General features: G+C 39.4%; 9 protein-coding genes and 2 long non-coding RNA genes across 13 annotated transcripts; 5 read left to right on the forward strand and 6 right to left on the reverse strand.

Moving 5' to 3' along the window:
* Positions 1-4,909: 4,909 nt before the first annotated feature.
* LOC146478153 (uncharacterized) lies at positions 4,910-16,486 on the forward strand. Of its 2 annotated transcripts, none has more exons than XM_085112840.1 (7): positions 4,910-5,660; positions 7,030-7,311; positions 8,294-8,379; positions 9,980-10,063; positions 10,640-11,218; positions 12,190-12,258; positions 12,723-16,486. In XM_085112840.1, the coding sequence occupies exons 1-7, from the start codon at positions 5,264-5,266 to the stop codon at positions 12,864-12,866; spliced, it is 1,641 nt and encodes a 546-aa protein (XP_084968966.1). In that variant the 5' UTR covers positions 4,910-5,263; the 3' UTR covers positions 12,867-16,486. The 2 variants fall into 2 exon arrangements, with proteins under 2 accessions (XP_084968966.1, XP_084968967.1); XM_085112841.1 differs by having other exon boundaries at positions 5,446-5,688.
* A 4,496-nt stretch (positions 16,487-20,982) lies between these two features.
* LOC146478154 (uncharacterized) lies at positions 20,983-21,540 on the reverse strand. Its single transcript, XM_085112531.1, has one exon. The coding sequence runs from the start codon at positions 21,538-21,540 to the stop codon at positions 20,983-20,985; it is 558 nt and encodes a 185-aa protein (XP_084968657.1).
* Positions 21,541-21,825: 285 nt separating this feature from the next.
* LOC146478155 (uncharacterized) lies at positions 21,826-22,452 on the forward strand. The gene has a single exon (XM_085112532.1). It carries the CDS (start codon positions 21,826-21,828, stop codon positions 22,450-22,452), a length of 627 nt encoding a protein of 208 aa, XP_084968658.1.
* A 7,839-nt stretch (positions 22,453-30,291) lies between these two features.
* Positions 30,292-47,010, forward strand: LOC146478156 (uncharacterized). 2 transcript variants are annotated; one of them, XM_085112851.1, is made up of 7 exons: positions 30,293-30,531; positions 34,241-34,516; positions 36,375-36,472; positions 38,291-38,365; positions 39,990-40,580; positions 41,945-42,007; positions 43,775-47,010. In XM_085112851.1, exons 1-7 carry the CDS (start codon positions 30,333-30,335, stop codon positions 43,907-43,909), a joined length of 1,437 nt encoding a protein of 478 aa, XP_084968977.1. In that variant the 5' UTR covers positions 30,293-30,332; the 3' UTR covers positions 43,910-47,010. The 2 variants fall into 2 exon arrangements, with proteins under 2 accessions (XP_084968978.1, XP_084968977.1); XM_085112852.1 differs by lacking the exon at positions 41,945-42,007 and having other exon boundaries at positions 30,292-30,531.
* On the reverse strand, positions 31,526-32,488 carry LOC146478157 (uncharacterized). Its single transcript, XR_014865194.1, has 2 exons — positions 32,181-32,488; positions 31,526-31,837 (listed from the first exon to the last, which is right to left on the reverse strand). It is a non-coding gene; the product is annotated as an uncharacterized LOC146478157 (long non-coding RNA).
* A 1,895-nt stretch (positions 47,011-48,905) lies between the features above and the next one.
* On the reverse strand, positions 48,906-67,775 carry LOC146478158 (acid phosphatase type 7-like). Its single transcript, XM_085112882.1, has 8 exons — positions 67,418-67,775; positions 62,783-62,875; positions 56,708-56,863; positions 54,483-54,558; positions 53,288-53,405; positions 51,864-52,061; positions 51,035-51,240; positions 48,906-49,480 (listed from the first exon to the last, which is right to left on the reverse strand). The coding sequence occupies exons 1-8, from the start codon at positions 67,748-67,750 to the stop codon at positions 49,299-49,301; spliced, it is 1,362 nt and encodes a 453-aa protein (XP_084969008.1). The 5' UTR covers positions 67,751-67,775; the 3' UTR covers positions 48,906-49,298.
* LOC146478159 (doublesex- and mab-3-related transcription factor 1-like) lies at positions 59,124-60,503 on the reverse strand. Its single transcript, XM_085112883.1, has 2 exons — positions 60,125-60,503; positions 59,124-59,726 (listed from the first exon to the last, which is right to left on the reverse strand). The coding sequence occupies exons 1-2, from the start codon at positions 60,381-60,383 to the stop codon at positions 59,269-59,271; spliced, it is 717 nt and encodes a 238-aa protein (XP_084969009.1). The 5' UTR covers positions 60,384-60,503; the 3' UTR covers positions 59,124-59,268.
* Positions 67,776-70,750: 2,975 nt separating the features above from the next.
* LOC146478160 (acid phosphatase type 7-like) lies at positions 70,751-95,423 on the forward strand. The gene is made up of 8 exons (XM_085112886.1): positions 70,751-71,129; positions 76,483-76,575; positions 84,013-84,168; positions 85,367-85,442; positions 87,131-87,248; positions 88,756-88,953; positions 90,353-90,558; positions 93,168-95,423. Exons 1-8 carry the CDS (start codon positions 70,797-70,799, stop codon positions 93,347-93,349), a joined length of 1,362 nt encoding a protein of 453 aa, XP_084969012.1. The 5' UTR covers positions 70,751-70,796; the 3' UTR covers positions 93,350-95,423.
* LOC146478161 (doublesex- and mab-3-related transcription factor 1-like) lies at positions 80,209-82,331 on the forward strand. Its single transcript, XM_085112885.1, has 2 exons — positions 80,209-80,590; positions 81,010-82,331. Exons 1-2 carry the CDS (start codon positions 80,332-80,334, stop codon positions 81,465-81,467), a joined length of 717 nt encoding a protein of 238 aa, XP_084969011.1. The 5' UTR covers positions 80,209-80,331; the 3' UTR covers positions 81,468-82,331.
* Positions 85,009-85,449, reverse strand: LOC146478162 (uncharacterized). The gene is made up of 2 exons (XR_014865262.1): positions 85,318-85,449; positions 85,009-85,230 (listed from the first exon to the last, which is right to left on the reverse strand). It is a non-coding gene; the product is annotated as an uncharacterized LOC146478162 (long non-coding RNA).
* A 3,114-nt stretch (positions 95,424-98,537) lies between the features above and the next one.
* LOC146478163 (uncharacterized) lies at positions 98,538-119,727 on the reverse strand. The gene is made up of 2 exons (XM_085112887.1): positions 119,497-119,727; positions 98,538-101,785 (listed from the first exon to the last, which is right to left on the reverse strand). The coding sequence occupies exon 2, from the start codon at positions 101,610-101,612 to the stop codon at positions 100,776-100,778; it is 837 nt and encodes a 278-aa protein (XP_084969013.1). The 5' UTR covers positions 101,613-101,785; positions 119,497-119,727; the 3' UTR covers positions 98,538-100,775.
* Positions 119,728-123,912: the final 4,185 nt, after the last annotated feature.

The following is a 123,912-nucleotide window of genomic DNA, read 5'->3' on the forward strand; positions in this document are numbered from 1 at the left end:
TTCGATTCTCTGTTCACACTACACAAGAAAGTGTCACGAAAACCTATCCAATATGTGACGATTCACCTCCAAGATCGAAGCAGCGCAGTATCGCTCCGGCACAAAACTCGATCCGAAATCGGTGTTTTAATTTGTCCGTGAACAAAAGCCTTATCCAATATGTTTTTGATGCCGACACCAGAGCTATCTGGTATAGTGTAGACATAACCGAAATCTCTGAAATCTAACAATAGGCAAGAACGCCTTTTTTCTGGAAGCTTTACATTCCATCCGAGACCATGACTCCGTTGAACGAATATGAGCATTTCCCAAAGTTTTATTTACCTATAACAGCATGTCTGGGGACAGGCAGCAAATAAGAACGAAGGCAACACAAGGTAGAACGAAAATTTATTAAAAGAAGATGATTTTATAAGATAAATTTTATTGTTTCAGATCGGGTTCAAATTTTTTTTAATTGAAACAATCTTCCACAGTTGTAATCATTATTTTTTTTTTGTTAAATCAAGGGCATCCAATCTTGAATCTTCAGAGGAAACCTAAGTTTTCGTGGTTTCTTTTAGGTTTCCTCGCCATTTTATCTTCCTTGCCTAACAAATATAAATCTATATTATAAAGTATGAAAAAAAAAACATAAATCAGTAAATAAATATAGAAAAAAACAAATGAAGTACTTTTTTATTGTCGCTGATGTGGCCTGATTTACCAGTCGTTAGTTGATGTCCTGTCATATGTATTAAAAATAGGAAATTCCATTATAAACTGACCTGATCATTCCCACCTTCAGCTGTCAATCAACCATCAGAGCGTACACAACTGACAAGTAACGCACGTTTGTCAAGACCCTTACTCTGTTTACTGATAAAATATGCTCTGTTTTCGGAATAATTAACAATTATTCCACGAGCGCGCGTTGGATATGAGATGATAGATAGCCAATGAGGCGCGAAGCGCCGAGTTGGCTATAATCATCTCATATCCAACAAACGCGAGTGGAATAATTGTTTTATTAAAAACAATCAAGAAATATTGTAAGTTATGGCTGGTTTCGCTTAGCAAGAACAACCAGAAGACCATTTTAATGATCCCTATTCTCGGGCATGGTATAATAGCTCATATACCATGGCCGCTAAGCCAATCAAATCCCTGGAATTGCATTATACAATGATCCATTTTTTAATAAACTCTTTTAACCGAATAGCCCAATTTCGATATATTAAATTTCCGCCTGAACAGGGGCCCATGTCATGGGCTTCTGGCCTGGCAATAACAATAAATTATAGAGTTTATATGGGTTTATCCCCCGGAACCTCTGGAAACTCGCAGTGACCTTTATTGTTTCAGGCTGAATTTTAATTCTGATCGAAATTGGGCTTTTAGGAAACGATCTCTTATGTCGCCGTGGTGATATTATGAAATTTTGAGATATATTTGTTCAGAGGACGCTTGAATTAACAACTTGCCACGGCGTCTATATTTGAATTTCAGACCAACAAAGGTGGGAAAGGAAGGAGGGGCTTGCCCCCTTGTTTTAAGGGTCCGTTTACACGTGCGATTTTTGTCGCACATTTTAGTTTTGCAGTTTCAAATCCCCATTGAAACCGCCGGCCGCAACATCATCAGTAAGGACTTCGAACATACAACGATATTGACCTGGCATCGCAGCTGGTTTACACGTACCATTAGAAGTCGTAGCCTTGCTAGTCCAGTCCTTGCTAGCTAGTCCTTGCTAAGTACGTAACCCTCCAGTCTACACACTTGGTACTTTCTACCCCTTAGTCTACACACTAGGAGGTTGGTTGTACCACGTGTGTAGACTAGGGGGTTGAGTGTAGCAAGAGTGCGACTGCCAGGCCAAACAAAAAATGTATCTTTGTTTTCAGGGCCCAGTTGCTCGAAGCTTAGTTAGCGCCGTAACCCGGGTTAAATACCATAACAACCTATAGGTTTTAATTAACAATTATTCCACGAGCGCGCGTTGGATATGAGATGATAGATAGCCAACGAGGCGCGTAGCGCCGAGTTGGCTATAATCATCTCATATCCAACAAGCGGAAGTGGAATAATTGTTTTATTAAAAACAACCGAGAAATATTGCTAGATCTTACTGATTTCGCAGTGCAAGAACGACCAGAAGGCAATTTAATGGTCGCCATTTCTCGGCCATGGTATAATTGTTCATATACCATGGCCGCTAAGCCAATCAAATCCCTCGAATTGCATTATACAATGATGCAGTTTTTAATAATACCTCTTAACCAATGGTTAGCGCCGGCTAACCATGCTTCGAGCAACTCAGCCCAGATCATTTTAAAGGCAGATTTGTGTAACCTAATACAGTTTGATGTGTTCGGATGCGGGCTGAAAATTAAAGTTGCAGAACTAAATCTGAATTTCTGAGGAGAATAAGGGCTTCTGGACATGCAGATATCCACCGGTAAGTGCCCGAAAAACGAGCGTCTATATATAACCTCATTGCTGAATACCATTCACAAACGAACCAATTAGTCATTCGGAAGGTGCAGATCTGTACGTTAATGAGCTTTTGATTGTGACTCAGTCGATGATTGTGGTCCGTACTGTAGGCAACCCATTTAGCAGGGTCTCAGATTCTGTGGTACGTTTACTATAAATCAGTTCATCATGCAGTGGTGTTCAGCAATGTGATTGTTGATGTCACCACTGATTTCTATAGCCTCTCGTTTGTGTTCTTTCGTCAGGCGTATGTTTAAATTTCTGCCAGTCTCGCTAATACTAGCTATAGTGGCCTGGCAGTTGATAGACTGCTTGCAACCGTTTCTCTCTCGAATTTTTTTGTGGCATTCAAAAATATAACGGGGCTAGAAATATACAATCAACCTCCGATAACTCAACTGAATCTTCAACGGACTGAATTGAAAAAGGGTTCGAGTTATCGGCCGGTTGAGAACAAATGACCGGAAATAAGGATAAGGTGATAGTGCTTACTTTGTATTTCTATACATACAGTACACATTTAATCAAATTTAATTATAGCTGAAGTCAAGTGAAAATGGAACAAAATCGATTATCCTTGAAAGTTTTCTAACGCTGGATTTGAAACAAACATGGAGTTCGAGTTATCGAGGGTAAAATTATATAGAAAATGACCTGAAGGGAATGAAAAATTGCTTCGGGTTAGCGCGAGGTTCGAGTTACTGAGGGACGGTAACGATTAGTGTAAATGTATGACGGAAATCCAGGAGAAATCGATTTTGGTTCGAGTTAGCGCAAGGTTCGAGTTAGCAAGGGTTCGAGATATCGGGAGCCAACTGTAAGACGTACTGATTCTTTCTCGTCCAAACCCTTACCTTTTGTGATCGCGCTCGGCTGGTTTAAAACTCGTCTAGCCCTAAAAGAAAAGGGGGACTGCAAGCGGTGCAGTGTAGGCAGTCATAGCATTTGATCTTCCCGGCCGGCGTAGCCAATCGATAAAAAACGGTGTCGATCAAGTGATTTTTACCGATTGATCACTTGCTCTCGCACTGAACTCAAACATGGCCCCAAAGTCCGCGGGGTGGCCCGAGTTGCGATTATGTTCCAATTTATGTCAACAAAAAATTCCGCAACAATCGATTTGTAGTCCTCATTTTCCACATTTTTTGCAGTATGCTTTTACAGTATACCACTTGTCATTACTTTCAAATGCACGTTGTTCACACAGGTCCCAATAAAGAGCCTTAACCAACCAGTCATGTCTCTGCTTGTGTTCTTTCCTCTGTGCAAGTTTCGGCCACTCACTTAGCAACTGACCCACTGTCTCATCTTTCTTTAATCAATTTTTGTCAACTTAAACCTTCAGCAAAACTTCGAAAAAAGTGTCTGTTCAAAGAATAAACATTCTTATATAGCAGATCAAGACACACAAGTGTGCCCCTTTAATTTTGTTATAAATGTCAAGGGCGTTGAGTTCACACTTGAGTCAAAAACATGCCTGTGAACAGTGGCGCATATGCGGGAAGAAAAAAATCGGCGAGCGGAGCGCGGTAGACTGAGCTCGATTTTTTCTCCTCCCTATACCCCACTTGGGAGCCTGTTCACAGGCTATTTACATGCAGTCCGCCCAAGGTGGGGAAGGTGGGTGACCAGGACGATTCGGGCAAGCTAGCACTGACAGGTGGCCTCAATTAAGTGTCCCAAACCCTACCTAAAAAGCAAACCTTTAATATTCACGGAGTACACAATATTCAAACCAGGTTAAACTGGTTTTTACAATTTTAAACTGAAAGATGTATTTTTCAGTCAGCGGACACAGGCATACTCGGAAAAAGAAAGTCCGAGTTCTCCCCTGCTAAAAAGGCTAATTTTTATTGCCCAATATTTCGATTAGACAAAACTAACCTTCTTCAGGGGCTGCATTTGGTTTTATGTTTTTTATTCAATATTGCTGATCCTGGCTTCACTTCACAAACCAAATGCAGGGCTGATCGGACAGCTAAAAAGAGTAAGTTTTAGCTGTCCGATCAGCCTTGCATTTGGTTTTACGTTTTATTCAACATTGCTGATCGGCCTGATCTTCACAAAGATCCGGCTTCCCTTTTTTTACTGTTTGTACAAGTGGTCCTTGCATTATTCAAGAGTTACCTTATTCCAGTGGTCCTTGCATGAGACGGTTCTCCCAACATGCAGGAGCAAGATATAACGAGATTGGATGCCTTACCATTAGTAATCGGAAGGTCAGAGGTTTAACTTCTGTCAATCCTGCAGCTTGGGTGCCAGAGGCTTTTTTTCCCCAAGCCCTCGCGGGAAAAAATCGACGAAGCCCCTTTACACGGGAACACGGGATCTTTGCCCGGGCCAGTTCCCTAGAACCAGTTTCATTGGTCGCTATTTTAAAGCGTGACTTCATTCATTCAGTTCAGTCAAAACTTTCACAGCAGAATTTCAGCTGTGGTGGTCTGGAAGATGTAGGAGTGTTTGCGTTCCGAGATCAAAACAGTGTCTCTAAAAGCCGTAGGCGGACTGGCTGTTTAGACTGTTTAGGTTTTGGCCAAACTCAACTGGCATTTCCGTGTTACTGTTTTGCTGTGCAAGATCGGGATATTCCGGCAAACTGACAATCGATTATTGATATCAGCTTAAGCGAGGTTGCTAATCAAAGTTGAGCGTGTCAAAACATCGATTCAGCTTAAATTAATGTGTAAATATCACGGCCGGGCTCAGATTTAAGTGAATTAATAGAAAAGGGAGGGAGGAAATTAACAAAGGACTTCAAATCAACTTATTTCCGCAGCGCTGGAAAAAAATGTCTGCCCACGAAGCGGGCTTCGAATCCGATGATCAAGCTCTTGACGAGGTTTTCGAACAGTTTGGTCCTGTAGACGTGGACGCATTTATTGATTCCCAGTTTAACTTCGCATTGGGAGGCGAGGAAGACCGATTTGGTTCAAGTCAACAAGACGGTAACAAGAGTGAGGCTGGATGCGCTCCGACTGACGCCATGTTGGATTCATTTGGAAGCGATACCCACATAAGCTTGGAGGGTGCAATTCCATTATCGCCCGAGGAAGAACTGCCAAGCAACCGGCTTATTTGTTCTTTCTGTCGTGAAAATATGGAAAAGAATGACATGGAGAGCTTTTGTGGAATCAGTGAATTATCAACGACAACAGGTGATTATGAAGCACAACGGAAGCCGAAAGGTATGTGATGGCGGTATTGAATTGAAAGGTACATAACGTATTTGTTATTTTGGTTATTGTTTTTGTCGGTGATCAACAGCATATCATGTCTTCATGTATTTAACGAAAGATAATACACTCAAGCTAAAAGTGATACAATTTAACGCTACAGTATTTGTGTTCGCGACTGTCTGATCCTTGTTTATATACACCCATATACGCAAATCGAAGCTTACAAATTGTTTGCAGTCAGTTTCATTTGCAATATTGTGTACATGTAAACTTGTGTTTGGGATCTCTGTATGTCATAATATGATTAACTGTTGTTCGTTTTACTTTTAATCTCTATATGTCATTTAATCTTATATTCTTCGGAGCATTTGTGGGTTGAATATTTATGAGGCTGGTGGCAAATTTGCACAAGATTCGAGAGTTATTTGTATTTCAAGCTTATTGCAGGTCGATTTCATTTTGACCCTACAACGTAAATAACTCTTGGCAAATGAGTTGAAAAAACCTGGAACATGTTTGATACATATCATTATTTGCAGATTATAAATCTTTTGAAAGAATGTATATAAGCTTAATCTTTTACACCTTGACATCTTGATGTGTGACATCGAAATAGTTGGCATAGTAACACAGTGACGAAGTTTTGTTAATTTTAGTCAAATCTGCATCAAGGCTTTCATAACAACGATTTCATTTAAGTACATGTAATAAACCTTTTAGGAAGAAAGATGTCAAATGGATGTCTATGATTGCCATCACTCTGGACTGTACTGGTTTCAGTAATGTCCACTGGGAACAGTAAATCTCATCTTTATTCAAGCCACCCTTTGACAATTCTCATTGATTTCAGATTCACTCCATTTTGTGGCCAAAAGGAGTGTAAAATCTGGAAATTAATTAATAATTAATTTTAATTAATTTCGTAATGCTTTAGACTCTGGCTCATATATCACAGTACCATGCTTGTATCTATTTTGGGTTACTTGCAGATGGAGTTGGGAAAATATTAATTGAGGTCTTTGTTGTGAGAAGGGCCTATATTGGGTTTTTGTTTAAGGAATTGCAAAGATATTTCAACTTGCCCAGTTTCATGGATTTTTTGTGTTCAACACTAGACAGTGATTGTGTTGAAGTGTTTTATGTACCAAGGCTAGTTTACCACATATTTGCTGTTTATAATGACTGCTGGGTATTTGATGTGGTTCAACATTAGAAATTCAGCCCTTAAATTAAGCAAAAAGCAAAATGATATGGATCCATGCACACACAATATAAGCAGTGTGTGCTAACACTAGGCAAGTCTTTAAATACTGACATTAAGGATCAAACGTGTGAGCTTTCTTGCATGTAATTTTTTGAATGTGTCTTTTATTATTAGACACAACAACAGTTACTGATCCAAGAGATGCAATAATAACTGAACTGCAGCTCTCTGATATCAGCGATGATGTAGGCACATGCTGGCGTGAGCTGGGACCGAAGCTTGGGATTGCAGCATCAAAACTTCAAAACCTGGATGAAGAATACAAGTATAATCGAGACAAAGCTAATGCTCTCTTGCTCATGTGGAGACAGAAGGAGGGGAGGTCTGCGACAGTGGGACGTCTAGCAGATTTTCTGGTTTGCATAGGGAGGAAAAGCATTGCTGAAAGGCTTCTTGGTAAGTGCAGTAGAAATATTGATTATTGTTTTCCTAGATATATTCTATGAAGAGATTCGAAATCCAACTATGTTTTGAAGATTTAGCCTTCAAACTTGCACTATACGCTGTAGCCATTTTTTCACTTGGGTAGAGAGAGACATCTTGAAGTTAAGTTCCAACGTGGCACACCATGGCAATACTTAATCTTGAACTTCACTGTACTGACTATTATTATTATTATTATTATTATTATTATTATTAATATAAATAACTCTGCTATATGTATAGCTGATTCGTTCCAGGATATTTATTCATTGATTTCACAAACTCGTGACACCAGATTAATAGGTGGGAATTTAGAGACACTTCTGGAAATGAGAAAGAAAGTATTTACAATTTGCCCTCAAAATTCTTTTTTGAATTCTATCATTCTTTTGTTTTTTATTTCAACAATATTAATTTTTTATTTTAAGAAATTCTTTTATAATTGTATCACATTATTATTATTATCATTATTGTTATTATTATTATTATTGTTATTATTATTATTATTATTATTATTATTATTTTACTGACTTTTCGATCCTGTGATGTAATGTCGGAACACTCATCCAATAGAGACATACAGTGTACAGTGATGATGTCACAAAAAGTAAAATTGTGAAATCATGGGATTTGCTGAGGTATTCTCAGTGAAAGAGCATGATGAAAAATGTCTCCTTGACAAAAATCAGTGTCTTGTTTCAATCTGGTGATGAGGTATAAGCACTGTTATCATTGGAGCAAAGCAGTGCTAATATTTCTCCCCCAAATTGCAAATAAGACAATTATTTTTAGTTAAGGTGCATTTGTAATCATGCTCCTAATAAATCTCATAATTTCAAAAATTCAAATATTAATGTGACCTCAATGATGCTTTAGACATGCTTGTAGCTTATTATGGAGTGCTATATTGATAAACATGCATGGTGTTTTCTAATTTCTTCTCTTTTGTCATTAGGAGTTCCCTTGTTTACCACAGTTTCCCAGGGTGAAGTGATCAGTTTAACAGTTAAGGGTGCTTTGAATGCCGAGCTCAACAGCAAGGTTACTAGATGTTTGTACATGTATATTTTTGCAAAATTATATGCAAAGTTTTACTTTGAACATTTGTAAATAAGTGGGTCCCTTACAGAACTTTGGTTGAACTTGAAGGAAATAATGTCCAGAAAAACAAAGTGTCAGTCTCTTATGTAGAGTATACTACCTGAACATACAGTAATCGTGGGGCTTCCGATTGATTTGACGAAGCTGAACATGTGCTGCTGGAATCTTAACTGTAGTTTGAAAAAGAGTTGTTCCTGTCAAGAAGTGAGTTGATTTCTCTCTTCTCGTTGTTCTACAATTATTTTGTAGCAAAGTGAAGGTCTTATTTCACCATTTTTAACAAAAGAGGTCAAAAGCCCCATGAAACTTCCCCTTTAAGTCTACATATATTTACTAACAGAAATTTTCAATGCAGCCTTCTGTCATCTAAATTATAGACAGCTGTATCCTTACTTATCCTTGTTTATGTTAGTACAAAAATTAATTACCAGTCATCTGGACTATCTATCTTGACTATTCTAAATTAATTACAGCGAGTTCAGAATGCCACAGCAAGATAAGTTTTGGATGATGGAAAGTTTGAGCACATCCTTGCCAATTTCTGTGAGCTATTTTCCCATAATTAATGAGTCACAAATTTGGTTTAAGATCTTAATACTGACTTTTAAGACAATACATTGTCTATCACCTTTAAATACATTGGTGCATCTACATTACATTTACACCCAATGCAAGTCCTCACACAGCCTCAAGGCAGATAATAAGGGGCAACCTGCAATGTTTGCAATGTCTTACATGGTTGGTCAAGAGGGCAAAAGAACGAACAACAGAACAATGTTCCCAGGCCTAAAAAACAATGCAGCTGCAGGTTATAAGGATCCAGTGAAAACAGAGCTTTTGGCCTGTGCAGGTCTTCTGAACAATAGCATTAATTTGATTACCTCTGAATATGATAATGCACCATTCAATAGGGGTGTATAATGTAGATCTTTTTATTCACTGAGTTGCCTCTGAACTATAATTAGTGAAATTAGAACAGTCTCCGTCATCAAACCGCTCCTTTCCCCTCAGAAAATCCCCAAATCGAGTTCCCCCACCCCCTCTCACAACTACAACAAAATGCATCCCCACTTTCTCACAAATCAACCGGCTTTCTTTGGTTTATGTGGTTTGGTTTCTGGAGATTGGGTGAAGGATGGACAAAACTTGACAAAGGAAGTGCGACATGTATTCTCGAAACTGAAATTTGTGGGTTTTGTGACAAATTTATTTGGGCTATAAAACTTAGTTGATTGTAGAGGCATTGGTTGAGAGTCATTTTCAAGTCTAAGTACAAATAATTATTTGTTTTTACATTCATTTGTATCTCATTTTGTATCACTTGCTTTTTCTTAATTGTCTTTTGTTTGTATTCAGTGTTCATGGACTTAAAAATTTAATTTGTTATAACATTGTTTACTTTGACTTGAGAATGACCTTCAGCAAACGTTGACCAGAAACTCTTCAAACAATTTTAAGGAATATTTTATCACAGATTCTTGTAGTTAAATGTCTTAATAAGTTACTATTTCTTAATTGTACTTTTATGTTCTCTTTACAGCTGTTACTGTGTGAAGATATGCAAGGGAATCAATTCATGCTAAAACCATGTAACAGTAATGGAACAGGTTGGAATCCACAAGAGGTACTTTTTTTGATGTTTTGGTTGTTTTCAATTATCAGCTTAAGTAACAATGAAATTCAACAATGAGATGGTTTGCTGGAGAAACAAATTTTGTGCTTGACCAGCATGGTAGGATATAGCCCAGCATTGGAATTGCTAGCTAGTAACCTGAAGTGCTTGCAGTGTAAGTTGTACTAAGTTTGAAAACTTGCTATAAATGGTAACTTGATAATGAAATTCATCCCAATGAATAGGTATTTTAGCAGGGTTAAATGAAACTACACTTAGTGAACTTGTTTTGTTCTGTACTTCAGTCATTCGACCCTCTCGGCAGCTGGTAATTTTAATGCTTGTAGACAATGGTTTGCTGCCAGGTCCTCGCCAATTTTCCTCAAGACCTCTTTGGACTTACATTCAGTTCTTTCTGTGTACTACTCCTGTTATGTTGCCTCCTACTTAAGAACATTTTGAGAAAGCTGGTCAAAAAATATGTCACTTTTAAAAACAAATTCTCTCATCTAGTTACTGTAAGAAATACATGTATATGGAGGACAGAGAGGAGAGTTTATGTGTTTGTGTTGGAACTTTGGTTTGCAGATCCAAAAGAATAGTCTATTCCTGGAGACTGTAGCAGCAGCTGCCCAGGAAATGGGCAAAACATCAGAGCAAAGAAGACAGGAGAGCTTGAAGCGCATTTCCACTGAGGTTCAAGAACTGAGGCAGCAGCTAAAAAGAATCAAACTGGATTGCAATGACACAGAGCCTTGCCACATGATCAGTGAGCCCAAAGAGAATACAGAACAATCAAAGGAGGTGCTAAATGATGGAAACATACCACACGAAGATGCAGCGTGTTTGCTACATGCCTGTGGAGAACAGCGTTTACTTTGTCAAGGAATGTACAGTGCTCTTATCAAGCTTATTGGCGAGGTTGGCCAGCCAAGGGATGACAACTTCATGTGCATTAAACAACTTTGTGATTTTACAAAGGAATTGAAAGATCAAGAGAAAACATTTTTCTCTAAAATTAATCAACTGGATGGTCTGAAGCAACAGTTAGATGTACCACAAGTAGCTCAGCTGGAAGATTTAAGAAAATGGAGTAGGGCACAAAAAGAGCAAATTGAAGGTGTTGAAAAGCTGCTGTCAAGCTTGCTTCATCAGGGGAAAAGTCAGGTGAGTTCTAGAATGTAATTAACAGAGTACTGTTTTTACTAATGTACAATGTACATGTAACATGTATACAATTGCTGTAAAATAATGCACGGTTCATTTCCCTCTGTAACAATGCCCCACTGCACCATCCCTAGGTACACAAGATATGTCCAGAAATGCATGCTAATGAGATTCATGAACTGTATGATGGACATCACTAGATGTCCTGTAACCTTAATTCTCACTAAAAACACACATAATTCTGTCAAACATGAAGTCATATGGATAGATAGATGCTTTATTAGAACTAAATTGCAACCCGGGGGGTTGAATTATATAGTTTTATGAAAACGACAAAAAGGCCTGTTTTATATGAAGTATGCAAATTCAGGGATAGGTGCATTTCTGGACATAAGTGAGGTACACCCAAGACATTTTTTTGCAGGCTTTTTCTTTTCCACCCCACTGGTATATCATGCATGAGACCCCAATTGGAGAGCTTGCTTGCAGGCTACCGTAAATCCTTGAGTGAGTAGTGATCCCCACCCTCTACTCCCAGGACAAATTGCTACTGGAAAATTTTTCCCATCTCCAGACCACACAACTGGACTTTGTCTTGGTGGGTACCCAGAAGGTGGGGGCATTAATTAAACCATACATAATAATAGCCTGCAAACTCCAATATTATCCTCAAAACTCAATGAATGATTGCATTTTGCTGGTCATCATTAATACTATGAAAAACTGATTGGGAAATCAGAACAAATGTAAACTAAGAAAGCTTGTCTTATTTCTTATCTGAGACTTCAGCTTAAGTAAGGAATAGCCTTAAGAGTTTGAGTGTTATTGAAAGACACAATAAATTGAGGTTGGTCTCAACAATGAAACCTTAGAATGTTAGAGTTCTGTATTTACAAACAAGTCAAAAATTACAAACAAAATTTTTACAACAGTCATAAGCTAAGCAATATTTATTTATTGTTTTATTTTAGAAGCTTCTAAAGCGAAGATCAGAGCCAGTTTTAGGTGGGAAAGTGCCACATGCATTTGGAAGAAGGCCGGTAACTGTCAATTCTGTTTTGCTTTAATCTCTCTCCTTTTTTTGCTAGAAGAATAGTAGACATTGCAGTTTTGTAACTCGGTTTCGTTAAACATTATATGTATGGAAATGTTACAAAATTAATGTCCGCTTTACAAAAAAAAAATAGACTGAGGATGAGATCAGATGTCAGCTTATTTAAGTCACAAGGAACAGCCACTATAAGCCAATTGTACTAACTCTTGTGCACTCATCTGCTTTGTCTGCCAAGTGGATTTTAGAATGGACTTAACAAACTGATTTGATGGGGTATGGAGGATGAGGAGTGGGGGGGGGGGGGGGGGGGGCTTTTATTCAAGAGAGGGCCTAGCTGTCCACTGCAAAACAATGTCTTTTTTCTCAGGGTGACAATATCCTATGTAAACTTCATGCCATTTTTATGTCTTACTGACAACTGATTTGTGGTTTGTTGTTTTGTTTTTTCAGAGGAGCAAAACTGACTCTTCTAAGAACTCCAAGTCTCAGAGTCTTAGCGAGCTTTCAGATGATAATAGAAAAAACAAAATCTCAGGCCCACTGTGTGTACGGCGCATGTGCCTAATGGATACCGACAAGAAACTGAAGAAATGAGAGGTTTTGTGTGGTGCTATTAATTTATTTGAGCTATCTTGTATAGCCATGTGTTGTTGTATGAACAGGAGCTCTCAAACATGAAGCCAAGACTCAGTCATTGAACAATGGTGTTGATACATGCATTTCGTGGGACAAATTGGATTTGTCAGAGCCGGTGAAGGTGATTGAACTGTGTTACTTGATAACCTAATAATAATAATAATTAATTTTGGTTTTCAATCAAACTTTTTAATACCTCTAGGACTGTAGATAATGTGTTTTAGATAGTGTATATAGTCTTGTAGATGAGGTTTTCTTAACTTTTGTAACATTTTAACGCTGTAATGTTCTGGCTTGCCCAGGATGAAAGTGAAATGAAACTTAGCTGCTTTAGTTAGTGGCTAATCGAACCATTTGGTATAACTTGATCAGTAGAAATATACGTTTCAGTATTCATTTCGCCAAAGGAATGGAAACCTTATTACAAGTTTTTATTAAGTTTTGCCGATGTTTGTGAAAGCTGAAAGAACAAGACAAAACAGTTTTGAAGGTATAAGCAGTTCAACTGTTTTGTTTTGGATTCTGTCAAACTTTCACTTGTAAGTTTCTCCTGGCAAAAGTTTGTTTTAATACTTTGAAAGGAGATCAAATCGTGAATCAGACCAAGTTGATTTTGGCCTGCACGTTAAGTTGACAAGAAAATAGAGTTTTATTTTATTTGTATTTAGTTAATTGTTGGTTGAATATTTTTGTCATTTTTAAATATATTTTGTCACTTGCAGTGTTACATATGAGTTGAAAACCCTTCAAAAATTGTTGTGTTTTGATAAAGATAGGTAAACTATTGCTTAGTTTGTTTACATAATATGCAGTTAGTAGCACCATAAAGTAGGTGACCTGTGGTGCTTAACAGGCAAGTGATCTAAATAACTAGAATAATATGCATTTTAAGTTACAGTAAATTAATATAAATCAGGAGTTAAAGTATAGTTTAATTTCTAAAGGAGCTTTCTGTACCATGTTTCTGCAGTGCCATTTGTAGCTGAACAGTTGTAGCTTGTTTCGAGAGTTTTAGTGAATATGGACATACTGGAACTGGTATTTAATTAATCTTAGTCGTCAGGGTTTTCCTTTAAACCAGGTTTGACCTTGGTTGGGGGTGAGGAAGGTGTTTCGTTGCAGTTTTTGAGGAACCATACCTCACTTTTTCAACCTACCATTAGGTGGTCTTCTCCGCGGATACCAGTTGATGTGAAATTTACACTTAGTTATTGGTTTTGGATTAAAGTTTGGGCCAGGATCGCCCAATTGATATTTTGAAAAATAGATGTGGCAATCATTTTGATGAATAGAAAATCTTAATCGTGCATTTTGCGCGTTCCAGAGCTGAATTTGAAAACCTAATACTTAATTGAGCTGTGGTATAAGACAAAGATAAATATTAAAAAACTGAGTGAAAAAATGGAGAATTGAAGTATGGTCTCTCATGAAAACTGTATGATTTAAACCCTAAGTTAATTCTTTTTCAGGGTTGCCACAGTCAGGGAAAAGCCAGGGAAAACAGATTTTTTTTCAAGATCAGGGAAAAGTCAGATAATTCTGTATTAAGTCAGGGAAATACTAAATTCTACCTCTAAGTCAGTGGAAAGTCAGGGAATTTCTTTTTTCAGGCTAGCCACTTGGTTTGGGACAGGGTTTCCCAGTTGGCAAAGGTAATGTTGTTTCAAAAGGGAGCTATAAAGGAATTGATTTCTTTAGCTTCACCGCTGGCTTTCCGGGGAACAAAATTGTTTCTTTGGTCAGTGAAAACTGGTTTTTGATTAGTAAAAAGTCAGGGAATTGTTTTTATTTTGATAAGTGGCAACCCAGTTTTTATTCTGTGGACAAGAAAATTTGCTCCGCATTGGGTATTAATGGATGCCCGCGTATTGGTAGAGGAAATCCGACAATAATGGGGGAAGGGGGGTTGGGTGGGGGTACCTACTGTTAGACCAGCAATGGCTTCATCTAACTTTGTTTGCTTGACTGTCTCTTTGTGTTTCAAAGGCACGAGACGAGAACTTTGTTTGTTTGAAAAGTTTATTGGGGACGAGAACAAATTTTTGTCGAAAGAGGTTACTATTGAGGAAGATATCAAGAAATTTTGTCGGAAAGGATCATTGGATGTAAAATAATTTCGTTTTGTGTGGAAACGGTTATAATTTGGATTGATTCTGTTTGAAACGGTTACAAACGACGTGAACTAATTTAGTTTGGAATAGTTTGTCAGGGACGTGAACTTATGAAGTTTGAAGTGGTTATAAAGACGAAAGCTTACTCTGTTTGAAACGTTACAAGGGACGTGAACATGTTTTGTTTGAAGCAATTACAAGGGACGTGAACGTGTTTTGTTTGAAACAATTACAAGGGACGTGAACATGTTTTGTTTGAAACAATTACAACGGACGTGAACATGTTTTTTGTTTGAAACATTTACAACGGACGTGAACATGTTTTGTTTGAAACAGAGAGTGGTATTATGAAAAGGTCCCAAGAAAATTCGGAAATATTTTGATTCAGTGATTTCCCAGAATACGGAGACGAACAAATGTGTTTCAGACAGTTACGTGGAGTTTTGCCCGGACAATTTTTGTTTTAGTCTATTCTATTTTTGTTGGTCAAGGAGAACATAGCAAATACTGTGCTTGGAAATAATATTTTCTTAACTAGGCGAGATTTTGTTCCAGGCAGACGCATTGAAGATGACAATATTTTATTTCAAACTGTTATTAAATGTAGTCAGCATAGGCAATTCCTTTAATATTGACTCGAGGAGAGGAAAAAATGAATGTCTACAAAATGCACTGCAATTGTGGGTTACAGCTGGTCTTAACATCAAACCAAACCACTGCAGGCAGTGAATTGGAAATTGCAATAATCAGTGTATAGATTGACAACTTCGAAATCGTCGTCGTGGTAGTTTTTAAATTTGGCTGGTCCAAAAGTAATTTTCGTAAAATTTTTGCGGCCATGAATATCCAGCGTTTTCTAATGTACATCTGCACTTTCACATAACGATAAGGTCTAACGGGATGTATTTAATAACCCTTCGTAAATAGTTTGGTAAAGATGTTGAGGGAAACGAGGCAAATTTTCATGGAAATACGAGTTAGTGACTCCAAAAACGTCCCATTTTCGAGTTGATTTGAACCTCATTATGAAAGCGAGGCTAAGTGCAAAGCTTTTCATGTGAAAATTAGTTTTGTACATGAATGAAAACTAATTTTCAGCCTCAGTTTCATAATGAGGTTCAAAGCAACTCGGAAATGGCCTATAAGGACAAGCTGTCTTATTATTTAGCTTGTCTTTGTAGCATTCATAATCAACAAGTCTCAGGATAACATTGTACTCAATATCAATTACTTGTTTTTACTATTATCAGTGATATAGATGTTAAAGATAAATAGACATTTTAAAATCTTTTTGCGAGGTGAACCATTCATGTACGGTGTTGAAAAACTGTTTTAATTTATTTATTTTTTTTGGTTAAGCATCTGCTTATTAACTTGGCTTTAATATCAGATGATAGTTGACATTTTTCATTTGCATACTTTCTAGTTCAGTCACTCCATGTGAAATAAAGTGAATTTTTCAGTCGGCTTGTTGTGGACAGTTTTCTGGGAATCCGGTTGTTTCGCCCGAAAGTCGACTCACCCGACGCTTTCTGTCTGAAGTCGTCTCATCAGTTTGTAAATCACAGACCATCGCATGATGTACAGTAGTCTCTCTTTTGCTCAAAAATCCGTGGGGAAGAACGCAAAAAACGGAGAGAGCACGATATTCGAGTCGCGCGCGCGCTCGACTCGCGACTCGTGGCTTCGCCGCTCGGTCCTTGAATGTCGTGCTTGCTCAGTTTTTTGCGTTTTTCCCCGCGGATTTTCGAGCAAAAGAGGGACTGCTTGCAGTCTAGATCTACAGTAATGTACGGAAAGTAACCTGAAAATTACAGGCATGAACGGGATTCGAACCCATGACCTCTGGGACGCCGTGCTCTACCATGTACAAACTTCTTCTGATTACTCAAACCGGTCAACAAATCGTCATTTTAGAGCCTCTAAAGGCTGTGAATCCCAGTTCTCGTTTGTAACGTCTTTAACAAGCATGTTTCATTTTTCTCCTATATCGACAGCAGAAATGCGAAAGCCTGCCGAGTGATCCCCTCCCTGCCGCTGAGAGACCCACCTGCCTGCAGACATCTCTTTTCTAGGAGACGTCGAGAAGGCTTTCCAAAGCGAAAAAGAAAAAAAGTTTTATCCGTCGGTCCCAAGGCAGGCCAATCTCGTGCCCAGTAGCCTGTGAACAGGCTTCCAAGTGGGGTACAGGGCAAAAAGAAAAATCGGCGAGCAGGGCCCTATACCCCACTTAGGAACCTGTTCATAGGCTACGTACCTAGAGTCCTTAGGCTCTTTAGCCAGCGACTGGTCGCCGGGAGAGACTCTGGGATAACAGTTACGAGGCAGCCAATAAAAAAACTTAACTTTTTTCGAGTTCCCCAGAGTCTCTTGGCGACCAATCGCTGGCCCAAAGAGCCTGAGGACTCTGGGTACGAGATTGAAGGCAGGTTTGAACATGCACCATACCACTCATCCTCGGAGACCCAAGGGCAGTCAGTCGAAAATCCTCAAATAATAAGGACTGGAACCAGGTTTGTGAGCCCGTGAGAATGGGCACCCCCACCAAACCCATGTTTTCGCGAAAACCGCTGGTCTTTGAAATCTGGCCCGTACCATTTGACAACAAAAACCGGAATTTTCCGTTGGAAGTTCAAATGGTTCAGGCCATTCCAGAAAATATGGAAATGCTCAGATGTATTCCTCTTTTCCCATTCCAACCGAAATGACCGGAAAATTCCGTACCATTTGTGAAAATCATGGTCGGCCCGGTCCATTTTCGCGCGCTTTTCAGTTGTAATTCAAGATGGCGACTACGGCATGGCGATGCACTCTTTATGAATCAATATTTTTCACAACTACTGAGTATCTGAATCATAACTGCAGAGGTAAGTAAATAATTACGCGGGATGCCCTGAAGGGGCATACCGTGTCTAAAAACGGGTCGATTTCTTTTTTTTTTTTCTTCCTCGTAGCTACAAATCGGTACATTAATTTATTCATTAAACTCACCCCTCTCCTACTCGGGGTGTATTGTTCTGATTGTCTTCAACAGAAGCAGGCCAATCAAAATCCATTCTTGTCGCTTACATCGCGAGGGAGGGGACCCACTCACCCCTACCTGTGTGACGTCAACGCATCATTTGATCTATTTATTAAAAACAGATTAAATTTGGCGCCATATTGTTAACATGTTCTGGACTCAAGTGTGCCGTTTTCAAACGGAAATTTCACCATTTTGAAGCGGTGAATCGAAAGAATAACTTCTATGAAGCACCCGATATTTAAAACGGTGGAAATTGGTAAATTCCTGGCGAAGGAATCGTGATTTGTTTGACAGTCTTAGACCACGACGCGAGACTGAAAAGAGGTCATTGAGAAGCTTACGTTATCGCAATGGAATTCCCGCTATTCCCCTTGAAACCCTGAGTAGCGTAACACAAGGGAAATAACGTAGCGCGACCGTCGTGACTCAAACTATTCCATTAGCAAGGATAGATTTATCAATCGGCGAAGCATACAGTTGGAATAAATGAATTAGCCCCAGCATCACGCGTAATGCCAGTGTAGCAGGCATCTTGTTCAATTTTAACTATTCTTAATTTTGAGGGGCCAAACTCTTGGAGGTGTAGAATTGTAGCGGAATCGTGCTCAACAACTGTGCCGCTAGTTTCATGTATTTTGTTTCATTATTTTTGGTGAGCCGCAGGGGACTCGGGCCAGCCAAACCGCTGGAACTGGAAAAACCGTACCATATGAAGCGTTCTATTACAACCGAATTTTTTGTGCAAAAGGTAAACGCGCATGGTTTCAGTCCTTGTTATCTAAGGTATTCCCAGTCAGTCGGGGGCGGCGAAATGGCGGGACGAAAGTTCTCAAGAACGGGAACTTTCCCGCTTCCTGGCGCCATTTCGCCTGACCCCGACTGACTGCCCCTGAGTCTCCGAGGATGCATACCACTGCACCGCACATACACGTCAGCTTTAGGAGAGATTAAGTTTTTTGCATTCAAGGTTACTGATAGGTTTCACGAGTGTCTTCAGGAAAATCTTGCGCACGGGCGCTGCTTTCGATAAAACCACGGAAAACTATACATCACTGTAAAGCTGATAAATTGAAGTTTGCGAAAATATCAATGTTTTTTTTATTTTGTTGGATAAATCACAGGCAGCCGAAGCTCAATATCAGAGAACCGTTGAATCATAAGGATTTGTATGGGAATACAACAAATTCGTGTAAAATGGTAGAAACTAACATCCTTTTCTCGATAAAATCAACTTACCCTGTTTCTGCTTGTATTCTGTCATTTACCAGCTTTTCAAGCCGGTTCGAAGCGATTTCGGTGAGTTAGCGTCATTCGGGTTTCTACTGCTAAGTGTAACGAAAGGCCGAACAGTATTTCAGCCATGCCCGAAGCACGAGAGCGGAATAAATCCGTTGAAATCATCCCTAGTGTCCCAATTCCTTCATAGAATCAAAGTAGAGATGCATACCTATCCTGCCAGTGCAACTCCGACTCAATTGAAGCCATATCACGTTTGCTAGAAAGATTTTCTTTCAAGTCAGCTCGCTTCTGAGATTTCGAAAGATGCACGGCCAGAACGCTATGGACACATTAAACGTTCGAACAGCACACTGGGTAACAAAAGTTCCCTAGCACGGGGGAACAGCGGCCAGCATGCAGTTGTCCACAGGCAAACAGATTTGTTCCTAGGGCCTCCTCGGGTCCTTTTTGTCAAGACCGTGACCGTCAAAAGACCATTGTTTCCATCGACCAATCAAAATTAGTACCGGACTATTCAACCTAAATTTCCGGTACAGAATCAAATATATGGACAACCTGTTGTCCTTTTTCCCAGAAATTTGGAAATTCCGGGAATTTTTCGTTCCATTGGTCATACACTGACTGAGGATATCAGCCAGTTGAATATTTTTGTTCCATTCAGACTTAAAAAAAACCCATTGTGACTGTTCCAATAAAAAGAGAAGTTAGCATGACGTGTAAGAAATAATGCAAGAGAAGTGAAGTTTCTACTTAAACTAAAAATACTAAAGTTGCAGTCAGGGATAGACATCAGAACTAAAAATTTTTTGTTTGGCACTGACAATTGTTAACGTTAGAAACAACGTTAATGAAGCATCAAAGACGTTTCGGCCAAGCAACTTCGGCCTTCATCGGTTATTTTTAAAAGCCAACTGAATCACGGCTTTGTAACGGTTCACAGTTCTGAGCGTGTTACGCCAGCAAAACGCAACGAACGGCAGCCGCGCGTGTTTACATGAGGGTTTTGTAGACATCCGGGATAGCAATATGTTCGTTTCCCGCGTGGTTGTCATTTAGCGAATACCAAGCTTCGAGAAAAAGTCTCTCGTGAAAATTACGAGCCTTGTCCACAATTGTCGCATGGTCGAAGTCTATATTATGGGCAAACTGGTTCGCGTGTTGCGCAATTTTGGAGTTATTATCTCCAACCCGAACTGCCCGTTTATGTTCTTTTAACCTTGTTTCCAAGGCTCGGTCAGTCTGTCCATAATACACGAAGTTGCAATCAACGCAGCCGACCTTGTAAACAACATCTCGGCACTGCAAAGCAGGAGGTTTGTCCTTTGGTCTCGGGAAACGCGTGCGCAAAACATTCCAAGGTTTGTAACCCACTTTAACACCATTGTTGCGTAGTACTCGCGAAATTCTCTCAGAGACGCCTCTACATGCATACGGAAGAACAACAAATGTTGACGTTGAAGGTGCGCTAGCGCTGGAAGCGTCTTTGGTATTTGGATCGCGGCGGAGAGCGCTGTGGTAGGACTTGCAGCTCCGAATAAAACGCAGAGGGTAATTGTTATCTCTTAGCACTTTGATGACGTGTGTCCTCTGTCTAGACCGCCCCGCATTTGTTGATGGAATTTCTTGGGCCCTGCGAAGGAGAGTATTAACGAGTGACCTCTTGTGCTGCGATGGGTGGTGGGAGTTGTAATCGAGGTATTTATCTGTGTTTGTTGGTTTTCTGTACACACTGACCTGTATGCGACCACGTACTCGGGTTGTTGTTGTCTAAGAAGGAAAGTCCGTTATCCTTCTCAAGCTCCTTGGTGAACTGTATGTTAGGGTTAACAGAATTAAGATGATCATGAAATTCTTGTATGAAATCCTTCTTAAGACACGCATGGCTGTCGTCCACGTATCTGTACCACCAGCGTGGAGGATGAGTAGCGGTGGCAATTGCGCTTTCTTCTATGTACTCCATCACCAAGTTAGCGATAGTGGCACTCACGGGAGACCCCATGGCACAGCCGAACGGTTGCTGGTAATGTTCCTGTTCGTAAGTAAAGAAGCTGTTCTTCAGGACAAACTCTAGTAACTTCATGATGTTTGTTACAGAAATATCTGTGCGATCCGTTAGAGTTGCGTCCTGTTGTAATTTTTCACGGACAATCTGCAAAGCGAGGTCTACAGGAATGGACGTGAACAGTGCAACGACATCGAATGATACTGTGATCTCATCTTCCGTAATTGGTTGGTCTCTAACGTGTTGGGCAAACATAACACTGTTAGTTGCCGTGTATTTATCCCTCCAGTAGCGGGGATAAGATGGAAACCAAATGTCGGGATACAGTGTAGGTTGGTGCGTAAATGCAACTGGTTATTGGGCGTAGTAGTATGCCAGGCTTGTGGATCTTTGGAAGTCCATAGAAGGCAGCGGGGGTAGCATCTGTGCTGTGAAGACGGTGATATAGCTTTGGAGCTACTTGCTTGACTTTGTCATGAGTGGAAGGACACGACTTAATTTCTGATAATAAGTTGTTTAGGTTGCGAGTACTACGCAACAATGGTGTTAAAGTGGGGGTGGTCTAGACAGAGGACACACGTCGTCAAAGTGCTAAGAGATAACAATTACCCTCTGCGTTTTATTCGGAGCTGCAAGTCCTACCACAGCGCTCTCCGCCGCGATCCAAATACCAAAGACGCTTCCAGCGCTAGCGCACCTTCAACGTCAACATTTGTTGTTCTTCCGTATGCATGTAGAGGCGTCTCTGAGAGAATTTCGCGAGTACTACGCAACAATGGTGTTAAAGTGGGTTACAAACCTTGGAATGTTTTGCGCACGCGTTTCCCGAGACCAAAGGACAAACCTCCTGCTTTGCAGTGCCGAGATGTTGTTTACAAGGTCGGCTGCGTTGATTGCAACTTCGTGTATTATGGACAGACTGACCGAGCCTTGGAAACAAGGTTAAAAGAACATAAACGGGCAGTTCGGGTTGGAGATAATAACTCCAAAATTGCGCAACACGCGAACCAGTTTGCCCATAATATAGGCTTCGACCATGCGACAATTGTGGACAAGGCTCGTAATTTTCACGAGAGACTTTTTCTCGAGGCTTGGTATTCGCAAAGTGACAACCACGCGGGAGACGAACATATTGCTATCCTGGATGTCTACAAAACCCTCATGTAAACACGCGCGGCTGCCGTTCGTTGCGTTTTGCTGGCGTAGCACGCGCAGAACTGTAAACCGTTACAAAGCCGTGATTCAGTTGGCTTTTAAAAATAACCGATGAAGGCCGAAGTTGCTTGGCCGAAACGTCTTTGATGCTTCATTAACGTTGTTTCTAACGTTACCAATTGTCGTGCCAAACAACAAAAATTTTTTAGTTCTGGTGAAGTTTCTACTGACACATTCCAATCAAGCAGTATTCGGTCTTAACAAGTAGTACGTTCTCTTCCCAGTTGTAGTTAAGGCTTTCCTTCAGGTGTTGTTTTGAACGCAAGTGAATGCTGTACGATTCGCCGTGAAAAATCTAGTGTCATGGAATCTCATCTCACAAAAATCGCCCCCACCGCAGAGCCAGGAAAGAGCTCTGGGGGCGAGTATCCATTGAGCGCCTCTTTAAAAACGGGTGGCGGGAAAAAGCCCGCATTATAATAGCACATTCGTATACACCATCCTTTTCGTTATCAATGGAGTTGTTTCTTTTGTGTTCACTTGTCGCCTTTTGTTTCATTCGTTTCTTTCAATCAACCCTAATCATACCTGTCATTCGATGAGTTTCCTTTGTAAAGGTTACCGAATTATTACTAATCATATGACAAACTTTGTTCACACTAATTGTTCGACGTAGCAGTACCAGCAAAAAGGCTAATTAGCTTGCATGGCGCGTTGGAATGCACGAAACATGAGGTTTTTAGCATATGTTATATTCAAATTTACCAGTATTCGAGTTTGAAAAGTTATTCATTCAGATTGACGGTTAACTCAGATCTTGGTTTATGAACGAAAATGAGTGCTGTTCGATTCGCAAAGTTGAAAGTCACCAGTGAATCCATCGCGTTCACCTTCCGTGATTCAATATATCAAAGAAAGAAAAGTATTTTTGTTGTTGTTGTTGTTGTTGTTATCCAGTTTTATAGGTTTAATCTTGAGTATGTTTTAATGTGAATTCCAGGATAACGGTTTTGTTTTTCTTCGATTTCGCTTGGCGTCACTTGCAAGTCGTCCTTAATCTTGACCAGGCAGGCACACCGATAGACGTAAATGACACTCCACATTCACCAAAACATTTAAATCCTGGAATCTGTGGTGGAATTACGATTCGCATCCTACCGTCAAAGTGAAGTGTTAATAGCCAACTCTGCGGGAGCAGTTGTGATGTTTGCTGTGGACTCGATTAACCATAGGGGGCCCACACAATGTGTCTGTGTAGCCGATTGCAGTTACGATAGTAAATGCACTGGACTTACCGTTTACTTCACCTATAGCGATATATCACTAACTATGTATATAAATCAATGATAAATAAACGTTACCTTATCTGTGGTATATAGTCGTCCTTTTACCTCAAAAGCGGTTTTTTGAGCGATTTTGAAGGAGTTTGAGTTCGCCGTTGACTGTTCCATATATATAAGAAAGCCGGAAGGGAGGAATAAAGGTTTTGAAAGGGTTCCAGCGCCGGAGCGATTTTTTCCCCAAAAAACGCATCGCTCCGCTTTCAAACTTCACAGCATATAGGTCAAAAGATTCATGATTCTTCTCGCACCTTTCAATCGAAAATCCATCCAAACGGCCCGGAGCTAGTCCTCGAAGAAAATCAAAATCCCACAGTATTCGAGCGACTGGAATGCGTAGCAAGATTCTTACGTGCCAGCCCAAACCGTCCCGCTGATTGCCCCTTTCTGATTGGACGATTGTTAGACAATTGTCCAATTAGAAAGGGGCAATCTGCGGGATCGGACGGTTTTGGGCTGGCACGTATGAATCTTGCTACGCATTCCAGTCGCTTGAAAACTGTGGGATTTTGATGCCCATACTGGGTACCCATATTGGCCAATATTAGTGCCCAGGGACCCATATTACAAAATATAGGTCCCTGGGCACCCACATTGGCCAATATAGATACCCATGGAACAATATTGGCCAATATTGGTCACCGGGTACCCATATAGGCCAATATTGGTCCATGGCTACCCATATTGGCCAATACTGGTCACCGGGTACCCATATTGGCCAATATTGGTCCCTGGGCACCCTTATTGGCCAATATGCTTCCCCATTGACCAATATTGGACACCGGCTATCCATATTGGCCAATATTGGTCCCTGGTCACCAATATTGGCCAATGTGGTTACCCAGAGACCCATACTGGCAAATATGGGTACCCAGGGACCCATATTGGCCAATATTGGTCCCTGGTCACTCATATTGGCCAATACTAGTGCCCAGGGACCCATATTGGCCAATATGGGTAGCCTGTGACCAATATTCGCTAATACGGGTATACATGGACCAATATTGGCCAATATGGGTGCCCTGGGACCAATGTTGGCCAATATGGGTACCCAAGGACCAATATTGGCCAATATTGTTGCATGGATACCCATATTGGCCAAGACTGGTGCCTGGGTACCCATGTTGGCCAATATTGGTGCCTGGGTACCCATATTGGAGAATATTGGTCGATAGGTACCTATATTGGCCAATATTGATCCCTGGGTACCCATATTGGCCAATATTGGTCTTAGGCTACCTATATTGGCCAATATTGGTGTATGGCTAACCATATTGGCCAATATTGCTTCCTGGGTACCAATATTGGCCAATATTGGTTTACGGCTACCCATATTGGCCAATACTTTTCCATGGGTGCCTATATTGACCAATATTAGTTCATGGGTACCTATATTTGCCAATATTCGCCAATGATTAGGGCAGAAACTTCGAACGAGCGTCCACGTTTATTCAACAGAGAATCAAAATGCAAAACTAACACACTCGCGAAGCGAACAGGTAACCAAGGTAACAATAGAGATATGCGAACTATGGTGTGAACTAAAGCGTGAACTATGCACAACAATAAAACTATGCGAGTAATGGCGATTGGTATATGGCTACCCATATTGGCCAATATTGGTTCATGCGTACCTATGTTGGCCATTATTGGTCCATGGGTACCCATATTGTAGGGTTGACAATTGCCAGTATGGGTCACCATGGAGCAATGTTGGCTGCTATTGACTGGGTACTCGGGTATATTAGTGACGGGTGGCTTGTTGCAAACGTACTAAAAGTGACTCCCCAAAACGTCCAACTTCCCAGTACTTAACGGAGAAGGGCTCATTATTTTCTGCATAAAGCCCTAGATGGAGGTCCCTACCAAAATTTTTTTGTCCACAAAATAGTTCGCCAGAAAATTTCTAACACCAAAATAGCTCTCTATCGCCAATTTCAAACTCCCATGAAGATCTTCGCGGTTCCCCGTCACTAACATCTCCGAGTACTCTTTCTTCCCAATCTTTTATTGTTATTAAAGCACTGATTTTTCCTTGTACTAGAGTGCTTTCCATTTGCCAGAACGTACCAGCTTGGCCAATCAGTTTGAAATAGAACGAGAAACTTTTAAGAGTTAGCTCTAAAGATTCTTCATAATGCAGAATTTGGAAATGGTTTGTCCCAATTTGAAGGAGCTTGAAGGTGTAGCACTGGAGCCATTTCTTGAAAATCGTGCTTTTATTCAGCGGAATAACCAGTCTTTGGCCAGCCAGTTCGGACAAATGAAAAGCGCCTCTAGTTTGCCATTTCTTCCTTTACCTACTCCATAATATATACGGTCTTTTCAACGTGATGCACAACAGCATGTTTTAGCTCTGTTTTGTTGTCGTTTTTGTATGCCACAAGGAAATTTTTTAGTCACTGTTCACACGAGCAAAGAAGATCCAATGAGAACTATGAACAAGAATTTGAATCAGCATAAGATCGAACAAAAACACACTTTTTTATTGAAACTTTTCAGGAAAGGAAAAGCTGCCGTTGTGCATCACGCTCGAGGCTGTCACATGAGATGTGCTGGCGATTCCTGTAGACAAACGAAAAGACCTGAGGCAGCCCACGGGCTGCACGTTTCCAGTATCTTTTATTATTTAGAGAACCGTCCTTCTGTTCTCTTTGCAACTGAGGATTCAACCGGGAACCACGTCATGTGCCGCGTTAATTGAGTCGGCAGCAAGCATCACAACTGCTCCCGCAGAGTTGGTTGTTAACGTAGGACGCGAATCATGTAATTCCACCACAGATTCCTCGGATTAAATCTTTTGATGCAGAGTGTCATTTACGTCTATTGGTGTGCCTGCCTGATCAAGAATAAGGACAACTTCCAAGTGACGCCAAGCGAAATCGATGAAAGCCAAGAAAACCAAGACCGTTAGCCTGCAATGTACATTGTAACATACTCAAGATTAAGCTATAAAACTGGATAACAACAACAGCAACAACAACAAAAATACTTATCTTTCTTTGATATATTGAATCACGGAAGGTGAACGCGATGGATTCACTGGTGACTTTCAACTTTGCGAATCGAACAGCACTCATTTTCGTTCATAAACTAAGATCTGAGTTAACCGTCAATCTGAATGAATAACTTTTCAAACTCGAATACTGCTAAATTTGAATATATCATATGCTAAAAACTTCATGTTTCGTGCATTCCAACGCGCCATGCAAGTTAATTGGCCTTTTTACTGGTACTGCTACGTCGAACAATTAGTGTGAACAAAGTTTGTCAAATGATTAGTAATAATTCGGTAACGTTTACAAAGGAAACTTATGGAATGACAGGTATGATTAGGGTTGATTGAAAGAAACGAATGAAACAAAAGGCGACAAGTGAACACAAAAGAAACGACTCCATTGATAACGAAAAGCATGGTGTATACGAATGTGCTTTTATACTAGCTTTTTTCCCACCACCCTGTTTTAATTCAGTAAAGTGGCGCTCAATGGATACTCTTCCCCAGAGCTCTTTCCTGAGTATGTGTTGGGGCGATTTTGTGTGATGAGATTCCATGAGACTAGATTTTTCACTGACACTGTAAGTTGCGATTCGTACAGCATTCACTTTCGTTCAAATCAACACTTAAACCAAAGCCCGGCGACTGGGAAGAACGAATTGCTTGTCAAGGTACGAGAACTGCTGGGCATGATACCATTTCGCCGAATGCCCAGGGCCCGGTTGTTCGAAAGCCGATAAACGTTAATCCGCGATTAAAACTTAACGGAAGGTTTCCTGCTCGCTCGTTAAAATTGTTTTTTAACTCTAATTTTATGCCAGTGGTAAAGAAAAGTCAACGTCAAAACTGAAGGACAAAAATCTTTTTGAAAAATCTTTATTGTTATGTAATTAAACTCTAACCAAAGTTGTTGTTAATCCAGAATTAGCGGGCTTTTAACAACTGGGCCCAGCCCCAGTTTCTTACGAAATTTAAAAATTACACTCACGTTTTCCGAATAAATTTGCGATAATTTCTACTCATTTAGTTTGTGTAATATGGTCGAACTATCCAGGAGTTAACGTCGTAGGATCGGCTTTAAGAGAAAGGAAACTGAATCATCATGTGTTCATGTTTTTCATAAAACCTTGAATGGTGATTACACGTCGTTGTTTTGTAGATGACGACAAAGAAAGGTATCAAAGTTTATAACGCACGTGCAGAGCCAGTGTCTTGCTAATTAAAACTATTTTTTTTCTGACGTTCTTGTTGCGGTCGTCGTCGTCTCTGCACTTCCCAACGATAGCGAAAAAGTCATCTGAAAATATATCTTTATTTCATTTATGCTGCCTCACTATTATTTCAACTCGTTCAACTTCTACCCCATAAATAAAAATGCAGCTCTTAGGACGTAAGCCGAGCTCCTGGATAGTTCGACCACATTACACAAACTAAATGAGTAGAATCAAATTTATTCAAAAAATGCGAGGGTAACTTTTAAATCACGTAAGAAACTGGGGCTGAGCATCTGGCCGGAAATGGAATGACCAATGGAAAGGAAAATTCGAGGAATTTCCAAATTTCCGGGAAAAAGGACAACAGTTTGTCCATATATTTGATTCTGTGTCGGAAATTTAGGTTGAATAGTCCGGTAGTAACACACGAGGAGGCCCCGGGAACAAATCTGTTTGCCTGTGGGCAACTGCATGCTGGCCGCTGTTCCTCCCGTGCCAGGGAACTTTTTTTACCCAGCGTGCTGTTCGAACGTTTAATGTGTCCATGGCGTTCTGGCCGCGCATCTTTCGAAATCTCAGAAGCGAGCTGACTTGAAAGAAAATCTTTCTAGCAAACGTGATACGGCTTCAATTGAGTCGGAGTTGCACTGGCAGGATAGGTATGCATCTCTACTTTGATTCTATGAAGGAATTGGGACACTAGGGATGATTTCAACGGATTTATTCCGCTTCGTGCTTCGGGCATGGTCGGCCTTTTGTTACACTTAACAGTGGAAACCCGAATGATGCTAACTCGCCGAAATCGCTTCGAATCGGCTTGAAAAGCTGGTAAATGACAAAGAATACAAATAGAAACAGGGTAACCCTAAAGTTGGACAATGGAAAATTTCTGTAGTCGCGTCAGAAGTTAACACGTCACGGCAAAAAAATATTTTGAATTTCGTTTAAGCCTGACACACTTTGACGCATTAATATCTGAGGAACATTTTGGCCAAATTTCGTTGAAATCTGGCAAATCTACATAGAGAGATGCCAACCTCTGAAGATCTGAAATCTGGAGATTTTTTCTTCGGAGCAACCCTCCCCCCCTTATTACCATACCCTCCCCCCTAAGCAAAATTGATGCACTTACCCCCCCCCCCCCCACCTTGTTGGCACAAAATTCGCACAACACTATTAATAGCTTTTTTTGTCCTGCTCTTTAATTGGTTGAACGTTTATCCAATCAGAAAGTCGTTTATATTGTAATGATGACAAAAAGCGTATTTTCTTCGGTTTCCGTCAAAGTTTGTGGCAGATTGGGTAAAACAGGTATGCAAATGTAACCATGACACAATATTTCTTAAATTTATGGAACATTTGAGTAGAAATACTAGCCTATTATACAAATAAGACGCCAAGTCGCTTTTATCCGGGAGGTTTAGCCACCCGTACGGGAGACCGGGAGATTCGTTCCGTATCCGGGAGACTCCCGGATAATCCGGGAGAGTTGGCATGAGTGCACTTTAATTATTTCCAGTGTTTAACTATCTGGCACCCGCGGCACAACGATTTTCAGTTAAAATAGCCTAATGACTTCGGACCACCAAAGAAGAATACGCGAATGAGTACGGGACACCCTTAGACGTTTCTCAATCGAAGTAAATTCCTTATCCTCCCACTTTGCGCGAAATCCCTGTTGACTCGGACGACAGTCTCGATCTACTTGACCCTTTCGGCACGGCGCTTTTCTCACCAAAATAAAAACGTACGAAAACAATACGTCGCTCTGAGTGTTTCTTAAGCTATTTCCTAAAAAAAAAAAAAAGTAATTTAATTGAGAGAGTATGCCATATTTGCTGAAAGTTTACGACCCATCCTGGGTGCCAGAGGTTATTTTTTCGCGCGTGCGCGAGAGAGTGAACCTGAATCTATCTATCCAGGGAGTAACCGCGGCGAAGCTTATGTATTTCATCGCTATTTTTAGTGTTCTTCAAAGGTGGTTTTAAAGTGCCTGCTCGAATCGTCAGTGGTACAGGGCCGTTTACACAACAGGTGAAAAATGGTACGGACCCGTTCAAAAGTGTTACGGTACCCATACCGTTTTTGTAAAGAAATTCCCGTGCTGTTTTAGGTGGAGCCAAAACAGCACGAGTATATCTTTACAAAAACTATGGGTACCGTAACACTTTTGAACGGGTTCGTATCATAAACGGCCCGAGCAGTCGTACTTTTAATTTGAGGTTTTCCCTCAGATCACGCGCGCGATGTGATGGTAAAATGATAATTATGCAAATCAATAAGGTGAACGAGGAAGGATTGGGGAGAGAAAAGTTGGACTGCCGCGATATCGATCTAAATATGTTTGAGCAGGAGTTGGAAGAGGAAATGTACAGTTCAGGTCAAACGCGAACACCTGAAAGCAAAATGGAGGTTCATGGTCAGTTAGAAATTGCACATGGGAGCGCTGGATCTTCTGCCGAGTCAGTAGATACCAAAACAACGACAGACCCTGGACACAGCGCGAAAATATGTGCCAACTGTGCAGACTTGAAAAAAGGTAATTATGCTCGCGTAGTAAATATACACTGTACACAGGACTACTTCTCCACTGTTATAAGTTCAAGTGGCTCGGCGGCTGGCCAGTCAAACAGATTAAGTATTATAACAGCGGCTCGGCGGCTCGCGTGTCAAATTCCAAGCGTGACTGGCGAGCTGTCGAGCCACTAACTTGTATAAACCTTACTCGTTCTTTAAACTCTGACTGGTTAATACTGGCGAGCCGCCTCAGTTATATATTAAATACCTCTCGAAATATATGGCCCTTCATTACAAAATTGCTTCGTACTTGCCTTAATATTTGTTGTGGTTGGTGTTAAGTAGCACAATGATCATGTCTCAGTGATGATGAAGCTTTTAAATACATAATATAAGCTTATATTTTTACTCTATATGTGGGATGTAAACTAAACTGAACTTAATTAATGCTGACGCAATTGCGTTACATCTCATAGAGGACCCATAGAATAAAAAAATAAATATATTTAATTAAGGAGGCTGGAAAGGGTTTCTAGCCTCCTGCGCGCTTGTAACCCACCCACGTTCCGTAAGCTGAATGAAACAAAATGTCACGTGTGCAGGACACCGGAAGTGGAAATGCAGCATAAATTTGTGCGAACCGGAAATAAAAGCTACAGGAAACATTTGTTTTTATTTTGAAATTTTGTGCAGTGACCTGTCTTGAATATTTGCATGCATGCCACATTCAGTATGCCACTTCAAATAGAAAATTATGTTTGGGAGAAATTTAGCTGGTAGAAATTTTTGTAGGTGAAAAAATGCCATGTTTTGAAATATCACAAGATTTACCAGATAACTTTTTCGCATATTTCCAAAGGAGTTAAAGAATTTAGGGTGCTTTCCAACAAAGCAATAAAAACGCTAAGTCACTGACTTAGTTTTTGATCAGCTAGATGTTACAAGTTAGAGGTCCTTTTTGTAGAACTGACCTGTTGCTGTGGTAACCGCAATAACATTTAGAACTACCTTTAACTCACTCTCTTCACAGCAAAAACAGGCATATTTTGACCACATTCCTATTTTATTTAATATTTCGAAAACTATTTACAGGAGAGTGCAAAGTTATACATCATTTTAATCAGCAATGATGAGGCTTTACAGGGAGAAAAAGTTTGTCTCCAAAGGAGCTCACAATATTTCACAAAAAAAATATAATTATCATAAATCAGCATCATTTATGCAAACAATTTTCACAAAATACATAAAATATGACCAAGAGGTCTGGTTGCAAAGAAAAGTTAACAAAGAAAATGTTCCTTGATGTATTGGCTACAATTCCTCCAAATCTGGTGGAGAAAGAACAAAAACAAAATAAATTACAAATTTTTGTTGATAACCATCTAATCAAATAAAAATCTACGTTTCCATAGCAACGGAATGCATTTTTAGACTTCAGCGTCACACACACGCTACATCGTATCTTCTTACCCTGACGCCCAAAACGAAAATTCTAACAAAAATTACCGAGCTTTTGACTCCCAAATGTTAACTCAGTGTAAAACTAAGATCTTCTGATGAAGAAAGCAAGAATTCAAGCGTAGCGAGCGGCTACAAATCATATTTTCCCGCAATTCAAGAACATATGCTCTGTTGCGTGTGAACTGCGTGGCGTCGTATGTTAAAGTTTACCTCTCATTTTCGCCTTCATCGGTGAGAAGCCGATCTAATTCACTTTCCTCATCACTTGACATGCCTTCTGGACCGCTATCTCCTTCATAGTCAAAATCTGTGTCTTCTTCTGGGCTGATTTCCTCAACATACGCTCTCTTTGAAGAGAACGCCATCACGCTTATAGTTAATCATGCAAATAAAAATTCGGTATGCAAAATTTATTCAACTGATCGCGATGAAACTCGGCCAGTGATTGGATAATTTTGTAGACTTCCTATTTGCCAAATATGGCATCAACCGGATGTAACGCCAATTTTCTACGAATTTTCGCGCTATCAAGCGTAGAGGCTCCATAGATTACAGGGCGTGAAGGGAATGAGTTAAAATATTGCCCAACACAGGGCTGTCAACCTCACACGTCTTCAAATATGGAGAATATGACTTCCCCGGACAGCAATTACAAAGAGCCTTACAGAGGCGTCCCATCAAGGCCAAATTCACGGGTTCAGTGGGCAGTGGGGGGGGGGGGGGGGGGGAAAACAAATAGTAACAAAAACAACGCTAAACATTTTACATATTCTTGTCAGCAAATTCGAGTCTACGACAAATAACAAACTTCATCATTTATCCGGGAGATTACAGACATAAATCTGGAGACCAGAAGATACGGCTCAAAATCTGGAGATTACAGACATAAATCTGGAGACCGGGAGATAAGGTTCAAAATCTGGAGACTCCCGGATTATCCGGGAGAGTTGACAGCCCTGCAACAACTGAGTTACAAAGCTGTTTATAGTTCGTCCGCATGATCAGATTCAATTTTTTATAATCTTTCATTATTTCACAAACATTACCCATTAACCTCAATGAAAAACCCTGACAAGCCTCTTTACAAAGCTTCAGATCAGTGAGACATGATATGCTACTGAACACCAACCAAAAAAAAAATATTAAACCAAAATACGGAGCAACTTTGAAAATGACGATAAGCTTATTGATTATAAAGCTTATATAAAAGCTTAACAAAGTCAGGAGTACAGGGCAAGTTGTCAGCCCCCTACATCCAATCAGATTCAATACGTGCCAAATTATTCACCTGACTTTGGCTTTCCTTTGTGAGGTCACTTGATGATTCACTGGCTTAGAACAATAGACTATTGTTTTCAGTTTAGTTTTGTCTACTTACTTATGTAAATTTTCTTCATTTTCTTGATAATGATGACAGGATGTCATCGAAACGTCAAAATCTCTCCGCGTTAGTTTTTCTGCTAAATTTAATCCGTTTTGATTAATAAATCAAATGATGCTTTGACGTCACACAAGTAGGGGTGAGTGGGTCCCCTCCCTCACGATATAAGCGACAAAGAAGGATTTTGATTGGCCTGCTTTTGTTGAAGACAATCACAACAATACATCCCGAGTAGGAGAGGGGAGAGTTTAATGAATAAATTATTGTACAGATTTGTAGCTACTACGCAGAAAAAAAAAAGAAATCGACCCATTTTTAGACACGGTATGCCCCTGCAGGGCATCCCGCGTAATTAATGGCATCTTGACAAAAATAATGATGATGCAGAGGTTAACCTACACATGGTGAATTTGAACCTGTAAATGAGTAAATGACTCCTTTCTTTCTTGATCAAAGCCATAAAACATAGAAACAAAACTTATTCACTGTATTCACTGTAGTTCCCAACAGGAAGTGTATCAAACATCTCCTTGCAGACTGTAGTGAAAACTTACATAGAAAATTATTGTGTGCATTTGAAGCTTGCAAAGTATGGTACAAAAATGTGTATGTTCCCTCTTCTGCCTAACATATGAAAGGAAACTTAGTTTTTTTTTTCATCTATTTGAGACAACTTCTTGACTTGTACGATACCTGTATGTGTTGTAGGTTAAAATTAATCCCAGGTTAAAATGATTCCAACCTAGGTTGATTTGTATTTTCCTTTGTTTCAGATGTAAATTACCCAACCTTAACAAAGGAAAATACAAATCAACCTAGGTTGAAATCATTTTAAGCTACAACATGTGTTGTATCTTGCATGTAAATTTGATTGTGGTTCTTGTTATAGAAACAACAACTGATCCAAGAGATGCAGTAGTAACTGAACTGCAACTCTCTGATATCAGCGATGATGTAGGAACATGCTGGCGTGAGCTGGGACCGAAGCTCAAGATTGCAGGATCACAAATTAACAACATGGATGAGGAAAATAGGAAGAATCGGGATAAAGCCCATGCACTGTTAACTAAATGGCATCAGCAGGAGGGGAGGAGTGCTACAGTAGGATGTCTGGCGGATGCATTGTGTAGCATAGGGAAAAAAGGCTTTGCAGAAAAGCTGCTTGGTGGGTGAAGTTAAAAAAATGTTTCTGGTATTTCTCTGTGCATTTCACCATTAGGACTTTAATTAGTTAAAAAAAAACATGTGAACATTGAAACTTTGATAAGTAAAACCAATGCAACATAAACTTATTAAGAGTCCCAACTGGCAAAGAAGCATACCAGTTGGCTATAATTTTTGTACAAGCTGTGTGTCTGACCAACAATTTGAACAGAGAACTACCCTGAAACAAATCCAGTTAGTCAGGAAGGGAACTTTTTATCTGGGCCTCTGGATTTTGAGGCATTTAACGGCCAGTAACCGCTAGCCCTGCCATACCATCTGTCCAATCCTTGGATGGGATGCTTATAGACAATGGTGTAGTCTTTCACCGGCTAAGGTTAACTCAGCACTTTTACACCAAGGTAAAGAGAGTCATTGAATATGCCGGGGAGTAATTTAAGTTCCTTGCTACAGGAAACAACCTGATGATGCAGATACAGTCAACTCTCTCATAGCGACCACTTCTCGTAAGCGACCACCTCCCATAAGCAATCACTAGTCTACGTAAACAACCGTTTCTTTCTCAGTTAAATACTGTTTCAAGAGCTCTCTTGTAAGCGACCACCATTCAAATTTCCTAAGGGACTGCAACCACTTTTTAGGCCAGAAATTTGACATATTTTTTTGTTTTCTGCTTCTGGTAAGCGATCACCCAACATGATCATGTATGATCATTAGTAAATCATCACTCAGAAGTGACAAAAGTTCAATATTTTTTAATGACGCTTGGCCCCAGACTGCTGAGTTCAAGGATAACATGAGACATTGACAAGCACTGTACACTCTACTGTACTTTTCCCGAAACTTGTTACATGATTGTGAAGAAATCAAATAAATTGGTTTCTGTTTGAGTAATTTTTGCTGATAAGGTAATATTTTTATGTAATTAATTAATCAATCCAGTATTAGGTTTATTTTGTTGATCTTTCCCTTAAGCGACCACCTCACATAAATGACCACTTTGTCATGCCTGCAAGGGTGGTTGCTTACAAGAGAGTTGACTGTACTGCCTGCATTGCAAGGCCAACAAACTTTTGGACTTTGAAAGTCAAATTAAAAGTCTGATGCACATGTGTATTAACCAATAATTAGAACCATTGAAAGGATTGAGACATGTTACTCGAGGTAGGGTTTCTATGCCAGAGTGGTCATACCCTAGCTATTACTTCCAGTTTGAGCTCATAACCTCCATTATTGTGCGATCAGATTCTGGAATAGCATTAGCCAGCTGACTCTCTGACATTTAAGAGAGGTGCCAACAAGCACCTTTTTTTTAAAAATTGGTGGCCTTATATAAAGCAAACCAAATTAGAATGATAGGCTTATTGGGAGGTTCTTGCTTGAGAATTTCAGGACATTCCTGTTCCCTTTCAGCCAGGAACTTAATTTGTTTTTGATTAATTTAATTAATAAAAGCAGTGAGAAAACCATTTGACAATGCCATAAATTATATGATCAATGCCCGTCAGTCATACAGTCATAGATGTAAAACATAACATGGTCAAGTCTGGTGTCAGATGTTAAAATTTAGGTAACTAAATTTTCACCTTTAATTTTCTGGTGTAGACATGTACAAATGATAAAAAGTTATATACTGTGACAAGTTTATTATTAGTTAAATTAATTATTTTGTTTTCACTGAAGGACAAATAACTGACAGCCCTTCTTGTCCAGTTTATAACGCATGAAGCTTACGTGTGTTGTGAGGACGGTATGAAGTATTAATTTAGTATTAATAGTGCAGTTGATGTGTCATTGAATGTTATCTAGAATTATTTTAATTAATACTGGTTTATTTCCTTTTTTTTTTCTGTTTTTAGGAGTCAGTGATCTATGGGTGCCCACATTTACTGAAGCCTCTGAGGGTGAAGTAATCAGTCTAAAAGTTGTGTGTACCTTGAATGCCGAGCTGGACAAGGTGAGTGATGTTTGGATGTCTTTTAATTTTCAAATGCACTGTTCAGTTCTGAACTTGGAAACATTCTGTAGATAAAGGGACAAAGTGTAAATGCAGTACACTGACTAAACATTTGCCCTCCTGATCTGCTCTGATAGAGCTTAAAGTAATATTCCATTGTCAAATTGCATTGCTCATTCTTACTGTTCATAATTTCTTGCTACATTGGCATGCACACAACTTGAAAACATGATGTGTTAATTTCCTTTAAATGCTTTAAGTCCAGCCAATTTTTATGGTGACCTATCTTTTTTATCTCGTTATTTTAACTTACCTATTTTCCTCTTTACTTAATAAATTGTAGGTTTAGAGACTTTTAGAAAAAAATGACGACAGAAAAATGAGTCATTGCCCACGGCTTGCAAGCACAAAATAGTGATACTCTGAACATGCAAGAAACATTTTTGGGTTGATCCATACAGCTTCATATTGGGCTTCCCCGCCAAAAAATTTATGTCATTAATTAATATACTGCTTTTATATGCTTCATACATTCTATGTATGTTTTTTCAGCTGATAAAACACCTCATACTAATGAGGAGTGTTTTATCAGCTGATAAAACACTAATATTAAATGAGGAGGTTTATCAATATAAATTAAAGTCACTGCTGTATCATCGACCATTTGATAGGTCACTGGGCTTATGAATTATTAATGAGTTTTTGAAAGGTAATTAGCATGTTTATACAGCCGAACCTCCCTTTGCGACCACCTCTCATTAGCGACCACTTTTCCAAAATACCAAAAGTTTTCAAATCAAATCACTACAAATGAAACCTCTCGTAGGCAACCACCTCTCGTAAGGGACCACTTTTAGAGATGATTGTTTAAAATTTTCAGTTGTTTTTAACCTCCCATAGGCGACCACTTGACACATAATCTGCTGTATCTCTCATGGGCGGAAATTGAAAAATGTGTCGCTGTAACAAATTGGCCACATCATTACAGCAGACGCCATAAATCTCACAGTTGGAGCTACTGGAAGTGTCTCCCAATAATAATTAGCTACATGTAGCAATGAAACAATTGATAAAATATGCATGCACTATACTGTACACTGAAATAAACTTTAATCAGATTAAATACCTTGTAGGAGAGTCCAGCATGTCGAGCTGTCGTGCAGTGTGTTATTATTTAATACCTAATGTCAGTGCACATTTTAAGCTTTAATTAAACTGACAAGCATGGCCTCTGAGAGAATAAAGTGCTTTGAACTGTCCTGCAGCAGTTTATTGTTAGCTCCAAACTTATCGACGCACAAGTGTGGGATTGTTTTGCAACCTACAGGCCTGCTGGTGTTTTTAATACTTGTTAACACGTACATCACAGGTTCTATAAAAGAGTTGTTAACTTTTTGCTTATGTTCTGTTCCCTGAAAAATTTAGACAGCGCCACATGGAGTAATAAAAGAGTCAAGTTTTTTTCACAAGAATTGTCTCAATCGCTGTATTAAGTAATTTGTGAGATACAAATAATAATCACCAGAAACCCTAAGATTTTTTGCCTAGAATAATTTTGGACCAGTCTTAATATATTTGTAGCTGAGAAAAGTATTACTATGGGTTTCGATAAGCACTGGCAAAAGGGTTAGGTCTCTGCAATTACCATATGTAAATTGTTCGAAATTTAGACCCCCTGTGACCTGACCTCGGGTAAGCGACCACCTCCCGTAAGCGACCACATAGCCTTGACATTATGGGTGGTCGCTTACGGGAGGTTCGACTGTATTTATTTAATAGTTTAAATTGTAATTAATTTTGTGATCTCTCAATTTACAGCTGATGTTGTGTGAAGATACTCAAGGAAATAAATTCATGGTAACAGGATGTAACAGAGATTGGAATTTAGAAGAGGTGATTTTTTATGTTTTTTGTTTTGGCAATAATTCAAATGCAGTTCTTAGTCAGACTGAGTTTAGTTCAATGCAAAAATGGCTTGCTGAAAAAATGAATTTCTACTTCAAATTCAGTGGAACGACCAGTATGATTATTAATGACTTGTACATAATGACAGCAAGTACATGCATGTACAGTGAGTCACAGTATCAAGTACAGCAAAGTGGATGCTAATGCCTACAGTATCAGTCACAGGTTTATAGGTGGATTGCATTGCTGCCATGTTGGTGTACAAAACAAAAGAACATTATTTTGCTCAGTGGTTTGCATAAAAATGGAAGGTAGCTCCCAGAGGAGAAAAATCTTATTGTTCCTGTACACCAACATGGTCGCCATGACGTCGCATGTAAAACATCTTGCATTTGATTAATTCATTTCAAGCTTTGGGTGTAAGCAGCACATTGGGTTTGTAAAATTCATCCTTAGTTGAGATTTAAACTAGTATACACCAAAGTCCAGAACCCTGCTTACTTAAACTTGGTTTATAACTCAAACTCTCTACTCAAACAAGATACAATTTTCCCTGGATTTAACCCCATTTTTTCAATCATTTACTGGCAGCTAATCATTTGAAAGTCAAGAAAGAACTCTGATGCCATCACATTTCTTTCTTGACTTTCAAAATAATAAACAAAATGCTTTGCTTGTAGTTCCCCATAAATGGAATTTTGGAGTATGACGCTGTAGAACCCTGCCAATTTGAACTCCTAAGGGAGACAAAAAATAGTTCGAGTCAATGGGGTTGATGTTGCACTGATTTCAAATTAAACCAGGCAGTGTTAATGATCATATTATTAATGAAATATTGTGGTTGTCTCATTCCCACGTTCCTGCATAAGGTGCATTAAGTAATGTTTAAAAAACGTGCAGGAGTGTTTTATCGGGTTTAAAACCGCAAGGCGCAGCTGATAAAGCACGTGCATTCACTTTGTGAGTGTGTTCACATTCTTCATGATAGTTGAGGATAGTTTTTCCTGTTTGACCACATGCATGATAGTTGATGATAGTTTTTCGGTCAGCTGTTCTCTCCACCAGCGCTCTCAAGATTAATTTTCAGTTAGTTCTTCCAACACTGAAGGAAAATGAGGCAGGCAGCTGCTTTCTTTCGCTGCAAAAAATTCTTCCCTGCAAAGTTTTGTTTGCGATGTTGCCACTCAGCAGGTGCCGAGAGGCTCACGGTAAACTACCATCAATTGCCACAAGTTTGTCCAAGTCGTTTGACAACCCGCTTGATAGTTGATAATGGCTAATGATAGTTTTGATTGCAATCACCAACTATCATCAACTATTATGAGCCATTTGACCAGGGCTTTAATATGCACATTATAGGTTTGAGCAGACTATTAAAATATTGTTACTTTGATCTTTATCAAAACCATCTGGAAAGGTACTCCTTTTGAAGCAACCCCCTCTCCTTCAGAGATTTATAACTACTCTTATTTTTTGTCCGGCCCCTACCTCTTGCATTTTCTGGAAACCATCCATGGGTGGGTCGGGGGGAGCGTTTTTCTCTGGAACCACACATTGATATTGGGGCTCATAAAAAAGGTTAATTTCAAATGCTGTTACCTTTGTCTTGCAGATGACTAAAAATGCACAATTCCTAGAAACTGTAGTCACAGCTACCCAGGAGAAGGGGAAAACGACAGAACAAAAAAAGCAAGAGAACTTGAAGCGCATTTCCACTGATCTTCAATTACTGGACCAGCAGTTAAAAAGAATTAAACATGATTTCAGTGGTGCAGAGTCTTGCTACATGAATGATGATCCCAAAGAGAACAAAGAACCATCAAAACAGCTCCAGCTGCAGGATGGTGGAAAATTATATCAATTTGCAGAGTGTTTGTTATATTCCTGTGAAGAGCAGCGTGCATTTTGCCAAGGAATTTACGATGTTCTTATCAAGCTGATTGCAGAGTTTCCTCAGCAAAGTAACGACAATTTCATGTGCATTAAGCAGCTTTTTGACTTTACGAAGCAATTGAAAGATCAGGGAAAAACATTTTTTGGCAAAATTAAGCAGTTGGGTGGTTTGAGGCAGCAGTTGAATGAACCACAAGTGGCTCAAGAAGAAGAATTGGCCAAATGGAGCAGGAAGCAAGAAAAACAAATTGAAGAAGTTGAAAAGCTGCTGTCCAACATGCTCAGTCAAGGACAAATTGAACAAAAACAGGTCAGTTCCAGGGTTTTTACATCACCACCCCTTTCAATCCACCATACTACAGAAAAAAATGGCGGGTGTACATTTCACCGCAATACTTTGCAAACCTTACACAGCCAATAGGCACATAGAAAGCCATATTTATTTGCAAAACTCGTCCATGTACTAACAACATTCTGTATGCTAGGTAATTTAAAGATTTTACAACTTTTTTGTGGGTTTTATGAACGTTTTTAGGGTTTTCGTACCCTAAGAACTATATGGATAAAAGTACCAGTCCCCATCTTTTTCAGTATGGTGGATTAACCCAACTGGATTTGTATTTTTCTGGATGTCAATCAAAGCAAATGAAAGAATGTGGAAAGATACAGACAAAGTTGATCTTGGTTGTTTTTTAAGACTTCATTTACAGTGGTTCATGGCACTGAGAATGCAATCATTGTTACTTCAGTCTGTAAGTTGTGAAACTTTGGCAAGTGAACTGAAGAGTGAGAAGCAATTAAGGACGGTACCTCCTAATACAGCAGTTTTTTTTTTGCCATTTATGACTTTGTGGGAAAAATCACATCTTAGCAAGGGTCATTGGATTCCAAAATGAAAATTGGGGGGCATACTAAGCACAAATTTTTTGAGAGATCAAATTTTTATAATATAAGCAACAAAAAGCACCAAAAAGTGTGAATATACATAGCAATATATGGCTCTTGTTATCTCTGAAAAATGCATGGCTACCCTCAATTTTCTTTTCAGATTTCAAGTGCCCTTGCTAGACCTTTAAGTCATACACTGGGTAAAAATATCTTTGTATTAGTAGGCATCTTCCTTAAGAAATTAGAGGTTCTTATATGCGCAGTAGAAAAAGGAGGTACTGTCCTTTGAAGTCAATGAAAATTCTGGGGTGATCTACTTGTAATATTGTGATGGACCCAATAAAGGCCATACATGGCCGTATCTTTACCAGAGGGAGTAGATATACACCTACATATACTTGGGGTAATTCATGCTATAAAAACTGACATTTATAGGAATTGCCCACCTGTGAACTGTGGTGGGCTGATCTCACCCCATAGTTCTTCCTTGTGCTCATAAAACAAGAAAGCTGTAGGCTGAAATTTAGAAATATCAACTGTTACCAATGTAACCAACTGCTATGATGTCACAATTATTGGCCTTGAATAATTTTAGCATCATAGCTGCAATGATATCCATAGGTTGTGAACATAATAGAAACACTTTTTTTGTAATCTTTCTTTTCATCTTTGTTCACTGTAACAGCTGAAGAAACCCCTTCTTATAGGCTCTGGACAGAGTATTTTGTTTTATTTAAATAGAGATTGGTGGATTCACAACATTTAAAGTTTTTTGTTCTATTTTAGAAGTTGCACAGAACAGCAACCGAGCCAGGTGGCAGAATATCGTCATTTAAATTTGCAAGAAAGGTAACTGTTAAATCTTTTTCCTTTTTTTTTCTGTTGGATGAAGTGTAATTATTAAATTAAATGACAGTGCAGTTTTATATAATAATATTATTATTGTTATTATTATTATTATTATTATTATTATTATTATTATTATTATTATTTTTTATTATTAGCCTAAGACAATACAACATTTACAGTACTACGCACTACTTATAGTACTTACAAAGTTACAATACTTACAGTGTTCGCAATACTTACGTACAATATCTTACAATATTTCGCTTTACTTGTAATATTTATAGTGCTTACAACAGTACACATACATTTAATAGAGAAAAAGAAGCCAAAAAGATAGATAATTATATAATAAATAAATAAATATACTAGATGAATGAAAAGAAAAAACCGTTTAGGGAAGTTAAAACAACTAAAGAGGAGTTCTTTGCAGCAAATGTATTTATAGAGAGAGGAAACTTATATTAGTTATATAATATTATTATGAAATTGAAATATTCTTGACTGGACTTTACAGCATCTACCGAGGATGAAATCACATGTCAGCATAACATTACATATAAGGCGCAGATGGCAATTTGGGATTTTGGCTGACTTTGTCAATTGAACCTGTCTTACTGCTCAAACTCGACAGTAATTTGCATATTTTGATCAAAATTCGAACACTGGTTAACAGTAGTTCAAAGTCTGCAAAAATTCATTAAATTTACAGTTGTTTTGGTCATGTTTGCCTATCCATCCCCTCCCTCCAAACCAAGATGGTCTTAAACTGTGAAGAGGTCTATACGTCAATGCCCAGTGATGCTTCTGGTTGCAATGTCCATCCTGGCATTTAATGCATTTATTTTAATGCTGATGGCAACTGGCTGCCTGGCTCCGTTAGCCCCTATGGTTATTCAAGGCCGAGCCAGTACTCTAATTTTATTTCTAATACCGGTATTTTTGCAATGAACTTCACATAAGGCAAGAGTACAGATAAAGATTGTTTTTGTTGTTGTTGTTGGCCTGGTTGCCTAGCACCCAGCACATGGTTACCTCAATGGGCAATGTATGGTGTGAAGAAGAGGACTTTAATACACTTTCCCTACCCTGTGTTTGGTGAGGAAGAAGGGCATTTCCCTTTTTGTTTTGAACATAACAGTGGTATGTTGCAAGGTGGGATAAAAAAAGGTTGCTATATGACTTTTAAATAATGTCAAACAAGTTTCGTATTTTTAAGACGAAATTAAAAGTACTGCTTTGTGTGTACATGACCTGGCCCCGGTTGTTCAAAGAGCGGATAACTCTATCCAAAGGATACATCGCTATCCAGCGGATAACGTGTACTCCAACCAATACATTTTATCCGCCGGATAGCGACTTATCCGCTGGATAGAGTTATCCGTTTTTTGAACAACTGGAACGTGGTGTAAGTGGAAACACTCAAGGCAGGGTTCGTACGCCGGGTCATGGAAAACCTGGAAAGTCATGGAATTTTAGAATTTCATTTTCCAGGCCTGGAAAGTCATGGAATTTAGGTGTGGGTCATGGAAAGTCATGGAAAATGATGTTTATTAAAAAGTACAAAATAAATTGGGTTTTTTTTGCGAAGAAAATAGTAAAAACATACCCAAAATGAAAGATGATTTCCAAGAAAATGGTCAAATTTAGGTCGTGGAAAACTTGGAGAAGTCATGGAAAAGGTCATGGAAAGTCACGGAATTTCAAAAGCTCAAAAGCACGCATGCTATTTTCTTTATTTCTTGTGTTTGATTGACTTTTTTTTTATAGGGGAGTGGAAAGAACAAAACAGTTTCTTCTAACAATCCCAAGTCTCAGAATCACGAGGAAGGCGGTGACGTTAACGACATATCAAGCCCTATGGGTGCTCTTGGGACATTTATGATGGACAAGGCAAGAAACTGAAGTAGCTAGTGAGAGGTTGTTTTTACGTTGTCTTTAATTAGAAATCTTGCATGGCCATGTTTTGACGTGAGCTTAAAGGGGAATTATCACGCAAATTTGCTGTCATTTCAAAACCCCAAAATGTTTGTCTGTCAGCAGAAACTAAGAAATAATTGTCAAGTTTGTTGTAAATTATCACCCCAGTGCAATAAAACTGTCGATTAGTGCCTCTAGTCAGAGACAGAGTAGGCCGGTATGGATTGAAACTTGAAAAATGTTAGGCTAATGTACATCAAGTTCTCGCATTTTTGTTTCCAAAATGCGCTAGAACAGATCACGAGTTGTTCCTTTCAAGAATTGAGTTCATTTCTTTCCTCTCGTCATTCTAGAATTATTTGGCAGCTGATTGAAGGTCTTATTTCATCATTTTTATCAAAAGATGCCAAAAACCCCATGATGCTTCCCCTTTAAGGGTTTAAACATGGAGCGATCCTATATACTGGCTGTACATGCGGTTCCAATTCGGCCAATTTCAAATTACTGGCCCGACTGCTCCTCGAATTGTACTTTACACAGTCCAGTTACCATTACTTAGCATATAATGTGGAAGTGAGTTCATGTATTTCAAGTCATTTATGTGAGTCCCTTGACATTCTATGGGAAAAATTAAATTTTTACATGGGAGGTGATAAAATTAGATAACTGGGACTAAATAAATCAATAATAACAATTAATCGTTTGTGATACAAACATTTTCTTAATATATTTAGGACTGTACATAAATGTCTCAAAGATTATTGTACATTATTGATAGATTTTTAGTGAAGATATTTTTCCTTTAGCTTTTATTATTTGTTCAGTTGAAAATTGTAGCGCTGTAATATTGTGGCTTACCAGTATTAAAATCAAATCATACTATTCATATTGAAACTCGCTGCAGATGTCTTTACAACATTATCGGCGATCGATTTTAAGACTCAAAGAGTACGCTATCTTTTAATATATTTTGTCACGGACGTAGTTGTAGAAAACTCCTTTAGAATTGCTCGTTTCAGTTAAAAACTGACTAAGTCTTGACCAATTTCAACCGTTATGGAGGCAAAGTTTCGCGTTAGACTTTTGCCCGTAGCCAAGAATGCTTGCTCCACGTTGTCTTTCTGCACCCTGCTCTATAAATTAGCTACCGGCAAAAAGGTTAATTGGCACTGAGGGAAATGCAACAATACGAGGTGGCCGTACTAAGCGGGTGTCCGTAAAGCGGGGTTCCACTGTAGCTTATTGGTTTACGAATAGATACAGAGAACAAATAGGTATGAGCCTTATCTTTGAGTTAATATATTGGTTAAGAATAGAAGTAGACAGGAAACAAGATAATTGGACTAAAGCTATGACTGACACTGAAGGAGATAAGCTTTGTACTGTTTCTTTTTACACTTGCAAGGGGCTTCTTACGGCCATATGCGACTTTACCTTACCCATACAGAAAGCCTACGCAACAAGACCCCAAGCTGATGCGAGTTAATTAATAATATTTAACATACGTTTGTCATATTTTCACCGAACCTATGGCACTGACAACCGACAAATGGCAACCGAATAGGCCATTTCCGAGTTGCTGTGAACCTCACTATGAAAGCGAGGCTAGGAGCAAAGCTTTTCATATGAAAATTAGTTTTTTTTTTTTCATGTGAATGAAAACTGATACTCAACGAAAACTTTGCACTTAGCCTCGCTTTCATAATGAGTTTCAAAGCAACTCGGAAATGGTCCATTACAAGATTTTCCGTTACCCATACTACCTTCGGTCTTGAAGCGTAACACCACAGGTGTTATTTAGTCTTTGTTTTCATAACTGGCTCACTGTGTTAACTGTTCGTTGTCAAGCCATATTAAAGACGAGAACATTGTTTTATTTAACAGCTTATAGACATGAGCTAATTTTTGTTCAAAACGTAACGGTAAGGATTGAGGGACATTTTGTTGGAATTGGTTGTTATTACAGTGCGAATTTAAAATTAAAATTAATTTCTAACTTTCTTGTTTAGAACAAGGGAATACAGTGAAACCCTGCTCTACGGACACCCGCTTAATACGGTTACTCGATCGTTATTACGGACAGTTTTCTTGGTCCCACTCCATACATTTGCCTTAAAATTAACTCTCTTAATAACGACACTCTGTAATACAGACACTTTTTCTGGTCTCAACGGTGTCCGTAATAATGGGGTTTGACTGTATTCAGAATTGAGCAATAATTTTGTTCCAAACAATTTTTCAGAACGTGAAAATAGTTATTCAAAGAGTTATTCAGTGGGAGCATAGATAATTCTTTAGTTTTTCATTATATTGAATCAAGGCGAGCAGACCGGCATTCATTTCAACAAAATTCACTTCTTATCTGTCTTTATCCCAAACCAAACCACAGTATAGGCAGTAAAATGTGGTTGTATTAACCAGTGCTCTTGTCCGAGTATACCATTCGTAAAATGTTTAATATTCCAGCTGTAAACAGCCAACGGTCAATCAGATGGTAACGTGTGAAATTAAGAAATAATTTCACGCGTGTTTTGTCAAAATTGTAATAATTTCCTGAGCCTTTTAACCATATGATATCGTTGATTACAAATTACGCTCACTTGTTTATCTTATCGAGAAACGTTGCCATAACAATTTTGTAGTTTCACGTGTGAAATTATAAATCAACGTTGAAATTTCGCGTGAAAATTAAGGAGTAATTTGTCACCCATGATATTTTATTTATAATAACACCCACCCAAACGGTACGAAAGAACTATTTAACAACCGTTGGGGAAAGTTTTGTAAAGATATTAGGTGAACACGAAGCTAATTTTCGTACAAATACAAGGCGGTGAATATAAGGTCCTATAATTTTTTAGAACAAAATGTCATGTACGTTTGGACATTTTTGTGCTTTACTATACTATTTTTCTTGTAAAAAAATATATACGCACGATTTTGCGTACTTGGTTGAAAAGTTTCATTAGTTATTTTTTCATTAGGCGCTGATGTAGCCAGACATACCAGTAGTTAGTCGATAGTTTGTGTTGGCATCGTACTGTAAACGATTTATCTGAAATAAAGTGTTTTTTTGTTGTTTCCAGTTTTTGTAGTATTTTTTTGTAAGGCTGTTTTGTGTACGACGTAGAGGCAAGTGCAACCATTAAAGGGAATTCGACTTTGAGACCTTTTTCACTCGGCGGCCATATTGAATCTCAGGAGAATAAAAAAGTTTATTTTTGCACGGCAAGCCTTGCACTGAATTCGCGTCTGGGCGAGGCTTGCCGTTCAAAAACAAACTTTTTTATTCCTCTAAGACTCAACATGACCCCACGTGCCAAAGGTCTATACAAGTCGCAACACAACCAAGTTGACTTTCCTTTCCTCATCCCCGCTGGTCCCAGAGCCTTGTAGCCATTCCTACCTCATGCAAACAAGAAAACGAAGCTTTTTGTTCCTGAGTAATTCCAGGCATGATAACCTTTAACTTGCCCACCCACTATATAGCTACCCGTCAACCAAAAATGGCTTCTGGTTGTTCAAACTGGACATCCAATCGCCATTTTAAGAGCCTACCGACACAATGAAACCACAGTTCTTTGGCTGGAACCCTGACCGTATAATCTGGCCACTAGACGTATCCTTTTTCTAATTAACGTCTGTGTGCAGGCTACAGTGAGTGCAATGTTGGCTCCCAACTTGTAAAGCCCCTCCTGTATCCTCTGTATACAACAACAACAACAACAACAATAACAACATTCTTCACTATAAAATACGCTTTTGAACAAAAATTTCGCAACACACTGTTGTCAAAGGCTAGCTAGTCGAGGCGGGAGTGAAGTGGAAGGAACAAGGTTAAAAAGGGCAAGAGCTAAAAACATACACATATACCAGGCTTACAGGTAACATGGTCGACATATACTACATATACACAGCGTAACAGGGGCAGAGTTCCGAAAGGATACGTAGCGGTAAGAACCTCAAGGTAATCAAGGTTGTATATCGAGATCACTTCACTCTTGACTACCTGCTGTGTCGATTGTCAGCTGGAAGAGTCTCATTCTCAAGAAACTCGCCTCTGGAGAATTATTTCGGATTTGCTGCTTTGGGGAGAACTAATTTAAACCTGACTTAAACGGCCCAGTATATGTTGCCTTACCCTTTCCTCCCTCTCTTTTATCCCATCCCCCTCAATAAAGAAACATGATTCTGAGTCATCATCAAAATTTTAAAAGCCTAGGCCGGGCAGGAGAATATCGTTCGTTATACCAAGGGCTTAGTTATATAAGGGTCCGTTATGGCCCAAGTTTTTCCAAGTTTTTATCATCATCATCATTATCATTATTATTGACAATCTAAATTTATAGGGAAAAAGAAGTCGAGTAATATTTCTCACCACCCATGATAATAACTAATACAAATAACTTGGATTCCGCACGGTCAAAAAGCGAAAAAAACACAAAAACCCCTCGCTTCAGGCCGATAACCCTCACTTATGATGTCTCCACTCTTTCGTTTACGCTGGTTCTTGTGTCGCGCGTGCAAAATGGGCCTGACGCGCGCGTGTTTTCCCGCGCTTTTCACCGGCTGCACCAATGCGCCTCAAATTCTGATCGGTTCATTGAGTTACTTGCAGTTAGATCCAGTTACGACACAAGTACCAGTTTCCTCCTAAAGAGGCTCCACTGGGACAATCTCTCCACGCGCCGAAAGAAGTTGAAGGCGACGTTAACGTTTAAAACAATTAAAGGGACTTTCCCGATGTACTTACAAAATTTGTTTTAGCATCTGCAGTACATCGTATACTCTAAGGGATTCCGATATTAAACTAGACTTGCCAAAGCCACGTACGAGCTATCGCAAGCGTAGCTTTGGCTACAGCGGGGCGCCATCATGGAACAGTCTACCGTCAATTTACGGAAAATAGACTCTGTTAGTCGCTTTAAAAGGGAAATTGATCGACTTTACAACAATTGTCAGTCAGGGTCCCACACGGCAATCTTGTAAAACAGTATTTTTATTTTAACTTGTGAAGTTTTCAATACTTTCTTTTTATAATGTAATACTAAAGATTTTACAGTGGATAAATAAATAAAGTATGCGTTTGTCGGGATTGGCCGAGCGTAATTATTTTCTCTGTTTTACGACGTCATCACAAAGAGCTAAACATTCGAATTAGATATAAAAAGGAAATACATCGCGGTATATAACAGTTCCTTCACTGAATCGAAGGTTTATCCAAATGTGCAAAAATATTTAAATTGTGAAATTACAAATTATTAATTCATTAATTCATTAAGATTTCGAGTCCTCCTTTAGATGTTCCACATCGGGCGTGGTCGCCCTGTTTACACCACACACGGAGTCTCATATCATCCGTTCCTCTAATATACTAATATTCCACATCCAGGGGTTTAAATGGTCCGTGGTGTTCCTGTGCAATCCATATACTGTCTTGAATTGAAGCATCCCAAGCCTTGATTTGTTCCCAGAACACGTGTGTCGAGTTCACGATCCGCAGCTTACCAAAGCCAGCGTTGCCTGGTAACCACTCTCGGAATGCGGACCAAGGACCTGGCGTAAAATGACGACACAATTTCAAACATGTTGCGGCTTAATTTATCGAGTACACGGCCAAGAAAAAACACTGAATCACTGTTCCTGTTCCTTGTTTAAGTTGACTCTGTTCCTAGAATTTCTAACGGCGCTAAAATCATTCCCATCAAACTGGAAAAAAAACTGCGACGGGAAACGAGAAACGAGATTCAAGTAAAAAGTAAAGTAAACACTGATTTATTGTGTCTGACGGCGTTAATTGTGCTCTTGAGATTTCTAACTGATGAAACTTCATGGAAGCAGACTATTTTCACCGAAGATTATTTTTTTTCCGTTTGCTTTTGGCGTTTCAGTTATGGTTTTCATATTTTCCCGTATTTCCCAGTATTGACTTGCGCTTGTTGGGAGTAATAGTTCAAAGCTGAAAGAATACTGGAAAGGTTTTGTTGTTCAACCGTCATTTTCTGACCTTGACAGGCCAGTTTACCGGGGTCACTAAACTCGCTAATCAGATCACAGTATGATACGAACAGTGAATAATTCCAAAATGTTGGGTTTTAACTGTTGTTTTCCGTCTACTCGTGATTGGTTCAATCGGCTGTGGTTGAAATTCATTGTTCTTGATCTGCAATCTGTTTGGCCAATTTTGTTTAAGTGACCCAGGTAACAGTAATCGCACTGTAATTTTCTATTCTGATTTTGGAATATCCGATATACCAAAATCAGAATAGAAAATTACAATTCCCCCCCCCCCCCCCCACCCCAGAATAAAGTACGCACCCTAGAACAACTGCAACTACAGTTTACTGAAGCGTTGTTCCAAAACAAAGGGCTGGGGCCAGTAAATTATTGATCAGTCCCGCCAAAAGTATCTTGCTCGTTCGTAGTCCCTTCGCTTGCTCTTTTCGATCGTTTTCTTTGTCCGCCCTCTTCACTATCAAGAGAATACTAAAAGCCTAGGACACATCTCCTTACCTAGAGAAAAACCTCCGAATTTCCGGGAAATGTTTTCGGAAATTAACTGGCCATGGAACGGACAGGACAGCGCGAAAAAGTTTTGGAACAAGAGGACCAACTCAGGACAACCTCTGAAGGTCAACCAGTCGATCCGAAATTTACCGTTTGTAGAAATTCTCCACCGAAATTTGCCAAAAGTTTTGGTGATTCGGACAGTGCTTCCCATTTGCCAAAACTGGCCGGTCTGTTTGGCCAGTCTGTAAATTGAATGCGTTATTTTGAAGGGATGATGCTGTAAAATCTTGAAAAATAATCACTTCGAAACTGAGCGATCTCTAACAAATGTAAAGTGACCCGTACACAGCTTTGAGTTCTCTCAAGTGGATCTCTCAGAGATTTCTCCCTTTCTAGATCAAAGGAAGTATGTGTCAAGTATAAATGCCATTGTACTGCGGGCCGGACTGTTACGACCAACATGATGAAAAGGTTGAAAACTGGGAAAAGCGGGAGCCAACCTAGCAGATAACTAAATCCAGAGACCTTACGGGCCACAAAGGCCACGGTTTGACAGGGGGAGACGGGAGGGTGGGCATTTTCAATAGAAAATCTTCATACCTCTAGGTCCCAGCATTGGGCTGACGCATATCCCATAATGCTCGTTGCAGCCGGCCGCGCCAGATATTAAATGGACTGGTGCCTTAGGGTTGCTGTAGTTATGAGCCGTCACTGTGTCATTGTAGACTGGCCAGAGGCGTTCGTATGAGTGCTCATGCGCCTGGATAATGATGTCCACACCGTACTGGAAGAACAACGGTTCGAGGCTACAGAGAAAAAAAGAAAGAAAACAGTGCGGGTTTTAGCGACTTTGCACCGTAAATAATCTGACTCTGTTTGGCATTTGCTGAAATTTAACGAATCAAAACGAAAAAAAGACGAGAATCAACCCATCGGACACCGACCGGTGTACGGAAGGAACATCGGATACCGACCGGGCCCGAAGGTCATAAGTTCGATTCTCGTCGGAGACTCATATGTTTTCATTGTCCATGCTCGCGGCAAGATGAATACTTCATCTTTGCTATGACCGAGCTGTCACTTGGGCCACGAAAAAGTGGTCATTACAAACGAGATGGCCGTATTAACGGAGTGTCGTACTGTATAATAAGCATTAACTTCTTTTCCGCGCCGGTCCATCGTCGACGTAAGCTTAGAAAAGAGAAAAAGACAGTATTTATTTATTTATTTATTCATTTATTCACCACGACATACAAACATAGAAAGTTACAATGAATAATAGACTAGGATTGTACATAAGTTTCGAGTAAATAATAATAGTAAAAGAAGAAGTAAGAAGTGGCGAGGAGACCTCAAGAAACCCCCGGGCTTATACTGAGAGGTCTCCTCGGAGATATGTTAGGACTTTAAGACCAGTAGAACCACTCACCCTTTTCTAACCACAGAATGTAGCGTGCTGCAGTCATCCATATCAATATTAGAGCAGTACATAGGCCTGTGGCCAAACGCTATGATCCACGGCCTCTTGGCTCTATTTTCTGGTTTGTTAGCCTCCTTGAGATCGTTTGTTAACCAATCGAGCTGATCCTGCACAGGGCCGTCAGTGAAGTACACCTCGGTAGAGTACCTGATATGAAATGAAGGCAAACAAGAATGGCGGTTACTGAATTGCACTAGATTCCTCCTGTCTTGAGCATGTGAGGTGAGTCGCTGTTCTGGTCGTATTCAAGCTTTCCACAGCATTTAACGGACCATGTCACCCTAGGCGCATGCGCGCGTTGATTAGAGGCACTTTAAAACCGTTGGCCCAAGTTTATCAAATACCATAGGAGAGTTCAGGAAGCTGTTTTCATCTGTTTGAATCGCGTTCATTTTTGGAAAGTTAGCTGAATGTTTTATTTACAAACGTTCTTTAGTTATCACAGAAGCTGCTTGTTGCGATATTTTTAAAGGTTTTTGCAATGGCGGAAAAGCAAAAATCCCGCCAATAGCTGTATGCAAATTAGTCTCAACCGGACTCTACTGCGCATGTGCCCCAGGTGACATAGTCCCTCCAAGCAACTTAGAACATCACAGAAGTACTAACCCCCTGGGTACGATAATGGTCCATCACAATGTTACCCTCCCCTCCCTCTCGAAGAATGTTGTTATGCTTCGGACGGCTCGCCTTTATAGAAACGCGGAGGGTTTAAAAATGGTAGCGTGATAACATCCGAACACGTGCACGTCACCACAAAATAGTGTTTCAGACGTTTATGTGTTGGTAAACACCTTTTTTTTTAATGATGGTGTATTTTAAGAAATCTCAGTTTTCATATAAAAACACTCAAAAACTGTTATATAGCTTTCCCAGACTTGGCAGGGACACTGAAACAGCCCGCGTCAAGCACTGTAAACTTTGACTGTATTCCCCTCCCCTCCCCCTCCCCAAGAATACCTTTGTACGCCTTAGGGGCTTAGATAAGATGCTTTAAGGAAACTTTGGAATGCAGGGGACCACACCACGCACAAATAATCTGTTCTGAATACGTTCCGTTGCCGGATCTCTTGCAATGGAGATGCACGTGCCAGACGTCACTTTAGGTGTAAATAAACTACACTGATTGCAGGGCTGACACTACAGCAAAGGGCTTATTTATTTGGGCCAATATTTCAACTCGTACCACAAGTCTTCTTCAGGGTCAGAGTTACAACGAGAGAAATTTTTTAGAGCCGTTATTTTTTCTAATTGTAACTCTGGCCCAGAAGAAGACTAGTAGGATACTAGTTGAAATATCTGCCCCAAAAAACTTGCCCTTTGCCGTAGCGTCAGCCCTGCAATCAGTTTGGGTTGTTTTCCTGTTTACATCTTACGCGATAAAGTGGGCTTTGGCGATATCAAAGCTGTACCACATTCGGTTAACTGAAGTCGGCCATTCAAGCTGCGGCATAGAGAATCTGTATCGGTAATGACTAAAGTTGAAGGGAATCTCTGCAGACAAAGAAACAAAACAAAAATATCTATATAGCAAGATGGAATTAAGCAGCAATTTAGTTGAGAGAATTAAACAGGTATTTACCACCGACGATAATAGAGAGATTTAGGATCGTATTTACGGCAAATGGCAAACGTGAGATTCGCGTTTGTGTTTTCTTGAAAAAAATTAGTACACAGACGAGAATAGTGCAAAATAATAATTCTGACTTTTGATGCTAACACAAAACTACTGAATTTAAGAATGATGTATTATTCAGTAAGTGACAGAGGCATACTCGGAAAAAAATCCGAGTGCTCCTATCAGGAGTCGAACCTAAGACTTTCCGATTTTCGGCAAACGAAGAGTTTGGGGCACGTAGGAACCGAGTCTCCACCCCACCCACCCTAAGGCCAAATGTTTCTCATTCCACTCCTACCTCACACCAAGGTATGTTGTTCAAATAGCGGATAAGTTTATCCAGTGGGTAAATCGCTATCCAGCGGATAAAAGGTATTGGTTGGACAGGGTTTTCAAAATGAAAAAAAAAAAAAAAAATAGCAGGAGGAAATGTGAAAGTAGCCGGAGGACAATTGCACTGCGTTAGCGGTGCCGTGCGGCTTTTTTGGGGGGAGGGTGCAGAAGGGGGAAACCCCCTCCTGCTGGGGGGGGGGGGGGGGGTCAAAGCAAATTTTTAAATTTTGCATACCCAGATGCATTCTGGTGCATTTTCAGGGTAAAAAAGTGTTTGTTTGGAGGTCATGTTAAATGTCGTTGAAACAACCCAAAGACAACGCTGAATAGTAGTTAATGAACATGAAGAAGATGTATATAACTATTAATTATAACAATTGGAATTAAAATCTGGGCAAAAATATCCACGTCCGTAATCAGCTACGTCATTGACATAAATTTATGCTTTGGAGACAAAAAGTACCCGGCGCAAACGCTAAAAGTAGCCGGTGACTTGCGTCGGGCGTCGGGTGCTTTTGAAAACCCTGGACTTGGAGTGCATTTGTTGTACAGTTGGAGTACAACCGGGGCCAGGCCTACAAACACGTATCACTTGGAGGTTGTTTTGGCCGGATTCTTACCGTGATTTCCAACACATGTCATGTAGGGAATCCACGCAGCCATGTCCTGAATCCTGTTCATGAAGGCATCACCGTTCTACGAAAAAAAACCCAACTTATTCACCTGTTCGATGATTCAGTTAAACACAGTTACAATCTAAAATCTCAGAAGAAGAGCCTTGTTACACCACTTTCGAGATCTGAACGTCAAAGACAATCTTTTATTCCTAGGGCCCTAAGACTGTACCGAATTAAGTAACTAGCTATATTCATTCATGTATATAGACTTAGGCCTAGGGCAAACGTCGAATCTTAGTCGAACTTAATTCGTCGAACCTATTAATTTTGAAATAGGCTCATGAATGGTGCGACGTTTGCCGCAATTAAGTTCGACTCAAATTAATTGGTTCGACTCCAGCATAAGTTCGACTTGCCAAGTCGGACAATGCGACAGTGGTTCGGCGTTACAGCAAACGCCGTTCTAAACACGCGCTGAACTCAATTCATAAATCATGCAAATTACAAAATAATTGATTCAAATGTGACGGACTGCGCAAAAGTCACAAAAATACCGACTCCCCCATCTGCCAAACGCTATTTCCCCCCCCTGACGAGCATGCGCTGTACAAAGACAATTTCGCGACCAGAAATGGCGAGTTATCGAAAGTCATTGCTGACATCGCACAGCGTGATGGAAATGTGTTTTTCGTGTTTCATGAACACTAAATATAAATGATTGAAATGCGAATTGCCTATTTGCAATAAATGCTCAGTGTTTGAGTGTTTTTTTTTTTCTATTTTTCGCAATTAATTGCCAAAGAAAAGCCCGATGAGCACTGTATTTCGGCATTTCGCTAGCAAGTCCTAGCAATAACTAGCCGCACATCGAGTGAATAGGGACCTTACGAATGCAAGACGGTGACGCCAACGCAAACGTCATTTGATAGTATAACTTTATTTCATTTGTGCTACTTCGCGATTATTTTAACTCATTCAACTTGTATACACAAACGACAAACTAGCCAGGAACCAAATTGGTAAGAGAACCTTGAATTTGGTCATTTCACGTTGTTGTTTTGCAGAGGACGACAAAGAAATGTACCAAAATTTAAAACGCACGTGCAGAGCGATTGTTTTTGCTCATTAAGCTTTTTGTGTTGTGGCGTTGTCGTCGCCGTCGCGCCGTGGTGTTTTCGTAAGGTCCCTAATAGCACGGGGACACGTGCTTATTCCCGTGTTTCACGAAGTGCAACTTGAGAATTAGGGTCTACGCAGGTTCGACGTTTGCTACCACACTGGAATTAAGTCGACTCTTTGTCGAACCTATTTTTAATAAATTCGACGCGACTTAGATTCGACGTTTGCCCTAGGCCTTAGTAATGGTAATATTAGTTGTGTACTTATTTTTTAAATTAACAAAAAACACCGTAATTCTTCGCTCAAAAAGTTTTTCATCAAAGATATTATTATTAACAACAACAACGAAAAAGTTATCCTTTCAGGAAGTAGGCAAAAGATAAGAATTAAAATACACACGAGCGCATCAGTGCATTACAACAATACGATCTTTTAGTTATATCAGCTGATAGGAAAGTTACCTACTGGAAATATTGGCTGCATGCAGAACGCCATTTTTCTTACAGAATAAGCAAATTCCCTTTCGCAAACTTTCACACCACAGGGAAAATTATCCCAAACGAGGTAAATAAATACAGTTTAACTTGTCTGTCCCCCCTAAGCTTGCACCAAGCTAAACACGTTTGACAATTACAGAAAGTTATCAATTAATCGAGTGAATGAGTACGTTCAGTATGAAAATTCACCTTTAACTTAAAGGTGAATTTTCATAAGCGTAAGTGACTTACGCTTCGTGCAAACTATACCCGAAAAGATTTTCAAGCGGCGTTTTCGCGAAAACTTATCAAATGTTTTTCATCCGTGCTATCGTTTGCGCAATGTTTTCCCGTTCACACTAATCCAAATAATTTGACAAGCGCATGCTTTCACACTGTGAAGCATGCGCACATTACCGTTGTGACGTCAGCGTTTTCCGCCGTCCACTCTAACCCACCTAACTGGCGTTTTAAATTTATCCACGCTGGAGAGCGCTTTCAAAATGATCCGCTTTCGATGCTCAAAAACGCTGGATTAATGCCGACGGACGGCCAAACAGACGTGTTTCCAAATTTACCCGGATTAGTGTGATAGGCCATATAAACAGTCCAGTCCATTTACACTTTACTTACAAGTCCTCCATTAGTATTAAAGTCATACGCAAAGTCCCCAACATGTAACACGGCCGTGTTTTGGCCGGACCTGGCCTCTTGAATAAGCCGTTTAAGACTGGGCGCTCCGCCAACCCGACCCATGTCTCCGTAGACCAGGAACTGCGGTGACCAATCCTAACAAAACAAAACAAAAAATAAAAAACTATGGGATTACAAACATATGTAAAGGCTGCTGCCGCATTCAGTTACTTGTGTTTGATTCTCTGTCCACTTCATAGCTACCGTAACTTCGCACGGGAGTTGATTTTTCGCCTCGACAATAAGGGTATCACTGCCAAACAAGATGCCTTGCTATAATCAATTACAATCAATTCGGGTGCGATTGACGTAATAAAACGCCAAAACCCAAATGACGCCCTCAAATCTGATCATTCCTTCGGCGTCAAGTCAGCTTGTCAGTGACGTTTGACGCAAGGGAAACGGTGTTCACTGCGCTGCAAACAATCCTTAACTTTCCTCGCATAGAAGAGAATTATCAGTGCACGATGAAAAGCTTGCTTTATTGAAGTATGCCTATTTTGACCTGAGTTTCTCTAATTTTACCTGTATCTGCAATATCCCGATTGTTACTTGTCTTAAACAGGTTTGAGAGAAAAAGAGCCGTCAAACATGCTAACTTACAGCTTTCAAAGCAATGACTTATTCGTCTTTTTCCCCTCCAAATAGTCACCCTTACCTTATCATGAAGTATATGCCAAATTTAAAGTGAATTTTACACAGAATTCTAAGGACACGAGCAAAATTAACAACTAAAAAAAACTCAAATAAATAAATAAATAAATAAATAAATAAATAATAAATGCAGTGGCGATACAGTCAAAATCTCGGACGACAACTCTCCCTTTCCGCTCTCAGATGGCTTTTGACAAATCGGATGAGCACGCGAAGTAAATATGCCACGTGCGTGCGAGTTAACGTTTCTTGAATGCATGACTTTCCACTTCGAACTTGGTCCAGTCCTGGGGGCCGTTTCTCAAAACTCTCGGTAACTTACCGGGCCCGAAAAATGTCTATGGTGATAAATGTTTCTCATCAGAAGTCGATCCGGGTCCCTCGGCTCTCTGTCACGCAACTTACGGCGCGGATGGGTCAGGACTGGACGACTTCGAAATGAGCTTACTCCTTGTGGAAATTCTTCCATAAATTTTGCTTTTTTCATTCTGTCATGTTTGAAAGAAAAAAAACCTTCTGTTATCTTCTTTCCAGTCGAATCAGAAGCAACCGTTTCAGTCTCCAATACCACTCTGGCACTGCACCGCCAAGCAGCCAAGAACGTCTAATTTTGGTGCCAAGGCTGAATGTCATATTTTTGGCAATTTGGGCCTGAAAATTTCCTGGAGATGTTCTTATGTTCACGTTAGACCAAAACTATCGACAAAGAGCATTATTTGCCGTCATGTGGTATGAAGTTACCTTTGACAGGCTTGCTCGGCTAACCAACCCTCGGCCATTTTATATTTTTGATTTTACCCTTAAAATAGAAACGTTCTTAGTTTACTCTCAACCAGACGTATGTTCTTCAAACTTTGGTTAAATTCCAGTCTCGACGTCCTTATAAAAAAAGATCTAATGAAAAAAGTGTATAAAAAACAGTTGTGAATGTTTTTTTTTATTTTTTTAAGATCAGTGCAAACTTTTTGGACATTTTGAATAAATTTGAAAACTAAAAAGAAAATGATCGTTATCAATTCGTCGGCACCAGAGTAGTCCTGTCGTCACCCGAAGGGCGGGAAAAAATGTTAAACCTATTTCCTCGCTACAATAGCGACAATTTTTATCTTCGAATCTTTCATCCCACTGTTTCTTGACATGCAGAATCTGCACAATTTCTGCCAAACTTGTTCTTAATTCTTTCCGAAAAGTTTCGCTTCTATTATTCCAAAATTATTCTGCAACAAGGAATAATTTCTATATTACAGTGTAATATCCATACAAAGTTTCGCTGGAACACACCGGGTAGTTTTATCCGACAACAAATTATCTTTCTTCTACATCAATTACAATCGAGACACGTCAAATTCAATAGACACAACGTCACCGTGGCCTTCAACTTCAAGGAAAAAATACAGTTTTTCAAACTTTGATAAAAATTAACAGTTTTTTTTCTTCAAACAAAGGGAACAATTTTTTTCCGGGGGCCACCATTCGGAAAAAAGAAACTTAGGCCAATTCTAGTAAAAATAATCTTTTTAAAATAGACCCAGTAGACCCAGTATATATTTATTTTCCGTTAAATTATTTGAGGATGAAAGCCTTAATAGAAAAAAAACTGATAAACGAAACAGCGGTTAGGGAACCAAAAAAAAAAGCCTTCCAGATAAGCTTGTATTTAAACGTTGAATACAACTAATAAGCTTATAAATTAGGATCATTTGGAAATTCATTTTAACATCCTTAACAACTCTTAATCCTACACAACGTTTTCTTAAGAACTCCAAGCGATTTATTAAAGAAAATCGTTAATAACTGAATAACTAAAACAAAACGACAGGAATATTCACTACAAGCAGTTTTTCAGTCTAACGATTTGTTATCCCATGTTCTGAATTTCCAAACGATGCCAAAACTGCGGCAGCTTCTTCAGACGAAGAACGGCCAAATCGGAACGAGTTGTTCTCCATTCTCGAAGGCTGATTACAGTACTTGACAAAAGCGCTGTTATCTGAAATTGAAAACCCACGGCTAGTCTGGGGCTCTACGGGATATGTGGGAACTGCTTGCTCCGGCCAGTTACTGTAATGGAAGATACGGCCATCGCACATGGTCCACATTTGAAACGGAGTTGGCATGTAAGCACCACAGTTCAAAGATTGGCGTCTGGGAGCGCTGAACGGCGAATGCATAATGTTGGAGACGCTCTGCATCAAACGGCCGCCCAGTTTAGGAACGGTTTCTCTGATGGGTTCATCCAGGACACTGTTTAGTTCTTCGGTGAAGGACTGTTCGGATTTCCCAAACACAGAGGAGGTAATGTTCACTGCAACAGGATCGAAATAAACAATTAATTCATTAATGAACAAAACGACAATCGCCTGAAAATATATAAAAATTTGAAACATTATATAAACATTAGCTAAAATGGTTTCTTTTCCGCACAATAAAGCAATTTAGGCTTAAAAGTAATTTTCATGTTTGCGCTAACTTCAAGTAAACAAGTGAAAAACAAACAAGTAAGCTCAAAGAGCTGGCCTAAAATAGCGCCCAAATTAAAACTACAACGACCAAGAAAAGTTTCGTAGACATTGTCCAGAAGTTTAAAAACTTTATCGCAATTGCAAAAAGAAAGAAGGAAGTAAGCATTCGCTTCAATCGAAATGAGAAACTTAAGCTTACAACAGCTCAACAACTGTTAAAACATGAAATTGTCCATTTTACCTCGCGGTTCAGCCGCTGGAACACAGCAAGCGCGTTTGCTAAACTCCTTGATCTGTTTTCTCCGAAGACGAACTTGCTGTTTCATGATGTCCCTTTTTCGGCGTCCCTTGACACACCGTTCGCAGTGGCAGTTCAAAAAAGGGCAGTGATGCTTATGGCCCTTGAGGTTCGATCGCACTCCGTGATTACTACAAAGCGTGCACGAGGGCTTACGTTCCTTTTTAACGCCGATCAACTTCTCAAGAGAAGTCTCCTCCATTTTTCTTGGCAGGAAGATATAACCTAGGTGGGTTTTTTTTCAAAGGCGACGCCCTCCACAAACTTTGTCGAAAACGACTGCAAATCGAGTTGAGTGGGATGAATCGCTAGGCGGAGCTTGTATTGCTCACTGGCAGATGCCAGTCAAGTCCAAAAACTCGAACTGTGATTGGGCAAAACGGTCTGTTCCCGTGCGTACCACGCGCCTAATGATTTAATATTTCAAAGCGTTGACCTGTTTGTTTCTTTTCAGCCAAAATTTTTAGAGGGTAGAATCAAAGCGAGAGTTATAGATAAAAATTTATTTCGGATGCAGCAAAGATTAACTTCCTTTGATGCAAATTAATTACTGCATAGTTCATATCTAATCATATCCAATCTCTCATTACTTCCCTACCGACACCCTTATCCTACAAACAATACGAATGTACAAGGAGTCAACTTTTTGTTTGGGAACATTTGTTCCTGCAGGGAACCAAAAGAAATAGCACCATCTCAGATTATGTTTCGTTTTCCATCGTACTACACGGACACATTGAAAAAGTGAGAAAAATTATTATATGTGATTCACTGCCTGCTCCATTTCTCGTGTGATTCAAATTCTGCCACCCTCAAATAAACGTCTTCGAATCCCTTTACGGGTTAACTAGGGATTAAGGGACCACTGCAAAATGTCAGTCACGAGTAAAATAAGATAAATTCTCGCTCCGAATTATTACTTAGCAAATGTGTCTATACTGTCCATATCTTTTCTTATCTTCTCTTTTTTCTTCTTTTTTTTTTAATTGACTGACCCAACCACTTTCATAAGAGAGTCAAGGTGAGAGGAAAAAAAACAGTTTTATAGGGATGGCATTTTGTCCCTGATGTCGGCAGCGTTAGTAGCTGGCGGGATGTTGGGCGAAAGCGAAGTCTCGGCGAATGAGCAGCAAAGCCGCGAAGGGAATGGCGAATTATGTACAAAAATCATCAACAGGGGCTATCGCTGCTGAGGAATTGTCATTGTCTTTTTCGTAAGCTCGCACAGTAAGCTCATATTTTGAAAACTAAACCTCTTCGACCTCCCTTAGCAGAAGAGAAGTTTTGCAAAATAAAATAGTCCATCCAGTTCAAATACGTGTAGCTACAAAACCTTTAACGTATTTTTAATGTTAAACTCTTTATGCATGAGTCAACGATAACCCCGACCCCTCCCCCCCCCCCCCTTCCCACCCTGGGACAAGGTGGGGATTTGGAAAAAACCTTGCTCAAATCTCGAAGAATACCCCCACCCCTCGGGATCCTTCATAAACTTAAAACATTACCTAATACCCCACCCCTGGGGGCTGTGTTAGGTGGCACTTGGTTGTTAGCCTGAAAAAGAAAAGGCACTGATGGTGAGTAAACGTTATTAAACTTTTTTTGAAAGTTGCCAAGTTTTTCGAACCAGCCAGAGCAAAGCACTATTTTCACAATAGCAATCATCAAAAGTTTAATAGGAATATAAAATAAAAGCAGTATACAAACCTTTGCAAACACTGCAGATCCATTCCCCCTCTGGAGCCTTCTCCATTCCAATGCACTCGGGCATCCGCTGACTTTGACATTGCAGTCTGTGCACAAATCCCCACCTATGCCCTACCCCCTCAGGGCAGCTAAATCTACTAAACGCTTCCAATGCCCCACCATCTCGGGCATGATTTTGTATTAAATGCCCCACTATTCCCTTCTAATCCCCCAGTTGTCCCGGGGTGGGGGTGGGGGGGTCGGGGTTTTCGTTGACTTGTGCATTACAAGACACAATAGTACCTCTGAAACTAACATCTACGCATTTATTAAAACAGTGATCTGCTTTGTATGCAAACTTTGATCAATGGTGTAGTGAACAGGACGTATTTGCCGAATCAACCTTGTAATACACTGCATGTGGGGCCGCAATACTGACCTTTGTCTCTAATTTCTATTTTGTGGTGAAATAGACTCAAAGTACAAGTAATAGCAAATTGCAGAGATTTTTTTTCTGGCCAACAGAACCAAGGTTTTCTTAACCCTAAGAGTTTTTTTTCAATGTGGCAGTCCCTGGCAGGTGGTTGCAGTACAGGTTGCCATGGATACCATCCACACAGCATGCTTAACCTATTGGAAGGGAGGGTATGGGAGCAAATGTTTCAACATGCAGCCATAAACAAAGTGATTACAAAATGATCTGACACCAACAGGTGAGCCGTAAAAGCAATAGGGGCCTTTGGATGACAATATGGCTATCCTGCATGGCAAGGCGCCTCTGAACTGCATCATCTCACCTTTAACTTTTCCTACATTACATTTACCATATTTATTGAGACCTAAATTACTCCAGCTTTTGCAGTAGTTATTATGCTGTTTGAGACAAAGCTCATCTATTAACTGGTATATACTGACCTCATCTTCTCTCTTTGCTGTGAATTCAAACCCTTCACTAATGTTGCTTCCACTTTGAACACGGTATGAGTAATTCTTTCCAGGAATTAAACCCTACAAGTGAAATTCAACAAACAGTCACAACAAACAAAAAAGTAACATGTTGGCCTGATAGCTCTTGTCAGGGAAACTCAACAACAAAATTAAAAACAAAGACAGAATGACGCTTGTTCCGGGGTGGGGGCTTTTATTGGGATATTTGAACAATGGAGTGACAGAAAATTAGAATTCACTTTTTCCATGTTGCAAGAGTTCAAGGTAACATTTTACCAAAGAAAGCTCTTCAATTCTGCAGAATGAAAGCCAAATACTCCAGGTGACTAATGCCTTCAAAAAGTTATTGTACCAAAATAGGAGACTGCTCATTCGCATTGGCAGCGCATATACATGTACCCACGTTATGGAATGAGCTTCCCAGGGAGATACGCCATGCCATTTCAATTTTAACTTTTAAGAAACTCCTTGAGGCTTAAAAAAGCATTTTATTAGTTTTATCAGTTTATTAGCGTTAAGTAACAATTTGTAAATTTAAGCAACGACCATTGTAAATTACTGTAATACGAATTTGTTCTTAATTTGTATCATTGTTATGCGTGGGTGAGCATTTCTGTATGAAACCTACGCACACCAAATTGTTAAATTATTAAATTATTTAAATAATCTGTTGAGTGTTGCCCCGACTTCTGGTTTCAGTAGGTAAAGGTAAAGTTGCAACTGCAAGCCTAAATGCCTGATAAGTGGCCCTCACAGCTGGAGCTTAACCCAGTTTCTATTGCATGAAGCAACTTGGAGTATTGCTACCCCCACCCCACCCCCCCCCCCCACAGAGGGGATACTAGTCATTGCAGGGTTACCCCAAGCAGTATGTCGTATGTACCCATTGGACACCTGTGTGAAGAGAGACAATGTGGATCTAATGAAGCAACACAGCAATGAAGAGACCACCCTTGCCTCACACCACTGGCCCTCAGAACATCCCATTGAAAGTCTGATGCACTAACCACTATACCACTGCACCTGAGCCACAAGTACTGTTTAATAATTATTATTATTAATGGTAAGACAATTCTTATGTACTCGTGAAGATTATTATATAAGCATGTTGCACTTTTTCTTTGAAGGTCACAGATTACCACATTGCTTCCTTTCATCCGGGTGTACATGTTGTCAATGGTTACTGGTGGATTGCCAAACAAAACTTACAAGATTGTGGAAGGCAACCCTGCAATGGATAGTATATTTACTATAGTAAAGGTCCATGACTGCCGATTTCCCATAGCTGTTGTTTGTTTAATCCCCAGCAACTATGATACATGTAGAAAAACAAACATTAAACCAATACTAGAATTCAAAACAACCATCTCATCTGTTTTTAAATGATTATTTTTACCACCTACTGCATGTACTGCAAAAGTCAGTGACAGCCCTGTTTCAAAATAAGCACTCTCAAAGGACTTGAAAACTCACAAACTATTGTTACCTCTTAAAATCTCTCTCTTACGAAATTGCCTTTTCAGATTTATTAGATGAATCCAAACATTCACATCCTATGGCCATTTCATGTTCTGAAAGTTTTCTTTTTTCCTATGGAGGCTGTAGAAAAGGCTTTCAAGGTAAGAGGATTCTGTATGAGGGGGGACAGAAGAGGACTGATCAGTGTTTTGACTGTGCTTTTCTAGAGAGGGGGATCAAAGTTATTGCAATTTGATACTGTCAACTAATATGCTAAAGCAGAGATGTCTGTGAATTTTTTAGTAGTGCTCTTAAGCTTTTGAGACCTGCCAATACTCTTCTTGGAGTTGCACTGTTGGCTAAGCTGTGCTGCTGCTGCTGCTGCTGCAGCATGTTGTTGTTAGCATACAGTGTAGGTGCAGCTGGGAAACCCCGACAACTGAGGCCTTAAAATGGTCATGAAATAGAAGTGACCAGTCACACCAATCGCCAAGTAGTGTCCCCCAAATTTATGCCAAATGTGTGTAGTGGTCCGTAATGGTCCTATATAAATCATACAATTATGTTAATTATTGCAAATAAAGTATTATTATTATTATTATTTTTATTATTATTATTATTATTATTATTATTATTATTATTATTATTATTATTATTATTATTATCATTATTACTCGGGCCGTAAGGCGGACCAAGTTTCAGTAGCATTATCAAATTCTTTTTTCTTTTTGGGGTTGTGATGGGCCGAGAGATAAGCCTTCGGGCCACAAGTTATTGTTCTCGGTCTCGTTTTTTGTACTCAGCTGGTACGAGTTACCTTTTCCGTCGTGTTATCAAATTCTTTAAATTCTCGGTCGTGTTCTTTGTTTTTGGGCCGTGAGGAGTGTTTACAATATGCGAGCCAGACGTGCAAAGCATGAACAAAACATGCAAGGCATGCGAGGCATGAACAACCCCAACATCAACTGCTAACTGTTAAGCTAACAGGGGAGCTATTTAAGCTAACCTAAGTGCTATTTAAGCTAACTGTAGTGCTCTTTAGGCTAACCGGAGTGTTTTTTAGGCTAACCTGAGTCCCTCCAGGTTAGTTTTGTTTAACCGAAAATTTGGCAACTAAATCAGTCTATAACCTTGCAGGCCAAGATAGATAAAGATGTATCACGTTTACTATAGAAAAACAATCAATGTAGAAACCGTTTCTGTCTTCAAATGAAAGGTGAATAACAAAATAATGCTTTCCCCTGAATTTCATTTAAAAATATAAACAGCAAAACATTGAAAAACATACAAGGATATAAACGTACGCGTGATGCGTAACGTTACTCTAGATCCCAGGGAGGGGGGGGGGGTACTCAACAGATGCTTGGGTAGGGAGGTGCGGCGCGGGCGTTCAAACCCTGACCCTGTTTAAGACACAATACTCCGATTCCCCTATCCCGTTTAAGACAGAATTCAAAATTTTCAGGCCCTTTCTAAGACATTTAACCCAAAATCACACCCTGTTTAAGACTAGAATGAAATAAGAATACACTAGTTTCTTACTGTTGTTTAATGCATTGGCAATCACAATCTGTTTAAGCCATTAGGTCATGTAGGGATACCCTGTTTAAGAAAGAAAGTGATGAAATAGATACCCCGTTCAAGACAAAACACCCTGAAAACCATACCCTATCAGGCTGCGCATCCCCGTTAAGGTCACATAAGGGAGTACCCCCATGTCTCGATCATACCGAAAATTACGATCCGTCATTGACCCCGTGTCACATACATATTAGGACCGTACAAATGGTTTCTGTCTCTAAACGAAAGGTGGAAACGTAAGGATTAAAGCCCGGGATTATAAAAAGCATTTGTATGACAAATGTCATTTTCCCCTGTACTTCATTCTGACTGCAAGAAATGCAATTCTATCTGGTGGTTACTTATTGCCTCACTATATCTCTGCATCTATCTATTTGGTGGCCTGCAAGCAAGCTCTCTTGGGGGTGGGGGGCGGGAGGGGGAGAGAGGATCCATCTCCAAGAGAGCTTGCTCGCAGGCTATCTATTTGGGGGAATTGGCGATGCTGGAGGTTATCACCATTAAAAGATTGTAGGTTTTATGCACCACACAGTCAAATATGGTCCGAGTATAAGCTGGAAACAGCTTCTTGTTATTATTATTATTATTATTATTATTATTATTATTATTGAAGATTTAATTTTTTTTTTCATGAATTATTTACATAACTTGCGGACACGGGTCTGGGCTAGTTATGTTACACTCAATCATTTTCATTACATTCAGTTTATACGTATTCCTAAAACTTCTTAATTATATTTGCGTTCTGGCAAATAATCCATTTCTGCCAGCATACAATAAGGAAGGACAGCTCTTTGTCAGTGTTCATTATTGAGCTTATAGTCATTTCCTTGACTCCTCATGGTAGCATTGATTTGTTTAATGCTTGTTATTATTATTATTATTATTATTATTATTATTATTATTATTATTCACAGAAAATATGGGGGCAAAAGAAAACACAATGGCTGAATTCTAGGACCTTTGTTTAATTTAACACCTTCCCCCCCCCCTCCCTTCCCAAAGTATAGAGAGATTCATGCACTAAGGCCAGACCACAGTGAGAATGCTGTTGTTCATCTATTTACTTATCCCATGCCATAGAGAATACGTACAGCCAATCAGAAGGCTAGAAACCCATTGCATATTCTGCAGTATGTTACAGGTAGTATTCCACAAAAAAATCCTGGCGTTCCTTGCAGCCTACAAATTTTACCTGAATACTTCTTACCTTTTGTTGAAGGGCTTTTATATATTTATTACTTACGTTTGTTCACACCTTTGTTTGTTGTTTCTCCACCCCCCCCCCCCTCCCCCTATTCAAAGTTGGATTCCCCATGAAAAATAATTCGTAAAGTTAAGATTCAAAGTTTTAACTCAACATTGCCACAGGGGAAGAAAGTGAAGGCAAGGTAAAACTTAGCAATCTTCCCAAGATTTTGGGCGATAATTGCAGCTTAAGAAGGTCAAATGCACTGCACCTTCCATATCTTGGACCCCGGGAAAAGCTAGCAGGTGCGTCTGAGAAAGCATTTCACATACTTCGCATACGTTCAGTATTTAGCGAGTCTCTTTCAACCTCACCTCTAGTAAAACACGATGTACATAGTGCAGACCATCAGGGTTGCCTGCTGTGAATACAACAAATTTGCCCTCCGCTTTCAAGGAATAGTTTTTCGGCGCTAAACCATACAGGACAAAAGAACTGGAGAGTTCTTGAACGGACGAAGTGGACCATATGACAGTCATCTGACTTGCAAAATCCCCGTATGCGATGTGTATCTGCTCGGGTCCGTGCACAGAATTATAGGGCGACAAATCTGCCATAAACAGATCATTGGAGCCTGGGTGAAGTGCGAGTGCATACACAAAGACGAAGCAAAAATACGCACAAACGCAAACCCAACTTCGCTCCATCTTGACACAGTTGTTCCTTGCCTGTTTCTAGTCACGTGATCACCCAGTGCGTGACCAAAACCCTCTGCGACAGTCAACAGTGTGGGACTAACATCACGCAAGGTAGAACTTAGCCGGCGATACTTGGAAAACGGAGATATCTCTGACTGGTTTCCTCGAGAAAGCGCCTAGGACGTCAATGAACTGGTTTGAATTTCAGGCAGTTAAATGTCCTTTACTGAAACGTCGGAGGAAATTCAACCTTCTCGTCCGACTCGTAAACCGTACCGGCTAACTTCCATTGGTGTGGATGGTCTGTTATTTCATAGCACCCCTTAAAGGGCGCTTAATTCAGAGGGCGTTAAATCGAGGGTGCGTGCACCAGGATTGTAAAGGAAGACAAGTATACTTTTCACTCAGGATGATCCCTTCGCTGCTAATAGGTCCGCCAGATACAATTAGTACACACAACCAATCAATCACTATTAAATAGCTTAAAAATATATATATTCTTCATTTTAATAACTACGATAAATCAATTTGACGATATATAAGTCGTTAAAAAACTAAAACCTGGAATTAATTAAACAACAACAACAAGCTTTAGTACCAAATTAAAAAGTTAACAAAGTTAAACTTAATTTACAACATAATATATTAATACAAAAGAGGTAACATTTACTCAGAATAACTGAAAAGCTAATCGAGCTGAGTAAAACTAAATAATGTTTAAATATAGACGGTAGGTTGGCACTAAAGCTTAAGCAAAGCAATTGATTAATCATTCAGAAAAAAAGAAGAAGAGGAAAAGAATAAATAAATACCAGTTGAAAACTCATGAACAGTAAGACTGTAAGATTTTTAACTTGACTTTTAAAGGGGGATCGAGGTGTAAAATGCTTTCGTCAAGGTGATTCCAAACTTTTACAGCTGCAAAGCGAATGTTGAATTTACCATAGTCTGTTTTGATGGTGTTGATGCAATAGGTTGATTTAGAAGCAAGCCTGGTATTGTATGAGTGTATGGATGCTGCTGTTTGAAAAAAAATTTAAAAGGAAGATGGAAGAAGATAGTAATAGTGATACACGAGGAGTGCATTGTGAAGGGTAACAAGATCAGCTAATTAAAGAGAATCTCTAGTTCCTTAAAAAGAGGCTCAGAGTGTTCATCTGGTTTCGGAAAAGTTATAGTACGTATAGCTCTCTTTTGAAGAGTTATTAAAGGTCTAACTAGAGTAGAATTAAAAGTATTGCTCCAAATTGATAAACCGTAGGTGAGGAAGGGGTAAATAAGTGAATAATATAATTGATGTCAATATGTTTCTGTTTACAAAATGTCTAAGTTTAGATAGTACTTCTTTTCCTCTTGAAATCTTCTTGCTCAATTCGTGTAAGCACAGTCAGTTCCAGTTTAAATTGGAATCAAAAATGATACCTAAATATTTAACCTGATCATCGGATTTAACAAACATATTGGAGATTCTAAGATTCAACTTATGGGCTGTTCTTCTTTGTGAAGGATGGAATGCCACAAAGCTAGTTTTATCAATGTTCTAAGATAATTTGTAAGCATATAACCACTGGCTCACCTTTTCTAGTTCTACATTTAAGTTGGTTTCTAAATTTAGAATGTTAGTATTATTAAGAAACAAGTTTGTAGCTGGATACTTCCGGGTTTTAAGAACTTATTCTGATTTTCATATCTCTAGATTGAACTTAGTATGTTTAGTGTTAAAACATTTCTCATGGAATAAGACCGCAGTACTCACTGGTTTGAACTGTTTGACAATACGTAGATACTGATTTGTATTGAATTTTTGGCTGAAAGTTGAAAAAGCTGGAAGTTCAAGGCAATAACCGCACTTTTTCACGAAACTTTTGAATGCAGGTACCGCACGACTCCCAAACAAACTGTTCTGAATACGCGGTTTCGTTGCCGGATCTCTTGTAGTAGGAATGCACTTGGCACGTGCCAGACGTCATTTTACGTGTAAATAAACCAAACTGACTGATTGCAGGGTTGACACTATATATTATAGCAAAAGGCTTATTTATTTGGGCCAAATAGATAGAGCCGTTTTTCTCATTGTAATTCTGGCCGTGAAGAAGACTAGTTGTAAGAGTTGAAATATTGGCCCAAATAAATATTAGCCCTTTGCCGTAGTGTCAGCCCCGCAATCATTTTCAGTTGGCGTAGTCTTTTTTTTCTTCTATAAGCGGAAGTCTTGAACTTGTTTAATTAATTTCAGGTTTTAGTTTTTTAACCACTAATTGATTGTCAAAATAATCTACCGTAGTTATTCTGAAATGAAGAATATATTTTTTAAGCTCTTTAATAGTGATTTATTGGTTGTGGGTACTAATTGTATCCAGACCTGTTAGCAGTGGCCAGTGGGATCATCCTGTGTGGTAAAGCCGCAGTTACACGTTGTAACTTTTAGCTGAAACTTATGTGCAACGGCGCTGCGAAACAAGTTTCAGCAGGGGTTGCACCGTGTAACAAGGTCGGTTTCGTGAAACTTTTTCGAACTTCCGTTGCGAGACAAGTTTCACGAAAAGTAGAACCGCTTTCTACTTCTGCAACGGCTCGCAACACCGGTCGCAGTGGTGAAAAAACAAGAGTTTCACCGCGTAACACCACTTCGTGAAACTGGTCTCGTTCGCCGTTGCACAGAAGTTTCAGCTAAAAGTTCAGGCACCCTCGATTTAACGCCCTCTGAATTAAGCGTCCTTTACAATGTAAAGGGTGTCATGAAATAATAGACCATCCACACCAAAGGAAGTTAGCAGTGGAACGGTTTACGAGTCGGACGAGAAGGTTGAATTTCATCCGGCGTTTCAGTAAAGCCCAAAATTCAAACCAGTTTATTGACGTTAAAATCCAAAAATACGACATTTGAAATGAGCGCCCTAGGCGCTTTCTAGAGAAAACCAGTCAGAGGTATCGTGTCGGCTGGGTTCTACCTCGCATGATGTTTATACCTGGTAGTTCGCCACTGGTGATTGTCACATGAAGAGAAGCGGCCTCATCACGTGACTAGAAACCGGCAACGAACAACTGCGTCAAGATGGAGCGAAGTTGGGTTTGCGTTTGTGCGTATTTTTGCTTCGTCTTTGTGTATGCACTCGCGCTTCACCCAGTCTCCAATGATCTGTTTATGGCAGATTTGTCGCCCTACAATTCTGTGCACGGACCCGAGCAGATACACATCGCATACGGGGATTTTGCGAGTCAGATGACTGTCATCTGGTCCACTTCGTCCGTTCAAGAACTCTCCAGTTCTTTTGTCCTCTATGGTTTAGCGCCGAAAAACTATTCCTTGAAAGCGGAGGGCAAATTTGTTGTATTCACAGCAGGCAACCCTGATGGTCTGCACTATGTACATCGTGTTTTACTAGAGGTGAGGTTAAAAGAGACTCGCTAAATACTGAACGTAATGCAAAGTAAGTTATGTAATTGTCAAATGTTTCATGATCCATGCTCAGACGCAGCTGCTGGCTTTTCCCGGGGGAAGATATGGAAGGTGCAGTGTATATGAACTTCTTAAGCTGCAATCATCGCCAAAAATCTTGGGAAGATTGCTAAATTTTACCTTGCCTTCACTTTCCTCCCCTTTCCTTTCCTTACGAATTGTTTTTCGTGGGGAATCCAACATTGAACGGGGGGGGGGGGGGGGGGGGGAGAAGCAACAAACAAAGGTGTGAAGAAACGTAAGTAATAAAAATTGCTATGCTTTTTTTCTAACGTTCCCAACAAAAATTGGCGAGGATTGTAGCTCTCTTTTATCAGAGAAGGCCTTTATCCTGGTCCTAGACCGACCTCTGCAAAGTGTCCAAAATCATTTAATATATACATGAGGGGTCATTGGGGTCGATTAGAAACCGAAAAACCGCACAAAAAATCACCCAAAACCGAAAAACCAAAACATATTTCAATCAAACCCGAAATCCAAACAAAAGACCAAAACTGAAAATTTACACAGCTCAATTTCCAAACCCCTCATCAATCTGATACATTGGTGACATGTGGAGCATACAGACTAAACTATATTGATTTCATCACGGTATTTGTGGATGCCATGCGTGTGAATCTGGCAATTCTTCTAAATTCTCTGTTTAAATTAGGAAAATTGACAAAAATCCTTCTTTGAGTCGCAATAGAGGACTTTGGGGAAATTTAGGGATATCGTATAGCACACATCGTTGAGGCGCATAATTGCCGAAGAGAAACCGGAAACCAAGTAGGAAAAACCGAAAACCAGAACGGATACCAGATCTGAGAAAAGTCTTGTATTTTGGCCGAAAACCGAAAACCAAATGCTTAAAAAAGGAAAAACGGCAAACTGCAACAGTTTGCCGTGCAAAAACCAAAAAATCTGGCCTAAAGATGACCAAAACCAAAAATCCCATTGCCCTACTCATACATGGTGCATGAATGTCTCTTTATTATATGGCTGGCTCCGCGAGCGGGCAAGATGAGTCAAATCCTGCGCTGTGATTGGCTACTCGAGCGGGCAAGATGGAGCTATCTTGCCCGCTCTGGATTACCCGTTGCCCGTTCGCTTGGCATCAAAAGTTTAATCCCAACAACAATGCAATCTTTTCTTCGATTTTCTCGTTGTTTTGGGGGAAAACGCTCACTAAAAAGTTCGGTAAACTCTCAACATTTACCTAAACGAAAGGAAAGAGAATGGAATCGTCCTGGTGTAGTGAAAATGTTGTTTCAGCTACAATGAATGTGAGTTGAATCGGTGAGTTGCTCTGCGTGTAGTATTTTAGATAGAGTTGATTTTGTAAAAACAATTGTCTCAAGTCGAGTGCCAAATTGATAAATTCTCTAGGTTTGCAATGACTGTATTTAAATCACAGCGTAGTGGAAGATGCGTTAAGTGTTTAGAGCAGTTCAGAAAAGTATTTTTCTGAAGTTCGCCGAAGAAACTCACGTTTTTAATTTACCCGCATCTTGCTTGTTGTAAACAACAAAATCTTATCAAAGTTTCGCCCAGTTTTCTGATTTACCCGCTCCTTTTTTCGGCTTGTGTTTGCATATAATCTCAAAATCTATTGTTTCATTCAAGAATTAATGATTGGAAGCCGAAAACTGTGTAAAAATGTTCATTATTTACGCCACCGTGCGATCAGCTGAAAATGGCGAGTTTGCCGGATTCTATTTAAATCTTCCAACTCTTTCGAAAATCTAAAATTTTCGTTCTCAATAATTGTATACTCCCTTTAAGCCATTATAAAGTTAGAGCCCTAAGATAATTTAGGATGCCTTGTTTTCCACGATTACATGCTAATCCAAAAATGTACTGAAAATAAATCTTTCACCGGCCAGCTATGAAGAATTTCTTTCCGAGTAGAGAAGTTTCATGTCCTGTTTTGTTTTGTTGTTGTAGTTTTAACTTGAAGGTAAAGTCATATAATAAATCCTTTATTGACCAAGGTTGTTCGGTCAAGATGGCTGGATATTGGCCTTGTTCTTTTTTTGCCTTTTTATGCAACGCAAAAAAGAAAAAAAGAACTTGGCCAATATCCAGCCATCTTGACCGAACAACCTTGGTCAATAATGCATATATATTTTGGAAGGTGGGGTGGGGGGGGAGGTGTTAATTTAAAACAAAGGTCCTAGAATTCAGCCATTATGTTTTCTTTTGCCCCCACGTTTTCAGTGTTTTGCAATAATAATAATAATAATAATAATAATAATAATAATAATAATAATAATAATATATAAAATATGATAATAATAATCATAATAATAATAATAATAATAATAATAATGATAATAATAATAATAATAATACTTTATTTGCAATAACAAACATTGTTAGTATGATTTATATAATCTGGCTTAACTGCATAATACCCTGCCGCTTCAAAGCTATACCCCTTAAAAAATTGGATAGGTGGATTCGCACTCGAAACAATTATGCAGAAATTGATCTTAATTAATTCACAAGTGGATACATGGATACACAGTCAAAACAGAAAGTGCAAAATATATAATTTTCTTGTTCTCAAAGCATGTTGCATGTTCAAAAGGAAGTGCAAAATATATCATGTTAGCCGTATCCACATATCTGCCTCAATAATTATACCTATTATATTCATAGTGGAAGAGTGCTCTAGCTCACCTCGTATCCACTTCAACATATACCTACTTAATGTCACTGTTCTGTTTAGAGTATCCAAACACGTAGAGTAATAAACTAAAGTAAGGACCACTACACACATTTGGCATGAATTTGGGGGACACTGCTTGGCAATCGGCTTGACTGGTGACTTCTGTTTCATGACCTTGTTGGCCTACACTGTAGGCCAACAACAACAAAACACAACAATGTGCTGCAGCAGCAGCAGCTTGGCCAGCATTGCCACTGCAAGAAGAGTATTGGCAGGTCCCAAAAACTAGAGTGCTACTAGGAAATTAACAGACATCTGATCTCTGCTTTAGCACATCAGTTGACGGTATTAAATTCAGGGTTCGTGCTACTCCTTGATGTCCTTGAAAGCTCTAGAATTTAATTTTGAGATTTCAAGGGCGCTTGAAAAGCCCTTGAAAAGAAGAATTTTTGCTGAAAGTGCTTGAAAATAATGAAAACTCCTTGAATTTTTGTTCAGATGGGAAATAATGTAGGATTGTATCAAAGTAATTCAGGGATTGAGCGCAGATTTCAAAATTGGGGACAGATTATATCGGGGGGAGCTTCTTTAAAGTTGCTATTGACCAATGAAAACATTTCGGAACTTGCCTTGAATACTCCTTGAAAACTCAGTTTTTAGTGCTTGAATACTCCTTGAATTTTATGTCCAAAACCAGCACGGACTATGAAATTGCAATAACTTTGAACCCCGTCTCCAGAAAAGTGGTCAAACTACTGATCAGTCCTCTTCTGTCCCCTCTTATACAGAATCCTCTTACCTTGAAAGCCTTTCCTAAAGCCTCAATAGGAAAAAACCAAAATATCAACATGAAATGGGATTTTACAACAACAACAACAACAACAATATTTATTTGAGAAAAAAAAAACAACAACAACAACAACAAAACCGGAATGAATGGCTTGTCCCGCAAATAGTTACAAAACTAATTGAGAGAGGACAAGACCAAAACAGGAACACTTGAAAAAAGTAACCAGAACTTACAAATTTTAAGAGTTAACAATAGTTCATGAGTTTTCAACTCCTTTGAGAGTGCTTAAAGAATCATTATGAAACACGTGCATGCAGGGCTGTCACCGACTTTTGAAGTACATGCAGTAGGTGGTAAAAATAAATGTAAAAACAGATGAGATGTTTGTTTTGAATTCTAGTGTTGGGTTAATACATTTTGTTTTTCTGCATGCTGGGGAATAAACACACAATAGCTATGGGAAATTCCCAGTTAATTGGCCCTTAATACTGACTGCCCTGGAACTGAGGATGGGTTAATTATTTACAGCTGTACTTAATTAATGGAGATGATGTTATAAGAAGAATTTGAAGTCTTGTTATAATGTACTAAGCAGATCCAAACTACTTGAGAATGATCAAAATATACCTAGAGCCAGACTTTTAGCTAGAAATTGAAAGTTGGGAATCCAAGACGCATGTTCCTTGTGAATTTTTAAAAGATGAGGTGAATTTTGAGTGCATTTTCTCCAAAAGGTGGTGTCCAAAGGATGCCTTGATGCCCTTCTGGCTAAAATATTACCTAGAGCAAATGACAGGTTTCATGCATTGCACGATTTGCTAATTGAAAATATGTTGGTGCTTATAATTCGCACAAACTCGTTGCAAAGATTAATGACTGAATGAAGGCCACTTTCGAGAATAAACCCAGGGTATGCTATCTATTGCAGGGTTGCCTTCCACAATCTTGTAAGTTTTGTTTGGCAATCCACCAGTAACCATTGACAACATGTACACCTGGATGGAAGGAAGCAATGTGGTAATCTGTGGCCTTCAAAGAAAAAGTGCAACATGCTTATATGATAATCTTCACAAGTACATAAGAATTGTCTTACCATTAATAATAATAATTATTAAACAGTACTTGTGGCTCAGGTGCAGTGGTATTAATAGTGGTTAGCGCATCAGACTTTCAATGGGATGTTCTGAGGGCCAGTGGTGTGAGGCTAGGGTGGTCTCTTCATTGCTGTGTTGCTTCCTAAGATTCACATTGTCTCTCGTCACACAGGTGTGCAAATGGGTATGGGCGACATACTGCTTGGGGTAACCCTGCAATGACTAGTATCTCATCGGGGGGTGGGGGGGGGGGGTAGCAATACTCCAAGCTACTTCACTCTACAGATACCATGTTAAGCTCCAGCTGTGAGGGCCACTTATCAGACATTTAGGCTTGAAGTTGCAACTTTATCTTTACCTACTGAAACCAGAAGCTGGGGCCACTCAACAGATCATTTTGGTGGAATACCTTTTTGAAGGCATTAGCCACCTTGAGTAGCTGCCCGCTTCAATTCTGTAGGAATTGAAGAACTTTCTTTGGTCAAATTTCAACTTCAATTCTTGTAACATGGAAAAAGTGGATGCAATTAAGTCCTTCTAGCTTCAGGTCAATTAAGAATTCAGGAAAGGCAAAGATTTTCTGCCACTCAAATGTTCAAATATCCCAATAAAAGCCCCCCACCCCCGAACAAGTGTCGCTATGTTTTTGTTTTAAATTTTGTTGTTGGGTTACCCTGATGAGAGCTATCAGACCAACATGTTTCTTTTTATTTGTTGTGACTGTTTGTTGAATTTCACTTGTAGGGTTTAATTCCTGGAAAGAATTACTCATACCGTGTTCAAAGTGGAAGCAACATTAGTGAAGGATTTGAATTCACAGCAAAGAGAGAAGATGAGGTCAGTATATACACGTACCAGTTAAGTAGGCTCGAATGAGTTTTTTTTTTATTGCTTATTTATTTACACCACCACCTCATACGTAAAATTAACAGTAGTTACAATGTGAGTTGAACGAGAACAGTTTCATAAAATGAATAAAATAAATAATATAGAATGTTCCAAAAAAACAGTGAGTGGTAAGGAGACCTCTGGGCCGGGTTGTTCGAAAGTAGATCAACGCTAGTCGATGATTAGATTTTAATCAAGGCTTTCAGCTCGCTCAATAAAAATGATAAAAATGGTTTTAAAGGCTAATTTAGAGCTAAAGGTAAAGAAAAGTCTAAGTAAAAATTGAGGGGCAGGAATCTTTAGGAAGAATCTTTATCGATTAGCAATTAAACTCAAGTCAAAGTTTGCGTTAATCCAGGATTAGCTTAATCGGGCCTTGAACAACTGGGCCCAGAAAGCCAAAGGCTTTTACAAGGAGGTCCCACCGTGACTTTTTTTCTATCGTTGTTTGTAATTGTTTGTGAAATGATGGAAGAATATTGCAAAATATTGTATCTGATCATGTGGACAAACTATGAACAGCTTTGTAAGTCAGTTGTTTGGCAATACTTTTAGGCTAGTTCTGACCTCATGGCATGGCAAAGGGTCAGCTCCGCAAAAAGGACCTCTAAATTTCAGTTTTGCTAATTATCTAAAAACTAATTCGGTGACCTACTGTTTTTATTGCTTTGTTGGAAAAGCGCCCTTTGAGAATATGACAAAAAGTTGTCCATTAGATCTTGCGTTATTTCAAAAAAGGATTTTTTTTATCACCTACAGAAAAATTCTACTGGATAACTTTCTTCCAAAATTTTCTATTTGAAGTGCTATACGGAATGTTGCATGCATGTAAAAAATCAAGATAGGTCACCGAGCAAAATTTCAAGATAAAAACGAATGTTTCCTGCAGCTTTTACTTCTGGTTCATGCGATTTTACGCTGCATTTCCACTTCTGGTGGTATGGGGGCGTGACTTTTGATAAATGTTTTGATTTATTCCGCTGTTGCATTCATCTTAGTTATGGCGTGGGTGGGTTACAACTGTCTACGCTTAAAACCCTTTCAAACCTCCTAATACATGAGCTTTGTTTTAAACAGCGTAACAACTATTGCAAAAGCTGTGTATAGTATTTAAGCTCCCAGTGGGTAATTTTAGGTCTGAATAAATGTGGCTAAAAAGATTATGTAATTTAGGGCAAGTTAAATGTGACACAATGCTGTTCAGTGGCACCTTGCCATGCAGGGTGGCCAGGCTCTTCTCCAAAGGCTCTTATTGCTTTAAAATACAGCTCTCCTGTTGGCGTCAGATCATTTTGTAATCGCTTTGTTTTAATGGCTGTCATGTGAAAACGTATGCTCCCATACCCTCCCTCCCAATAGGTGTAAGTATGTTATGTGGATGGTATCCATGGCAACCTGCACTGTAACCACCTGGGACTGCCACACTGAAAAAAAAACCCTTGCCGGGTTAAGGAAACCTTGGTTTTCTAGGGAGGGCCTTTTATCCTTCATCCATCTCTATAGAGAGTACAAAATCATTTATATACAGCTGCATGCATGTGTGCATTTTTGTAGGTGATTAATTTTGCTTCCCTCTATTTTTTTTCTTGAAGGGGTTAAGGGCGAAGCGGAGGGGGTTAATTTACAATCATCAGGAGAATTTCATGTAATACTGTAGGTCCTAGAATTCAGCCTTTGAATTCTCCTTATTCTATTTCTATGTTTTGAAATAATAATAAACCTTGTATGGTTGATAGAATCTTTCAGGGGCATCCCCCAAGCTCATCTGCAAGTGATGAGTTTAAAGGGAAGTGAGGATAGTAAAGAGAGTGAGATAGAGGGGAGCCAATTGAGAGAGGTGCTTATCTGAACTCAAATTTTTCAGAAAAAGATTGAATACGCTTTTCTTACTGTTTCTGGCAATAGTGTGTAGTATATCTCTAGACATTTTTTAACTTCTTTATAGTGCACAACCAGGCAACAATATTTTTGTAAATTTTAAGCTTGGTAATGAAATGAGAATGAGAATATCCTAACAAAATAATTGTTAGATGTACGTTTCTGCATCCTGACGGAAACCTGAATTCTGTTGGCCAGAAAAAAAACACTATCTGTAATTTGCTATCATTTTTACCCTGAGTCTATTTCACCACGAAATAGAAATAATTAGAGACAAGGGTCAATATTGCACAGGGTTCGTACGGGTCATGGAAAATCTGGAAAGTCATGGAATTTTAGAATTTCATTTTCCAGGCCTGGAAAGTCATGGAATTTAGGTGTGGGTCATGGAAAGTCATGGAAAATGGTGTTAATTAAAAAGTACAAAATAAATTGGGGTGTTGTGCGAAGAAAATAGTAAAAACAAACCCGAAATGAAAGATGATTTCCATGAAAATGGTCAAATTTAGGTCATGGAAAACTTGGAGAAGTCATGGAAAAGGTCATGGAAAGTCATGGAATTTCAAAAGCTCACAAGAGTACGAACCCTGATTGCGGCCCCACATGCAGCGTATTACCAGGTTGATTTGGCAAATACGTCCTGTTCACTACGCTAATTGTTATCAGTCACCAAAAAGTTCAAAGTTTGCATACAAAGCAGATCGCTGTTTTAATAAACGTGTAAATGTTAGTTTCAGAGGGACTATTGTGTCTTGTGAAGAGTTTCACTTTAAAAATACGTGAAAGGCTTTGTAGCTACATGTAAACGAACTGGATGAACGATTTTATTTTGTAAAACTTCTGCTCTAGAGGTCGAGGAGGTGTAGTTTTAAAAATATGAGCTTAATGTGCGAGCTTGCGAAACAGACAATGATAATTTCTCAGCTGCGATAGCCCCCATTGATGATTTTTGTGGTGGATAAATTAAGCCGCCATTCCCTTCGCGGCTTCGCTGCCCATTCGTCCAACTTCGCCTTCGCCCAACATCCCGCCAGCTACGAAGGCTACCGACAGCAGAGACAAAATGCCATCCCTATAAAACTGTTTTGTTTCCTCTCACCTTGACTCATGAAAGTGGTTGGGTCAGTCAATGCTAAAAAAGAAGAAGAAAAGAGGGAAGAAAAGAAAAGAAATACAGTATAGACACATTTGCTAAGTAATAATTCGAGCGAGAATTTATCTTATTTTACCCGTGACTGCCATTTTGCAGTGGTCCCTTAATCCGTTAAGACGTTTATGAATATGAGGGTGATTTAGATGTAGACTTAGAATCACGCAAGAAATGGAGCAGGCAATGAATCACAAATAATTACTTTTCTCACTTTTTCAATGTGTCCGTATAGTACGATGGAAAACGAAACACAATCTGGGATGGTCCTATTTTTTTGGTTCCCTGCAGGAACAAATGTTCCCAACCATAAAGCTGACTCCGCGTACATTCGTATTGTTTGTAGGATAAGTGTGTCGGTAGGAAATTAATGAGAGATTGGATATCCATGTGAATTGTGCAGTGATTAATTGATTCCCTCTAAAAATTTTGGCTGAAAAGAAACAAACAAATAAACACGTTGAAATAATCTTTAGGCACGTGGTACGCACGGGAACAGATCGTTTTGTCCAATCACAGTTCGACTTTTTGACTTGACTGGCATCTGCCAGTGAGCAATATAAGCTCCGCCTAGCGATTCATCCCACTCAACTCGATTTGCAGTTGTTTTCGACAAAGTTTGTGCAGGGCGTCGCCTTGGAAAAAAAACCCACTTAGGTTATACCTTCCTGCCAAGAAGAATGGAGGAGACTTCTCTTGAGAAATTGATCGGCGTTAAAAAGGAACGTAAGCCCTCGTGCACGCTTTGTAGTAATCACGGAGTCCGATCGAACCTCAAGGGCCATAAGCATCACTGCCCTTTTTTGAACTGCCACTGCGAACGGTGTGTCAAGGGACGCCGAAAAAGGGACATTATGAAACAGCAAGTTCGTCTTCGGAGAAAACAGATGAAGGACTTTGGCAAACGTGCTTGCTGTGTTCCAGCGGCGGAACCGCGAGGTAAAATGGACAATTTCATGTTTAGTTGTTGAACTGTTGTAAGTTTCTTATTTCAATTGAAGCGAATGCTTCCTTCTTCGTTTCTTTTTGCAATTGCGATAAAGGTTTTAAACTTCTGGACAGTGTCTACGAAACTTTTCTTGGTCGTTGTAGTTTTAATTTGGGCGTTATTTTAACCTTGATTTCGTTTTCTCTATTTTAGGCCAGCTCTTTGAGCTTACTTGTTTGTTTTTCACTTGTTTACTTGAAGTTAGCGCAAACATGAAAATTACTTTTAAGGCTAAATTGTTTTATTGTGCGGAAAAGAAACCTTTTTAGCTAATGTCTTTATAATGTTTCAAATCTTTATATTTTTCCGAAGACTGTCGGTTTGTTCATTAATGAATTGATTTTTTATTTCGAATTCGATCCTGTTGCAGTGAATATTACCTCCTCTGCGTTTGTGAAATCCGAACAGTCCTTCACCGAAGAGCAAAACAATATCCTGGATGAACCCATCAGAGAAACCGTTCCTAAACTGGGCAGCCGTTTGATGCAGAGCGTCTCCAACATTATGCATTCGCCGTTCAGCGCTCCCAGACGCCAGTCTTTGAACTGTAGTGCTTACATGCCAACACCGTTTCAAATGTGGACCATGTGCGATGGCCGTATCTTCCATTACAGTAACTGGCCGGAGCAAGCAGTTCCCACATATCCCATAGAGCCCCAGACTAGCCCTGGGTTTTCAATTTCAGATAACAGCGCTTTTGTCAAGTACTGTAATCAGCCTTCGAGAATGGACAACAACTCGTTCCGATTTGGCCGTTCTTCGTCTGAAGAAGCTGCGGCAGTTTTGGCATCGTTTGGAAATTCAGAACATGGGATAACAAATCGTTAGACTGAAAAACTGCTTGTAGTGAATATTCCTTTGTTGTCTTTTTGTTTTAGTTATTTAGTTATTAACGATTTTCTTTAATAAATCGCTTAGAGTTCTTAAGAAAACGTTGGGTAGGATTAAGAGTTGTTAAGGATGTTTAAATGAATTTCAAAATGATCCTATTTTATAAGTTTATTAGTTGTATTCAACGTTTAAATACAAGCTTATCTGAAAGGTTTTTTTGTTCCCTAACCGTTGTTTCGTTTATCAGTTTTTTTCTATTGAGGCTTTCGTCTTCAAATAATATAACGGAAAATGAAAATATACTGGGTCTATTTTAAGTTTATTTTTAATAGAAGTGGCCTAAGTCTCTTTTTTCCGAATGGTGGCCCCCGGAAAAAAAAAATTGTTCCCTTTGTTTGAAGAAACAAAAATTAATTTTTTTATCATTTTTTGAAAACTGTATTTTTTTCCTTGAATTTGAAGGCCACGGTGACGTTGTGTCTATTAAATTTGACGTGTCTCGATTGTAATTGATGTAGAAGAAAGATAATTTCTTATCGGACAAAACTACCCGGTGTGTTCCAGCGAAACTTTGTGTGGATATTACACTGTAATATAGAAATTATTCCTTGTTGCAGAATAATTTTGGAATAATAGAAGCGAAACTTTTCGGAAAGAATTAAGAACAAGTTCGGCAGAAATTTTGCAGATTCTGCATGTCAAGAAACAGTGGAATAAGAGATTTGAAGATAAAAATTGTCGCTATTGTAGCGAAGAAATAGATTTAACATTTTTTTCCCGCCCTTCGGGGTGACAACAGGACTACTCTGGTGCCACGGAATTGATAACAATCATTTCTTTTTGTTTTCAAATTCATTCAAAATGTCCGATAAATTCAGTTGCACCGATCGTCCAAAAAAAAAAACAAACAAAACATTCAGAACTGTTTTTATACACTTTTTTCATAAGATCTTTTTTTATAAGAGCGTCGAGGCTGGAATTAACCAAAACTTGAAGGACATACATCACGATAAGAGTTTCTATTTTGACTATTCGCTTTTGAAATGAGATACGGGTAGAATGAAATGTAAAACACAGGCCAATTAACCCAAGTGCCGAGAGTTGGTTAGCCGTGCAAGCATGTCAAAGGTAGCTTCATACCACATTACAGCAAATAATGCTCTTTATCGACAGTTTTGGTCTCACGTGATCTTAAGAACATCTTAAGAAAATGTTCAGGCCCAAAATTGCCAAAAATATGACATTCAGCCTCGGCACCAAAATTAGACGTTCTTGGCTGCTTGGTGGTGCATTGCCAGAGTGAGCTTGTGATTCGACTGGATAGAAAATAATAAAAGGTTTTTTCAAACATAACAGAATGAAAAAAGGAAAATTTATGCAAGAATTTCTACAAGGAGTAAGCTCATTTCGAAGCAGTCCAGTCCTGGCCCATCCCCGCCGTGAGTTGCGTGACAGAGAGCCGAGGGGCCAGCAGGACTGGACTAATTTCGAAGTGGAAAGTCGTTCATTCAAGAAACTTTAACTCGCGCGCATGTCGCATATTCACTTCTCGTCAAAAGCCATCTGAGAGCGGGGAGGGAGATGCCAAGTTGTCGTCCAAGATTTCGACTGTATCGGCACTGCATTTATTTATTTATTTGTGTTTGTGTGTTTTTTTGTTTTGGGGTAGTTAATTATGTAGCTGGTGTCCTTAGAATGCTGTGGAAAATTGCCTGGGATTTTTTTTCCCTGACAAAGAGACGAATAGGTCATTTCAAAGCTGTGGCGTAGCCATTTGGTGGCTCTTTTTTCTCTTTTTTTATGCTGATGTAAACCGCATTTGAATATATATGAATAGAAAATGCGGTATATAAATGCATTACCATTACCATTACCATTCTTTTTCTATCAAAACTTTTTCAAGACGAGTAACAATCGGAATGTTATAGATATAGGTAAAGGCAGATAGGCAGGCCGAAATAGCAACGTTTTAATAAAGCAAGGTTTTCATCGAGCACTGATAATTCTGTTCTATAAACAAGTAGTGTGTCAAGGACAAATGTTGACGTCAATTTTCGGATTTTAAACTAAGAACTCACGCAAGAAGCGTGCGCGTGACCTAAGAAAAATATTCGCTGGTGGAAACACCTTGCTTCACGTTTCGTGTGGCTAAATATTTTTTCATTCTCACGTATATCCTACTTATTGACCTTGTTACGAGGAAAGTTGAGGTTTGTTCGCAGCGCAGTAAACACCGTTTCCCTTGCGTCAAACGTCACTGACAAGCTGACTTGACGCCGAAGAGATGATCAGATTTGAGGGCGTCATTTGGGTTTTGGCGTTTTATTACGTCAATCGCACCCGAATTGATTGTAATTGATTATAACAAGGCATCTTGTCTGGCAGTGAAACTCTTATTGTCGGGGTGAAAAATCAACTCCCGTGCGAAGTTACGGTAGCTATAAAGTGGACAAAGAGTCAAACACAAGTAACTGAATGCGGTAGCAGCCTTTGCATATGTTTGTAATCCCATAGTTTTTTATATTTTGTTTTGTTTTGTTAGAATTGGTCACCGCAGTTCCTGGTCTACGGAGACATGGGTCGGGTTGGCGGAGCGCCCAGTCTTAAACGGCTTATTCAAGAGGCCAGGTCCGGCCAAAACACGGCCGTGTTGCATGTTGGGGACTTTGCTTATGACTTTAATACTAATGGAGGACTTGTAAGTAAAGTGTAAATGGACTGGACTGTTTATAAAGCCCCATCACACTAATCCGGGTAAATTTGGAAACACATCTGTTTGGCCGTCCGTGCGCATTAATCCAGCGTTTTTTGAGCATCGAAAGCGGATCATTTTGAAAGCGCTCTCCAGCGTGGATAAATTTTAAACGCCAGTTAGGTGGGTTAGAGTGGACGGCAGAAAACGCTGACGTCACAACGGTAATGTACGCACGCTTCACGGTGTGAAGGCATGGGCTTGTCAATTTTATTTGGATTATTGTGAACGGGAAAACATTGCGCAAACGATACTACGGATGAAAAAAATTTGACCTATTTTCGCGGAAACGCCGTTTGTAAATCTTTGTGGATTAGTGTGCACGAGGTGTAAGTAAATAAGTGAATTTTCATCCTGAACATACTCATTCTGTAGAGTTCATCCATACTCATTCTGTAGAGTTCATCGATCACGAATAATTAATTGGTAACGTTCTATAAGTGTCAAAGGTATTTAGCTTGGTGCAAGCTTAGTGGGAACAGACAAGTTAAGCGGTAAATTGCCTCATTTGCGATAATTTTCCCTGCAGTGTGAAAGTTTGCGAAAGTGAATTCGCTTATTCTCTAAGAAAAATGGCGTTCTGCATGCGGCTAATATTTCCAGGAAGTAACTTTCCCATTAGCTGATAGAAGTAAAAGATTGTATTGTTGTGATGCACTCGTGCGTTCGTGTGTATTTTAATTCAGTATTATCTTTTGCATACTTGCTGAAAGGATAACTTTTTTCGTTGTTGTTGTTGTTGTTAATAATATCTTTCATGAAAACTTTTTGAGCTAAGAATTACGGTGTTTTTTTGTTAATTTGAAGAATAAGTGCAAAGCTTAAAATTAAATGCGCTAAAAAACTAATATTACCATAACTAAGTCTATGTACATGAATGAAGATAGCTAGTTACTTAATTTGGGATAGTCTTACGACCCTAGGAATAAAAGATTGTTTGTAGCGTTCAGATCTCGATAGTGGTGGTACAAGATTCTTCTGAGACTTTAAATTGTAACTGTGTTAAGACTGCAAAACAATCGTATTTTTTGCGATTTTTTGCGCCTTCCGAAAACGTCCAAAAACGACTGTTTTGCAGTCTAAACTGTGTTTAACTGAATCATCGAACAGGTGAATAAGTTGTTGTTGTTTTTTTTTGACGTAGTACGGTGATGCCTTCATGAACAGAATTCAGGACATGGCTGCGTGGATTCCCTACATGACATGTGTTGGAAATCACGGTAAGAATGTTTGTAGGCCTGGTCCCGGTTGTACTCCAACTGCACAACAAATGTACTCAGCCAGCCAATACCTTTTGTCCGCTGGATAGCGATTTACCCACTGGATAAACGTATCCGCTCTTTGAACAACATACCTTGGTGTGAGGTAGGAGTGGAATGAGAAACATTTGGCCTTAGGGTGGGTGGGGTGGAGACTCGGTTCCTACGTGCCCCAAACTCACCGTTTGCCGAAAAACAGCTTCTAGCCGTCACCCAATTTTTTTCTCTCCGACCGTGGGACTTTTTAGGTTTTCAGTTTGACCTCTTCCAGTTGTTTAGGTTTGGGAAAGCAAATGAAAGATTAGGAAAAAAATGTGAGCCAAAAGAAGGAACAAAGGAACAAGCCGTTTTCTACGATCCCCATTTGTGTCTCAGCCTTCTGAATTACCATCGATTTTCTTTACAATGTATAGATTTTCAAACATGGTCGGCCCTTCACGATCAGTAAATATAGTGAAACAAATTCGCCCACAAAATGATTTGACACAGTAAAAACTGATTCCCAACTAAGCAAAAAAACAACAAACAACCAAATTAAACAACACAAAAGAATCAACAACAACACCCCCTCCCCCCACCCCCCCCCCCCTCAAAAAAAAAAGAAAAGAAAGAAAGAAAAGAAAAGCTCCGTGACTTTCCTTCATTGTTTTCTGACTATGGGCGAAATTGTGGCGGACTATCAAATCAATCCCGACCAATCATTTGTTGAAGCCTCAGGCCCGCGCACTGCACTAAGATGAGTGTTTAATATCTGACAACGCAGGTTATTTACTCTAAGAACTCATTTAATGGGTACATTTATGGTCGAAAGATGACGGGCGAATCATAACCAGCGACTCTTGATGGAAAAAAAAAAAAACAGGCCCGTCTGCATACTGCACTGAACTCGAAACTATTTTGCGTTGTTTTTCGTCAACAAGAGACACCCTTATCTTCTCTGTTGCCTCAGACATAATGACTCCACCAGTTGGTTGACTCTCAATTGAAATTTTCATTATTAGAGAGATTAAGAATTACGTTAACGCCAAACGGCTGAAATGACCACGTGACCATGCTTACCCTGTCTTTGCCGCTCGCGGTTTTCAATTCTTCGTCAAATTCTGCTGCTTAATTCCATACCGAGTATAATATATCATTCTCATTCATTCACCAGGCTTCAAATATTCCATCACATTCATTCCATTGCGCATATGCCACACATGACATTCCAATCCTAGCACTATGCAGGATGTTTGTCCCATGAATCTAATTTAATGGCCTTAGCTGCCACGAGTCTCCTGTAGTTCAGTGGTAGAGCATCTGAACTAGTAATCAGAAGGTCTTAGGTTCGACTCCTGTTAGGAGTACTCGGACTCTGATGAATAAAACATCATTCTATAATTCAGTAGTTTTGCGTTAGCATCAAAAGTCAGAATTATTTTGCACTATTCTCGTCTGTGTACTAGTTTTGTTTTGTTTTGTTTCGTTTTTGTTTTTTGATTTTTTCAACAAAACACAAACGCGAGTATCACGTTTGCCGTTAACCGTAAATGCGATTCTTAATCTCTCTATTATCGTCGGCGGTAAATACTTGTTTAATTCTCTCAACTAAATTGCTGCTTAATTCCAGCTTGCTATATAGATATTTTTGTATTGTTTCTTGTCTGCAGAGATTCCCTTCAACTTTAGTCATTACCGATACAGATTCTCTATGCCGCAGCTTGAATGGCCGACTGCAGTTAACCGGATGTGGTACAGCTTTGATATCGCCAAAGCCCACTTTATCGCGTAAGATATAAACAGGAAAACAACCCAAACTGATTGAAGGGCTGACACCACGGCAAAGGGGCAAGTTTTTTTGGGCAGAGTTACAATGAGAAAAAATAACGGCTCTAAAAAATTTCTCTCATTGTGACTCTGACCCTGAAGAAGACTAGTTGTACTAGTTGAAATATTAGCCCAAATAAATAAGCCCTTTGCTGTAGTGTCAGCCCTGCAATCAGTTTGGTTTATTTACACGTAAAATGACGTCTGGCACGTGTATCTCCATTGCAAGAGGTCCGGCAACGGAACGTATTCAGAACAGATTATTTGTGCGTCGTGTGGTCCCCTGCATCCCAAAGTTTCCTTAAAGCATCTTATCGAAGCCCCGTCTACACTGTTAATTTGCGTCAGTAATAATTTCCCACAGCGGAGATGTCCATGGAAAGGCAAAAAGCAAGATGGCGCCATGCTGGATGCGCAAATGTTAGGGACTGTAGGGACTGGGTTCTACAGATGACGTTGAAAAAATTGTCACATTTTATGTGGCATCTCAAGTTTTTTTGGGCAGATATTTCAACTAGTACAACTAGTCTTCTTCGGGGCCAGAGTTACAATGGAAAAAAATAACGGCTCTAAAAAATTTCTCTCATTGTGACTCTGACCCTGAAGAAGACTAGTTGTACTAGTTGAAATATTAGCCCAAATAAATAAGCCCTTTGCTGTAGTGTCAGCCCTGCAATCAGTTTGGTTTATTTACACCTAAAGTGACGTCTGGCACGTGCATCTCCATTGCAAGAGATCCGGCAACGGAACGTATTCAGAACAGATTATTTGTGCGTCGTGTGGTCCTCTGCATTCCAAAGTTTCATTAAAACATCTTATCTAAGCCCCTAAAGCGTACAAGGGTTTCTTTTTTCGGGGGGGGGGGGGGGGGGTGGAGGGAGGGGAATACAGTCAAAACCTACATTGCTTGGCGTGGGCTGTTTCAGTTTCCCTACCAAGTCTGGCAAAGCTAGAAAAACATCAATATTTTTTGTGCAATTTTATTTGAAAACCAAGATTTCTTAAAATACACCGTCATTTTGAAAACGTTGTTGCCTACACATAAACTATCTGAAAAACACTATTTTGTGGTGCTGTGTTCGGGTGTTGTCACGTTATCATTTTTAAACCCTCGGCGTTTCCATGAAGTCGAGCCGTCCGAAGCATAACAACATTCTTCGAGAGGGAGGGGAGGGTAACATTGTGATGAACTAGTATCCTACCCACATTCAGCTTACTTTCCAAAGATGAACGCGATTCAAACAGATGAAAACAGCTTCCTGAACTCTTCTACAGTATTTGATAAACTTGGGCCAACGATTTCATAGTGCTTTTCATCAACGCGCGCATGCGCCTAGGGTGGGGTTGTTTAAATGCTGTGGAAAGCTATAATGAGAGCAGAGCAGCGACTCACCTCACGTGCGCAAGACAGGAGGAATCCAGTGCAATTCAGTAACCGCCATTCTTCTTTGCCGTCATTTCATATCAGGTACTCTACCGAGGTGTACTTCACTGACGGCCCTGTGCAGGATCAGCTCGATTGGTTAACGAACGATCTCAAGGAGGCTAACAAACCAGAAAATAGAGCCAAGAGGCCGTGGATCATAGCGTTTGGCCACAGGCCTATGTACTGCTCTAATATTGATATGGATGACTGCACCACGCTACATTCTGTGGTTAGAAAAGGGTGAGTGGTTCTACTGTCTTTTCCCTTTACCAAGCTTCCGTCGACGATGGACCGGCGCGGAAAAGAAGTAAATGCTTGATAAACAGTAAAGCATCTTACATACAGCGGAAATCCCCCACTGACCCCCCCCCCCCCCCCCCTTCCTGTACGACATCCCGTTAATACGACCATCTCGTTTTAATGACCACTTTTTCATGGCCCAAATGACAGCTCGGTCATAGTAAAGATGAAGTATTCATCTTGTCGCGAGCATGGACAAAGAAAACATGCGAGTCTCCGAAGGGATCGAACTTATGACCTTCCGTACAACGGTCGGTATCCGATGTTCCTTCCGTACACCGGTCGGGATCCGATGTTCCTTCCGTACACCGGTCGGTATTCAATGTTCCTTCCGTACACCGGTCGGTATCCTATGTTCCTTCCGTACACCGGTCGGTATCCGATGTTCCTTCCGTACACCGGTCGGTATCCGATGTTCCTTCCGTACACCGGTCGGTGTCCGATGGGTGTCCGGTGTTCACGTCAAGATGATTATTTCAGCTTTTTTACTTCACTCACCGAGCTTACAAAAGTCTTGTACACTACACCGGGTGCTTTCGAAATCTCTGATCCTAGCGCATACGGGACGTGTGTCACGCGAGTCTTGTACATAGCCAAGCTTGTCACCAGTACCCCAGTAGCTCAGTGGTACAGCTGAGTGATTTTCGTATCTGAAAACTTCGTTAATGCGACCAAATATCACCTTTTGGTGTCCCAATGCGCTCATTTTGTTTTGTTTCACTTTGTGGAGTAAATGACACAAACAAATTGGCAAAGAAAAACTCAAAGTAAACAAATCTCACCGGTTTTAAGGTTATTTCAATCGCCTTCTAAATCATGCCACCTTCCAATGTTTTCTTTGTCTCAGTCATAATTTGACCACACCCCGTTATCGTAGTGACGGAGTTCAACTGCACTTGCGTGTTTTCCGTGTCATTTTTGCTGGAATGGCCTGACAGGCTCAGCTGTACAATCGAGCTGAATAATAAGAGATGGCTAAGGGCTTTCATCAGCGCTTATAAATCGAGAACTGTAGAACAACTGAACGCGCACCGGTCAAACGATTAAAAAAGTTCGACAGCAGAAATGAAAACTCAGTAGGCTCCAATTCGATGAGAACGCAACAAGAGTCTGTGAGAGACGGCGTGAACCCGTAACTAGTGGAACTCCAGTAAGACCGAGAGTTTGCTCTCTTATCAATCGATTCGCGTTGATTCTCGTCCTTTTTTTTTTTTTTTTTTTTTTTTTTTTTTTTTTCATTTTTATTTGCTAAAGTTCAGCAAATGCCGAACAGAAGCAGATTATTTCCGGTGGAAAGTCGCGTAAAAATCGCACTGTTTTCTTTCTTTTTTCTCTGTAGCCTCGAACCGCTGTTCTTCCAGTACGGTGTGGACATCATTATCCAGGCGCATGAGCACTCGTACGAACGCCTCTGGCCAGTCTACAATGACACAGTGACGGCTCATAACTACAGCAACCCTAAGGCACCAGTCCATTTAATATCTGGCGCGGCCGGCTGCAACGAGGCTCACGGGATATGCGTCAACCCGATGCTAGGACCTAGAGGTATGAAGATTTTCTATTGAAGATGCCCCCCCCCCCCCCCCCCCCCCTTCAAACGGCCTTTGTGGCCCGTAAGGTCTCTGGATTTAGTTATCTGCTACGTTGGCTCCCGTTTTTCCCAGTTTTCAACCTTTTCGTCATTTTGGTCGTAGCAGTCCGGCCCGCAGTACAATGGCATTTATACTTGACACATACTTCCTTTGATCTAGAAAGGGAGAAATCTCTGAGAGATCCACTTGAGAGAACTCAAAGCTGTGTACGGGCACTTTGCATTTGTTAGAATTGACCGACCAGACCGCTCAGTTTCGAAGTGATTATTTTTCAAGATTTTTCAGCATCATCCCTTCAAAAAGACGCATTCAATTTACAGACTGGTCAAACAGACCGGCCAGTTTTGGCTAATGGGAAGCACTCTACGACTCACCAAAAATTTTGGCAAATTTCGGTGGAGAATTTCCGCAAATTGAACGGGAAATTTCTGATCGACTGGTTCACCTTCAGAGGTTGTCCTGAGTTGGTCCTCTTGTTCCAAAACTTTTCCGCGCTGTTCCATGTGTCCATGGCCGGTTAATTTGCGAAAACATTTCCCGGAAATTCGGAGTTTTTCCTCTAGGTAAGGAGATGTGTCTAGTATTCTCTTGATAGTGGAGAGGGCGGACAAAGAAAACGATCGAAAAGAGCAAGCGAAGGGACTACTAACGGGCAAGATACTTTTGGCGGGACTGATCAATAATTTACTGGCCCCAGCCCTTTGTTTTGGAACAGCACTTCAGTAAACGGTAGTTGCAGTTTTCCTATGGTGCATCCTTTATTCGGGGGGGGGGGGGGGGGGGAGGGATATCGGATATTCCAAAATCGGAATACCTCGAAGAATTAAACTATATTCTTCTTCTTATACATAAATAAGAATTCGGTTCTTTTACGTTGGCCATTTGAATATTTTTCGTTACCGGGCAACAGATAAAACATAGATCTTTCAGTGTATTCCTTTTTCAGACCACACAAAATATGTCCGCAAAAACGCGCCCCTAGACTGCCAGCATTCCCTTGATAGTGGAGAAGGTGCATAAAGCAATTAAGGAAGAGCAGAAAAGCTCGAACAAGCAAAGGGACTGCTAGCAGGATAGATGTTAGTATTATTATGGGCGGAAACAATAATTTACTGGCACTAGGCGTTTCTTTCGGAACGACACCAGTGCACGGTAGCTGCCATTTTTTGCCTACACCTGTCATCCAAGCCATTCAGTTCAGTTCGCCAATCTGATACCCAGTAGGGCTCAAAATACCGCTGTCCTACAATAAATGAGCCTGCGATACCAACGACTTCTGCCAATCATATTCAAGGTGCATTTGAACAAACAGGAGTAATATGTAGTTGGATTTTTAAGGCAAGGCTGGTCGAACAACTTTATTTAATGTGGATGTACACGTAGCTTAAAAGCTAATTTTCAGGTGTTCCACAGGACCCTAATAAGTTAAGATAGAAAATGGAACAATGAATGAGTAAATGTTGCAAAAGGTATATGATTGGAAATGACAAAAAAAAAAAAAGAAATTAAAACGGCAAAAAAAAAAAAAAAAGAATGAGATATGAATAAAACTATGATTGCGAATTTCCGCCTTGAGTTTCTTTGTTCCAACAAGAACGAATATTTTGTGGTGATGAGTTCCAAGTATGCCTAGAAAGCTAAGTGAAATGAAAAGACGTGGTTATAATATTTAAAGAAAGGTTAACATATGATGATTCATGATAGATTTCAAAAAGGCAAAAAAAAAAACAACAACAACTACATCATTTCGGTTTTGTCTAACCAAAATATTGAGCAACCTATGAAAGTAATTTTTCACCTGTTCGATCAGCCGTTTGAGTCAGTGACAGATTTCTTGTTCTAAATTAATCCCAGCCATTGCGTCTATTAATGAGGAAGTCGAGGAATGCGCGGTCGTGCGGTTTGAACATTTCTAAATATTTCTTTTTATAAAGAATCTATTCACGTCCTCATTGACGTTGAAAAAACCCACAAGTTACCGACAACTGTTATCACCGAATCCGCAAAAATTTGAAGATTCGGCTCGTTAGCCATAATACTCAACTATGATAACTATTTTGTCTAGTTACTCTTCTTCTACAACATATATATTTCACGTTTGTTTGTTATTTTCATTGACTACATTGAAGCTGGCGTTCATGTTTATGTACCCGACGATTTTATAGTAATTACATTTTCTCTTCAACTCAAGGTCGGAAAATGGTGGTTGAACAACATTACACTTTTCCAGTATTCTTTCAACTCAACAAATTCTTTCAGTTGAAAATAGTCTATTTCCATGAAGTTTCATCAGTTAGAATCTCAAGAGCACAGTTAACGCCCTCAGACACAATAAATCAGTGTTTACTTTACTTTTTTCTTGAATCCCGTTTCAAAAAATGCCGCTTTCCTGTCGCGGTTTTTTTGTCTAGTTTGATGGGAATGATTTTAGCGCCGTTAGAAATTCTAGGAACATTCAACTTAAAGAAGGAACAGGAACGGTGATTCAGTGTTTTATCTGGGCCGTGTACTCGGTAAATGAAGCCGCAACATATTTCAAGTTGTGTCGTCATTTTACGCCAGGTCCTTGGTCCGCATTCCGAGAGTGGTTTCCAGGCAACGCTGGCTTTGGTAAGCTGCGGATCGTGAACTCGACCCACGTGTTCTGGGAACAAATCAAGGCTTCGGATGCTTCAATTCAAGACAGTATATGGATTGCACAGGAACACCACGGACCATTTAAACCTCTGGATGTGGAATATTAGAGGAACGGATGATATGAGACTCCGTGTGTGGTATACATAGGGCCACCACGCCCGATGTGGAACATTTAAAGGAGGACTCGAAAACGACATAACTTTCGTTGGTGGGAAATCTTAATATATTAATAATTTGTAATTTCACAATTTGAATATTTTTGCACATTTGCATAAACCTTCGATTCAGTGAAGGAACTGTTATATACCGCGATGTATTTCTTGTTAATATCTAATTCGAATGTTTAGCTCTTTGTGATGACGTCGCAAAACAGAGAAAATAATTACACTCGGGCCAATCCCGACAAACGCAGGTAACTCAATGAACCAATCAGAATTTGAGGCGTAATGGTGCAGGCGATGAAAAGCGCGGGAAAACCCGCGCGCGTCAGGCCTAGTTTGCACGCGCGACACAAGAACCAGCGTAAGCGAAAGAGTGGAGACATTATAAGTGAGGGTTATCGGCCTGAATCGAAGGGGTTTTGTGCATTTTTCGCTTTTTGACCGTGTGGAATCCACGTATCCGCCGGTCAGAAAGCGAACCACGGATTGGGAAAAGCTTGCTACGCTAGTTGACATTATATGTTATTTGAATTTTAGCTTTTATCGTACGTGGTAGGAAATATTGCTCAAGTTCTTTTTCCCTAAAAATTTAGATTGTCAAAAAAAACAAAAAAAATTGAAAAAATTTAGCCGTAGCGGACCCTTATATAACGAAATTCTTGGTATAACGAACAATATATTCTCCATCCCGGCCTTTAAAATGTATGGAACAGAAGAACCTTGATATAACGAACCAATTTCCCTAGTCCCCTGGGCACTTCGTTAAATCGAGGTTCCACTGTAGTTGAAATAAGGTTCTATTGCTATCGCCATTTGCCCACTTTGGAAACGAAATCTCAAAAACGAAAGTTGAGTATCAATATTTGTCTCATCGCAGCTTTGATGGCATTTTCACGAATGTTTTGTCAAAATTTTAGACAAGTCGGCTTGTTCGGTCCGTGGCGGAGAAATATTAATCAGGTTCCCTCGGTAGTGCCATAAAGTTGCAAAAAAGAATCTTGAGCAATATTTTGCCAATGCACATGGAACAAGCTAGCTCAAAATTTACAGTTATAATGCTTCTTTTATAAATAACAATTTGCTGACAGTTAAGCGTTAGTTCTGTTTGCAAGCATTGGCGCTACAATTAAGGACGAAAGTTGAGTATAAACATTTGGCCGGTTTCATGGCATTTCCAGTCCTTGTTGTAGGTAGGCGCAAGAAAACGTTTTGACTGTTTACAAAACGGCTTTCTTTATAACCGCTTGTGGAAAAAGACAATCCAGTGAAATCAATTTTGAGTAGTCCATCACCAAAATTCGGACCCCTCCCGGAACCAATTCAGTTTCCTTTCATCTTGAATCGGTTTAGCCATTGTGAAACGCGAGCATCAGAACAGGGGAGGGGAGGGTGACGTTTTAGTTTCGCTTAGTCTGCGAGAGCAGAGGCCTTTCGCGGGCTACCGCGCTTTCAGCCTTTCGCCTTTCCCATTGTTTTTTAAAGTCTGGATCGAGCTGGCGTCGCTAGAGGAAACAAGACCTTATTGTTTTGGCCGTGTTGGTATGAAACAAGGGAAAAAGTGTATTGGTCAGATCATTTTGCGGATGGTTTGTGAAAAATCATAGCAAGGACGATAACTTTACACAATCATAATGTAAACGGGTATCGAGGCTATTTACATTTCTTGTATGTTTAAACGACAAAAGATAGTATCTTCTCCCAAATAGATTTGTAACCAATGTATGTGTACCTAGATGTACGTATGTATAGAGCCGGAATATGTATGCATGATTGTACACCAATGTGTGTAGTTTTGAATTTCTTAGCCTTCGTATTAAGCAGCATTTAACAAAACCCATTTCGTATAAACAAGCTCACTTTCTGTTCCGAAGTGGCGTCAATTGTATAACGCAAATGCTAATATTTTCCGGACAAATCCGGGGCTTACTGCTGTAAAATAAATGTGAAATAAACTTTGTTAATATTGCCAGGTATGTCTTTGTTACAGGTAATATATAAATAAATGCCATTTATTATTTCATTTGTGTTTAATATTTCCTTTACCAACGTCTTTGCTTCATCAGTGTTCTTTAAAAAAAAAACGCTCAAAATTGATTAAGTTTGAAAGAACCGACCAAGAAATTGTGATTTCCTCTTTTGATGGAATACGTGCAGCAAATTAATTTGTTTTCTTGGCAAGTTTTCTTAGAGAAGTTCTCCGGTAGACTGTGGCAGAATCCGCATTTATTTGATTTGACTGCTGAGTGTGGCCGAAACACATTGTCAGCGACACTGTTTGTATATTAAACATCCGTTGTGAAATTACTTCCGATAAGCATGACACACTAACAGGCCCAAATTTAATATACCTTGATCAAATCTCTTTGATCAAGATTAAGATATGTAGCTTTGCAGAGGAGAGGAAAGTTGCGTTTTCGTATGCTTTAAATGTATACAGCGAAATTTCCGCGTCCTAAACTTCCATCACTTCGCCCTGTCACTCAGATCGGATTTGATTTTTTGCAGGTTGTGGCTTTTTAAAAATCGAATTTGGCGGAAGTTAGTTGACGTTGAATCCTCATACAATCGCGTTATTTCACGCGGGACTTGCTGCAATTCAAAATCGTGCAGAAGACAAAAGTCTAGTGTAATGAAAAAGTAATATTTTCTTGTCAGTAAAGACGACAGTTTTGGTTCGCAGCCTGCATGTTCAAACAAACAGCTCACTTCTTGATTAACTTCCTAAAAGTTGTTTTACCACCTGGGTTGTGCAACTTTCCTTACTTTTCTTATTTAGCGCAGACCTTGTTTGTCATTGCGACGGAAAACAGTAGAGTTTATTTGATTAAGGGCAAAAGGAAACGAGCTTTAATAACTTTTTGAGCAATGTGTGTTTGCTCAAGTTGAATCCGAGGCGTTCCTTTTGTTGACGTTTATTAAAGCTGTCAAACCGCGCGATGTGTAATTTATTTGCAACCAAACCCATTCAGGACGTTTTGTCGTGCCAGAGTTCAAACAACCTGCATTGTTCCCCAACATTCGAATCAAAAGAACTTGTACTCGGTCACTATGCTCGCAGTTGTTCTTCAAAGTAATTATCTCGACCTCATTGTTCGCAGGAAGAGCGAGGCGTAATGCATAAAAACAAAAGCCGACTTCATTCGCGTGCGTATCAGTGAATGCAATGTTTACCAAACTTCGCTCGTACCTTGTCATAAAGAAATCATTTCGTGTTATCTATTTTTTGAAACTGTTGATTAGAAATGACTCGTTTAATATCCCGAAAGGAAATGTTCGATGTTATCGCTAAAGTATGGTGAAGACGAAGTAATAAATTGGCGAAGTGAGGTGAAAATATTTGCCGCAAGTGAGTGAATGCGAGGTAAAACTTGAGGCAGATCTGTTTGCACAGAATTCGCGCTAACAAGGTGTTAAAAGCGTGAGGGATAGTGATGCGCGAAATATCGCCGTTTCTTCAACGTGGATCTAGCGTTTGTTAACACCTAATTAAACAGTCTTAAATCCAGTTAATTAAAGGGAAGTATGGGTTGATAACATCGTGTGAAAGGCCTTTTTGAACACCGATAAACCCATTATTAGTTTATGAGAGCAATATTGTATTTTCTTCTTTGTATATCCGTTGCTTGTGATCATTGATTTAAGAAAGCACGAATTTAAGGCTCCTTTATTCAAAGTTCAAATTACACAAAAGATGTATAGCCAGCTTCTCACCCACTTCGATTTGTCCCCGAGTTCATTGTGAAGGCGGTTACATTTTTTAAATAGAATTTTTCTTTTTTCACGAAGAATGAAGTACTTCTATTGTGATATTCGCAAGTTGCGTGCGCGAAAAACAATGTGCTTTATGCTCTCAAAGAAGTGAATGCAAAGTTTTTCCAATAAAGAAATCAAATCTGGGTTAAAATGGGGCTAAAACAATAACGCGACAACTGGGAGATGACTCTATAAAGCGAAGGTTTCAGCTTCAAAGGAAAGTCTTTCAAATGTGCGTGGCGTGTGCGCTCCACATGGCTAATAAAAATGACAATAACGTCCAACATGGTGTTAGCACAATGCGTTGTCTTCACATGTTGTAAGTCATTGTTTACTCTTTTCTTCGGGGTAACCTGTATTGTAAAGCTGTCTTTTGTTGCAATTTCTTTATCGTTGTCGCGGGCTATAGTTTCTCATATCTATAGCTTAGTGTGCGAAAAAATCGATTGTTCCGTGAGGCAAAGCTCTTCGTTTTAATTCCATCAAACAAAATGAAAACAAATGACACTTCCCTTGTTATATTATCTCGTAGGTGAACGATTTAACTGTAATATTTCAGCTAACTAGCGCTAACAAATTCTTTTTTCTTTTTTCGAGTAAGAGCTGTCGTTGTACAAGGAAATTAAATTATATGCCCACCAACGCAAGCTGGTGTAGAATTTCCGCATTCATTATTCCTAAATCGCCCACGATGGGAAAGAAAAATAGACGCCTTGTTTATTGTCTAGCACAGTACAAGCACCATGTATAGTAATAATGATAATAACGAGAAATAGTTTGCCCTGAATAAGGTATAGGAAAAGGAGAAGAGGACTTAAGCTTTTTCATGAATGTTCAAGAAATAAAAACATAATTCACACTTGGTTCTCATTGAAGTGTGAAAAATACTTCATGTTATAATTTTCTACGGGCGTTGTTAATTAGGGGTTATTTCATAAACAAGAACGATGCAACCAACCCTAAACAACTAGGAGATGTCATGAAGACAGGCGAACGTAATCCCATGCTAAGTCATTTAAATTTGTGACACATTTCTGCACTCGCTTGGTGTGTTTTTCGTTTACATAACCTTGGATTCATTTCATTCACGGAGGAAAGCTTAAACGTGATGAAATTTGCTTTTGACAGCCTTCAGTTTGTGCAACTGAATAAACGCCATTTTTGCCAAACATCTCGTGTAGAAGTTGGCTTGTATTCCCGTTAATTCACACGAAATTTCTGCGGAAAACGAAGAAAAACGGACGATTTGAGGAGGCATTTGTGAACTCTAACTACAAACTCCACCCGGTGTTCTAATCTCTCCGAGACCGCCAGTTTAACTTCCCCGCCAACGAAAAATTTTCAGCCGCATATTACTTTACATAAATCAACTACTACAAAATGATTTTTACACACCACGCTTTTATTTTTCTTTTTATATTACATGGATAGGAATTATACATACTTCTTTTCAAATATCAGCGTAATTCTGATATGTTATAATTTGCTAAGTATTCAACGGAAAAATGAAAACTTTTACAAAAGGTTTTCATGTACACGGCTTAAACCTAATATATAGGTTGTCTCATTTTACAGTTTGATTGAGAGAACAAAAGGCTAATTTTCCCGCTGAAGGGATTTGTTTCTCTTCCCAATGTTGTGTTAAGTTTGTTACAGGATTCATGTATTCATGTTTAAAAAAAACCCTTCTACATTACAGTTAAATATATTTGATTTAAACCTCTGTCAAGAAAAGTACAAAACTTTGCACAAGGCAAAAATAACGCCGGTTTTCGATTATCGAAATATCATTAAGTTAAGCGAAATTAAAATGGGCGTGTTGTTGAATCGCTATCAGACGTGAACAGAGAAAAACTTTTAATTTGCCCATCCGTTAATGAACTTTACTACATATTTTTAACAATATTTTTAAATAACGCGTACACAAAATAAAAGAATATTTAGCCAACAAAAGTTCCTACATTCGGAGAAACGAAAACGTTATTCTGGATATCAACTTTTGTCCGAGAAATACTGTGGTCGGTTTTGCTGGCCGGTTCGTCTTCCATTTAAAGCCTTGGTTCATTTAAAGTTATATATACCAGTGTCTATATACAGGGTTAGGTCTCGACTCTACCCACAGTCAACAAAGTCTCAAAGAGCTCATTAATTTATAAAGAGAATCTGCATGCAGAGTCAAGGCAATTCAATAAATTAATTTCAATTTACTGGTGCCTTGCGCCGAGTGTTAGGCCAAATCGCTAATGCTAGGCTTTCAGAGTCACTCAAAGTTCGCAGTAATTTTTTTGTTTGAAAAGTTTACACGGCCAAGAGTTTCGCTTTCTCCTTGCCGAACTTGGCATGCATGCGAGTGGGTCGCTGAAGCATAAATTAAATCTTCATGTTCTACCATGCGTTTGGCATGTGGGTTCGATGTTATAATTTATAATTTTGACAAAAACAAAAAGCTGGTAACGCGAGCTAATGGAAGTAAACTACTCGTGCTACTTAAAACTTAAGTATCTCTGAAAAACTTCGTTAACCTTGCTAGTTTCACAATCTCAGCGACATAAACTTTGTGGAAACTAGCGTCGTAAATGGCAAACCAAGCGTTTGATCACACCGCTGTCATAAATATGCAAAAAGTGAAAAAAAATAAATATTTCAGGTGATCTTTTCGCTCGTTTCGGTCTAGAGCGCGGGCTTGCATGTTAACGATACAGGCGATGAACATTGTGTAAACATTGCTATCTTATTGATCACACTAAAAAGAAAGTTCTACCGAGATATTTAGAATATTGTTTTGTTCTTGGCTTTGACGTGGCCACTTGTTTTATCGCATTAAGTGAATTACAATCTTTGCATAACAATAGCCCGAACAGAATGTTAGTTTGAGTTCCAAGATTAGAGCATTGTTAAAATATATATAGGACGATGCTCTAGTGTCAAATACAACCCGCTCAATCGAGACTGATCTGTGGTTACCTTCGGGTACACTTCCTTCGAGATAAAACCATTCCTGCATGTAGTTTTTGTTTGTTCGCAACATACGTATGCAGGTACAAATGCGCATATATTAAACGAAAGAAAAAGTGTAGCAACGTTTTCGATTTCGCTTGAGCGAATTCGGCAAGTTTCAGCTCGAAAACTGGTTACGGCACTACAGAAAATTGAATGTTTGTAGCAAGGTTTATGTTGTTACTTTACATAACCGAGTTATTGTACTGTTTGTCAGAATATTGTCATTATTCATTGTAAGATAGAAATTGTCCCTCATTAAACCGCATTTATCACAAGCCCGCGCTCTTTGTGACAAACGGAAATTTGCTCCTAGAAAGAATACAGAAATTTCAACTAACGCAAACTGAAAAGGCGTTTAAAAGACACATTAACACTTGCTTCTAATGTACTCGCAAGCACTAATAAACTTAACTCTAACGGAGAAAAAAATAGGAACTAACAAACATATTCGAACGAATTTGATCTCCGCTCTCGATTAGAAACTCGTTGAGTAAAACGTGTTACGTAGGTTGACAAGGCCTGTCGAGAAATGACTTTCAGGATCATGGCCCTGATTTTTCCATATCACTCTATCACTAGCTCTTAAATTAAAAAGGTGTGGCACAAATACATAAGAAATTTAAAGCAATACCGGGACATAAGCCACAGGTCGGGATAAGTCCTGCTGTGGTTGCCAAACTCCTGACACTCTCTGGCCGCTCAGTTCTGCAGTAGAGACTGTGTATCCACTCGGCTTGCTTGGCGCTTCGCTACTTGAAGCTGTTGGACTGGGCGAGCCGTTTGCCATTGCCCCACCGCGCGTCTCGTCCACGCTTGAAATTCTCTGTTGGATTTGCGAGGGTAGAGCGGGTTGGAAAGCTTGGCTGGTGTACAGTGCCCGGTTGTGGCTCATCACATCCGCGGGACGAAATGAGTGCGTTGAATCCAAAGAACTAGCGAAGAGCTGACGTGATGGCGGAGTGACGGAGTGGTGACTGTTAACTGCGGTTACATTCGGGTAGATGACTGGATAGCCCGGCGAAACGGAGTGATGAAACGCTGTTGCCCCATTTATTTTGGAATACATTGGATCCGCGGACAAAGCAGTTGAATGAGCTATTGTTTGAGGCAATTGATTCGTTGGGAATTTGTCAACCGCCATCATTGGAGCACTGTATGGGGAAAACATCGGGGCTGATAGCTCTTTCTTCTGCAGTGATTTCGGCTTGCGTCGCTTCGGTTTGTACTTATAGTCCGGATGCTCTTGGATGTGGATTGCTTGCAGTCGTTTCGCCTCGGCCACGAACGGTTCCTTCTCGTCTTGCGAGAGCATTTTCCACTCTGCTCCGAGCCGTTTGCTTATCTCAGAGTTGTGCATTCGCGGGTTTATCGCCGCGTACTGCTTTCTCTTGCCGCGACTCCACACCATAAACGCGTTCATGGGTCTCTTAATATGCCCTTCGTCTTGCTTACCCATACTCGTAGAGTTAGTTGCTAATCGGAGCGGTGTAACTTTGTTAAGAGTGAGTGTGAGTTGATCTTCACGCGAGACCGGGTTCAGTCAAACTGTTTTCAAAGGAGCAACCTCGGACTGTTTTGTGCTTGGTCGGCCGGCTCAACTGCTACAGCAACTTCCAGGCGTGATTATGGCTGATGGATATAATGATATAATAGGACAATGCTAATATTTCATTTCAATAATAATACGAGAAGTAAACAATAGGTGTTAATTATTTGGGCATGAATTATGTATATTTCCGCTCTCGGCCAATCAACATGCGGGAAATTTCGGCGGTAGCTCTTGCGCCATGCTTTCTCAAGCACGTGCTTTAGAAGGAAAAATCTTTCGTTTGGCAACCGAGGGGCGCTGTTTGTGAAACCACAAAAACGATGGCCAAGTGGGAATACTAAGCGCGGGATTACAGCGCAATGGGCGCTGAGTTATTGCAAGTTTTCGGTTGTGTTTGCTCTGTCATTCAAACTTTATTCTAATGATAGCGGTCAACACCTGCGCGAGGCACGCAGGTGCGCCTTTCAAACTATTTCAATATAATAATGTTTTCCGCTCAATACCTTTACCACATCTGCGGCATCCGCTATTGTTCGCTTTGCACGTGTTTCATTAGGGGCTTACCTTGCTTTCTGTGCGTCATTGTCGCTTTTTTAAAGAGATTTACAAACTTTTCAGCTTTTCTCTATTTAATGGACTCCCAGGAGCAATTTGCATAATGAAAGCCTCATTGTGCTATCCGTTTCGCGAATAATCGCAGCGAACTTCGGATCTTCGAGGTCAATTGGTTTTCATTGAACGACACAATAAGTGAAAAGAGAAAAGCTTTTCAAACTGTGGTCTGGGGGTCTTGGTCTTTTGTACTCGTGGATCAGAAAACTAAGAGGGCAAAACACATTTAAATTTCTACGCGCTCGTCTTCCGTGCATGGCCGGGTTTGCAAAGTGCGAGCACTTCCCGCGCTGATTGTATTAACTCCGAAAAAATACTGATAAATTAGATCTAGACCAATGATAGAAGCGTAGTATTTGCAGAGTCATTAAGAACTTTGGTTACAGCCGATTTGCACCGCTAGATAAATATTTCCAAATTGAGAATTGGCAAATTTTATTGTGGTCATTGTGAGTGCTATTGTCTAAGCCGAAATTTTAAACATCTACTTTTCTTTAGCGTGTGTGCGTCGCGAATAGCAGTGTAGTGTTTTTCAATTTTATGTTTATTTTTGCTCAGCGAGACTCCTGCGATCCGGTCGCCTTTCGTTTATTGTTTGGACGTTTCCGTGGGGTTGAAGCATTTTTCAATCATCTTGAAAATTTCTGGTGCGAAGCCGTGGGAGTCGAGTTGATTACTAACGGCTCCACTTGCAGCAAAACAGAGCTGTGTTTGAGAAGTAACACTAGACGCGTTTGTGTTTGAATTCGAGTTGATTTCCTTTCTGTTTACTTTACTAATAAGGAGACAAAAACTGGCTTTAATTATGTTATTTGCTGCGGAGTATAGCTTCAATTGTTACGGCCGCAAAAAATTTAAGGAAGGGGATTTTAGCTGCAAACCATTTCCAATTAGACAAAGTTGAAAATTTCGTTCATCTCCCCCACTGTTAATTTACCACGAGAGAACGAAAGGCGCAAAATGAAAATTTGACAAAACGAATAAAGGTTTACCAAAACAACGCCTTTTGTTATGTTTTTTATCTTTTGTTTTGAATGAATATCGACAACTTCAATTGTCGATTGGAATAGCAGGAAAAAAAAATTGCCCACTCGTGAAATTTCCGCCGTAATTGGAAAGCAAATATCTGATATTGCTATAATTTATTTTTTGAGAAAACCAAATGATTATGATGGCATTTCCCAGACATTTTTACTTCTTAGTAAAAGCCCTGTCATAGCTCCAGGCTAGCCACAAGAGCAATGCTTTCGTTGTCAAATTAAGCTGCGTTCACGAGAGAAGTAGATTTCATTACACTTTATTGATTTTCAGTGCTCGCAGTGCAACATTGTGATACTTTTTAGCCGGTTTGTAAATATACTTTAACCGCCGAATTAAACCTGGTGTTTAGACAAAGGTTGATGTTAGGCGATCTCTTGCCAGACTAAAACATGGATCCAAAACAACGCTCAGCGTATCAAGAAATGGTTCATTGTAGTGAGTCAAATTCGTCTTAACAAGTCCAAACAAAAGCCTTTTGTTGTTTATTGCGCTTGGGGAATTGTTCCGAGACTCGGCGAAGATGAATTTTTAATCGTCACAAAATTGTCGGCGTGTCAAATTAGCGGCACTAGGGGAGAGGGGTTTGGAAAGTTGTGGAAGGTTTACTATTATTGTTATTGATCCCAAGCAAGAAACCTGGAAATGCTAAATTATTTTATACAATATTGGATCAGTTGATAATAGCGCGCAGCGCAACGCCGCAAAACAGTGAAGCTTTTATCGATGGTTTCACTTGGTCAAGAGTTGTGAATTTCAAAACTAACTTGCCTTACTCGTAAAAAAAAGAAAGGAAAGAAAAGGCTTCGTTTATGAAAACTCGCGCTTTGGATCGGAAAAATCGCCCGATTAGACCGTTTGATTGAAAAGGATCAATGTGGTCGTTGTCATTTAGTCTTAAAACAAAAGCATCGGTTGCTAGTGCGGCTCTTAAAGAAGAGGTGTTAGTTTAAAACCATCACGCTTTCACTCGCGACGCGACGCTTTCGCCAAATATGCAAATTTCGAACTCGTGCAGTCATCGGCTAGTTTTGAATTTCCCTCGTGAATTTTGCTATTGTAATAACAGCGAGTTTGAATTTCCCTCCTGAATTAATAAGCCTTTGTTTAGCGCTAAAGCTATTGTTGCAAAATCTCCTTTTATGGCCATATTTGCGACGCTAAACAAAGAGCATTGTCTTTGAATTTGATCAGCTTTTCTTGATACGAGGGCATCTTTGAGAAGAGAGTAGCCAAAATTTACTGTACACCTGTCTTCGACACGAAAAAAATAATTTAAATTTTATAAGTAATGTTCAAGTCCAAAGGTCTTGCGAGAGATTATTTCGGCAGGGCAGTGAACTGAAGAATTTGTTCTTCTCTTTTTTTTTTCTGATAAGGAACGCGAGCGATTTCTGTTATGTTTTTGTTCGACGGCGAAAGTCGTTTACATAAATTGGGTTATCACCTGTAGAGAATGCTAAAGCACTTTCATTTGAAGCTGACTGTGCTCTAAAACCCAGAATAAAGCAATCTTTATTGCTGGCGCGATAACTAGAATAGAAAAGAAACACGATAGCATTTAACAGCGAATTTACACGTGCGTTTGGTGACTGCGAAATCTGTACGAATTACAAAAAGTTTGCGAGCAATCTTTAAAAATTATCACTTTATTCGCTTACCGGGAGTTGGGAAATTATCATGACCATGTGGTGGTCCCACGGCGGTAAGATTCGTCCCATCTAAAACAATCTTTCTTTAATTTTCAAAACAACGCACAATGGAAAGCCGTTGAAATGGCTAAAAAGAAAAAAGCCAAGAATAAATGTTTACCCCGCACAGAATGGACGTAGAATGAAACGATTTGTCTGCTAATACGACCATAGTTTGATCAATTTGCATTTCCAGCAAGTGAAATTCGCCGTCCATACAAAAGACATGTTAATAGGGACGCAGAAAACAGTGGCTATAGATCGCGGTTTTGACGCTAAATTGGTTCCTTGGTTTGAATTGAAAAGGCTAAACAGTTATTCGCATGGCATAGTTTCGGTAAACCAACTAGACTGCGCTGACATCGAAAATGGCTGTTTCCGATTACTCCAGCGTTTCTCGCGAAAGGAAGTGAAAATAGCGCTCTATAAAAGCCACACTGACAAGGCAAAGTGGATAGGCATTGTTTCCAAGTAAGTTGGAGTACATTGAAAAACATTTGTAATCTCAGAAAGAGGGCATTTACTTCAATATATTTTTTTCTTAAGTTCTGAACCATCATTTTCCGTGCAGAATGTTCAAAGTCCCAAACGTTTGTAGTAGCACCTGTCTTGATAACAGAAAATAGAGCGAAACTTCGCGGGTCATTAAGATATAAAATCCTTTAAATTTTGATCTTATCCGCGATAAATTGCTGTCTTCTTTCATTGAAATATATCTCGAAAGAATGCCCTATCTGTAACGTTTCATGCGAAAATCGAAAATTTGAGCGAATTTTTAGACAGAATTTCACTGAGACATTTAATACCGAGCACTGAATTTCGCAGTGTATTAACAAAATGCGGAGAACGATAAAAAAAGATTCATACTAGCTTCCGAGAAAGACAAGTATTCTTACATTCGTCTGTTCTTGTGGCATGATGTATGTTTTCATTTTAAGCAATTTAATGTCTGATTTTTATCAAAGATGTACATTTATATTAGTCGGCCGTAATTGACACTGTGAAGCGAAAATTTAGTGTTTTTAAGTTTTGTCTCTGATATATACCTAAAACCTACACTGTTGGGGTTATTGGAATCAACGCTAAACTGAGCGTATTTTGAAAACTACAACGTGAAAAAATAACAAAGTATCTTTCTTTTTTAGTTAATAAATAAACAATATTTTTAGCAACCCAGTGTTGTCTTATTCACCGCAAGGGTCAGTTAAAAGTGAACAAACATTTCATGCTTCACGCTGAGAAATGGACAAACAGAAATGTATAACATTACTGAGTTTTTGTGCAATTTGCGAGTCTGTAAAATATACTAATAATTTCTACCCTTTCGTTTATTTTTCTTTTAAATATATATAAATTTTACCTTCTCTCGACGAGTAGGAGTCGTGTCACCTCGATGCCCTGCTAGCGGTCTCTTTGGAGAATTTTACGTTCGATATATTGTTTATAGCGATTAGCGTTGAGTTATATAAACCGCGCCAAGCCTAAGGGTTTTTGCAAAGTTATTCTCATAAAACTTACGTCAGCTGACTTCTCTAGGAGTTGAGAGTCTCTCACTTCCAAAAACAGAGAAAAAAGGGGAAGAAACCTCTTGACAATTGTTATTTCTCAAGGCTTTTGCGTGTAATTATACAGCCATGTTGAATCTCTCCGCCTTCCACTTAGTAAGTTTGTGCTAAATATTTGTCTTGCCATTTTTTTGTTATCCAATACTGCAATCACAAAACTGTTAATTTGTGTCTTGTGTACATTATTTTGCGATTTTTTATCGGTTTTGAAGGGGAAAAGCTAGAAGCATTTTGTCGTTTCTTGAAAGCTAGGAATTTTTTTTCAACACGATCGCTCGTGGCATTTGCGCAAATTACGACGTCAATTGATATTTTCAGTATTATTTCTCGTTTAAAGGACTCTCAAGTGTCGTAGGAAAAAGTGCAACTCTTTATCGCTGTATGCGCAGTGGCCGAGTCAATTAATTGTTAATTATGGTATCCAAACATTTGTGTTCTTACATCAATTTCCCAGAGGCTACGCATTTCGTGGCTTCTTTGTGTTGGAGAGAAAGCTTAACAGAAATATGTATTTCCACTTGCAAACTTGCCGTCGGCGAATACAATAGCCAGAAAACAAGCTTTCTTTAATTTCCATTAGTCGACTGAATGCAAAAAGGCACTAAAAGTTATCCTTAAAACATTACTGCTCTGGTTTAAAAAGAGTTAATGGCGAACAGAATAATGATGTTTTTCGGAATATTGTTTCTACTCGCTTTAATCTTCCCTAAAAGGGCAGCGCGCGAAATGTATAAAATACAATTCTGAATCGTGTCTCTTGTTCTTTGAAATTAGTCGTTTCTACCTCATTTCAATGTTAATTGTACAAGGTTTTTTCTTTCGCGAAATAAAATTTGCGAGTTGATTTGAACTCAGATTTTAGTTCAGTGTTGTAGGTTTTGTCCTGTAAACGAAAGCGTCGCCGCTTGCCGCATGAAGAAAGGGTTTTGGTTTAGAGTGCGTAAAGGCGCTGTTTGAATAAAAACAACCTTCCAAGTTAGAATAAACACAGCAACACAAAAGAGCTCTTATTGATGGGAAAAAGAAAGACTGCGTAGTCGATTGCCGTGCACTTTAACGAGCAATTAACGAGTCGGCTTTTAGACTAATAAGCTACAGTTTTATAATTTTGGTGTCGTAGCTCTTTTTAAGAGCAACTCCAATTAAACTTCTCACTCTCTGGAATTATGAAAAAATGTCAAATGGAATTTTCAAACTAATGCTTAGCCTCGAAGGTAAAAACTGAAAATTTTTTTTAGAAAGTTGAGATATCAAGTAGTCAACAAAATGCTCAAAATTTAATCGCAAACGATCGCGATTGTAGAAAAAAAAAAATTGTTTGTTTTTCTTTTATCTTCCCATTCTTGGGGACACAAAAGGCGTCCTTTGAAAAGTCGATCATTTAAAAACCAAAGATTCTCAGCGAGGCGCAATAGTTTCGCGGCTCGCTTTCGAACCTTGAATAAATGTCAACGTTCTCCGGTTTCTTTGGCAGGAAAATTAGTATTGGATTTAACCCGCGGCAGTGTTTGATTTGAGATGAGCCATTATCCCTGTTATATTTCAAGAGCCACTCTTCGCCGAGTAAATTTTTAAGTGTCTGTGGTAGCTATTAACTGTTCATTACTGCTTTGTTCAATAAAGAGCGAGAAAGATACACGACTCGTTGTATACGTTACTAGTTTGCCTCGAGCGAAAGTAATAAGACCTCGAAATCGAAATATATCGTAGTGGATTCTGAAATCATCAACGCGCAGTAAATGTATATCGTTTTATTGTGGAAGAAGATTAGTAGAGAAAAACGAAAATCCAATACTTTTGTGTAATTTTGGGCTATTCATATCACTTACGCATAATTTTAAGAGTTCTCTGAACATATGATATTATATGGTTGTTGCCAGGGTTTGAAACCCATTCGAATTATTTTTTTAAGCATTAAAATACATCGATTTCGTTTGTCTCCGCGTCTTTTCAACTACGTCTATAGAAAATGAGCAAGTAAACTTTTTAATTTGCTTGTTTTGTGTTTCACCTGTAAACCAAAGAAATTGGACGTAATTTATTCGCGCTGTGGTCGCTTATTTGTGAGAAGAAAGTTGAAAAAAGACCCCTCAAATCGGCTACAATTTGGTACCGCGAAATATCATTCGAAATAATGGAACTATTTTGAGGAGGAACTTTCGTGCGACAGCGACATAAGTTTTGTTTTGGCAATGAAGAAACTACTGCTTTTTCAGTGGAACGAGCAAGGAACTTTCAGCGTTCCCCAGGAGGAAATTGCAAGCAAACAAAAACTCACGGGAAACATCACCAGCTGAAGAAATTCAAAACAAAAGCATTTGCTTCATAATAGGTTTGGCAGGAAGAGGTTCTCTTTTGAGCGTTGTATGACGACATAGCGTCCGGTAGAGCATTGATTAGGCGTGGTTTTGTAGAGGGCCATACGCACATGAAACTCGACTCAGACAAACAGAAAAGATGCAAAGAGTATAGTCACCTTTTGACAGTTTTCATGGCTTTATTTGGCGGGAAAATAATGGAATATAACAAAAAAGGGACGTAATTTCCCGTCCCTCGCCACGCTACATCACAGAGGTTCATTCAGGAAATTAGGTTTTTATTTTGTCATTTTCTTCGACAAGAAAGAATTTTTGTGTGTGTTCTTATCGAATAAGCTAAACATTTTCCAACTTATACTGATATACATTCTGACAGCAGTCGTTCTAATTACCAACAAAAATGTACATGGAAATAAAATTCATTTAAAATAATCTACCTGTTAGAGATTTTGATTCACGCGTGAAAAAATTTAGTTTCGGTCGACAGCGATTTTGGTTGTTCACAATTCAGGAGCAGAATCAAATTGATTTTAAAGGTGCTTTTTCGTCTTGAAAATGATCAAAAGTTATCATTTGATCTTGAAATAGTCATTTATAACAAATTAGTGAATTGCTAAAAAGCTTCTTGCGAAATTAAAATACCGCTTTTACTTCGTTTCACTTTCAAGGCAATAAGCCCGAGGTTATTCTATAAAAGTCACGGATCATGAGTACAAAACTTCCTTTTACAAAGTGTCAAGAAATGTTCATCGCACTTGTGATTCGTTTCATTTCAGATCTTGGCGTTGCGTATTCCTGGCATGAACAACGTTTCAAATTTTTCCCCAGAAGACAATTAAAATAAATTCATCTCTTTTGATAAAACAACGTAAAACCGAGTAATTCAACTGGATTAATGTGGGGATATCACTGGGGATTATAATGTAAACGAATGTTAATTTCTTCGTGTTTTCTTGTACTCATATTTTGCCTCTAGGTTTTTAAATTATAGCAAGAAATAAGGCAAGCTTTTGATAAGTCGATCTTTATGCGTTTCTGTGCAGGCAGGCATGTTAAGATTTCTGTTTTCGAAAAGTTACACCAAATCATTTATTTGCAAATTCGTAATCTCTGGAATATTCTTGCGCTTTGTATCTCTTTTGGTCAGAAACTGATTCACCTCTGGTATACGGACAAAGGCGTTACTATATTTTTGTGTATGTGTTTTTTTAATATCGATGTAACGATTTTAAGTTGATGGCACTGATTTACTGAAACAACATTTATGTTTGTCGAAATAATAAGAGAGTGACCTAATTTTTTTTACTTCAAGAAAAAAAAATCGATATTGTTTACAGAGAAGCAAAAATGAAATAATGCACTTTTTGGTGGTTCGTGGGTTTAGTTGAACAGTGATTCCTACAACTCACGGCACTGAATCCGTAAATATTTGTATTTTCTGCTATATCATCGCATTAGTTAATGCTATTTTAAATTGGGGAGGGGATCAAGAAAAATGCAGACGGTTGCATGTATAGTTGTATTTTTTCCTTTGGCAACCTCGTAAACCTAGACTTTGTGTTACTAACATTTAACTTTTGCACTCTGTTTTATTCCAGATTTTTGAAGTTCCTTTCATGGTATTGTTTCAACTCTTTTTTCCCCTGTACTATTCAGAAATTCCGTTTTAAATCAGCACACGGCCATTAGCTAAAAACACGCTTTTGTGCGGCAAAGGTTCTATAGAGGAAGTCAGTTTGTTGTCGAAAATACGCCATTCGTAAATTTGATTTTTCAAGCAAATATGGTAAACAAGAAAAAGTCCAAAGGAAAACCTCCCCAAAAATAAATCGTTCAATGTAGCAACAGCCTGGTCACTTTGTTGCTTTTTTCGAATTATAGTTTGTTTTTGGGTAACATACAGTTTAAATATCTCGAGTTGTTATTTGGAAGCCATTGTTTTGGCAATTTGATGAATGTTTCGTCAGTGCTAAACGTTCTTAAAGTTGGTTCTTATGGAAACTAAACCGTGGAATAATTCACGTTCCAAAAGTCGCATTATTCTGGTTTCGTGATTGTATAGATTAATCATTTCTTCTTGCTTTATTAAACGTGTGGTTCAAGGAGCATGCTATGGTAAGGTGCGCTATTTTCACTCCCAGACTTCAGAATACATGTTTATGTGCGATTTTAATCAAAGCTTTTTTCTTGGATTGATATTCTGAGTGTCACGGCCCAAATACCATGCATAAATGATTTGGTCAAGATAACTTTTGATCTTTTTTTTTTTTTACTTCTTGGTGTTGAGATGTCCTTGAAGAAATTGGAATGGCAAACAGTCGACTTAATGTCGCAAATGAACTTTCCCCCAACACAAGTTTTTTTTTTTTTGCGGGAGAATGCAGAGAAAACGAAAGAATCGCTGTTGTCTTGAACTTACATGGAAGCTCCATGCGCGCGGCGAGATTAAGAAGTCATTTTATTCGCACTGCGCGAGAACTTGAATGAACTACTGTGCCGGTTTCTTGCCGTACCATGACTCTATTTTCAGAAAAAAAATCAACTTGATTAAATTTGATGAAACTGTTGGATTGCGGCCAAGCAACCTTCGAGTAGGATTGGCAACCCGGCAACATTTTGTGACATTTTCAGTCCGCGCGAAGTTCTGTTACTCTGCTGTAGGCGTGTGAATCTTTTGCTGATTTCAGCGAAGGCCAGACGAAGTCCTCACTGTTTAGTATTTTGTGGGTGCTTATTATTTAAGTTAAAGGAGGCGAGGAAAATGATTAATTTATACACACAAGGGAGTGGCTTGTTCTCGATGGAACCAGCGTTAACCATATCTAAAATCATCTTCGTTGAGTATTGAGATAATCCTCTGACGGTATTTTACATCGATTTTCTGCTGAATAAACCATCGTTAACCAGATCAAAAATAAACACCCAGGCTCGGCTATTTAGGAAAAAGGGTTAAGCTAACCAAGGTTAGTACCAGTTTTTAATTATCATTTAGAACTCAACAATAAAGGTTCTTTTTGTCCGTCATTTTCACTTCGGCTGTACTAACTCAAAATAAAGGAATGGAAACGCTTCTTAACAAGATAAACGTAAAACTTGGTTATCTTTAAATCCTACCAGAGTTGGTGTAAACACGGTGTATTTCTTTTAGAGACAATATATAAAATGATCTTGTAATTTTCGCAGAGTGAGTATAATCAGTTATTTCTACTCCAAAAATGGAGTAAATATTTTAGGTCTGGGGGCAGGCAGTATTCATAGCTTCATTTCACAGCGAAATGCCAAGTCTAGCCGGTCTTATTTACATAAAACTGAAGAACTGCCCTGTTCAATGCAGTTTTGTTCGAATTGAAATTAAATGACAATAATTTGCTATTTTAGAAGCTTGTCGAGTAGACTTTTCAGTTGATTTGTCAAAGGGGTGTTGTAGATTGTTTGATGAACAGTGAAGCTTTTTCTGTTCAAATTCAAACCTTCGAACTTATCAATCAAGAAATCACGTTGCCTTCTTCAATTTTCGGCGGAAATTATTTATTTACTTCTGTAATGCTATGTTTGTGGGGAAATTGTGATATTGCCATCATTTTAAACCTCGCATAGGAATCCCTTTTGTGTGGCGCGCGACAGTCATTTTACTTTCTCTCGAATGCAAGTGATGCAAAAACTTGGAAACGAATTTTAAATTGCTTATATTGATTTCCACTCAGTTCAGTCGGTTTTGCGTGGCGTGAACTGCAGTTTTCAGTCAGTTTCGAGCAAAAAAGAGTTTATTGCCACAACGTAGGCGACAACCTGTTTACATTGCCACTTTGTTCAGTAATTAGCCAGGTAATTATCACTCTATGTTCAAGCGCCAATGCGATCCACGAGGAACAAAACAGATTATATTATCACCGATCAAACACCACCGATCTTTGGGTTGTTGGGCTGAAGATCAGGCAGGAACAATTTCAATGATTTTGTTGTGATAATAGGCAGGTGTCTGCTACACGCCTATTCAGTGTGTACCGCTTAAGAGAGTCGCGTGTTGTTTGAGCACATGGCGTTAAGGTCATCCTCCATAAAAACAAACGATTAACGTGCAAATGACAAAATTCTTAAGGAGCTTGTTTCGTTGAGAGTTCAAACTATCTTGTAGACGGTTTATGCTTTTGGTTACAACTTATAAAAAGCTAGTAACGCTGGTTTTAACCAGGTGCATCACACATGCGCGCTTGTTTTATTCTTTTTCGACATTTCACCCAATGTCTCCCAGCTGAAAAGGAAATCTCAATTTGCTTGATGTGATGCCGAACGTCAGTGTAACGTTTACTGCGTCTGCGGACGCAATCGAGAGAGTAAATTTTCGTTTCCTTATGGTACCGTTTATTTGACAAAAATCGGCGAACGTGACCGATATCAAGAATTTGTTTTATCGAATTTTTAATATTTAATTCGACGCACGCCATCTAACTTTAACCGCTGTCAACTTGAAAGAAAATCCATTGTTTGATGATATATGTTGGGGTACTGCCATTTGAACCTCAGGGTAAAAATGTGCTGAACTAGGTAACACTTTCACACAAAGAAAGGAGATTCCCTGTGGTTTCACAGTTTACCACGATTTAATGCATTTTAATATTGATTAAGATGATTTTTTTGGTTTTCTTTTTCTTTTGGCATTGCGGAATAAATAAAAATAAATATTACCACTCAAAACTTAAGCCTTCTCAGTGACAGAATTTTGCAGTAAAATTTTGATACTTGAGGCATTTTCAAGCACATCCCGATTAGTCAGAACTTAATGTTTTTGTACTTATATTTCTCTCTTATTTTCTCAGTGAAATAAGTGAAAGGGTTCGAACTCATGAACCAATCCCTGCGATACTGGTGCAGTGCTCTACCAACTGAGCTATCACACCACTGGGAGCTGGTCATTTTTTAAATGGTCGACAATATTCCCGTTAAAGATGAAGATATGAAAGTGACTTTTGCTATTACTGAAGTTGCAGACATAATTACAATGTCTTTCATGTCTTGAAAATCGTCCACCCTTAGTTCGCATGTATTATATTTTATAAATTCACCGTTCAAGCCGAATTTTAGTTCGCAACTTAGAAGCGAACGTAACTGCGATTGTCCGCTGTCATGTATTAAACAAAAAAGAGCTAGTAAGTTCCGCTTTTAGGTATTGTTAAAACAAAATGAATTATTTGTGTGGTCCGAGGTTTTCCTCTTTGTTATAAAATAGCTTATCCAGACTATATTTAGCACGTGACCAAGCTTGTACGGAACTCGAGCTTAACACTCAGTTGTTATTCATATGAGATGATGCAATGAAAGAATGGAGCTAGCTATCGACGGTTCCCATTATTTTATTGATCTTTTTCTAACATTTGTAACTTCATGAATCGTTGTTTAACAAAACTTCGTGGGGGGGGGGGGGGGGAGGGTATACTCCTGGGAATTTTTGGTGGGAGTGTGCGGCTCGGTTTTCCAAACCCTGACTCTCTTTCAGACCAAAATATGTAATTCCTCGGTTCTCTTTTGTAGACTGCAAAATTCAAAACACTTTTCAGACCAAAATGGTTAAAATCCATACCCTATTTCAGACCAAACGTCTCAAAAACCACACCCTTTGGTGCTGCAGATACTATCTAGTTTATGTAGAGGAGTAACCCCTCGGGGGGGTGGGGTGGGGGAGGGGTCCAACGAGGAAATAAATAAACGTTAATATGTTTTGAGCTTCGATTGTCAATCGGCGTTAATGTAATTTAACCTCCGCCAACAAAGCGTAATTTCATTTCCTGACAATTGTTGTCACATTGTGTAAAACGTTGTTTTATTTACTTGGCATAATAGGAAGTCCACGACAAACTGTAAATTTAAACAACTTAAAACAGCTGTCAAAGGCGACCATATCACATTCCCTGTGTTTAAACACCATGAAACACAACGTGCTTCTTAGACACGTTCCTTTTGTTTTGCTGTCGTTTTACTTAAACACTTGAGAGTCTAAGGACTTTCTTAGTGGGAGGTAATCTAGTCACGAAAACCACCTTTCATACTCGGCAGGTACCTTTCGACAAAACCCGCAGCCTAAATAAATATCAAAAGAGAAAAGAAAAGACCAGACTTACTGCCGTCTTGGCGCGGAATTACGTGCGTATACAAACTCTCCCACGCGTGGGTTTCAGAAGAATTTAAAACGCGCGCACTTGTCGCCATGCGGAAGAATAGAGGGTGGACAGGAAATTGTAAAAGTAAGGCCTTAGCTAAACTGTGTGCCAAGCATACGCAATTTTTTAACTAACGTGTTCCAACATGATTTGAACAGATTTGTGAATGCTGGCAATGATTTGCCGTTACCTTGATCAAGAGGCGCACGCTCGCCCGCACAAGCCAATTTCGCAACTTGTCTGTCTGAAATCTGTTCTGAAGTTGGCATTTCGTAAGTTACGATTACTTGCATCTACGTTAGACGAGGACCTTTAGGAATTCGAGGAAAGCCTTGTTATCTCGAATCCACACTTGAAATTGTTAAGAAAATCTTGTGCCTCTCTCGTCCGTGGAAGTTCGGCAGGGTCAGGGTTGAGGTAACGTTCGTGGAACAAGTATTACCCCTCCCGAGACTGTTATTGGAACAGAATACCGTGTCCTTTAGTTCGCTCGAAATATGCACGGTGATTTGTATGCCGATATAACCTTTCCGAGAAGCTTACAGTTTGGCGAGAAGGGAGCTCAAGTAAAACTGTGAGCTTGGTGAAATGAGAAATATCCTTCCATATTTCAAAGCTTATTTTGTGTTTATTACCCTTAAAATATTTTCCCTGAAAGTGCGCGCGGTATTTTGACTCAAAGCGTGGCTTAGGGTGTTATTAAATGTCTTCGTCTTTGTCAACAGCAAAACGCTTTTCCATCTTGAAGGTTTGGAATTTTTTTCATCGTATTGGAGGGAGTTAAGTTGAGAACTAGATAATATCACTTGGGGAGTATCATCTGATGTTTCTAAATTTTAGTTGTGGCGTATTGGGTCACGTGTCTCGTTTTGACCACTCGCAGGCACGCGAAAATATTTGATGGATTATCAAGTACTTTCGTCCGCCGAATATGCCAGAAATGAGCCTGCATTGTACTTCATGATGAGTCGTGAAGACTCCATTTATAATCATTTGTCAGAGTAAGTTATAACAGATGAGTACTTTTATAAGTATGTAAACGATCCTTTGTTCTTCATTGTGATATTTAGTCAATAAAGAAGGCCATTTCTTTTGACTCTACAACAAAAGAACACGTGCGAGGCACAACGCGTAAAGACAAAACGGAAATTCAAACGCCTTTCAATCAAAACAAATTTGCCTACTCAACGCCGAGTTAAGGAGGTGTCAAGGTACTTTTCGAGGTAAATTGGATAAATTACAAAGAAGTAGCTTTTAGATCTTTGAGCCATTACCAACGTTATTCCAGTAACATTAACAGCAAATTAAGTAGTGAACTATACTGATGGCGCTTAAAGGGTCAACGACCGACGTTACTATTTGAGTTCTAAGCTAAGTTTTATATTTGCCAATGGCCCCTGGTCCATACGACAGGAGTAAAGTCAAGTTTTGACGTTCGTCGTGCGGACGGCTGGCGTTGGATCAGCTGGTCGTTTGTGAGTATTAATTACCAGCGCTTTCCCCGCGCAAATTTAAACGCCAAATTGCATTAACTCTAAATGTACTTGCAGTTAAGGAGTTCTCTGCGTAACACATTTTTGAAAATTTGGCAGCTACAAAAGTAAAGAGAAAGCCAAATTTCGAGTCAGTGAAATTCGTCTTGCAGTCGCCGCTCGTGAACAAAATGAAAATGAAATTGTTTTGGTATTCAAACTCTTCATCGCAAATCTATTATAACACTCAGGGCGTGTTCTTAATGCAATTCTGACTATTCTTATTCTAGTTCAGGAATAACACAATACATACAATATCATTTCCCAAAGAACACAATTCCGCCCATTCAAATTAATCAGAATAGCTTGCCAAAAGTACGCACTTCCTCATATTCAGTAGAATCAGCAGAATGCTATTCTGTTCAATCCGAAAACAGAACAGGGAAAACGCCCCCTTCGAGTTACCAACAGTTCACGCTTACTACGTGTTACGTTTCACGTCTAGCTCGTGGAATGTCCATTACGTCAAAGCGGGTACAACTTACGCAAGTTTGCACCCCAATTAACGTCCAAAGCTAGTCCCTGCAACGACCTCTGGTTTTTGCTTAACTTGGCGTCAGAAATCCGTTGGGTGAAAGTTATGAAAGAAACGTTTGTAAACGTATTTGTGCGCACTGTTCAGCAGGCTGTCAACTTTGGGTCTCGCTCGTTTTACGCAATGTTTCGCTTGTGATATTCGTCGCTAAAGCCCCGGGGGGGGGGATTACCCCTGCATAAGTTATATTTGTATGTACGGCGCCATTGAGCCGTTTTGGTCGGTAATAAGGTATACATTTTAAATATTTTCGTCTCAAAGTCTGAAAAGGGGTATGGATTTTACAGAAACGAGTATGGATTCTAGAAACCAGTCTGAAAATTGGGATGATTAGTAGAGGCCAGGACTGAAAAAGAGTACCAGAAAATTACTTGGTTTGGTCTGGTTTGGAGAAGCGAGCCGCACACCCCCTCCCCTCCCCTCCCCGGTGGCTAAAGAAATTTAAGTGTACAGTTGATAAACCTGTTGTGTGGTTGGTTTGAGTGGTTTTACACTAAGTTCTCTGAATAAGAATAGGCATTCAGTGTTGAAGATTAATGAGGCGCGAATCAACAATACAGCATATTATGGTTTGAAAAATTTTCCTGTTCGCAAACAGTCAAGAAGATTAGTCATAAAGGCTCAATACTGAAAAATGGCATCGCATCCTACTGCTATCAATACACGAGCAAACTCTATGGTCCTTCTTATGGCCCGTCCGCAGATAAATAGACTATATGCGGACGTTTTATGAAACTTAAAAAGTTAAACGTTAATTTAGACTTGACGTGTGTATTGGGAAGTTACTGGGCAATCAGTCTAAGAAGTGTTTCGGTTTTACACAGTATTTTTTTTCTCGGATGGTTTCCTGAAAACGTGATCAAACTCGGGCACACTTAAGCAACACGAGGTTTTTAGTACGCGGAGGAGTGAGCGCCAATACAAGAATTATAGCGAGAACCGCGCAAAGCCAGTTAACTGTCCAAAAGAAAGGTATTATTCTTGGCCAAACGTCCTCGAAATTGTGTGGAAAATTGTCTGTTTTTTAATAATTTTGGTTGTTATTCAAAAATGAAATTTGAATCAAGATTAAGCGTAAAGTACAAAAATAGGCGCTACTGACAAAGACTAAATCTTTCAGTTTTTGTTTTGTTTTGTTTTTTCTTGTATAAATCCATTTTAATGGACACTAGATTAGCTTCTTAGTCACTTCAGTTTTTGCAAACGCGGTATAGAGAGTTAAGCCATTTGCCAAAACCATCGGTCCGATTATTCCTGTTTATCTGACACGCTCCTCGCGTTTATGGAGTTCATCAAACTAAGCATAACCGCAAAATTTTTGAAAAGGATTGAAACGCCATGACAAAGCACTAATTCACCATGTGTCAAGGAAGATGTGTCCTGCTTGGGTGATCGTCAAGTGGGTGTTTAGCGCGCAAAGGAACCGGCCTCTTGGAAAGTGTTTCGAGTAGGAAGCTACAACCCCAAGGGCTCTTAACAGAACAAAAGGGAATACTGGGTGATTACGTACAAGGCTAATTAATTTAGGCTATATAGACATCAAGTCTTTGAAAGCACTTATCTCCTTGAGTATCTCGTACCTTCTATTTATAACCTACTAAGCGAAACTGTTCCCTAACCCAATCATTTCCGAACTTTCTCTAACGTTCGAACCGATAAAATCTTTAATTGTGACCATTCAAATGAAAGCCACCGAGACAGTGCTTTCCTGAGATGCTGCTTATTACATGTATTTTGTACAAGGTGATTGTGGATGAGATATTAAGTTGTCACGTTTCAAATGAAAGCTTGTTAGTAGTCCTTTCCCGTGTACTCTCTCTTTTGAGTATGTGAATGAAATCTTGAAGTGGGAGCATTCAAATTCAAAACTCACTTCTGAGTCTGTGGATAAAATCCTTAAAAACTAGTACAACCTTGCAAATTAAAGGTTGAAGACTACACCTCTTCGATCTTCAATTTATTCAGTTTTCATATTGCTTTGCGCGGAATGGACTTTTCTTGTTGGGTTTGGTCGTGAGGCTGTTTCGTTATTTCCAATTGTTTCAATTTCAAATTTACTGAAAGAATTTTTTGTTTTTTCAGTAGCGCTTTCGCAAAGCCGCTTCTTGCTTATGATTTCTCGCTGGTCCTAGCCTTGAACCTCTCTCTCCACTGTTTAAATTAAATTCGGTCTCCCATTCCTTTGAACACAAGCCGCTGCGAGTGTTTGCCGTTGTAACCAGGTTGAGTTGAATTCGGTTGTCGTTAATTATACCAACCTACCAGATTGACATTGTATCGATATTGTGTGGACAAATAACTTATTCATAAATTACAACCGTACAAACTACAGATACAGAACTTACCTTGGTCTAAAGTAACTAACGAGGATTGTTTGTGTGAAGGCCAGCTCATTAACAATGAGGTGTGATGGTCTGTGAAGGACTTTGTTTTGATTATATACCGTTCTTATTGTTCCCGTTTTCGGTTTTGTATTTTGTAACAACGGTCCTTTGAAAAGCAGTGATCCGCAAAACCAACGGCGCCTGTCGCAAGGCTAATTTGTGAGTCCATTATCAAGGCCTCGAAAATAGACGATCCTGAACTGTCAGCTGTGACGCTTTCTGAAGCCTTGAAAAATCCTGTTTGGTTATGGCTACGCATTTTCTTGTGAGTGTTGAGGGGGTGGATCCGGGATTGTATCAAAGATTATGAAATAACTATTTCTGGGTCTTTCTGCAGTAATCTCTGTGGTTTCATGTTCTCATAGTAAGGAATGAACTCCTCTAAACCTTCCCCAGGCCCTGTATTGACTCATACTCAATACTGTAGTTCTTTCTTTTAAATTTACAACTTCCTGCTGTACTCAAACATTTGAGTTTGTAGATTAAATTCCCTTAAACTTAAGCTGCTGGGTGGTACTTTGGTGTGAAAGACTTCGATACAGCCCAAGTATTAATTATACATGCACCACTGTCATATTAACCCTCCTCCACAAACAGCAAGCACGGGCGAATAGAGTTTGAGCCAGAAAATGTAAACAAAAGTAATGTATGGGGCTAGCTGTGCGAAAATCTTGCCCTTTTCAAGGGCCCTGCTTTTTAGTGTATTGTTTGTTGTACTCGGTTGAATGTTAAGTTGTAACAAATGGTTCTAACTTTTTAGTTTGAACTTGACAAATAACCTGACGCAGTATCTCGGCTGCTGTTCGCTATTCGCTCTGCCTCACGCCATCCCATGCAGTTTGGATCAATATAACCCCCTCCGGCGGAAATACTGTTTTGTCTCAGTTGTGTATATCGCATGAAGTCTAAAATAGAATTTGGATTTTTGCCATTTCGGCTTGACTGAACAGGCGACAAACATTTCGCAGAGTACATTTTTTTCCCTTCCCCCAGGAAAACAAATTGAAATTGTTCAGCGTAGCCACTTTCACTCTGCCTCCTCTCAGCAGGATTTCACATTTGAACAAGCGCGATGGAAAAGATACTGGACACGAACGTGAGCGCGAGGCAGCACGGGAAGGTGCACTAATTTACATAATGAGTGAGGCGCTAGGCGTCTGGGTACAAAACGACGACTGCTAGTTTTGTGGTTTTGAGAGCAAGATGTACACACTCACAACGTATCTTTTAAGGGAAGTAGTAAAAAAAAAACTACTATGCCCGAACAACCCGACCTACCAAACCACAAAATAGATGGTGGTCTCTGCCTGCGCTTCCCTTCCCCAACCTCAAAAGATGATGTCTTTATTGCATAGCCACCCTTCTATTCAGCACTAAAAAATGACAATGAGATTGAAGCCTCGCTTTTCTTGTTTATCTAGCAATTAACGATAAATCTTGTTAGCTGAATATCATTGTGTAAAATCAAATTAAACAGTGCGACTACTGTTACCGGGGCCAATCTGGCGATTCAGATTGTAGGACAAGAACAATGAATTTCAACCAAAGCCGATTGAAACAATCACGAGTAGACGGAAAACAACAGTTAAAACCCAAAATTTTGGAATTATTCACTGTTCGTATCATACTGTGATCTGATTAGTGAGTTTAAAGTGACCCCGGTAAAGGCAATAAAATTTTGTCAATAATGTTCATGGAATAGGTGGTGCCTTCGATAACTCTCCTACCCCAGACAAGGTGGGTCCTCTTCGAACAAATCTGTTGAAACCAGTTCCCTAACGCCTTACCATTGCATGCGAGGCATAATTTCTTATTGCGTGCTGTTAAGGACGGTGCCTACTTTTGCTACTGCGTCTACGTTTAGCACATCTCGGAATGACGCGAAAAACTGTTACTAATTTGCGCAGCGTATAGCTATGCGGGAAAAGGAGAAGTTAACAAGGGTGATTGGAATGCACAAAAAAATTGGGTGTAGCCACGTAATTTTCAGAGACAATCGAACTTCAATTAGAAAAACAATTCTATAGTCTGTCATGTATTTTAATCCCTTATAGAGTTATTGTGGGTTAATTATCTCTGAAAAATACGTGGCTACCCCCAATTTTCTTTTTGGTTTTCAATAGCCCTTGCTAAGTCCTACTTCTCCCGCATCTGAGTAATAAACTGCACAATATCTATATTAGGTGAATAGTTTTTAAACTTAAAAGTGCTCAGAAATAAAACTAAAGAAAAGGAAAGTCAGTCTATTGTTTCGCTCCCCAAAAAATCCGCCGTGAAAACACTATTTCCGCTTCAGATGAAGCGGACGAATTACTCCCGCCCTCACAGGCGTAGCTTATATGGCGTAGCTTATCCATACTGGAGCCGGACGAAGCGGATTTCGTAGATATGTTTGCCATCGTGGAAAATAATTCAGTTAAGAACGTATTTTCCGTGTTTCCATGTGCAACTGTAGTATTTGTGAAGAACTGATATTGTCAGTAGGAGGAGCGGGGCTTTTAATCCGCATTTAAATTTCCTTAGCTTTTGTTGTTCTCTTTTGTTCTTACTTAATGCATTACCTTTTAATTAGGTGTAACGTAGTCAAATATAGTATTTTATCGCATTATATCGTATTGTGTTGCATTGTATGCACTTAAAATTTAAGGTACTTTAAAGGACAAAAAAAGGAAAAAAATGCGCTTGCGTGGAAATGCGAAGAAAGAAATATAAATAAGTAGCAGCTGAGTACATATTTCTATCGAGGTCTAGAAGCACTTGTAGTAACGCGCGAGGTAGGCGCCGAAAGGAATGGGAGAGAGGGGTTTCGAGCCTCTCAGTCCACGCCCTCTCGTCTGCACTTTGAGATAACAAAAACCTAAATATTTAATCAACTGACTCCGCAAAATAAGGCCAAAAGGTACATAAAGAAGGCGGAGAGATAAATAAGCGAGAGATCAGAGAAGAGACGTGGCAAAGCGTCATGAGTGGATTCTTCCCTACTACTAAAACTACTTCAGGAACGAACATTATATCAAACGCACTGCCTGCGAACCGTCCGAGGTGGGGAGGGGGGGAGGAGGGGGGGGAGACTCCCATACAACTCGAAAGTTTCTGGGGTGATCGTTGCAGCTTTTAGGGGTTAAAATTCGTGGTTTGGTACCCTTTGCGGTGTGAAAATCTAAAATGGCCTCCGTCAAAGATATGGTGGTACCTTTTAGAGTATTGAGCTGAAAAATATGAATGGAAGCAAATGTCAGTCAACTGGTACCTCTTAGGGGTAAAAATTGTTCGGACCCCCCCAAAAATTTAATTCTGGTACCTTTTAGGGGTTCTTTTCAAAATGTCGGAAGATCAGGCACTTTTATGAGTCTTCCGACCCCCCCCCCCCCCACCCTCCCCGGGTGAAGCGCTTGGCTAGCATTTCCGTTGATTTTCGAGTGCTCTGCAATCTTCTACTGAAACACAGATAATTTTTTTTGTAACTTAGAAAATATCCTATGAAGCGTTTACCGCTTTTTCATAGAGTACACGCTCGCTAAACGGTTGTTTCATAAAAGCGCTGTTTATAAGTAAAGAAAGCTGACGAAAGTTGGGGAACGGTAGGCAGTTACTGATTCATTCAGCCTGGTTGTGTACCATTGTGCCATGGAACATTTTGGTATTCGCACAGGAAATCCAGCTGCTGATTGAATGATTAATGCAGTGTTTTTTGGAAAGGGAAATAAAGGTTATTTTGACAACAGATCAGTCGCTTTTGTAGAATCTGAATTGTTTCAACAAATTCAACAAAGTTCGAACAAGTACATGGCTGCAGATTTCAGGATTTTAGTGGACAAAGTGCACTGAAATTCCAATTTTGAAGTATAACTGTATCGAAAGAAAAAAAGTTAACATCACTGAAAACAATGAAACAATGAAAAAAATGTTAACGTCACTGTCACGTCTGATTGGTGTTGGAAAAAAACATTTGGGGTTAGAAAAAATTCACCCCACCCCCCGCCCTTCCAGATGTGTGTGGCCCCACTGGTTATGATTTTTGTGGGGCCCAAATCTGAATATGGAGGGCAAAACTTACAAAACTTGGTCCGAAACTCAGTGGGTAGGAAAACTCACAGTAAAAACCAATAACTGTGACGGTTTGTAACAAACTGATTGCAGGACTGACTCTACGGCAAAGGGCAATTTATTTGGCCAATAATTCAACTTGTACCACTATCTGGAGTAAAAGATCAGCAAGAAACTGTCGAACAAATGATGCAATAAAGACCAAGGCTGGTTTCACGGTTAAGGAAATATATTTTTCCAATATTGTTGAAAGAATCTTTTACGGGGAATTAGCTGGTTCTCTTCAACAAAAGGATTCAACTGTTTACAGTGACTCTTCTTTATTATCTG

The sequence above is a fragment of the Pavona decussata genome, unplaced genomic scaffold (assembly GCF_977016875.1).
Source record: "Pavona decussata unplaced genomic scaffold, jaPavDecu1.1 SCAFFOLD_67, whole genome shotgun sequence".
Lineage (NCBI taxonomy): Eukaryota > Metazoa > Cnidaria > Anthozoa > Scleractinia > Agariciidae > Pavona > Pavona decussata.

What these genes read in the sequence shown, in the direction of transcription:
- LOC146478153 (XM_085112840.1), top strand. Translation starts at nt 5,264, where the DNA reads ATGTCTGCCCACGAAGCGGGCTTCGAATCCGATGATCAAGCTCTTGAC. An exon ending in TTCATCAGGGGAAAAGTCAG is followed by an intron (nt 11,219 to 12,189) that starts GTGAGTTCTAGA and finishes GTTTTATTTTAG; the next exon opens with AAGCTTCTAAAGCGAAGATC. An exon ending in ATGCATTTGGAAGAAGGCCG is followed by an intron (nt 12,259 to 12,722) that starts GTAACTGTCAAT and finishes TTGTTTTTTCAG; the next exon opens with AGGAGCAAAACTGACTCTTC.
- LOC146478154 (XM_085112531.1), bottom strand. Translation starts at nt 21,540, where the DNA reads ATGTTTGCCCAACACGTTAGAGACCAACCAATTACGGAAGATGAGATC.
- LOC146478155 (XM_085112532.1), top strand. Translation starts at nt 21,826, where the DNA reads ATGGTGTTAAAGTGGGGGTGGTCTAGACAGAGGACACACGTCGTCAAA.
- LOC146478156 (XM_085112851.1), top strand. Translation starts at nt 30,333, where the DNA reads ATGTTTGAGCAGGAGTTGGAAGAGGAAATGTACAGTTCAGGTCAAACG. An exon ending in CTGTGCAGACTTGAAAAAAG is followed by an intron (nt 30,532 to 34,240) that starts GTAATTATGCTC and finishes TTCTTGTTATAG; the next exon opens with AAACAACAACTGATCCAAGA. An exon ending in GACAAATTGAACAAAAACAG is followed by an intron (nt 40,581 to 41,944) that starts GTCAGTTCCAGG and finishes GTTCTATTTTAG; the next exon opens with AAGTTGCACAGAACAGCAAC.
- LOC146478159 (XM_085112883.1), bottom strand. Translation starts at nt 60,383, where the DNA reads ATGGAGGAGACTTCTCTTGAGAAGTTGATCGGCGTTAAAAAGGAACGT. An exon ending in TCCAGCGGCTGAACCGCGAG is followed by an intron (nt 59,727 to 60,124) that starts GTAAAATGGACA and finishes ATCCTGTTGCAG; the next exon opens with TGAACATTACCTCCTCTGTG.
- LOC146478158 (XM_085112882.1), bottom strand. Translation starts at nt 67,750, where the DNA reads ATGGAGCGAAGTTGGGTTTGCGTTTGTGCGTATTTTTGCTTCGTCTTT. An exon ending in TACATCGTGTTTTACTAGAG is followed by an intron (nt 62,876 to 67,417) that starts GTGAGGTTGAAA and finishes TTTCACTTGTAG; the next exon opens with GGTTTAATTCCTGGAAAGAA. An exon ending in CCCAATGCTGGGACCTAGAG is followed by an intron (nt 49,481 to 51,034) that starts GTATGAAGATTT and finishes ATTTTACGCCAG; the next exon opens with GTCCTTGGTCCGCATTCCGA.
- LOC146478160 (XM_085112886.1), top strand. Translation starts at nt 70,797, where the DNA reads ATGGAGCGAAGTTGGGTTTGCGTTTGTGCGTATTTTTGCTTCGTCTTT. An exon ending in TTAATACTAATGGAGGACTT is followed by an intron (nt 84,169 to 85,366) that starts GTAAGTAAAGTG and finishes TTTTTGACGTAG; the next exon opens with TACGGTGATGCCTTCATGAA. An exon ending in CCCGATGCTAGGACCTAGAG is followed by an intron (nt 90,559 to 93,167) that starts GTATGAAGATTT and finishes ATTTTACGCCAG; the next exon opens with GTCCTTGGTCCGCATTCCGA.
- LOC146478161 (XM_085112885.1), top strand. Translation starts at nt 80,332, where the DNA reads ATGGAGGAGACTTCTCTTGAGAAATTGATCGGCGTTAAAAAGGAACGT. An exon ending in TCCAGCGGCGGAACCGCGAG is followed by an intron (nt 80,591 to 81,009) that starts GTAAAATGGACA and finishes ATCCTGTTGCAG; the next exon opens with TGAATATTACCTCCTCTGCG.
- LOC146478163 (XM_085112887.1), bottom strand. Translation starts at nt 101,612, where the DNA reads ATGGGTAAGCAAGACGAAGGGCATATTAAGAGACCCATGAACGCGTTT.